Genomic DNA, 105,172 nt, shown 5'->3' with positions numbered 1-105,172 from the left:
CTAATGTATTTTGAATAAGTTCATGGGCTTCGTACAGAGGTAGATCCACAGACATTCACCATGGTTTGTTTGTTTAAAAATAATTCTAGTTTTAAATTGTATTGCTTTTAAGTACACTATTTTCATTTCATTTTTTTCTGTATTTATCTGATACATTCTTTCTGAATTGCTATTTTATATTTATTCAAGTTGAATAGTCTGAGTAAGCACTGTAGTTGAGAATATTTATTTATGAATGAGTAAGAATGCAATTCACCAAAACTTTCTGATTCAGCCCTATTGAACTTTATTGCAACAGTGCTTGTGTAGTTCCTTATTAATAATGTTGAACACTTACTTAAAAAAAACCCCTTTATAGAGGTTGGGGTACTGAACTCTACAAATTACTTGGGTTGAACAGGATGCAATAAGTTTTATACAATGAGCTGTTGTTCTCCATGTTGCTTTCTATTTCAATACGACAAAATGTTTGCCTTTGTTGTTAAAATGCATTGATTGATTGAGCTCTTGATAGTGAGATGTGAATCCTTTTTCTTCGAACAATTGGTAGCTTAATTTATCACACCTCAAATGCAAAATAAATAGCTCAGATTATTTCTTCCAGTGAGTAACAGCTTGACTTTGTCAGCACTGAATTCAGTAACTGAGTTGATCCGTCTACAAACTGGTTTTAAATTCTTCCTGGTGCTCCTCACCACTTTGGTATCAATCCTCCCCCCCCCCCAAAAAAGGTCCTTTTGCAGGCATAAAGGTTTGGGGTTTTAAAACCGGCCTCTTTCTTCCGGTTAAATATAGAAACCATAAATTCATTACAAAACATTTAAAGTTATTAAGGTGGCATCTTCTTTTACAAAAAAGAGAGAGTGAGTTTTCATTATGGTGAAGGAGGCCTATTTCACATGTTCAGCTATCAAAGTGGCACAGTCCTTCCATGCAGTTGCATCATCACAGTTTTCAGATGTTAAATTGGTTTTTTGAAGGCTCTCTGTATTCTCCCTTCAATAGCAAGTTTCTATCTGAGATGTGGGGATGTTTCCAAACCTATGAACTCCCCACCTGACAGTGGAGTTTGTTCCAGCCTGAAGGGACATGGGAAGTTGTCTTATTACCCTTCACCAGTTTTTCTCTGCCTGTTGTTTCATTTGCTTGTTTGTTTTGGAACATAGACAGATAGACAAAAAAGAGCTAGTGCGGTTACCTGTCTTGATTTACAGTTGCTTTGTGATGGATGGCAGTCTTCCGCTAGCTGTTGGTGATTCTGAGAGATGGTTTTGAGGAGGGAGCTTCATCCTTGCGTCAGCTTTCAGACTGGTTGGCAAGGTGCTGGCTTAGTTTCAAAGAAAAAAGCCATTTCTCCTGTTATTATATACAAATCTATTTCTTTAGCATTTGAACCTGTTCTTCTGACACAGTGATCCCTTCTTTGACTGTTGCTGAAACAAAGGTGGAGTCTTTAAGAAAATAAGTTTGCAGACAGATTGGTGGGGAGCAATGGAGGTGGAGCCTGAGGCCTCCAATAGTGGCAAGAGGGAGGCTTATTCCTAAGCATGGGTTGTTTTCTGTTTGTGAACTGATGTCGTATAGCTTAATTCACTTTACTACACCCATATCTTTTTCATCTTTATGCTCTTCTTATTTTCTTGCTTCAGAATTTTACAGTGTCGAACAGCTAGGTCAGGCATGGCCAAAATTGGCTCTCCAGCTGTTTTGGGACTACAGTTCCCATTGTCCCTGACCACTGGTCCTGTTAGGTAGGGATGATGGGAGTTGTAGTCCCAAAACAGCTGGAGGGCCAAGTTTGGCCATGCCTGAGCTAGGTGTTCTCACTGGACGTCCACAAGAAAATTATACAGCGAATAAACCACCATTATGCCTTCTGCTCACAACTTTAGCAGAGCCTTTACGATTTTGTGTAATCCAGAGTCAGTTGTCACGAGAAGCAACGTTGAATGCTACTGCAATGTGATATTTTAGCTTGGAAGTAAATCAGCAACTATGCTGCCAAACATTTGCTATCTTGTTTTTGTGTCCTTCCGCATACATGTGTCGTCATTAATTTTCCTTTCATTTCTATACCACTTAATATTTTTACGAATAAATCTCAAAGCAGCTTATAAAGCAATTAAAACATCAGATGAAACAACACAGAATAAAACATTAGTGAAGAAAGTCAAGTATGACATTGCAGTTAGTGATATGCATACTGCAAGCCATAGTTTGGACTGTAACTAACCATGGGTTTGCTTGGAGCCAGAGAGGTCCCACTTTCTTAACCTTTTGTCATGTGGACTGTGTTTTTCATATAGGGCCCTTCTACTTTCCTCCCACATTTTGAGCACTGGGGGTCTGTCTCATGTATGCTGAGCATCTCTTTGACCAAATATCTGCAGAGATCTAGTATCCTTGTGAAATGTATTTTGCTTCATAAGGTGGAATCACGAGCTGCACATTTTTATCATTTCAGGAATGTGAAATATATTTTCATTTAGCAAACGATCCAGGATTTATGCTGGATTGTAATAATATCTAACCCTCTAAAAACGTCTTAGTTTCCTTCTGGCATGTGCCTGTCACAGAAGTGAGATTGACAGGCAACTTCTTTGTACGCCAATATATTCCCCCCCCCCCCTTTTGGGCCGTTCCTTCGAATTTGCTGAGTTTGTCTTGGAGCATAATGGATAAAACAATACAAATGCTTTAAGGGGCTGTAAAAATAAAGCATGTTGGGGTCATAATAAAAGAATTGTGCTTTGGTTCTGTTTCAAACAGGAATAATAATTCAAAGGACTTTAACGCTGGGTAGTTTCATACAATCTTTCTGTACAAGAAATTGGGAGTATAAGAATATCCCAAAATAAATACATGTTGACAATTCTGGGGTACCTTTTTTGGACTCTGGATTTGGAGCCCAACAACTGATTTAGACAGATTAATATACCAGCATGATAAATGAAACAGTATTTGGTAATTGGATGCCTGTCTTTTCCCAAGGAAATTGCCTGTGTGGGCAACTTTTTACAATTTAGCTGCTGGCTTGAATGAGAGTACCTTCTAGTTGTATTTTTTGTCCATTGACTGTCTTTCCTGTTGTCCCTCTTAAAGTATTGTAAATTAATTTGATTATATTCTCCTTGATCTTTATTTAATTGCTCATAATAGTATTTAATGGTATCGTTGATTTTTCAGATATAGCCTGTTCATTTGTCTTCATGTGAAAAGGAAATCAATTCCAGTCACTCTGCCCTCTGTGTCTAGTAGGTGCATTTTAGTCTTTAAAGTTGTGTGGTAGGATACTACTATAGAGTGGCACAGAGGCTGCAGTCCTTTTACAAAATGGCCTTCCCTCATCTCACATGAACAGTGGCAGCTGAAAGAAGCAGAAGAAAATCAAACTCATGGTTTGTAAGTCTGTGTTTTGGAAGTGCTCCTCTCGGTATATGAAATGTAGTAGTACCGCAGCTTCCTGGTTATCTTGATGAATTTCCCTTACCACAATCTGAAATGCCTCCCTTAGCATGGCTACTCGCTGTGTTGATGCGAATACCACAGAACTCCCTTCCTCTGCCTAGGCCACCAACATAACTTGGGCCATTTATTTTTGTCTTAAGAATCCTGAGGTAACTAAAATTTTGCTCTGAGAAGGATAAACAGTGAGTTTTGGAATCACGGGTGTTAGGAGCTTATCTTCAAATTAGCGGCGTTGGGGTTTTCAGGAATTCTGAGCTCTCAGTTTGACGAAACAGCACCAAAAGGAAGCTGCTCTGAATGTTAAGTGTTTCTCAAGCTCCCTCCCACAGCAATTTGTATCAAAAAATCAATTTACTGGACAAATTTGCTTCCTTACATTACTTGTGAAAATGAGAAATGAAATGTTGTTTTTCTTCTGTGAATTAAGATGAAGCCGACCTCTTTACATTCCTCAGAAGTGATGATCTACCAATTTCCAAAAAGATCTAACCCTCTTGGTTTTACTTAATGGTGCAAAGTGAATTTTACAAGGAAAATGGGCATTGTATTGCATTGCAAAATGACACAAAAGCAGCAGTGTTGATGTATAATGGCATGTATATAATTTATAGCAGTTATTGCAATGATAGCACTGTTGCACAATACAGGGGTACCTCAGGTTAAGAACTTAATTTGTTCTGGAGGTCCGTTCGTAACCTGAAACTGTTCTTAACCTGAGGTACCACTGTAGCTAATGGGGCCTCCTGCTGCCACCATGCGATTTCTGTTCTCATCCTGAGGTAAAGTTCTTAACCCGAGGTACTATTTCTGGGTTAGCGGAGTCTGTAACCTGAAGCGTCTGTAACCCGAGATACCACTGTTTAGAATCTTAGGATCTTAGAATTGGGAGTGACCCTGAGGGTCATCTAGTTCAATCCCCTGCAATGCAAGAATCTCAACTGAAACATCCATGGCAGATGGCCATCCAACCTCTGCTGAAAAGCCTCCAAGGAAGGAGAGTCCTCCACCTTCTGAGGGGAGACCATTCCACTGTCTTACAGCTCTTTCCATCAGAAAGTTCTTCTTGGTGTTCAGTCAGAATCTCCTTTCCTGTAACTTGAAGCCATTGATTCAGGTCCTGTCCTCCAGAAAAGCTTGCTCCATTTTCCATATGGCAGCCCTTTATATACTTGAAAATTGCTACCATATGAGTAATTGCTGTATGCAACTTGATTAAATGTCTGAAAGTGAAGAGTAACATTGTAAGGCTTACAGAAATGTCTACATACCTTCCAGAAGCAGTGACAGATATGGGGGAACCACCAGAAACAAATGGAATACTGGGGAGTGCTGACCCAACTTGTTTTGGTGTACAAGAAATCCTGAAACAAACTTATTTTTTCAAAATGCATAAATTTGATCACTTGGAATACACCTTTTTCTACTGTTGCAAACTTAGAGGGAGGATGCCATGGGTTTATTGAGCATGCCCAAGATGAACAGGGCAAGTATCTTCTTGATATGTGGCAGTTTTCATAAACTCGTCAACACAGAAACTTCAAATCAATACAGAATCCAGAATTTACTTGAAGAAATTATTGTGTGTGCGTGTGTAAAATAACATCCTGCTTCATGGCTCCAAAATCCCCTAAAAATAGTTTACAAAAGAAATAAATAAAGCCACACTCATGTCTTGTGCTAGGACAGAAATTCCATACTGGCTGTAGAGAGCCTGGATTATTCAGGAAGCATTTCCTGCCTTCGCCGTCATCATCGTTCCCTGGTCTCGTACCACGCTGCACTTCTCATCAAAATCCTTTGAGACGAGGGACCAGCTGGAGCTAATTCCAGCCTATGGCAGGAAGTCTTCCCTTGTTCCCTTTACAAATCTAGGAACTTGCAGTCAACAGCTGTAGCTCCTCCCTGGCCAGAAGGCAATACCATATTGTGAACTTGCTAAAGTATACTTTGAATTTCTTGGATGTTTGTCTGGAGAAATGCGTACCTGAAAATTTGTGTTTGCTAACTCACAGGTGTTTGTTTTAGGCTGCTCAGGACTTAGCTAATCGTTTTTTTGTCACAGGTAGGTAGCTGTGTTGGTCTGCCGTAGTCGAAACAAAATAAAAAAAATCCTCCCAGTAGCACCTTAGAGACCAACTAAGTTAGTTATTGGTATGAGCTTTCATGTGCATGCACACTTCTTCATTTTCTTGTCAGCTCACCATTTTTAAACGGTGTAGGTGGGACCTGAAGCAAAATCTTGCAGGCCAAAGTCCCACTCAGCCCACAGTTGGTTTGAAAAAGGATTAGCCAATGGTCTTTTTTGTTTCCCAAGACAGACAGATGCCAACAACGGTGCAAAGGAGATAGACCTTTGAGGGCTGAGGAAGAGTTTGCGTCTTTCAAAGGCAATTCAGTTGAGAAACCACAGACTTTTAGTAATAAATGGAATAGTTATGGATTATGCCTCATAGTCATAGGCCCAAGACAAGCTTATAAATGCCTCCAGTGATCATTTGTTTCTGCCTTTCGGAGAAGGGGAACATGGCATGTTGGTTAATTGCGCCCAGAACGAAGGTGAGTTGGGAGGGAAACCAGTTCACATAACATTAAAGGACATTAGTGCTTGGGAAGGCTTAACTGATAGTTCCCACTGTTTCAGAAGTGTATCTATCAGGCAGCCCTCAAAAGCCTTCTCCTTGAAGATGAATGTGCTACTGACTAATGACATATTTCACCAGCTAAGGCTGAGGAGGTTGTTTAATTAAAACAGAGTAGGTAGCACACATTACATCAAACATTTATTTTAGCTCTGAAGCTTGTGAAATGCATGGTAATAGATTCATGCAGGAATGCACTTAAAGGGGATTAATGACTTCTGTTAAGCGAGCGATTATTCATTTTCATTTAAATGCATTGCTCAGAGAGTTCTATAAATTAAAAAGAAAATGGCTAAGGAAACAAGGAATTCCACAATTGATCCATCCCTTTGCGCCTGTGACTTAGAAAGTTTCATCCAAATACATTATTTTATCTCATTATGAAAATATTTACAGCCTTTTGTGAGTTGGCAGAATTTCAACTGATTTTCTTCCTTTTTTAAAATGCACAACTTGAAGGTGTGCATCAACAGAAGTATACCGCCCAGATCAAGGGAAGTAATTGTACCACTCTATTCGCCGTGGTCAGGCCCCCACCTGAAGTACTGTGTCCAGTTCTGGGTGCCACAGTTTATAAAGGATATTGACAAGCTTGGAACGTGTACAGAGGAGGATCTGACTCTTCATGGGGGAAGAGATGGAATTCATTGTACACATTGATCAAGTGTTGCTGTCTCTTGATTATGACCCAAAGCCACAGTTGGCTGGTATGTGCAAACCACCTGATTCCCCCCCCCCTGCTCTTTTCAAGATAGAATGGAAGGCTGCAGCTCTGTGAATTACTTAAGCTTGTCCACTTGCCAAGAGATGATTGTTCAATTAAAAAGATTGCATACTTTGCATACCTGAAAAGAGGGCAGGTGAAGGGAGTCCCAAACCCTGCCAGAGAATATCTGGGATTATATAACCTATAATATATGTGTATAAAAAAGCAGGATTCCTTCATTTAAAAGTCCACAGTGTCTTTTAAAGTCTCAGATATTCGGCTTGCATTTTATAAAATTTGGGATACTGTTCAACACTAAGCCACAGTAGTTGTCAAAAACAATACTGCAATAACAATTCAGTTGTAATATTAATTCATAAATTCCTTGCAATTCTTTTAACACGTTCCAACTGCAAATTTAGCAAACTACATCATTTTTAAAAAAGTATTGGATGGTCTCTGATGAACTGCCCTGGGATCTTCAAATGAAGGGCAGTATACAAATTTAATTTACTACTACTACTACAACAACATCGTCCTCGCCGTCATCATCAACAACAATATTATTGCTGGGCCATACACATTTGAGTTAGAAGTGCATTTGGATTCTACTTTATTTGATGAGTTATTCGACGCACTGCGCTAGCAAGAAGATCCATGAAAGGCTTGTGGAATGCTAGAGAAAAAAGAGCTAATAGAAGAAGCCAGTGCTTCTAACCTCTCCACAGGTGAGTCTTTTTCTTATTTTAAGGCGTGGTGGAGGCACAAATCTCTTACGCATCATAGTTTCTCCTTTCAGACCACTGGTTGAGCATAAAAAAAAAAACATACATATCCTGCCTTTCTGTCAGTAATGTTGACATTCAAGGCAGCTAATAGTTTATAGGTTTCAGCAGCCTTAGCTCAGACATTCCATAACTGACTCGACTAAGGCCTCCCAGATAAAATGTTGGTGTGCAATAAATGTGGGTGGTCTTTTGCTAAAGTACCTCTGGGATTCTTGTTTTTTAAGGGAATTTGCTTCTCTTCCCTCCCCTCAAGCACTTAGAAGTGGTGTTCTGTTGCTTGGAAACAAGGGTTCTTCCACCAGGTATGATGGCATCCATCACGGCAGGGAGTCTTTATATGGAATGTGGCTGTGCAGCTGTCATGGGCATATATTGGCTAGTGCCTGTTGTGACGCTGGTGAGTCTCGGCTTCCCTCAGCTCTCGTCTGTGTCCTAATTTCAGAGATGTTTTAATGTATATATTTTTACCTTTTCAGGACTCTGCAAGGTTGTAGTACTGAAGCGTGTAATCGTCCAGCTATGCAGATGCTTGGAAGCTGGAATAGTGTCATTGCTACATGCATGATCCAAGTCACACCCACGTCAACTCTTAACGCCAGTCACAAACTTGCTAGGTGGCTTTTAAGCAAGGCTCTATTCTCCTGGCTTTACCCCCTCTCTGAAATAGGAAGACTGGCCTATTTTAGACGGCCGTTGTAAGGATTGTTGCATAAATGTGTGCAAAGGGCTTTGAACACTCAAGAAACTTAGGACTTCGTAAATTGCGCCATGGACCTCTCGTCACACCTCTTAAAAATGTGTTCTTAAGCTCTGTCCCCAGCCCCGAAGCACAAATCTTGTCTATCCTCCTGCACAAGCAATAAGGCTATCCCTCCCTCGTGCATCGCACCTCCAGCTCTGGATCAGCGCTATTGCTAGTAAAGCACTAAAAAAATTGAAATCCTCTACAGTATTGCTTTTGTCTGGAAAGCTTTTAAATCTGAAATCCTCTGAAGACTGTGGATCTTTCCCAGCACCCTCTGCTATAGCTTAGTCCGGACGATATTCCAAGGTAGCCCATAAATATTTTGTTGGGCTGTTTTCACGTATTGAGTTTTTGATGGAAAATTGTATAATTTTATTAGGACACTGAATCTTCTCTCTCTTTCGCCTCTCCGCCTCTCCCTCCCCTCTTTTTCATGCAGCATCCGGAATGCATGACTTCATCTGCTTTATTAATTTGGACCTTGGGAACGCTGGCTTTCCATCAGAGCTTACGAAAATGTGCTGAGCAAACACCATTGCAAGTCAGGCTATACTGGAGCTTAGATTTACAGCCGCCTTATATGCAAGTAAGCTTCCCACTAGCGTCCTTTTTTTAATGAGATCATCTTTAATGATACAGCCTCGTCTTCTTTTACTAATTGGATTAGGCACAGAGGGCGTCGTTAAGGCACAAATAAATATTTTAAACAACAGACCCTTTTTTTTGTAACCTTCCAGGGCTGTGCACTGCAGAACCTTGTTTTTTCCCTCTTTTTAAATTGCAGATGCATAGCCATTAACTCTGACAGTGATCGTTTCTGTCCTTGGATGTCATTCAACTCGGATCCCCGGGAGATTTAGCAGCAAGTTCTATGCAGAGAGAAAAGCAGATGCCTCTTTAGTCAACATTGGCTTCGCCCTCCCCTCCACTGACTTAACTGCGGGGGCTTTATAGATGGCATTCTTTCAGTAGATCATCATTGTTGTATATCTAACACATGTGCCCTTGAATAGTCAAAAGGGAATAGGGCTGTGTGTGTGTGTGTGTGTGTGTGTGTGTGTGTGTATTTAGACAGAATTCAATGTCTTTAATTCCGTAAAGATTTCTGAGTCTTGTAATTGGGGCCTTTTTTCAGCCGGAACTCGCTGGAACTCAGTTCCGGCACCTCTCAGGTGGGCACCATTGCCATTCTAAGAGAACAAGGGAGGCGTTCATGGCGTTCTTTTTCTAGAAAAATAGCACTGCTTGTAATGTCTATTACATGAGATTGAATATACAGTCATACCTCGGGTTACAGATGCTTCGAGTTGCATGATTTCGGGTTGTGCACCGCGCCGAGCCTGGAAACTCTGGAACGTGTTACGTCCAGGTTTCGGCACTTGTGCATGTGCAGAAGCGCTAAATCGCAACCTGCGCGTGCGCAGACACGGCGCTGCGGGTTGCGAACGTGCTTCCCGCACAGATCACGTTCACAACCCGTGCGTCCACTGTATTCAGTTTGCTGTCGGGAGAGCAATAGCCATGCAAGAGGAACAAGTGACAACTTTGTAATAAACAGAACACAGTCATCAGTAAGATATATCAGTAAAACGCAATGATAGGGGGGCGGGGACTGCAGTCTTGGGATGCTAAGTTTGCCAGCTTTGTTAAAACGGGCATGACCTTTCACTAATTTGTAAGAGGTTGGTATAAACAAAGCAAACACGGATAAGCTCTACCGTCCCACAGTGATTTGATTTTCTGGTTAAGAAGAGGTAGTAACAGTTTGTTCCCTTTACATTCATTAGTAGAAAGAGTATACCGTATTTTTCGCCCTATAGGATGCACTTTTCCCCCTCCAAAAATGAAGGGGAAATGTGTGTGCGTCTTATGGGGCGAATGCAGGCTTTCGCTGAAGCCTGGAGAGCGAGAGGGGTCAGTGCGCACCGACCCCTCTCGCTCTCCAGGCTTCGCGGACCTCTCCGCAAGTAGCGGGAGCCAGCGCTGGGCTCCCACGGCTTGCAGAGAGCTGCCTGTTTGGGGGCTGGGGTCGGGGGAAGCTCGGGCCTCCCCTGCCCCAGCCCCGCGCCTGGGGGGGGGGAATAATTTTTTTCCTTTATTTCCCCCCCAAAAAACTAGGTGCGCCTTATGGGACGGTGCATCCTATAGGGCGAAAAATACGGTAATTAGTGGGTGAGATAATGTGGTAAATCCTGCACCAGTCGTGCTCCTCATGTACCAGGGATGGGGAATGTGTGGCCCTTGTTGGACTCCAACTCCCATGACTACTTATCAGGGCTGATAGGAACTGTAGTACAGCAACATCTGAAGGGCCACAGGTCCCTCATTCATGATACTTACCCAGTACCTATCCAAAGAACAGGGCAACTAGTACTGCACACGAAATATATATAAAAATAAAAAATTTGTCCAGTAGCACCTTAAGAGACCAACTAAGTTTGTTCTTGGTATAAGCTTTCGTGTGCATGCACTGAATCTAGTGCTGCACATAGAAGCTTTGAGCTGGTCTTGGGTGCCATTTTTGAAACCAAAGCCTATTTCAAAGCAATTTGTGGCTAGCGCTGCTCAGTAAGAGAGTGCAGCTGGGATTTGGTGGGAAGGAATCCCAACAGACATGCCAAAAACTATGAGCGTACGTAATGTTAACTCTTTGAACTTAATTTCTAAGGGAATCTGTTCTAATGAGACTTAAATTGAGTTTTAGGATCCCTTCCAGCCTTGTACTTTTATAGCTGTGTGCATTCAGAGTATGTGTAAGAGGAGGAAGGCAGGCTGGCTTCTTTTGTTAAGTAAATAGCTTGGTATGTTCCTATTTGCTGGGAGAGTTGGCCTCTGCCTCACTAAAAAGATGGCCCATTACAGGTGATTTGTTGCCATAGGAGCTAATGGTTCTTCTGGAAAGGAGTGTGTCTTTCTTACTCTCTCCCCTGAGTAAAGGAGATGTCATCAAGGTGTCTGAGGGTGAAACAAAACAAAAAGGACTGAGGGTTCTTGGAACTGGGATGGAAATGACCCAGTAGCTTGCTTTGCTCTCTGTGCAAAATCCAAAGCTCCATCTAGAATGGGGGAACAGCTTCTAATGGTGAGTTAATACTGTGAGCCTTCCATCTTATGTCCAGCCTGTATAAGAGTGAGTGTGTGTGTGTGTGTGTGTGTGTGTGTGTGTGTGTGTGTATAATTCTTACATTATGGTCCTTGGCCTCCAAAGACCTTCATTTCAGGAGAACGAAACCCAAGGCCAGTGCCTAAATGATATCAAGCATCAGAACCAGTTGGCCACAAGAAGGAGATTTTGTCCATGGTATGACTATTTTCCACCTTCCCATTTCGATTCTCTGCGTAACCTAGCAATTCCAAAACAGAGATGCGCTTTTACCCTCGCAAGATTGTATGTACTGCCCTCGGCTGTACTTGAGGGCCGATTCCAATAGATCCACACGAAAAACACTTATGTCCCTGTGGAGATGGCAGCACTGAATCAGTGGCGCATGCCCTTCTGGCTTGCACTCTTTATAAAGAGTTGAGGAATGAAATTATCACCCCTCTTTTATTGTCCATTCCGGGTCGCCCAACCTCTGCCACAGTATCTTTTCTCGTGGCAGATCAAGAGGAGCAGATGACAGCAAAGGTTACAAGGTTTTTAGCTGGAGTGTTCATTTGTTGCTATGGCCAATAGCTGACGCAAATAAAGTTCATTCATTCACCCAAGGTGTGTGCTAGGTGTCTGTGGGTTCAGTGTATCCTGCTGAACAGCAGCCTGAATGGGGGAGAAGGTGGAGTGACTCCACCTGCAGCTGATCAGCCTTCAAGGACACAGAGGAGAGAGGACACTGATGAAAACCAGCTGGCTTCAGCCTTCTCAAGCAGAGCTTCCAGCAGCAGTCAGGTGCTGGTAATTACAGTTGTAAGTTCCTGGCCCTAGCTTGCTGTTTCCTGCTAGTCTTGAGCCCTGATGGTCATTCGATTCCCTGACCCCTGTACTGTCTGGGATTGCCATTCGCTCAGCCCTAGGACTGGACCTGACTTCAGATTCTGCCTCTGCCTCCAGGCAAGTACACCTCCAAGACTCTTCTGGTTGCTTGGCCTCCCACTTCACTGAGCTCTGCATGTTGTTGTTCAGCAACCTGACAATGGTACTCTCAACTCTATGGCTGGGAGCACTTAACAGTATTGTAAGGGCTTTGTGTATTTTATTGTGTTTGTATTTTTAATTGTGTTGGTGGGAGCTATGTGAAGTGCTGGAAGTTCGCAGCACCCAAAATCAAATACTTACATGAGAAATATATTAAGCCGGTAAAATATTTAAATTCATTTGTATCAGTATCAAATGTTCAGCAGCTGATGCAACTTTTGACCTGGAAATTTCCACCGCATAACTCAATTGCCTGAATGAATTGAGCTACTAATTTTTTTTGCCCAACGTGCTGGTGTGTATAGAGCTCTGTCTTATAATACAAATATTATAATTTTAAAGAAGGGTCATGAAATAGGGAGTGCTTAGAAGGCCAGTCCGGTTATTGTCTCACAAAGGGTAGTATTTGCTCAAGAACTACCATCAAGATCAAACGCAAATTGGTCTTCTGCTGCCCTTGAGATGCTGAAATTCATGAGATACTGCCTGCTTTGTGATATAGCATTTTTCACTGAAGAGCAGGACAACTGCACTCCTTTTTTCTTTTGCAAAGATCAAAAACTTCAAATTAAGCATATGAATAGGCATAAGTAAACATATTATCTCCTAATATATACATGTTGAATTCAACTTTTCCTAATAATCAGTTTTACAAAGCAATTTTGCCTAATACAATGTGGTTTGGGATATTTATTTTCACTAATAAATACATTTATATGCACTTTTCACCCTAGTATATGCAGGTTCTTGCACATTTCTTAGCTGGAGATCTGTGCTACAAAATTTGGGGAAGTGTGGATTTTGAAGGATAGCTGTGTTTTGGTTTGCATATTGTATTGGAAGTGCAAATTCTGTAAGTTTGCCTTTAAATTGCAAGCCGAATCAAATTTCCAGTGATCCCATTTTTTTAAAAAACACTCCCATCTTTCTTGTTATTATTATTCTGTACTTCTCTAATATTTAGAGAGGCTTTTTTCTTTAAGAGCAAGAAGTGCAATAACCATAGAACTGTATCCTGCCCTGAAAAATGTCAAGTTCCTATTGCAACAGAGCCATTTATTACTGTCCATTCACATCCTTGATTTCAGAAATAGAAACCTAATGTTGAACCATCAGTCGTTCTTGGACTAAGTCCAGGCTTTTGATCAGATGCTGTAAATCATTACAGAACTTCAGAAGTCAAGCCTATGTTCATCAGCTGTATGCTCCATAAGTATCAGAAACATTCAAATTCAGATAAAGTGCAGATCAAGCTCCAGCAAACTCAAATGATCTGCTGGCTGCTACTGAAAATCCCCCCTCCTTCGAGGCAGGTTCATACATGAAGGTAGACCTCCCCTGCTGGGATTAATCAAGCTCCCCCCTCCCTTTTTTTGAAGTGATTTGATTAATCCCTGTAAATTATTTCACAGCCTTTAAAAAATAAAAATCTGCACACTATTTCCAGTGTGATGCATAGAGCTACGATAACTGTTAGAAACACTAAAAGCTTAGATGGCACCTTACAAAGAATGACTGTTCAAATATTCTTATATAGCTGCACTGGAAATTCGTTGCCAAAAGGAAGAGGAGGAGGGGCGAGGGGAAGGGAGGCTCAGATGTGTTTACAAAGGTCAAAAGATTTTATTTTTTTCCTGAAGTTAGGCCAGCTCTTACATGAGCAATTGAAACCGACTTGGTTTATGCAGAGCCGCTTCTGAATAGGTCTTTAATGAAATATTGTACTAAAACAAGGACAAATTATACAGGCAATAAATTATTCCTTGTGGCCTAATGCTATCTTGAGTTCACCATTTTTAACCTGGAGATTAACATACAGTGTTGTTGTGTTTGTGATGGTGGTAGTTTAGTATGGATTGAGCAAATGCTTAGCGTTAAATAAACTGAGGGGTTGAACTCTCAATTTATTAAGATCATGTTGTTCTTAGGGTGGGAAAGATCTCTTTTTGAGGTGCTTAACCATTGAATTTAACATTTAATTAGACTTTGTTGTCCTCCCTTTCATGCCTACATTAAACACATATTATTATTATTATTTTCCCCTTTAATGAGTGCTATCTTGATTGTGTAATGATCTCTCAATGGGGTTAGTTGAAATATTCAGACTTATAACCGTTCTTGTTCATTTTCTAATGAGTAGAAAGGTGACCTGGCATTTATAGGCAAGTCAAGAAGGTCCTTCTGAGATCAAAGTTCTCTAGCCTTTCTCAGATAATGTTTACCAGATGTGGTTCTGCAAGTGTTTTGCCTTAGAGAGTGGGAGAGGGCAAATATTCTGGTCTCCAAACAGTTATTTGAGAATTGGTGTTTATAAACCAGCTTGGCTCTTTGAAATTTCTGCCCTTTCAGTTTTCCTTGTGAGCTGTGGAGTGTTGAGGGTCCTTTGATGGATTTTCCGGGAAGCATCAAATTGATGCTATTTTTAAGGGGAAATGTTGATGGCTAAACCAGCGTAAGTTGGCGTTGGCATGCATAAAATTTGATTGAAGAACTTCGGGCATCAAAAGAGACAGTGTGAAATTAAATTATGGGCACCTGTTTATGCAAAAATGGTCGTGTCTATTAGCACTGCCTTGTTGCGGTCTGTGCAGCACACAAGTCAGCATCTGTTTGGAGGGCTTCATGGTTTCTGAACTTTCTGAACTTTTGCCCAGTCAGTGATGTGGACATGCAAACATGCAGGCACACAATCTTTCAAGCTGAGACACAAGCGGCTAAGGTGCTTAAGAGATAGCTCAGCTGAAGCCTCTGTTGCTGGACTCCAAATCCCATCAGCTCCAGCCAGTATAGATAATGGACAGGGATGGAGGGCTACACAGGTTTCCCATTCCTGTTCTAGAGCGTTTCGGGTGTCTTTCTTGTTTGCAAATGAGTCTCAGTGGCAGGGGGAGGCGGGAAGTGCGGGAATACAGCCTGGCCCACTCTTTCACCTCTTTCTATAGCAGATATCAACAGGCAACCTTGCCTGCTGATATCTGCTATAAAAAGAGGTGAAAGCACCTGCTTTGCAACGTGGTCATGTTGACTGCTATCCAGCACTTGCTACATTTACAGTATAAGGTAAAGGGACCCCTGACCATTAGGCAAGGCATTGCACACAAACTTGCACAAATAAAACCACACTTTTTTGTGTGAGGTTAAGCATGCATCCAGAATCCTGCTTTGTTGTTGGACAGGGGCAGTGCAAGATGCAGTTGTAATGAAAGAAGAGTAAAGTGGGGGAAAGTTGCCTTCCTCTCTGCTCCAAAAGCAGCTGTCAGGATTTAAATGCAAACATTTGCATGTAGCATGTACCGTAATTCAGCATGGAAAATGCCCTTATTGTCTACAACATAATACTTTTTTAAAGCCTAATTTCGGAGTGGGGGCAGACCTTGTGGATGCCAGGACAATCCTCTGATTGAAATAGGAACGTTCTGTGAAAAAGCGGGACAGTCCGAAATCTAATTAGAAACTGGGGACAGTTTCTGTAAATCTGGGACTGTCCCTGGAAAACTGGGACACCTGGAGGGTCTACAATCATATGGAGAGTACGGAGCTACAGTGGTACCTTGGGTTAAGAACTTAATTCGTTCTGGAGGTCCGTTCTTAACCTGAGGTACCGCTTTAGCTAATGGGGCCTCCCACTGCTGCCATGCTGCTAGAGCACAATTTCTGTTCTCATTCTGAAGCACAGTTCTTAACCTGAGGTTCTATTTCTGGGTTAGCGGAGTCTGTAACCTGAAGCGTCTGTAACTCGAGGTACCACTGTATAGCTAAACTGAGATTTGAAAGTGGGGTCTGTGATCTCTGAATTACAATTCCGAGCACACCGTTAAATGAGAGCGCAAAGAAAGGGTTTGCTGGCAAAAACACTGAGAGCTAAGTGGAACAGTGAAAGCAGTGGTAAATACTTTTGCTGACGGAGAAGTATCAGGAAGTGGAGCGAGGCACCTGAGCGATTTCACATAGCTGCTTCAGGCTCTGGCCCCGTTTGGAGGAATCAGGGACACAGACAGCTCTTTCATGTGCGGCAGCGAGCGAGCGAGGCTGTCACAAGAGCACCAGGCATTGAATAAAACGATGTAGAACAGCCGCACACACTTATGGCTTTATAATCCACCAAGAGCTTTGTTCAGCGGGCCACTGAGAGGCCGCGCGTTTGCTTGGGAGGAGGGCCGAAAATAATGAGTGCACGGGGAGGAAGGGACAGCAAGGCCAGTTTTCCTTTTCTGAATAGCAATCTCTCTATTACACAAGATCTTGGGCTATTGTTAGAAGGAAAATAGGCAAGAGGAAATGGATGTATTTCATATTTTGCAGCTTTAGCTGGCCAAACGTTTAAGCCAAAACAAAAGGCCTGCTGCCCCAGCCCCCAGCCCAAATCTTCTGTATGGCAGTAGTCTTTTAAGAGAACCAGGATCTATAAACACATCAGGGTTCCTTTTTTCAATTGTTGGCATTAGATATAAATCCATCTTAGACAGAGATTGGTATGTGGTCTGTGCACTCATAACCACCAAAAGTTAAATAATTGTTTAAAGCCAGGTGTGGGGAGCCTTTGACGCTCCGGGTGTTGCTGAACTACAACTCCCATCATTCCTTAGCCATTGGTCAGATTTGCCAAGGCTGCTGGGAGTTTTAAAGTTCAGCCAACATCTGGAGGGCCATAGGTTCCTGACACCTGCTTTACACCCCCCCCCAAAATTGGTTTTTTTAAGCCTCAATATTCCACCTATCGTTATTTTGATCTCATACAAACATATGAAGCATCCAGTAAAATGATTTCTAAACAACTGATCATTCACCATGCTTTTCTGCTCTTTGTTTAACTTCATAGTTTACCATGGCAGGTCATTCCAGCAGGGTTTTGTGCTGTGCCACCAGCTGCGCCTTAAAGTCCCTTCATTTCAAGAGAGGTGTGGGGAAAGGGGGTTTTGCCCTGTGAGAAACGTACATCTAAGCCAGGGATTGGCAAGGTTTTCCTCGCCTGGACCGGTTCACTCCAGCAGAATCCCTCCATGGGCTGGATTGCGAGCGTGCTTGCAATTTCCATTGTCTGCATCTGAGCAATGCAATTTCCGGCGCCACAGAAGTGAGTCCCCGTGCCGCACTGTGCTGGTTTAGCGTGGCTCAGTTCGGGGGCGACTTGTGGGCTGGTTAAATGACCCCCATGGGCCCCTGATCTAAGCTGCTCTTGGCCAGGGAGTTGGAAGGGTATGGAATGGGGTAAAGGTAAAGGGTAAAGGGACCCCTGACCATTAGGTCCAGTCGCGGACGACTCTGGGGTTGTGGCGCTCATCTCGCTTTATTGGCCGCGGGAGCCAGCGTACAGCTTCCAGGTCATGTGGCCATCATGACTAAGCCGCTTCTGGCGAACCAGAACAGCGCACAGAAATGCCATTTACCTTCCCGCCGGAGCGGTACCTATTTATCTATTTGCACTTTGACGTGATTTCAAACTGCTAGGTTGGCAGGAGCAGGGACTGAGCAACGGGAGCTCACCCCATTGCGGGAATTCGAACCACCGACCTTCTGATCAGCAAGCCCTAGGCTCTGTGGTTTAGACCACAGCGCCACCCACGTCCCATGGAATGGTGTATTACTATATAAATTATTGTAATCTAGTGAAGAGCTTCTTGATACTGTGAGCCACATAGTTTTACTACTGGGTGGCCCTGTGAATCCAACAATAACTGAAAACTCAACCCCATATGAACTGGAACACCTAAGGATGCATTATATTCGATATGTGGAGGTGCTTAATGTAGGCTCTTCTGGCTCCTGGCAGTTGATGTTCTTGGTGCCGGAACCAGAATCTTCCCTCCCAAATGGGAGGAAAAAAGGAGCTGCCGATGGGCTGGGGGAACTGGCTGATGACAGAGATGTCAGCACAGAGAAACAGACCTTTCTTTGATTTGCTTCCCTTATGCATACAAATGTAGGTGCTGCTCCAGAACACTTAAGTATGATTCATCATTTCCATAAACAAGCTTTTATGGGAGACGACATTCTTATTCTGGAAATGCAAGAGGAGGTGGGGAATATGCCACATATCCCCTCCCCCCCTAAATTAGCTTGCCCTGCTTAAATTGTATGCTTTGGGTAAGTGACTTGTGAACATGTGGTAGTAAATGAGTTTGTTTTTGTGCGCTGGTGCTTTTTGAAGTGTGTCCTTTTGACAGCTGACCCACAATGGTTACTACAAAGCTGCTGTTCACAGTATCTTCCCACAAAGTAACTCAAGGTGCATCAACCGGTGGCGGAGGAAGGGGGTGTGGGCAGTGAAAAATGAGTTTTAAAAAATAAAATAAAACTGGGCTCATGAAACGTTTTAGGAGTGACATGGTGACTTAGGCGCCTGCAAGTTCTGCGCTGCCTGAAACAGCAGTGTGGGACTTGCACCTGCTTACTGCCTCTCCCTCAGCCACCCTACATCTGAGGGGGAGGCGGCAGAGAGGCTCACCCCGCCCCCAGCTGCAGGACACGCCCCCGCACCAGGCACCCGAGCAGCTAGCTACGCCACTGGCATCCACACAGTCTGGCCCTGTCAGGGGCTGAACAGATGCGTACCATATTTTTCGCTCTATAAGACACACTTTTTCCCTCCTAAAAATTAAGGGGTGCGTCTTATGGAGCGAATGCAGGCTGCGCAGCTATCCCAGAAGCCAGAACAGCAAGAGGGATTGCTGCTTTCGTTGTGCAGCAATCCCTCTTGCTGTTCTGACTTTGCTTTGCTGGAGAGGCGCTGCGCAGAGAGGGAGAGATTTTTCTTGTTCTCCTCTAAAACTAGGTGCGTCTTATTGAGTGAAAAATATGGTACTTTCCCTTACGCACTGCAGTGCTCTCCCTAAGCATGTTGCTGTGCAATTATCTGTCAAGCCTAGATTTTTTTTTTAGAAAGTAACTCTTTTCCCTCTTCATGGTGTGGAGCTGAACCTAGTCAACTCAAGTTCACAGAAAGTAGAGGATTAGCACTGTTAGACAGCAGCTTGCAAAACACTCCCCGTGTTTTCAGCAGGAATGAGAAGTTGAAGGCATGTTTGGGGTATGAACAGGACCAGAAACAAAGGACCCACGTAAAAGCCAGCTTAAGATCCTGTTTAGTATCAGGCTTGCAACGTCTTGAAGTCAAGATCACAGTGCAGCCCCTGTCCTGCCTAGGTCTTCCTGGTGCTATAATATAGCACGTTTTTTAGTAATCAAAAGTCAAACGAAAAGAAGAAAAATAACTTTAGCTGCCTCCAAATTCCATTTCATTGAAGTAGGAATGTTTCCCCTCACTTTTATTGGCTATTATGTCCAAACTGGCTCCACATTTTCCATAAGGGAAGTCACTTTTTTCCTATTAAATTGAACAGTACCCATTCACAGTTCTTGGCCTTTTCTACTCTCCAAGTCACAATTTGTTAAAGTGCAGGACAGACACCTCCACGGTGATAACTAAAGGGGTAACTGCCAAAACCAAATAAAAACCCAAATAGTGATAGATGAAATCATCTGAAAATAAATTTTGTTTATTTTAAAATATTTGCTTTTGTCAGCAAAAAAAAATTTATTTTGCTCCCTTTGGTCTTTGGTTGCTAAAATATTTGCACAAGCTTCAAATAATTTTCCCTGTAGAATTCGCATCCCGTTGCTGCTTATTCTCCTCCTGAAATGAACACCATATAAATGGCATCCAGGAACAATAATGATCTCTTCAGGCATAAGGAAAGCAGCATGAATAATGCTACTAAATAAATTACACGTGGACAAAAAATGGCTTTACTTAGGGTAAGGCCCCATTAACAAACTGAGACTTGCATCTGAGTAAACCAGGGGTCAGCAAACTTTTCCAGCAGGGGCCCAGTCCACTGTCCCTCAGACCTTGTGGGGGGCTGGACTATATATAATTTTTTTTTTGGGGGGGGGGGAGAATGAAAGAATTCCTATGCCCCACAAATAACCCAGAGATGCATTTTAAATAAAAGCACACATTCTACTCATGTAAAAACACACTGATTCCCAGACCATCCGCGGACCGGATTTAGAAGGCGATTGGGCCGGATCCGGCCCCTAGGCCTTAGTTTGCCTACCCATGGGGTAAACCTTCATGGGATTGGTCTTGAGTTTTTTATAGGATTAAATTCACTATTTTCTCTTTGAGTGTCTGGGCTTTGACCTGTATCTCAATACTGTGCAAGCAGAGTTCTGCTTGTCTAAAAGGACTTTCCTCTCTTCTACTCTCCCTGTGCCCCTGATCTTCTCCAGAGGGTACCCCAAACCTCTGGAGAATATTTTGAGAGTGCTTGGCAGGCTGCAGAAGAAGAGAGGGGAGTTGTGCAGAACAGCAGCACTGGATACAACCTTTACTCTTGAATGTGGAAATTAGGGGGGTACCATTTAAAGCAGTTTCATTATTGGTATTTATGCCTTGGTTGAGTATACAATAAAAGTTTTTTTTAAAAGCTGCACCCTGTTTTGGAAATAGCTGCTACGACATAGCCATGTAGCCTTGCTAGTCCTCTGTCTGCTAACAAATGTTTACAGTGCTGGAAAATGGTTTCTGGCATTATGACCAGAGTTGTAGAATATGGAACAGATGAAGATAAATGTGAGAGCCAGGCAGCAACACAGACTCGGCAGATGTGTGCAGAAAGTAATGGTGTGGTGGCAACGAGAGCTTCAGATGTGTCACAGTTAATTCATCTTCAAACCAGATTGCAGCGCTCCAAATGTTTTGAGCAGCGTGCAAGGGAAAATAACAATCTTGCTCTGCCCTCAGAGTACAAGTGCATCAGAAATTTTGCAGATTGTGTCTGGAAAGGTTAAATAAGTTACTTTAAAAAAATTAAAAATAAAGATTATTAGGTTTTGTCGCTTGAGCTTTCACGGGACAGCAGACTGTTACAGAATCATAACATGTTTTGAAAATATAATCACTCTGTATATTATTTTTCTCCGATCTAGCAGCAATAGTTGAGTAAAAATTCTACTGTAATATACATGAGCCTCTATACAATTAAAAAAACACACAGTAAGCACTCAGCTTAAGAGTTTTAAAGTGGCGCAGAGTGCCTTCCATCAGCTTGGGCTGATGGCCCTATTGTGCCCCTATGTTGCCTATGTTCTGGTAGCCTCTAGGTTAGACTACTCCAATGTGTTATACATAGGGCTGCCTCTGATGAGTGTTCTGAAGCTTCAGCTGGCACAAAATTCAGTGGCCAGGTTGCTCACAGGGGCAAGATGGTTTGAGCATATTGCACTAATCCTCCCCCCCCCCCCCCGTCACTGGCTGCCAGTTAGTTTCTGGGCCCAATTCAAATGTGTTTGTGGGAAGTGAGGGAGGGTATTGATTTATAATTTTTTTAATGTGTTTTTACCTTGTATTTTTATGTTGTGAACTGCTCTGAGATCTATGAATGAAGGGCGGCATACAAATTTAATAAATAAAAATTAAAGTATGTAAAAAAAAAAAATTTAAAAGGAGAAAGTACTGGGAAAAAACCCATCCTATTTTAGCAGGTAAACTGACCTAGGCACTTGAGGAAGAATAAATACTTCAAAGCAGATAGTCTTGCATAAAACATAACAGAAGAAAGGAGAAATGACCAAATAAACAGAGACAACCTGGATAGGCAGAGCGGCCACCAAGACCACATAACACTGGTCTTGAAAGACCTACATTGTCTCCCAGTACGTTTCCGAGCACAATTCAAAGTGTTGGTGCTGACCTTTAAAGCCCTAAACGGCCTCGGTCCTGTATACCTGAAGGAGCGTCTCCACCCCCATCCTTCAGCCCAGACACTGAGGCCCAGCGCCGAGGGCCTTCTGGCGGTTCCCTCACTGCGAAAAGCAAGGCTACAGGGAACTAGGCAGAGGGCCTTCTTGGTAGTGGCGCCCTCCCTGTGGAACGCCCTCCCACCAGATGTGAATGAAATAAGCAGCTATCTTATCTTTAAAAGACATCTGAAGGCAGCCCTGTTTATGGAAGCTTTTAATGTTTGATGCATTACTGCATTTTAATATTTTGTTGGAAGCCACCCAGAATGAATGGGGTATAAATTATTATTATTATTATTATTATTATTATTATTATTATTAGCCAAACCCCCATGATGTTGGAGGAATAGCAGAAGCATCAGAAGCCCCTTCTGCCCACTGGAAGTATTCAGGAAAAACCACTGGAATGAGTCAGCAAAAAAGCTGAGCCTGCCTAGTATTGACCAGATCATGAGTTGGTTTCAATGGCGTTGGGCTGAGTCATTCTTTCCCTGCCCCTGCCTTCCACTGCAGCTGCTGTGAGCAGGAGAGCTACAGATGTGGTGGCTGCCTTGTCACTCCACAAAGACACCCAAGTGGGAGTGTGGTTTGGCTTCCCCCCTCGATCCTCAGGCTGTGCATACCTTTGCTGGTGGGAGCAGAGCTCAATCTGCAGCCAGATCCCATTTCTTTGCAACCCCCATCCCTGAAGTTCAGCTGGAGGGTTTCTTTTCACTTAAGAATAAAATGGCTCTTTAAGCAGCTTTCACCCAGCACAATTTATAAAAAGCGGTGCTTGCTCCGATTATTGGTTTTCAAACTTGTGATGGGTGAAGCTGCTTATAGTCCACTTTGCTCTCGGTATTAGGTGATGAGGCAGCTTCCAAGCCACTTGAAGGGAAACCATTTACCAGAGACCCTGGAAGGATGAGTGGGCACAGAACAGCAAGGGCAAAAGTATTCTGCCATTCCACCTTTAGTTCTCCGAAAAACTCTAAAATCTGGATTCCGCCTCATCTCTGTTGATGTTGTCTCAACCTACGAAACCACACAAAGAAGACATTCATCACTTCTGTGTGTTTGTCTAAGTGAAGGAGCCATAGAAATGTCTGCTGGTTTTAAGTTATTGGTCCAGAAGCTGTGAAGTACTGTTGCGTAAACAGGAATGCAAAGAAGCAGGCCAACACTAATGGAGAGTCTAAGAAAACAGGAAGAACATATCTTTCCCTGTTAGCTAGCTCAGTCACTGGGTACAGAGCATAATGAATATAGATGTTATTTGTGAACCGTACGCAAGGCAGGATGGGGGTGGGGAGAAATGCAGAACAAATAGCAGCCTTAGTTTCTGACGAAGAGTAAAGTTTTGAGTAAACAGGTGCATGTAATATCAAGCAAAAGATCTCAGTGGTGGTTTCTTTTACAGTGGGTTATGATAATCATCTTTCCATTGGGTGACAAAATTCTTCTAAAAGAACAAAGATAGAAATGACTTGGAGGAAACATCAAAGTTGCAATTCTTCTTCCAAAAGGCCAAAGATTGAAGTGGGTTGTGTGTATGTCTTAGTTTTGTTGTTGTTGTTGTTGTCCAAACTAGCACTTCGTTACAACTTACTGCAAACAATATTACAAATGAACATTCTGATTTGTGTCTCTGGGGTGTGTGCGCACACTGCCATAAAATGCTAAAACAGCGCTGGGTGTGTGTGAGGGGAATGGACGCCCATTTGAGAAAATACAGGGGTGCCATTGTTTTAGGACAGAATGTCTGATTCTCAGGAATAAATAAGCAAGCAAATGGCAGAGAAACAGGTGCAGCACTTCTCTTGCAAGAGAAATTAAGCCAAGGATAAGATAAGGCCAGGGGCGAAGACTTGTCCTCCACATTGAGGGGGCGTGGTCACGTGACATGTCACGTGATGCCACTGGCGTGCGCCAGGTGGTGGTGGTGGGACGTGAGGAGGGTGATCTCCATGCTTGCTCGTCCCTGCCACATCCTAGCTCCTGGGCTCCCAGGCTGCCACTGTGACAAGCAAGCATGGAGATTGCCCTCCATGCTTGTCCCAGCTGCCGCCTGGCTCTGGGGTGCATGGAGGGTGCCTGGTGGCAGCAGGGGGTGGCAGCCCCCTCAATATTGGGGAAAGCACTGCCCCCTGCCCAAAAATATTGGGGGAGCTGAAGCCCCTTCGGCCCCATGTTGGTTCCTCTGGATAAAGAGTTACAACTAAACTAGCGTAGATAATGATGCAGACTCAGAAAACATCTAGAACTGAAAACGCAAAATATGGTGCAAATATAGCTGCCTGAAACACTCTGTTTAACTTTACAGTGGTACCTCGGGTTAAGTACTTAATTTGTTCCGGAGGTCCGTACTTAACCTGAAACTGTTCTTAACCTGAAGCACCACTTTAGCTAATGGGGCCTCCTGCTGCTGCCGCGCCGCTGGAGCACAATTTCTGTTCTCATCCTGAAGCAAAGTTCTTAACCTGAAGCACTATTTCTGGGTTAGCGGAGTCTGTAACCTGAAACTGTTCTTAACCTGAAGCGTATGTAACCCAAGGTACCACTGTAATTGAAAGGTTTCTTCTTCTTTTTTAATATATATTTTATTAAGGATTTTCTTGTTTTACAGAAGTGTAGTGCCTCGTATTTTTTTTCTTCATGTAACATTTTTACAAATCTGTTTCATTTGTTGAGGCATTAGGGGGAGAAGAAAAGAAAAAAGAAAGGGGGGTGGAGAGAGGGAAGATGGATAGGGGTGGGGTCGGGTGGCGGTGTTTCTATTATGTTTAATGTATGTAGAGTTTGGTGTCAGCGTTGCTTGTGTTGTTCACTTGTGTTCCTTTGGTGGTGAGAGAGTTTGGGGTTGGCCTAGGGTATGATTGTTTGCTTGTGATTGGCTGTGGTGATCTTTGTTTTCGTGTGTGAGTGAGGTGGGTGGGTGTTTTGGATCAGGTTAGCCATATTGATTTGTATGCTGTTGGTGGATTATTGTCATTGTCCTGTTGGGCTGTGTATGTGATAAAGGGGAGCCATACCGGGGTGAAGGCATCTTCTTCTGTTTGTCCCCGTGTCAGTTTCAGAATTGAAAGGTTTCTTAAATATTGTACTCTTTGTGCCCCTCTAGTAGGAAACACACACAGTTCAGCATCATGAACAAACTTTGCTCATCCCTAACTCTAGATCCTTAATAAGTTAAAAAGCATTGGTTCCAATACTGATCCTTGGGGAACTCATTCCTCCAGTGGAGAGCTATCCATTTATTCCTACTCTCTGCTTCCTGTTTCTTAATCGGTTGCTATCCCACGACACAAGTGGTCTACAGCAATATCCAGAAGCAAAATTTTTATTTCCAGCAAGAACAGAGAAATACTGCTTGTACAGTGTACAAGTAGTGCCAAAATATACTTGTCTCCCTCATCTGCAAGAAATTAAGAAACATTAAATGCACCCTGAAATCTGCTGTTCATCATTCTGCCTAAACACACACACACACACACACACACACACACACACACACACACACACATTCCTTTAAGATGAGAACATGAATGAGCATCTGCTTGCAATCATATTTCTTTCCCTTTTGAAATGCTGTCCTGCTGCCTGTGCAGAAATGCGATTCTTCCGAATTCATCCACAAAGTGCTTTGTGGAGCTTTTTTCTGCAAAGGGTTGGATTTCTGCAAAATGGAATAAATATGTCCTTCATACATTGGTCCTAGTCTTTTTTTAAAAAAAAATGTAATACTCTCCACTCCCCCATTACCCAGTTTCTTATTTCTTTCAGAAGTCCAAGGTGTCCTTCAAAAAAGAGTCACTTCTTCTGGCCAAGCACGAAGGCAGGAAGCCGATTACTGGAAAGGTAATTTTATTAAATAAGAGTATGTGTTTAATATAGGAATGGGATTTTAAAACAACAACAACAACAATTTGAATTTAGATAGAGAAAGAGAAAAATTGACTGCTTTATATTATTGTACCGAAAGGTCAAATGCAGGCTGATTGTAGGAACTGTGGTTTAAATGTCATGGACTTGTAGTATTTTATTTGCTCAGGAAAATATAGCTTGTGACAGAGGTTTCTTTTCGTTCATTCTGTATACATTATCTGCAATCCTCCCCCTACCCGCATAACATTTGCCCTATTCAATGTGCTTTTACTCCAGAACTACTCTAGCTTTTTTATATATAGATCAGCCTCTGAATAGGGGCTAGAAATTATATAGCAGCAAAATTAACTCATTTTAAATAGCTGAAAAACTGTTCACTATTATTATGTAATCTAAATATGAAGCACCTTATTAAGTAGCATTGTTTACATTAGTAACTGAAGACTTTTCTTGGGCCCAATCCAAAGGACCTTGCTTAATTAAAGGCTGGAATCCTATACACACAGTGGTAAGAGTTGCGGAACATTATCCAAGGCAATTCCAAATAAATATGCATAGGATTCTGCAAAACTTTTTTTGCTGCTCTCCTTAACTTTAGTGGGGGTTTCACGAGTTCTGTGCACCTTTTATCTGATATCAGTTGTAGGTGTAAATACACTTTTTAATCTTTAAGGGCTGATACTGTGTTGGTTTTTTCAAAATTCTCCTCAGATGCCAGACAGGTTCCCACGACAACAAATCATTCCTCTTTAGGAAGGCATTTTGGACATAAGTGGTTGCTCTCTTTTTTCAATGGTTGTGCTACATTCTTATGCACACTTTACCTTTCCCATACTGCAGGGTCTTAATATCCAATAATTTTTCCTCAGATTCACATTTAATTTGTTTCTGGAAAGGTAGAAAGAAACCCTTTTTACATGCGGCATTTACTGATGAACAAAAATGTGATATGGTTGGATTGATTTTAAGCTTCGTTCAATCTGATTTTGTGGTCCAAGCTAAAAGTAAAATTTAAAAACTATCTAAACCAAAAAGGAAGGGAGGGAGGGAGGGAGAGAAAAAGCAGAACTAGACAATGCAGCTAATGAAGATTTGCATGTGGTTTAGATACTCTCTTAACACTGTTTATTTTAAGCGAAATAGTTATTCACCCTTAACATTAGCACTGTTTAGCTATGCTTGTGTTTGGAATTTTGCACTGTGAGTTAGTGTATCTGGAAAGAAGCAGATTTTTAGTAAACAATTAAGAGCCTCTTTGGAAATACTGTAATCTGTTTCAGCAGAGGTGTGTGTGTGTGTGTGTGTGTGTGTGTGAGAGAGAGAGAGAGAGAGAGAGAGAGAGAGAGAGGAGACTACCTTACTAGCCTAAGGCTCAAGGGGTAAACTTTTGTTTTTGAGAATGTCTCTTTCACAGACTAAATTCTAGAGGACACATTCATCTTGCTATAAACTTCACTTACCACAGGGTTGAATGGCACTATTCAGCGGGAAGAAATTCCGATGAAAATCCTCGCTATTACATATTTTACATGGCTGTTTATGTGCATATGTTTTAAAATTATACATATGGATGTTTCATGATGGCCTATACTTGTAACGCCTAGTAAAGGTTTGGTGAAGTACTGTAAGTAAGACTTACCACAGGGAAGGAGAAAAGGCTGACTGAGGTATACTGGAAAAAACCACAAATAAACAGAGTTGGCAATATCCTGTGCCTTTTGCAGTGAGGCTCTGGAGGTCTCTTCTGTCAGTATGTGGCTCTGGCTGCCCTGGTCACATCCCCTAACTTTCTCCTTTTACCTGCTTGTAAATTGAGAGCAATGTGGGTGCTGTATCCTCCCTTTTCTGTGTTGTGCTCATGAGGAACACGAGAGGATTCAAATTCCTGTCTGGATATGCCAGGGAACTGGTAGTATTGAGCTTCTTGATGCCTCTACCACTGGCTGATGGAGTGGAGACCCTGCTGTTATCTTGAGCGCTGTGTGTGCAAAGATGCAAAGCTGTGCTGGGCACAATGAGATTGTTAGCTCCTTCAGGCACAGTCCTTGATTGGTAGGCTTTATTTTTAAGGCTGCAGGGAGCATGCTTGCCATTTTGTTGTTGTTGTGTATGCTTCCCCTCCCTCCTCAAGTTGAGCACACAAGGGCTGAACTTCCCTCAGGAGGAGTTCAAATCCCTCTATCCTGAAAAGTGTGGGTGCTCTCTTTTCCAAGAAGGTACCTGGGGACAGCATCACGGAGAAAGCTTTGTGCAGCTCAGTTACAAAGCCATATAACTTTGTGTATATGCAAAATGCCAGGTCAGTGCACAAACATGCCCTGATGCTTCTCATACTACAAGAGAAAAGTCTCTTGAAGCCATTTTTACAAAATCATCTTTGAACTTCTCTTGCACTGTTGAAATGCCCTTACTGTAAAGGCAAAGGGACCCCTGACCATTTGGTCCAGTCGCGGACGACTCTGAGCTTGTGGCGCTCATCTTGCTTTATTGGCCGAGGGAGCCGGCGTACAGCTCCTGGGTCATGTGGCCAGCATGACTAAGCCACTTCTGGCAAACCAGAGCAGTGCACAGAAATGCCGTTTACCTTCCCGCTGGAGCGGTACCTATTTATCTACTTGCACACTTTGACGTGCTTTCGAACTGCTATGTTGGCAGGAGCAGGGACTGAGCAACGGGAGCTCACTCCGTCACGGGGATTCGAACCGCCGACCTTCCGATCGGCAAGCCCTAGGCTCTGTGGTTTAACCCACAGTGCCACCCGCATCCTGACCTTACTGTACCTCCATCCAAAAGAGAAGAGCTGTAGGGCCGCCATCTGCTCTGCTGAGAAGCCAGGCTCCTCCTTCCACTAACTTCTCCTGGCATCACATCAGTCTGTAATAAAAAAAAAGAAAAGGTGTGCAGAGCCGCTCTGTCGATTTTTCTGGGAGGCCACCAGCTCCTCCTCCTCCTCCTCCTCCTGAACTTCTCCGTTCCCAACTGTTCACTAGAAGAATTTGCAAGGAAAAATACTTCCTGCTCCCTCCCAAGCCAATCATTTGCTGTTGCTGTTGCATCAAACCTGAGGGAAGGATGGTCTGCAAGCCTTTTGGGGTGAAGACTGAGATCACTTGGTTGCTGTTTTTTTTAACCATTTCATTTGCACAAAGATTCTTTGCACATGTCAAAAAGGTTTGTTAAAAGGATGAAAACTAAGTCAAATGTCCTGCCAGGGAAATCCCGCCCCCCTCCAACATGGTTCACAGTATAAATGATCAGTGACTTTTTAAAAATGCATTTTTTTAAAAAAAAAGTCTTCTTACTGGAACATTTCAGTAGTCTGTCCAAATTGCTCATATATTGGCCTCTTGGGTACCATAGTTTTACTCTATATTAATGTGGTGTTCACGGCAGAGAATGAGTGCTTTGTACTTGCCCGACTGAGAGGATTTTTGCGCATTCCATTCTATTGCCCCCAATTTGCAAAGTGATTACCCACACCAAATTACACTGTCGCACATGCTGTCACATACTTGATACGAAAATATGTGCTAATCAGCAGCAGAAGATACTTCTGCAAAAGCATTCATGTTTCAGAATGCTCAATTGGAAGGGGGGGGCGGGGAGAGAAGTACTGTAATCTCCTCTGACAGCTTCTCTTCACATCATCACCATGCAGTTAACTGGTGCTGAATCTTTGCACGCTGAATAAACTCCCCTGCTGCAACTCTGTTCTCTGGCATTCCTTTGTGCATCCCCATCAGAACAAGAGTCAGAGACAGGAATGAAATGGGAAGCGCTTCAGTGTAGGCAAAGCTATCATTTTCCAGACAATTACCCTAGTCTGGTCCTACCTTGCTTTGTGTATTAGATCCAAAACTTAATGCAGCTTCACAAATGCTTTATTAAGTAGAGGCTTCCATTTATCAGGGGAGAATGCATCCTAAGGGAAACATGCTTGCAGGACTGAAGGGTTTTAAAGATAATTAGAATGAGGCTATAGAATCTAGTGGGACGCAGGTGGCGCTGAGGGTTAAACCACAGAGCTAGGACTTGCCGATCAGAAGGTCGGCGGTTCGAATCCCCACAACGGGGTGAGCTCCCATTGCTCGGTCCATGCTCCTGCCAACCTAGCAGTTCGAAAGCACGTCAAAGTGCAAGTAGATAATTAGGTACCACTCCGGCGGGAAGGTAAACGGCATTTCCGTGCACTGCTCTGGTTCGCCAGAAGCGGCTTAGTCATGCTGGCCACATGACCTGGAAGCTGTACACCGGCTCCCTTGGCCAATAAAGCAAGATGAGTGTCGCAACCCTAGAGTCGGCTACGACTGGACCTAATGGTCAGGAGTCCCTTTACCTTTACCTAATAGAGTCTAGTACAGGTATCCCCAAATTCGGCTCTCCAGGTGTTTTGGGACTACAACTCCCATCATCCCTAGCTAACAGGCTCAGTGGTCAGGGATGATGGGAATTGTAGTCCCAAAACATCTGGAGTGCCGAGTTTGGGGATTACTGATCTCATATATATTATTTCCCTCCTCTTCAGTGGTAGGAAAACTTACTTCAATCCGCCCCCCCTCCCCACCCCACCAAACCAGGAACAATGCCGTCCATGAGATCTGCAAACTGTCCAGCATAATTGAAACAATTGCTGCTCCCATACTGAGCGTTCCTGCCAGTTTAAATTGACGGGCAGCACTGTGTTCTCTGCACCATCTGGCTGAGAAGTTGCATCTCCTGGGGCAGATTCCAGGCCCTTCAGAACAGTAGCATCTCGTCTGTGACATCCACTCTTCAATGAGGCATGCCCAGATCTCAGCAAGAGCCCCAAATCTAGTCACCGCTAGAAGATCGCATAAAACATTTTCATTTGGGCTCTTGAGGATTGATCTATTTGTGGCCTTTTGGTGTTCTAATAGAATATTAACTTTATAGTTCTGTTGCCGATATTTGTGCTGTGTTATTGATTCATTTAATGGATCGTAATTGTTTGTGGGTTCTGTAGCTTTGCCTTGAATTGCTGTTTTTATGGCAAGAAAATTGAAGTAGAAATGGGGGGGGGGGAAACCAGGAGCAGGTCTTCAGCTATGCAGAGCCCTAAGGCAGTGTCTGGGAAGTGTATTTCTTCCTGACAAACAGCGCAGCAGTAACACTCAAGCCCAACTAGTTGCATCCTGAATCTTGATACACAGGCACAGGGAACAACCTGTGAAAACATTTTCATCACGCACTTATTAGGGTGGATGATAATGATAACTATTGACTTTTCAATAGCTAAACACAGTGAACAGATTTTGCCAAAACAGATTAAGGTAATGATTAGGAAACACACGTAAAAAAAACCTTTATATGTCCCAAAGGAAGCCCTTAAAACAACATACCCTCCAACTTTTATCCAATGAAGAATAGGGACATTCTAACCCATCATCATCATCATCATCTTACTATTTATACCCCTACCATCTAATTGGGTTGCTCCAGCCACTCTGGGCAGCATCCAATATATATATATACATTAAACATTTTTAAACGTCCCTATACAGGGCTGCCTTCAGATGGTTCGGGCTTTGCATAACTCCATACCCACCAATATATCTCCAATTAAAATAGGGACGTCCTAACAAAAAGCGGGACATTCTGCGATCAAATCAGAAACTGGGATGACTTCTGTAAATCCAGGACCACAGAGCCTAGGACTTGCCAATCAGAAGGTCGGCAGTTCGAATCCCCGCAACAGGATGAGCTCTCGTTGCTCGGTCCCTGCTTCTGCCAACCTAGCAGTTCCAAAGCACATCAAAGTGCAAGTAGATAAACAGGTACCACTCCAGTGGGAAGGTAAACGGCGTTTCCGTGCACTGCTCTGGTTCACCAGAAGCGGCTTAGTCATGCTGGCCACATGACTGTACGCCGGCTCCCTCGGCCAATAAAGCGAGATGAGCGCCGCAACCCCAGAGTCAGCCATGTCTGGACCTAATGGTCAGGGGTCCCTTTACCTTTATACAGGGCTGCCATCAGATGTCTTCTAAAAGTTGTATAGTTACTTATCTCCTTGACTAGGGGCCGCATAACTCCATACCGTCCAACATTTCTCCGATGAAAATAGGAAAAGAAAAGTGGGACATTCTGGGATCAAATCAGAAACCGGGATGGCTTCTGTAAATCCTGGACTACCCCTGGAAAACAGGGACACTTGAAGAGCCTGGAGCCTTATCCTCAGTATTGTTCTAAGAATAGTTGGGGAGCTTTCCCAGATGAAAGATCAAATTACCTTAACACAGCCTGTCTTTTAAGCTCCCTCTAAGAATCCTGACAGTACCTCTCCTGCTTAAGCCAGTTAAACAGTTCAAGACATGTAAATAGGCAGACAGACATGCTTGAGCACAGACATCTGGAACGTTATTAAGATACAGATGCAAATTGCTTGTTTAGATGTAATTTCTCTCCTAAGGTCAAGTGTTAGCCTCCTCCATTCAGCATCAGCAAAAATGCAAACTGCAGTACACAGTGATGAGAGTCAAAATACTTTGGGAGGCCTTGACTGATGAGCTTAATGCTCTTGTTATTTGGAAGAAACTCATGACTCCTGTAGTTTTCTTGGAACTAACTTTAGAAACCAATTTGCCATGCCAAGTGCATTTAAGTTGCAACCCACTCGGTTCAATTAAGGTAATATATCAGCGCTCATTAGAAGAAATTAATAGCAGCAGAATGTCAGACACTATGTACTATGCAATTAGAGGTTCTGGCCCCTCGTGGACATTGAAAATTCCTTACTGGGCTTCACAAAACTGAAAGTGTTTTCTCTTATTAAGGCTTCTGGCAAAATGTGTTTATTTTTATTTGGGGCAACCCTGGTGACTGGTGGTTTTATTATAGGCCTGGCATTATGCGAACCTTTGAAAGAAATGATGTGTTCCTACCCTGCCCTGAATGCCTGCTTTTCTGTTCAGAACTCGATTTCTTGTTGAGTGGAGATGTTTAACAAACCTGCCGAGTTATCTTTTATTTCCAGAATGGCACTGATGCCTTAACAGTCCACCATACCTAAACAAATACAAGTAAATTGAAAACTCAGACATTGTCCAGGCCCCTGCATGTAGTCAGTTTGATGCACTATGCAGCCAACATATTTCTCCTTTGTGGGTTATGAATGCATACACATACATACATATGCACTGATTGTTTTGTTGTGTCTATTTTAAGCAATTTATTTGCGCTTTTATCTCAGGTTTTTATCTTGTGAACTGCCCTGAAATCTTTTGATGAAGGGTAGTACAGTGGTACCTCGGGTTACATACGCTTCAGGTTACAGACTCCACTAACCCAGAAATAGTACCTCGGGTTAAGAACGTTGCTTCAGGATGAGAACAGAAATCGTGCTCCGGCGGCACGGCGGCACCGGGAGGCCCCATTAGCTAAAGCGGTGCTTCAGGTTAAGAACAGTTTCAGGTTAAGAACGGACCTCCGGAACGAATTAAGTACTTAACCCGAGGTACCACTGTATATAAATCAAATACAGAGCTTTCCAAACTCTGTGTCTTAGCATTAGTATGAGGGCTTCCAAAAAGGGGGCTGTGGCCTTTCTCTTCGTTTTGCTGCTGTGCTGTGCTGAGCTAAGCCAATGTTAGGCTTAGTTTCTTGCCCAGACGCAGTTTATCTCAGCCGTTTCGCTCCCCCAGACAAACCATGAGCCACGAACCACAGGACAAAACCTTGATTAGTTTTTGGTTTGTCTAGAGAGTGCCAAACCACAAGCCCAGGCTTGGACAAGGCACTAAGCCAAACTATACGCAGCAGCAAAAACACCATGCTAAGCAAAGCGGTTGCGATCTCCTCTCCCAGAGTCTGCTTATTCATGCCAAGTCATGTTTTGGCTTAGCATGATGTGCGGAACAGATCGCAGTGTCTAGAAAGCTGCCTTATACTGAGCCAGACCATTGGTCCATCTAGCGAAGTATTGTCTACTATCAGTAGCTCTCCAGCATTTCAGACAGAGTTCTCTCCCAGACATACCTGGAGAATTGAGCCCAGGAACTTCAACAAGGCAAGCAGATGTTCTACCATTGAGCTATGGCCTTTTTCCTAGCTCACCTAACCGAACTCTCAACTCTGGCCTTTCTCTTTCTAACTCCTGGCGAGAGAGGGCCCACCCATTTCTCACCAGGCACAGAGCCACTTTCTTTGTTCCCTGAGTAGTCTATCACCAGGGGTGAACTTTGGTAATATGGTGTCCTGAGTGAGGACAAAATTTAGTGCCCCCCATATTATTTATTTTCACAATAATTCCTTTTGGTACAGTTGCTTTTATGGATCTTTTCAGTAGGTACCTGTATAAATATAATTATGATTATAATGCACCCCTGAAGAAGAGAAGAAGAATTTATTATTTAACACACACACCCCCCCAAATCTGGCTGGGTTTCCCCAGCCACTCTGGGCAGCTTCCAAAAAAAAAAAAAAAAAAAAGATTAAAAAAATACATTAAAACACTTGTCATTAAAAACTTCCCTAAACAGGGCTGCCTTCAGATATTATTATTATTATTATTATTATTATTATTATTATTATTATTAATAATAATTTATACCCCACCCATCTGGCTGAGTTTCCCCAGCCACTCTGGGCGGCTCCCAATCAGTGTTAAAAACAGTACAGCGTTACATATTAAAAACTTCCCTGAACAGGGCTGCCTTAAGATGTCTTCTGGATGTCAGGTAATTATTTATCTCTTTGACATCTGATGGGAGGGCGTTCCACAGGGTGGGCGCCACTACCGAGAAGGCCCTCTGTCTGGTTCCCTGTAGCTTTGCTTCTCGCAATGAGGGAACCGCCAGAAGGCCCTCGGCGCTGGATCTCAGTGTCCGGGCTGAATGATGGGGGTGGAGACACTCCCAGTGGCGTAGCGTGGGGGGTGCCAGGGGTGCCGGCCGCACCGGGCGCAACATTTGGGGGGGGCGCGTTTGGCCGGCCCCCCTCGAGGAAGCGGGAACCTCTCCAAGGCGGGAGAGACCTTCTCCCCGCGCCAGCCTTCGGATGGCTGTCCTGAAGACTTAGCCACTGCCGTTTGGAGAAGGAGCAATGCTCGGATCGGTTCCCTCCAGCCCTGATCTGGGCCCGGAAACGCTGCGACGGCAGATGCCTCCTTGAAATCAGCAGCAGCCCCGGCCCGATTCCCTTCTCCGCGCCCGGGCGTCATTCCCCCGTGCCGCCCGCCCCCCGGCAGGGAAAGTTGTGGCGTGATAATGGGGGTCACTATGAAAACCTCTCCCCGCGCCGACGGCTGCCGGCCTCGCAGCGCTTGCTGGCCCGCGGCTGCTCTTCTGGGCAGCACGATTTGCTTCCGATCGGGTTCCCTGTAAAACCCCAAGGCGGATCCAGTGGATCGGCGCCTTCTGCAGCGCCGACTCGCCCCGTCGGTTCCTTGCAGCCGCGACTCCGCCCCGTCATCCAGTCCAAGGATTCAAGGCTTTTTTTTTTGGCGCTGGAGGCAGCGTCCTTTGCTCCCCCCGCCGTCTCCTAGCAACCCAAAATGCACCTGCCCTGAAATCTTCTCGTCCGAGATCAGGTGTTCCTGGAAGCTGCTTTCTGCATCCATCCTGTGAGTAACGATGCTGGCACGTGTGAAGGATAAAGAAGGCTCCTAGCGCAGGCTTCCAGACTGGGTGGGAGGGTTCACACTGTCGCCTATGTAACCAGGGTGAGGCTCCCCCTCAAGTAAATAAAAATAACTGAAATTGTAGAAATATTGTGACAGATTTTACTGAGCACTTGTAAAGGTAAAGATAAAGGGACCCCTGACCATTAGGTCCAGTCGTGACCGACTCTGGGGTTGCGGCGCTCATCTCGCTTTATTGGCCGAGGGAAACGGTGTACAGCTTCCAGGTCATGTGGCCAGCATGACTAAGCCGCTTCCGGCGAACCAGAGCAGCGCACAGAAACGCCGTTTACCTTCCCGCCAGAACGGTACCTATTTATCTACTTGCACTCTGATGTGCTTTCGAACTGCTAGGTTGGCAGGAGCAGGGACCGAGCAACGGGAGCTCACCCCATCACGGGGATTCGAACTGCTGACCTTCTGATCAGCAAGTCCTAGGCTCTGTGGTTTAACCCACAGCGCCACCAGCGTCCCCTGCTGAGCACTTGAGGTCAACAGAAATTTAAAACAACTGTGATTGAGACACTTCATTCCCAAACTGCTAGACCAGTGGTTTTCAGCCAGTGTGCCATGGCACCCTGGGGTGCCTTGAATGATGGTCATGGGTGCTGCAGGCAACACTAGCCTCTGTCCCTCCTTCCTTCCTTCCCTCCTCCTCGGATGCCCTCTCCTGTCTCTGCCTCCGAAAGGCTTGCACAGCTGTTTGTTGCAGCAGCCCTGCTGGCTATAAGCTCCACAAGAGAATGGTGCCTCTGGGAAGCCCCTCTCTTTGGGGCAGGGTTGGGGGGCAGTTCAGAGACCAGGGAGAGGGGAGAGGAGAGGGAGCCGAGGGAACAAGCCACAAGGGAGGGGGGGTTGAAAAAAGGGTGAGAGCCTGCAGGTAAGGTGTGATCTAACTGGGCTCCTGAGCCCCACAAGCAGTGCTTTTTTTCTGTGGGGACGCAGGGATACGCATACCCTTAAACATTTTGTGAATCTTTGTACTTCTGTCCATTTACAGTGGTACCTCGGGTTAAGTACTTAATTCGTTCCAGAGGTCCGTTCTTAACCTAAAACTGTTCTTAATCTGAAGCACCACTTTAGCTAATGGGGCCTCCTGCTGCCGCCGCATAATATCTGTTCTCATCCTGAAGCAAAGTTCTTAACCCGAGGTACTATTTCTTGGTTAGCAGAGTCTGTAACCTGAAGCGTCTGTAACCCAAGGTACCACTGTACTGTATTTATTTTCCCCAATTTGAACTATAAAATGGTGATTTTCTTGAGTCAAAATGAGACTACCCCTAAACATTTTTTTTTAGGAAAAAAGAGCACTGCCCACAGGTGTGCCACAGAAATAATGTAGTTGGCTAAGGGAGCTGTGGACTCAAAAAGGTTGAAAACCTCTGTGCTAGACAGAGCCAAACAGAGGATGATGACTGGCGGTGTCACCAATTGCAGAGGGGGGGGGGCCCTAGGGATTCAGTTGCATAGATCCTAATTCAGATTCCACAAATAAGGTTGGTAAAGATGTAAAAAGAGTTCGCTGGATCATGCCAGAGACCCCTCTAGTCCAGTGTCCTGTTTTCACAGAGGCCAACCAGATGCAGAGCATAGCTTTTGTGGCTAGTAGTCATTGATAGCTTAATAATAATAATAATAATAATAATAATTTATTTATACCCCGCCCATCTGGCCAGGTTTCCTCAACCACTCTGGGCGACTTCCAACAAAACATTAAAATACAATAGTCCGTTAAACATTAAAAGCTTCCCTAAACAGGGCTGCCTTCAGATGTCTTCTAAAAGTTTGGTGGTAGTTGTTCTCTTTGACATCTGGTGGGAGGGCGTTCCACGGGGCGGGTGCCACTACTGAGAAGGCCCCCTGCCTGGTTCCCTGTAACTTGGCTTCTCGCAGCGAGGGAACCACCAGAAGGCCCTCCATTAATTTACCTCCTGTGGGACGTGTTCCATAGCTCAATTGGGCACTGCATGAAGTACAGGACTTTTTTTACCTGTCCTGAATCTTCCGGCAGCTTCACTTGATGTCCAGGAGTTCTGGTGTTATGAGAGACGGAGGTGGGGGGAAATATCCATCCACTTTCCCTGCAAGGCATGCCTTTGTAGACGTCTATCATGCCGCCTCTTATCGGTATGTAAACTAAAACATCCAAAATGCTGCAATCTTTCCTTACAGGGGAGTTACTCCACATCCATGATAATTTTTTATTGCACTTAAAAGCAAAATAAAATTGCACATTTATTTGATATTAAAGCAAATCATAACAATACATTTCACAACGCAGAGTACTAACCACTATACGAAACAAAATCAAAAGTTGCACTAAGGCTTTGTCCAATGCCATAATACCACAGAACAAACAGCCACTCCAATTCTCATTCTGCCATCACTGTCATGTTGGCTCCAATCGGCACCCAGCTACCAATGTTGTTTACTAGACATTTTCAATCATGTCCACAGAAAACTCTGTGACGATGATGGCATTAAATTACCTTGTTCTTCTTCAATAAAAGAGAAAAAGGAGACCAAGTTGTGTCAAACTATCTTTTTACATGATAGTTTTGATTGCCCTTGTTTGTACCTTTTCCAAGTCTGCAAAATCCTGGATTTGAAACTCTTTGCCACAAACTTGCTTACCCAAAAGCAGTAAGGAAAGTGATGGGAAAATTCAGTGGGAAGTGGGATAACCAGTGGCGTAGCGTGGGGGGTGCAGGGGGGGGCCGGCCGTACCGGGCGCAACATCTGGGGGTTAGGGTTAGGGGGCGCAAATCCACGGGTTAGGGGGTGCAAATCCACAGGTTAGGGGGCGCAAATTACTTGCCTTGCCCCGGGTGCTGACAACCCACGCTACGCCACTGGACACTCCTTCAGGTATACAGGACCGAGGCCGTTTAGGGCTTTAAAGGTCAGCACCAACACTTTGAATCGTGCTCGGAAACGTACTGGGAGCCAATGCAGATCTCTCAGAACCGGTGTTATATGGTCCCAGCAGCTGCTCCCAGTCACCAGTCTAGCTGCCGCATTCTGGATTAATTGCAGTTTCCGGGTCACCTTCAAAGGTAGCCCCACGTAGAGCGCATTGCAGTAGTCCAAGCGTGAGATAACTAGAGCATGCACCACTCTGGCAAGACAGTTCACGGACAGGTAGGGTCTTAGCCTGCGTATCAGGTGGAGCTGGTAGACAGCTGCCCTGGACACAGAGTTAACCTGTGCCTCCATGGACAGCTGTGAGTCCAAAATGACTCCCAGGCTGCGCACCTGGTCCTTCAGGGGCACAGTTACCCCATTCAAGACCAGGGAATCCCCCACACCAACCCGCTCCCTGTCCCCCCAAAACAGTACTTCTGTCTTGTCAGGATTCAACCTCAATCCGTTAGCTGCCATCCATTAGAAGATGTCTTCTAAATGTCAGATAGTTGTTTATCTCTTTGACATCTGATGGGAGGGTGTTCCACAGGTTGGGCGCCATTATTGAGAAGGCCCTCTGCCTGGTTCCCTGTAACTTGGCTTCTCGCTGTGATGGAACCGCCAGAAGGCCCTCGGAGCTGGACCTCAGTGTCCGGGCAGAATGATGGTGCCCTGTGTTGATGCCCTGTGTGGGGTAAGTGCCTGCAGCGTCCTAAAGCTGGCGCTGCTATCATCTCACCAGGAAGCTAGTTATTCCATGAATTAAAAGGGGGCCCAGGCATTTCGCTTACCCCCACCCAAACACATATTTATTTTGCATTATGGAAAGTGTGGGCTACATACACTGAAAAGTGTGGGCGGACAATTGCTGGAACTGACAGGACTCGGCTGCAAATAAAACGTCTCAAATGTGTTGTAAAGTGCAATATGCACATGTGACACTTGATGGCGACAGTGAGCTATGCCAAATTCAATGTGTTTTTCAAAACGATTTTTTACAAAAAGCATTTTGACAGCGTTTTTAATATACCACCTCAATAATAAACCAGGGATGCCAACTTGTAAACAAGATTTATTGGGGGGGCAGGTAAGCCCTGCCTTGCATATTCCATCACATGATGTGGTGCACTGCACACTATTTGAATGGACGCAGGTGGCGCTGTGGTCAAACCACTGAGTCTCTTGGGCTTGCCGATCAGAAGGTTGGCGGTTCGAATCCCTGTGACGGGGTGAACCTCCGTTGCTCTGTCCCAGCTCCTAGCAGTCTGAAAGCATGCCAGTGTAAGTAGATAAATAGGTACCGCTGCAGCGGGAAGGTAAACTGTGTTTCCATGCGCTCTGCTTTCCATCATGGTGTTCTGTTGTGCCAGACGCGATTTAGTCCTGGCCACATGACCTGGAAAGCTGTCTGTGGACAAACACCAGCTCCCTTGGACCAAAAGCAAGATGAGTACCGCAACCCCATAGTTGCCTTTGACTGGACTTTACCGCCCAGGGATCCTTTAGCTTTATTATGATGATTTGAATGGCAGTGTCCATCATCTTGGGGTCGGAGACAAGCCGCCTCAAATATCTTAAGGGGGGGGCGAAGGGACCTCGGTCCCCAAGGAGTTGGCTCCTATGATAAGAACCCCAGCATACATGCTCAATAAGCAGCAGGCGTCGCACCACCTTTATGCAAACGCCACGGAGGCTCAATGAGCAGGTGGCCCCGAAGCGAACAGCTGGAATGTGGGAAGCGCGCCAGCTGCCGCTTTGCGGCGTCAGAAATCCCCATCTCTCTCTCTCTCTCTCTCTCTCTCTCTCTCTCTCTCTCTCTCTCTCTCACACACACACACACACACACACACACACACGCACACACACACACACACACACACACCCCGCCGAGCGTTTCTTTCCCCCCACTTCCTCTACGGACGCTGGACAACGTCCATGCGCAACCAGGGGGGCTACAGGCGCTTCGCCCGCCGCGCCCCCGGCTCGCCCTGCCCGCTGCTTCGCGCGCTCCCTCCTTCCCACCCCACGGCTCCTCCCCGCGTCCAGAGCATCAGCCGCCTCTCGTTTTTCTCCCCGCAGGCGAAGGGAGAGAGCAGCTCCAGGCGAGAACTCGGCCGGACGGAGATTCCCGCCAAAATGGTGCCCGGGCGGTGGGCGCTCTCGTGGGCTGCGCTCGCGCTGGTCCTCCTCCTCGTGTGCCTGAGTCCCGGTGAGTCAGCCCCGCGCGCTGGAAAGGGGCTGTGCCCCATGCTCGGGAGAAGTGGGGCTTGGGGGGGGGGGAGAGGGCGGCGGGCACGCAGGATGATGCCCCCCAAGGCAAGGGGGCGCACGCTGAGGCTGAGCGAGGCGGCAGCCCCTTCTTCGTCGTCTTCCCGCCAAAATTCCCCAACGCCGGTGGCTGTAGAATGGCTCTGGTTGGAGCTGGGAAGTAGGAAACTCCTGATCTTTGGTCCCCCTGCTCATAAAAAGGAGGGCTGGGCTTTGCATCCAGGAGGGATGTGTCCCCAGCAGATGCCCAGACACACACTTCAAAACAAAACAAAGCCCATCCCACCACTGCTGTTAATAATGCTCCTTATTATTAAATGTGTGCGCATGCATGTGCACAGCTCTGCAAAGTGGTGTACTTCAGATGTGGCGCATATAATGTGGATTTGCTTTGCTGGAGGAAAGAGACTCTGGTGTTCCCTTGCTTAAACAGCCAGCTGTGGAAGCAATCATGTTTTTCACTCCCAGCCCAGGACAGTCTCTTCGCTTTTTCCAGAAGGTATCCCCTTCATAACCCTGATGATAGCGCCAATATTGCCACGTCGTATATATGTTGCCAAGGCTGCACGTTTGACCCCCTTATGGGGCAGCTGCATATTCCCTTATTGCGGGGGTTGGACTAGATAATCCTCAGGGTCCCTTCCAACTCTATAATTATATGATTCTATGTCACAAAAGCATCCATCCCACTCACACAATTGGGGAGTTTATGTTAGACATGTCTGTTTCAAAGGCATAGCTGAGCATACAGCAATCTCTGCAGATTGACAGTTACCAACCGAGTTCATTATGCTCCATTCCTTAGACGAGGGGTAGCCAAGGGGCTGCCCCCCAGATGTGGTTGGATTCCAGCTCCCATTTGCCCCAGCTAGTAAGGGCAGCAGTTGGAAATGATGGGAGCTGTACACAAACAACATCTGAAGGGCACCAATTTGGCTAGCCTTGCCTCAGTTCTCTAATCGGGTTTTAGGTGCCAACTTCTAACATGTCACTTGTCTGGAATGAGAGCCCTTAGTTCCTTAGATTGGGGTGGGGCTACAGACAGGCAAATTTCTACAATTTACTATTGCAAGTGGGATGCGGGTGGCGCTGTGGGTTAAACCACAGAGCCTAGGACTTGCTTATCAGAAGGTCGACGGTTTGAATCCCCGCGACGGGGTGAGCTCCTGTTGCTTGGTTCCTGCTTCTACCAACCTAGCAGTTCGAAAGCACGTCAAAGTGCAAGTAGATAAATAGGTACCGCTCCGGCGGGAAGGTAAACGGCGTTTCCGTGCGCCGCTCTGGTTCGCCAGAAGCGGCTTAGTCATGCTGGCCACATGACCCGGAAGCTGTACGCCGGCTCCCTCGGCCAGTAAAGTGAGATGAGCGTCGTAACCCCAGGGTCGCCCATGACTGGACCTAATGGTCAGGGGTCCATTTACCTTTACCTTTACTATTGCAAGTAAGCACGGGGGGGGGGGGGAGAGAATGACCTTCATTTGGCGACAGAAGCATCTTGTTTTCTGCAGGCTCAACTTTCTCAAATACATTCACAACTCATATTAAGAGAGCAGTGCTTTGCAGGAAACCTTGTTAATTCTTTCAATCCTGATTTATTTTGATTTTGGATTCCTTTAGGTGTATCAAGAGGAAATAAACTTAAGCTGATGCTCCAAAGACGGGAAGGTAAGTTTTCTGTCTCCAACTCATGGCTATTTCTGCCTCAGCTGTTACTTGCCAGAAAAACAGCAGCTAACTCAAACCAGAGCCATCTTGGGTCTGTTTCAGAAGGTGGCAAGTGGGAGAAATTTTCAAGGAATTAATTGGCTTGTAAAAAATGGTTCACTTCATTTCCCACCTGTCTTTCCCCTTGTGCAACTGTCTGGGAAAGACCAGGTCAGAGAAAGTCAAATGCACCCTTCAATCAAATTTTTGCAGGCTGTGATGACCACTGTTGCAATAAATCAGAGGAAGACAGAACATGTAGTTCTAGGCTCTTGTCTGGGGTCATCCTTCATATGCCAGTACAACACCCAGGGATACTTCACCGCAATTGTCCAGTATCACAGAATACTTGTTCTCATAACAAAATAAAAAAATTCCTTCCAGTAGCACCTTAGAGACCAACTAAGTTTGTTATTGGTATGAGCTTTCATGTGCATGCACACTTCTTCATGCACACGAAAGCTCATACCAATAACAAACTTAGCTGGTCTCTAAGGTGCTACTGGAAAGAATTTTTTTATTTTGTTTTGACTACGGCAGACCAACACGGCTACCTACCTGTAACTACCTGTTCTCATGTTGTTTGATATACAGTATATGTGCTTGTCACACAAAGCAACACAGAATTTAGCATGCAAAGTTGCGTAACAGATCCACATGCAAAGGTTTTATACATTTTGATCTTCAGAATGCATTATGTGTTTTATTTATTGTTGTTTTGAAGCCATGGGTAGGCAAACTAAGGCCCGGGGGCCAGATCCGGCCTAATCGCCTTCTAAATCCGGCCCGTGGACGGTCCGGGAATCAGCATGTTTTTACATGAGTAGAATGTGCCCTTTTATTTAAAATACATCTCTGGGTTATTTGTGGGGCCTGCCTGGTGTTTTTACATGAGTAGAATGTGTGCTTTTATTTAAAATGCATCTCTGGGTTATTTGTGGGGCATAGGAATTTGTTCTCCCCCTCCCAAAATATAGTCCAGCCCCCGCAAGGTCTGAGGGACAGTGGACCAGCCCCCTGCTGAAAAAGTGTGCTGACCCCTGTTATAAGCACTGAAGGGTACTTAAGAGCAGGGCTGAGGAACCTATAGAGTATAGATCCTTCAGGTGTTTGGACCCCCAATTCCTACCAGCCCCTTCCACCTGTCAATCCAAAACATGTAATTGATCCCTGCTTGCGACAAGTAACGTTATCTAGAGTAAGCAACCTTTAGGTTAAACCGTTCTTGTGTTTGCTGTCTCTTGCATTTCAGCTCCTGTTCCGGTTAAGGCAGATGTGTCTGTCAAAGAAGATAAGGCCAAGGAGTTTTTGAGCAGCTTGAAACGTCAGAAGCGGCAGCTGTGGGATAGGAGTCAACCAGATGTACAGCAGTGGTACCAGCAATTTCTCTACTTAGGCTTTGATGAAGCAGTAAGTTGGCAACGTTTTCTGTTTTGGAACACCCGAAAAGGCAACTCACTGAAGCCCCCTCCAATTGTTCTGTCAATTAACTTACTTTTTATTATTGTTTTCGACGTCTTCGCGTGAAACGGGGTTTAGAGTATTTTCCTTTCAGATAGAAGCAGGCATAGTCTGGAAAGGGGAGTTTTCTAGTGCTTAACTTGGGTCTGATTATGTGAAGTTCATTGAAGCAGGAATGGGATAGTCCACCCCAGCTCTTAGAACAGAACTAGGAAACCTGATCTGGGCCAGTGGCCAGATCGTCATCTTCCTTACCCTTCATGAGTCAGATTGGATGGACGGATGGCACTACTCACCTGTCAGTCATATGACATCACCCTGCACTGCTTGCAAATAGTTTAATGCGGGTTAAAAAGTGCTTTGAGACTCCAGGTGCCTACTGCCCATCGTCCATCTAAGATGTCAAATTTCTGATTTTGAACACACAACACTTAATAACACTGTCAGAGAAGGGCAGGTCAGTGTGTTTTCCTCCTTTTAAAGGGAAAGAGCAGTTGACCCAATGACTTTAATGTAGAAGACAACTGACAGGATCACAGACATAAGACTGGCAAACTTGTGGCCAATTGTCTCAAGGAAAGCAACAATTTTACAACTTTGTAGATACACAAATCAGGAAGTAAAAGATACAACTTTTGCACTGCTCAATGCTATCTTTAGTAGTAGCATTGGCAATTCCCACCTTTTAAATGAAAATGTAACAATAAAGGGAAACTTTTGGTTAGTGTTCTTCTAAATATTGTGTGGAACAAAACTTAATACAGATTTTGCTCTGGGGATTTATACAGCAATTTGGTACCACATATTAAAATGCAGCAATGTATTACCTGAATGTATTGTAGCACCTGAATATGCCAAAGGGAAATTTATTGAGTTTCATGGCTGTTGTGTGGTTTTGCTAGACTGGAGAGATATTCTAACAGTAGCTCAAATATTGAGGCTAGGAAAACTACAAAAATGTAAACTACTATATAATTTACTTACCTTTAAATCTCTTTTTAAACAATTGTGAATCAAAAGTATTCATAAACCTGGGCAGATAAATAGATCCAGTTGCTTTTCTTCATAAGTAACAAGGCACATTGTGCTTTATTTAAAGATATCATAATTTGGATTACAAACAAACAAAACTGGCATCCTTTCATAGCCATAAACATTAATGAGATTGTTTTCTTTGGAGTGATATAGCATCATCAGAGGCTAAGAGCAGTGAAATGAGGTACTACTGTAATAAGAAGTGATTAAATATACAGCAAACATTTTGAGGGTTTGGGATATAGGTCAGAATTTGAAGTAAAGTTGATTTTATAGAATTTCAGAGTTCAAGTTAATATGTGAAACTAAAGTTTTGAAACCTCTCTGAGCTAGGTAAATTGTTGAAAACAGCCTGTTGAAAACAGAGAAGTATCACTCTTCATGTCTAGGAATTTTAAATTGGTACAAAGTGCTTAAATACAGGGAGGTTTTTAATTTAATGTGAATATTGTGCAAAATGGGTGCCAGTCTAGAGCAGTGAAAATGAGTCCTCAGCACACGTGATGCTGGATAAGCATAGGCTCATAGAATTGTAGAGTTGGGAGAGACCCCGAGTCATCTAGTCCAGCCCCCTCCAATACAGGAATATTTTCCCCAGCATGGGGCTCGAACCCATGACCGAGATTAAGGGTTTCATGCTCTTACTGACTGAGCTATCAGCATGATCAGGCTGTGGGTTATGTTTTCAAATGTGAAAGATTGTGCAGGCTTCAAATCATTTTTAATGGTTTGCTTTTTTTAATCCTAAAGCTTTGCTTTGTTTCTTCTCAGACCCGTAACAAAAAAATATTATTCTGCACTGCATATAAAAGAATTGCATGCATAAGTTGATTTGGGTAACTATGAATAAAAGAGAAACCTTCCAATGCAATACAGGAAGTTGTTACTACCGTATTTTTCGCTCTATAAGACGCACCAGACCACAAGACGCACCTAGTTTTTGGAAGAGGAAAACAAGAAAAAAAATATTCTGAATCTCAGAATCCAGAACAATAGGGACTGCTGTGCAGCGAAAGCAGCGATCCCTCTTGCTGTTCTGGCTTCTGGGATAACTGTGCAGCCTGCATTCGCTCCATAAGACGCACACACATTTGCTCTTACTTTTTAGGAGGGAAAAAGTGAGTCTTATAGAGCAAAAAATATGGTATTTACAAAGGTGCTGAACCCTTGTATGGCGAAGTTGCAGCTAGTAGCTAATTGCTACCACTTATTCTTTTTCTTGTATGCAGAAATTTGAAGACGATGTCTCCTACTGGTCAAACCTAGGCCGTAGCGGCCATGAATATTACGGTGGTTATTACCATCACCATTATGATGAAGACGCACCTATTGGCCCACGAAACCCACATACCTTTAGACATGGAGCAAGTGTCAATTATGACGATTATTAATCTCATCTTTCCTTCTCTGGATTAGAACGCCAGGAAGACGGATACCGCCCAAAGGTGCCTTTTACGCTTCTTTGAAATTAACTAAGTTTGTTATAAACATTAATAACAAAAAAAAAAGTTACGGAACGTTTTTATATCCACTCAGTAGCATAACATGTATAAACGCTAGCATTAAAATTTCTTGAGAAGTATTCTTCCCAGTATTTTTGGTGAAATTATTGTAAGACAGCATGGTTACCTTATGAAATTTCAGTTATCTTGAAGGACAGCAAGTGGTATATGGCTTTGGTAACATCAATGAGCCCCCCCCCCCCAAAAAAAGTGTGAATTGATAATCAGACTCTAAACATTCATATACCGGCAGAAACAATTGCTTACAGGGTTGCAACAATAACTTAAAAGCCTGTTGGATCAGTCCATTTAGTCCAGCATCCTCTTCTCCCAGTGACCAACCCCCCCCCCCCCAGATAACTATGGCGCACCCGCAAAGGGAACTTGAGCACAACAACACTCTCCCCTCTTGTGGTTTCCAGCAACTGGTAGGACTATCTTCCATGACTTTGTCAAATCCTGTTTTTAAAGATGTCCAAGTTGGTGGCCCTCAAAATAGTTTGTCTTCAATCTTCCACGTTAGCGCGGGTGCCATCATTATACTGTTATAGTAATGTTCTACTACTTTTAATAAATAAAACAGTACAATACTGTTCGTGTAGGGACTCGCCTTTATAATTAAATTAGGGGAATATGAACAAGTGGTGTGAATGTGTTAATTAGCGCTGCAATGTAGTTTCCTCTGTGTTTGCTGTAGTGGAGAAAAAAATGGACTAGGCTATATAAACCGTAAGTGCCTACTTAACTCATTTAAGATCATGAAATTATCTTTGACTAGGTTGTACTTTATAAAAAGAATTGCTTACAACCTTATACACTGTTACTACTCAAGAGGACCAGTTACTGAAAGAAAATGAGCCCACCAATGTAAGTTTTCTGTAACTCTGTCAATATGCATGGCTGCAGCGTTCTTACATGAAAAACTAATATTTATAAGTTTCAATATTTTATTAAAATAGCATATTCAACCACTGGTAACCAATAATACATTAACTTTCCCCCAGATTGTGCACAACACAGTAGTGATTTAAAATAGCATTTATCCATGAAAGTCAGTGAAAATATTTTCAAATTCAAGTGTGCAACTAGAACTAAACATTTGGGGGGGGGGGGAGAACCCAATTTCAAAAGAATACATAAAGCTCTCATACAGAATTCTTTTTATTATAATCCTATAATACTAGATGCCAGTGTTTTCAATCATCTGACAATACTGCTTGCTCTTTTTTTCTTTATGCATAGTATCTCTCATTTAAAGTACCCACTTTTTATAAATAAATTGGCATTTTCCCATCCCATCTGCAGCTTCACAAAGAAACCAGTAAATAAAACTGTCAAGGACAGTCACAACAAAATGATCTCACAGCAAGATATAAAAACTTGAAGATACTAAAAAAAGGATGCTTCTATCCTATTTTACATAAAAAGACAGATTTAAAAAGTGCAAGGCAAAGATTGCAGTTTTCTTATTTAGGCACATCCACTTCTTTAAAGCAAGCTTCAGAGTGAAATTTCCAGTTTTTCTTCATGATACCTGTTTCGGAAGTCTTTTTAACAAAAGACAAATTACACCTTTCAAACACAAGGAAAGGTTTTCAATTCCTTTCCGACTTAAAGTTTTTAGTTATGTCTGGTTCTTCCTTTTTTTATCCTGGCAGGTTTTGGTTTAGGAATATATTGATTATTTGCTTGATATTCCAATTCTTTGCGAAAGTAATGAATTGCTTTATTTAAGCCTTCTTCCAACGGGACCTGTTACCAAAGAGAGATACAGCCGAATGAGTCAAGTTATAAAAGTGCTTATTTGCTCATTGCGATAGTCATAAGTAGCGTATTTTTCGCCCTATAGGACGCACTTTTTCCCCTCCAAAAATGAAGGGGAAATGTGTGTGCGTCCTATGGGGCGAATGCAGGCTTTCGCTGAAGCCTGGAGAGCGAGAGGGGCCGGTGCGCACCGACCCCTCTCGCTCTCCAGGCTTCAAGAAGCTATCCGCAAGTCTTGCAAGCCCGGCGGGATGTCCCGCGGGCTCGCAAGGCTTGCGGGCAGCAGCCTGCAGCCCAAAAGCTTGGGGGACAGCGGCGAGGCGCAGCGCTGCCACCCCGCTATTCCCCGACCTGATCTGGAGGCTGGCGGGGGGGAGAAGCAAACTTGCTTCTCCCCCCGTCAGCCCCACAAACTCGGGGGACAGCGGGGCAAGCTGTCCCTGAAGGCAGAAGAGGGAGACGGAGCGCTCCGTCTCCCTCTTCTAGCTTGGGGATGGCTGCGCAAAGCTTCTGCAGGGCAGTGGAGTGCGCTGCCCCACAGAGGCTAGGGAGGCTGTCCCTGAAGGCAGAAGAGGGAGACGGAGCGCTCCGCCTCCCTCTTCTAGCTTGGGGATGGCTGCGCAAACCTGGGGGGGGGGGGGGATAAAAAATTTTCCCTTGATTTCCCCCCCCAAAAAACTAGGTGCGTCCTATGGGCCGGTGCATCCTATAGGGCGAAAAATACAGTATGTGAAACAGGGTTATTTATTTAATTTGCTTAATGCATTTATACCAGTGGGGTATAACCTAAGGAAGCTCTCTGAAAAAATCAAAACCACAGCGATGATAAATTATACATGTAAGAATTGTCTGAACTAAGACAGGTATTTGTTGCACACCTCTAGCGTTTACCTCCCAGTGAACTATATAGTACAAACTAGCTAGCTTCTGGGGGCGGGGGGAATAGCAGAGCTTCACACAGGCTTAATTTCTAACCTGCATGCAGACACACACACAAAAAGCATTCCGCTTTCCTACTAGCAGTGCTACTGCTAAGAAAATGGATGTTAAGGATTCTCAAGGCATCTCCGCCCGAAAGGTAGAAAGCACAATTAATCATTACCACTCTATAATGACCTGCTGTTCAATAAAACTGGTTTCAATGGGAGCAGAGTCAGATCCACAAACACACATTTTCCTTCACTGCCTTTGTTAAAATCACTTTTGCTCTTGAGGGCCCCTGCTTATTTGCTCTAGGTTTAACTAGCTTAGCTGTTTGTTTTAAAGATGAATACCAGAAGTGTGGCTATTATCTATCAAGGAGCAGAAGCAATATTGATTTTTGGGGGGTGGGTGGGGGTGGAGAAGAACTCTTCCCAAAAGGGAACATGGAAGGAATTTCATTAGATTTGCCCTGCACAGCAAGGAACACAGAACATTATTTATTTCTTGATGGTGTTGCCTTGCAAAAATACTTGCACACAACACTGTTAACGCTAGAATTACATACCACAGGTTCCCAACCAAGTAGTAACTTGGCTTTGCTGATGTCAGGCTTCCTTTTCTGAGGGTCATCTTGAGCTTCTGACAGAAACTGGATTTCACTTCCGCTGCCTGCCAAAAGCAACACCAAATTCGCAAATATTACAAAGCTACATTGGTTTCTGGTGATCAACCAACAGTTTCAGAAGTCTGAAACAAATCAAAACAGGTAGTTTTCAAATGTCCCCCTACACCGCGCCTGTTTTCCAAGACAGGCTGAAACGAAGGCTTCACACACCTACAACTCCCCTAAACTATGGTGTACAAAGTCGAGAGACCACACAGGTCCAGCGCAGCCCCATCATCCTTGTAGTTGGAAACCCAGAAGGTCCAATCCAACATTAAGTGCAAGTAACAGTTCTGGCAGAAAGCAGCTTCCTTGTCCACGCCTCCTGATGCACCCCTAAAAATGTTCCACTGGGGGTCGGGGTACCCTGCTAAATAAGTGAGCTGGGCTGAGGGACAGGGGTACACCATCATGGAAGCTTAGCTGGCTGCAAGCCAGTGTTCTGCAGGCACACAATCTCTTCTGCCCATGTAAATACTTTTCCTTCCTTCCTTCATCCTAAGTCCCATCCAGCTGTTCTAATTTCTCATCTGCTGAGGTAAGAGTATCGGTGAGAGGGCTGGAGTTGCCCCATGTCCCCAGTAATTCCTGCTACCCTTCATAAAGTTGGAAAGATAACTTCTGAAGCAGAAAGTATACTATTTGCATACTGTAATACAGTGGTACCTCGGGTTAAGAACTTAATTCGTTCCGGAGGTCTGTTCTTAACCTGAAACTGTTCTTAACCTGAAGCACCACTTTAGCTAATGGGGCCTCCTGCTGCTGCCGCTACACGATTTCTGTTCTCATCCTGAAGCAAAGTTCTTAACCTGAGATAATATTTCTGGGTTAGCGGAGTCTGTAACCTGAAGCGTATGTAACCTGAAGCATATGTAACCTGAGGTACCACTGTATTCTGAATCGCACAAGGTGTTAACAGCTGCCCCTGTTCAGCCATTTGCCTCAGGCATGTAAAAAGTGGTGTGGAGGAAGCAAGTTTGCGTTTTCTCACTCGTACCTCGTGTGATTCCAATAGTGTGGGGAATCAAAACACCCTAATAGGGCAATAGCATTATTTACCATTAATATTTATTAGTCGCTTTCCTCACAAAAGTGACCCAAAGCAACTTAAAATAAAAAATAAAAACCTACTATGAAGTTAGGCCTTACAGAACTAAGAGAGGCCCCAAATCCCTGAAACCTTTCAAATTACAGGCCAAAAGCCCATGTAAAATGGGAAGGTTTCGCCTGATACCTTAAAAAGATGAAAAGCTGGCACCAGGCATGTATCTCTTATAATTTCCCTCATTATGACTCCAGCCCAAAGTCTGCAACTAAGCAGAAGTGGCTTCCTGGCAGCAGGGTTGCTGCTGCTTACTGGTGCGCCAACTTCGCGGGCACTACCTTTTGTTTAAGCGGCACTGCTGGGAAGCTAGTATTGCAGCTCCACCCCACCAGGTGAACCTCTTCTCCACTCATGCCGTTCTACTGGATAAACCCCAACGGGTACAAGTAGGCAAGCTGTTCCAAGTTTGTTCAGGGCAATTATATGCCATACTTACCAACAAGTTTCTTAATTAACTGGGCAAACTCTAAAATAGAGTGTTCTTCTGGATTCCCCTAAGGATATAAGAAGCACTATTAAAATGACATTTTACCAAAAAAAGAAGATGTATTTTGCAATAAGGTAACTAGCAAATAAAAGGACTAGATCAGGCATAGGCAAACTCGGCCCTCCAAATGTTTTGGGACTACAACGCCTATGGTCCCTAGCTAACAGGACCAGTGGTCAGGGATGATGGGAACTGTAGTCCCAAAACATCTGGAGGGCTGAGTTTGCCTATGCCTGGACTAGATCCTAACTTTTGTGCTGTTAACAGGGTGTGGTTTCCAGCCTCCCGTGAAGAGCTGTCTTGAGAGTGGGAGTGAACAAACCCTCACGGACGGAATGGCTATTGTGTGAGGTGATGCTCAATGGGGAGGAGGAATAGCTAGACGACTGTGATTCCCCCTCCTTATGCAAATGGAAGAATCCACCACACACCAGCAACCTTCGACCAAAAATGATTTCACTAGTTGTTACCACATTTCAGAGCAGGAGTAAAAGCCCACAGGTAATATTTACAAACATGAGTCTAAACTGCTTAAGGCAATTTCTGTTTCTGTAATACAATCCTGGGAGAGGAAACTCAGGTGGGGAAAGTCACAGCGTGGAATCTGACATTGCGTTAATAAGATCTTTCCACCGGTGCAAGCAATTCTGCTTGCCGGATGGAACGATCTCTACTCTCTTCCCCCCACATGCTGTTCTGGGGGGTTCTCCTGACCCCCAAGAGTGGGCTTGGGGGAGGTGCATGGGTCATACGAGGGCAAGGTGGCACCCCATGGTGCCAGCATGTGTCCTTGTGGCGGTTTCTGCTAGTGCACTGGGTTAGCTGAATCTAGCCCAGTCTCTAACATTACATATGCCGCCGTCCACACACTGCAACGCTGAAATGAATTTATAAATTCTGGCTTGCAAAGGCTTCGCTCACAATCAGAGTCGATAGTATCTGAAGAGGAGGAAGAATGCCGGTAAATTCACAATGCCGATTGTTCTCAGTGTGCTGAGCATGTTTGTGGCAAAAGGAGGAAAGGGGGGGGGGGGGAGGGCACATCACTACCATCATTCTCAGAACTTCATAGTGACAAATGTTTCTCCCGTTACTGGATTCAACGGATTAAGAGAATGGGCAGGTAATTCCAACACAAGGGTCTTAGACTTAGATCAATGAGAAAAAGGAAAGAAGAAAACCACGTGCTTACCAAGTTAACAGGACTACTGACATTGCTGTTCATTAAGGCCACCAGCCCATTCACAAGGTCGCTGGAAAAACAAAACAATACATGACAACATAGCTTGAGCAGAGTTACTTCCTCACGCGTTTTACAGCCTGACTGTCCAAAATGCTGATTTTAGGGGGGGAACTAATGGCATCAGTTCCGTGCGGCAGCAACTTTAACAGCCTTAGGTGGGCTTCCAGCGGAGCACATTATGCACTGGAGCAATGAATTTCTGCCTTATCCATTTCCATACAGTACCAAGCAGCAGGCCCAATCAGTACCAAGATGCATTCAAGTTGCACATTGAAGGAACCATGTGAACAGTTCACGTCCAATTTAAAAGTACTAAAAACTGATTTACTTGGCCACAAACACAATCTGTGTCTGCCCTCTACGTAAGTATGCAGTGTCCATTAATCTGGGGAGAGAATTCCAGTAGTACTGATTTGTTTGTTTTTTTAAGAAAACTGCGCTTTCATGTCTTTGTTGCACTAAATTAGGGTGGTTAGGGTGGTTATCAGGGCATGTGCAGGATGGGACCAATACTGCTACTCAGCTACAAACCTAGGGAAATCCGACTGCCCTCTCCTCTACCTCAGCTTCCAAATCAATCAAGCTGCCGCTGAATAACCATAATCAACAGCATGATTTAAAACCTCCGGAAAAGTTGTATTTGACTGTAGCAGAATTTTATTATTATTAAAGTTTTTTTTAATATATACAGCAAGATAAAAAAGGGAGGGAGGGGAAAATAGGGAACTATAGCAGTGCTTTAAAGGTTAAGCAATCTAATGTGCCTTTTGTAGACTAGAGCCTACCACCATTGTCAGTGCACCATCATATTAAAAGCCCTGCTGCCGAAAATCACTGGTTTCTCTTTCTAAATACAAATTGCATATCCACTGTGCAAACACAAGATGGCAGCAATGGACCGAGCCCTCTAACATGATCATTTTTCAACCCAGAAATATAAACTAGTGTCTTCTGAAAACCTGCACTTTGGATTTCAGACTGCTAAGGCAGCTATTTCCTGCTTTAGCGTCTGCTATTCTGTTTTTAACAAAATTTGATGTTTATTTAGCACCACAGTGGCATTCAAGACACTGGAAAAGCAGGGGATACTGAAAGGAATAAGATAGTGCTGGGTTTTTATTGCAACCATCAGTAGGAATCCTCATCTGCGTAACCATGATGTAAATGGGATTTTATTTGTATCCTGCCTTTCTCCTGATGCATTTTAAAGCTTACAAAGCTGGGATATTCACCTATCTGTGTCACCTATGTGGACAGAAGTTCTGCCAGAGTATGCTCGGCATTGCAGGAGATCCTGGGATCAAACCATGGCTTATCCTGCTAAAAAGGATCTTTGGGGTGATGTGACAGACTTTTGCCCAAGACCCCGCAGAGCCATTGCCAGTCAGTCAGATTAGATAATACCGAGAGGTGGAACGATTGCAGCTTCTGAAAACTCAACGAGGCAAAAGGACCTTTACTGAATCAGTAGTACAGGAAACAGGACTACTGTTTCCAGTGTTGTCCGCAGCCCCTTTTTCTGACGTTGGCCTCAGTGGGACAAATGCTGTCATATGTCCAGTTGTCAAGGGGCAGGCAGAGCTAGAAGGAACTCCATATCCAAATTTCTCTCCATATCCCACTGCTTTCCAGGGCCAGGTCCAAGGTATTAATGTTGTGAGCCACTTCTGGGCATAATTTTGTGGGAGTCATCAGGCAACAAGTGATGATGATGATGATGCAACGTTTTTTCTTAACATTTACACTGCTATACCTATGCTGTTTTCAAGTCAATCTCTTCTCCTTTCATTCAGAACTACCGATGTGCCCACTGATTAAATCGCAGCATAAAAAAGGGAATCGCGATTGCTCATGCAATTACATCAAGATTCCTTTTTTGCATGCCGGTCTAATCGAATACATACAAGTATTTGCATGCATCATAAGCTAGTGAGAAAGAGGGAGGTGCAGAGGAAGGCGTGAACTGAATACCACATTAAAAACCCCAACAACCCTGTGCACGTGCCAATTACAAAATTAGCTGAAGAGATTGTCTAAGTTAAATCAGAAAGCAGGTGAAACACAAGAAACCCACAGAGCTCTTAAGGAGCCTCTATTTCTAACTGAATTGTGCAGAGAAAAAGGCCTGCTCACACAAGGTGTCAACTTGAGTTATGGAATGGAGAAATAAACTCAGTGTAACATTGCACGGTCCCATTCATGAAACAAAAAGAATTCACTACTCCCACGCGAGTAGTGCTTTTCACCTAAGTAGTGCTTTTGCACAATCCAGTCTCATAATCCACTGGACAGCAGCTGTTTTGGGACGCACACTAAAAGTTTAAGCAGGGGCTTAACTATGGATTCAAATTATTCTACCTTTCCCAAGCTTTCAATGCAAGGAAGAGGAATTGGGTTTGAAAGGTCACAGACTGCTACCCTTTATGTTCTGGTTTTTAAGATAGGAGAAATCACTGGTTTCACACATTGGGATAATGGGCTGCAACCTGTAAGGGCTGAGAAATACTGATCTATAGACTTGGGATAGTTAACAATGCAGAGGAAATAGCAAAAAGTAAACATTCTGAGATCACTGCATGACTAATGTTTTCAGTGTCCCTTCCTCAGGTATGCTGAAACAAGGAAGGTGAGACAAACGTACCTGACATACTGAAATGCTCTGGTTTGAGTCCCAGGCCCATATACCTAGGGGAAAATAAAATAAAAATAAGTATTACTGATAAGAAGTATCAATATGTCCATCACTTTTACTGATAAACACATAACTTCTCTCCAATTTGTTTGCGACAAGTGTGTTGAATGCAAAATCTGTCCTGCTCTGATCTGTAATTTGATTATCTATGGCTAGATGCACAGGTTAAACTAGCTCATATACACCTCGGAAACATTTTGATAGTCATAGGTAAAGGGACCCCTGACCATTAGGTCCCGTTGTGGCCAACTCTGGGGTTGCGGCGCTCATCTCGCTTTATTGGCCAGCATGACTAAGCCGCTTCTGGCGAACCAGAGCAGCGCACAGAGACGCCATTTACCTTCCCGCCGGAGCGGTACCTATTTATCTACTTGCACTTTGACGTGCTTTCGAACTGCTAGGTTGGCAGGAGCAGGGACCGAGAAATGGGAGCTCACCCTGTCGCAGGGATTCGAACCACTGACCTTCTGATCTGCAAGTCGTAGGCTCTGTGGTTTAACCCACAGCGCCACCCGCGTCCCCCTTTGATAGTCATAGGGTGGCATAAATGAGTCTCACCAAGCAGTCTTGTATCCACAGTTTGGCCAGATCCGACTGATCTAGCTACAGATTTTATTTCCCTTTCCCTTTTCCATTTACTTTTCATAGCATCTCTGCACCAAGTTTTTCTCCTCTTTTCACATCTTTAATGTGCCACTTACAAATCAAACTTGTTGTTTTTTAAGAAAAGGAAGAGTATATTCCAGTTCATATGGAATGAATTTTATTTTTGTTTTGTCAAGTGGAAGGGAACAGATCTTTGTATATGGGTTGACAAAAGGAAACAAGATTTGAAGTCATTCCCTGCGCCTTTGCTGACGGTTTGCAGAGTTAGAAGAATTCGCACCCTTTTTCTTTTCCTGGGCCTAGCTGAGCGATTGGTAACCTCAGTTTGTGCCCTAGCAACAGTCTTCTGAAAACACACACAGGCTACAAGAGCCCTGCTTGTACACTGTTGTTTGCCAGAAAGCAAAGCGTGCCAATCTTCTGTGGTTCTCTGGAGTGAATCTCATGAGATTTTACTGCTCTTCAAAATGCACATCAAAATATCTTTGCAAGAGAGCCCTCCTGAAAAAACGTTTGTTATTGACTTTACGACACATCTCAGCTCTGTCCTACTAATATAAAGTATTAATGTAACAACTCGTCACAAAATTAATCCACTATGGTCACTAAGTTAAAAAAAACAACTTAATAGGAAGTTTAATTTTCTTATTTTTACTGGGTGGTACCCAATAGTGGCGTAGGGACGCGGGTGGTGCTGTGTGTTAAACCACAGAGCCTAGGACTTGCCGATCAGAAGGTCGGCGGTTTGAATCCCCGCGACGGAGTGAGCTCCCGTTGCTTGGTTCCTGCTCCTGCCAACCTAGCAATTTGAAAGCACGTCACAGTGCAAGTAGATAAATAGGTACCACTCCGGTGGGAAGGTAAACGGCGTTTCCGTGCGCTGCTCTGGTTCGCCAGAAGCGGCCTAGTCATACTGGCCACATGACCTGGAAGCTGTATGGCGGCTCCCTCGGCCAATAAAGCGAGATGAGCGCCGCAACCCCAGAGTCGGCCACGACTGGACCTAGTGGTCCGTCATTTACCTTTACCTTACCCAATAGTGTCAACTTGGTGGACAGAAAGCATCTGTCTGTGGGAGACTAATTCCCCCTAGTTCCTCCCTTAAATCTGCTCTAAGCATTCAGGAAGCCCTGAACAGATTTAGGGAGGAAAATCTTCAAAGGTTGTCCCCTTCCATATTGCATTGATGGATGTCTCTCATCAGCAGAGCCACCACTGGATACAAAAATAGTAACTCAAGCACCCAACTACCAGATGCTATCTCATAACACTAGACATGATTAAGGACCGGTCCAACACATACATCCTCGCCATTTCTTGACTGTAGCATTAAGGGATGGCTGGAAGCATGAATAGCTGTCACAGATAAATGACCACTGTCACAACTGCCGGGTTACCCAATATCAACTCAAGGTCCTTTTCAATTGGGACAGTTCACACGTTTAGCAAAGAGGTATTTCATTTTGGTAAAAAACCAACAACAGTGTACATGCATGTTTGAACAAGTCCTGTGTGGAAAACAAATAATTACACTGAAGCTCTATTTTAACTCCTGTTGATAGGCAAATAAATTAGCTGATGTTATGGGGTGTTTTCCAAGCAGAATACAACTGGACATAAAAACAGATTTGTATGGAAAGCTGTCTTTTAGTATATTTACTAAGACTGCAATCCTATGCACACTTACTTGAGATCAAGTCCTATTGAACACAGTGAGACTGCACTATAACAGTAACTGAAGACCTGAATCAAACGACTGTCCGTCACAATAGTTTGATTATGTGGTTCAGCGCAAATTCTTTATCTGGAGAACTTGAAGTTCTGCACCGTTTTAAGACATTTTAGTGAACATACAGGACTGTTCCAAGTTCAGGGTTCATGTTCTTAAACCTACACAATTCATACGAATGACATTTCACAAAGTGACAATTTATTTTACTTGGGTCTTTCTCGTAAATCCAATGAACAGCAATTGAGTTCAGAGGGCAGGATGGTAAATACGTACAGTTAAGGGTTCTCCCTGAAGAGCCTGCAGGATGAAGTTACTAACAACTCTGCCATCGTTCATGTGCATCCGAGGGCCAAAAGTATTGAATATTCTTGCCACTCTTACTTCTACGCCCTCCTGGAAGAATAAGAAAAAAGCTTTTTGTTTTTAAAAAATGCATTAAAAATGTTTTTTTTATTCTCTATTGCTACCCTACCCCAGACAGAAGATGACAGTTAACAAGACACACAAAGCCAGCTTCTGCATTTGCTTATGAATAGGGGGAGAAGAATCCCACATTGCCGTGTTATTTTATAATTTTCATGCCTCTATGCCAGAATAAGACAAAAACAAACCCAAGTCACTTAACATGGTTTTAGCATATTCCATACTACCTACATAATATTGCTGTTCTTGGAACTATTTCTCAGACACCAGTCTTTACCAAGGAGGTCCTAGTTTCAACCAAATGGGTTCCTAATTATTTATTTTTCATCTACTAGACCAGGGGTCAGCAAACTTTCAGCAGAGGGCTGGTCCACTGTCGCTCAGACCTTGTGGGGAGCCGGACTATATATTTTTTTTAAAAAATGAACAAATTCCTATGCCCCACAAATAACCCAGAGATGCATTTTAAAGAAAAGCACACATTCTACTCATGTAAAAACACACTGATTCCCAGACCGTCCGCGGACCGGATTTAGAAGGCGATTGGGCCGGATCCAGCCCCTGGGGCTTAGTTTGCCTACCCATGTACTAGACTGTCAGGTGCATGAAACACTTCAAGCAAACCAACAAAACTAATATTGCAGAGTTTGGCCTCTAAGCAAACCATGTTTGGAACCCAAGCACTACCAGGAATAGGAGGCAGTCTATACCAATTGTACAGAATCCTTTCATGCGAGAGAATGTTGGATTTTCACCAGAATCATTCACTCACACCACCTAAGTGACCTTGTATTTCTATATCGTGTGTTGCAGCTCTCAAGTTCTGAACGTTTTTGATTCTGCCGGCCAAATGTCACAATCATTACCTGCTTCATATAGGCATAGCACATTGTTTCGGCAACCCTCTTTCCTTCATCGTAACATGCTCTAGGTCCTATGGGATTCACGTGACCCCAGTAATCTTCGTTTTGTGGGTGAACTTCAGGATCTTGAGAGTGGGGGAGGGAGAAAGAGAGAGGGAGAGCGTGATAATGAGTTTCACTATTCAGCAGCACAGAAAGCATTACTATTAAGGTATTCTCTACAGCAGGGGTCAGCACACCTTTTCAGCAGGGGGCCGGCCCATTGTCCCTCAGACCTTGTGAGGGGCTGGACTATATTTTGAAGGGGGGAAAATGAACGGATTCCTACGCCCCACAAATAACCCAGAGATGCATTTTAAATAAAAGGACACATTCTACTCATGTAAAAACACGCTGATTCCCTGACCGTCTACGGGCTGGATTTAGAAGGCAATTGGGCCAGATCCAGCCCCTGGGCCTTAGTTTGCCTACCCATGCTCTACAAAGTAGTGGGTACCAGGGTTGAGTCTTAGGGTTCTTTTTGCCACAATATCAATTTCAAGGAAGTGACACTCTCCAACTCTATAAAGCCTTGTTCCTACTGCTGGGGCTGTTTTCAGATTCTGTTCGGTCCACTGCTGTTGCTCTGATGCCATTTCCCCCATTTCATTTCTCCCTGAGTGATCCCAGCCAATCAGGGACCACATATGGGATGCAATGTGAAGCCACTACAGAGCAAAGCTTGGGCATTCGCCAGCTCCACGAGGGGCAAATGAAGCCCATTTAGAGTAATGTCAATGCTTCCTATAGTCTGTCACATAAGAAGTTATTCAGAACTAGCAGGCTATTTTTATTCGGTCTGAAAAGATTTAACGGAAACACACTCAGCTTCTAAAATGCTTTCCCAAGGACTTATGGCTAGAGAAAGGCTAAACTGGGGTAGGAAAATGAATTCAGCATGATTCCCACCCAAGCACCAAAGATCAGCTTGCAAAAAGCATCGGGCTATGAATGTGCCCGCAAACCACCCTTCTGCCCCAATCATTCCTTGCCCCACACATGATGTCATATATGACATCAGATGTAGGACAGGTGGGCGGGACTTGCTAAAAATGACCAGAGGTTTGCTTACTGCTGGGCCAGAGTAACTTACAGGAAGACACATACCCTACAGATGTCCCATTAGCACAGTGGTACAATAATCACATATTACGCAAGTTGAACATTCTGCTTAATTTGCAGGACCTTCACAACAGGAAAAAACTAAGGCAAATGCAATAGTCCCCAAGCAGGTGGCATCTAAACATACTTCAGTGATGACTTAAGGAAACACATCGGAAACTACCAAATCAAGGCTTTATGGGGCAGCGTCAACTAAGCCATATTACGCCATGCACTGGTGTTCTATTCGTTGAATGCAGTAAAAGTATTCTAGGGACCAAAGAATGAAAAGGATAGTAGTATATTGAAAAGGTAGAGGAGGGATTGATCCTGGAGTACTGAGGTAAAAGTCACACTATCAAGCCCAGATATCCATGGAAATTAATGCCCCCTAGATTTTAAAACGAAGATCAAGCTTTTTGTTTGTGTAGGTGAGCAAAAGGAACATTTTAAAATAATATCTTCATCAAAAGCATAGTAAGTTCCATTGACTGTAGGGCAGGGGGTCAAATGTGAAGAAAAACGTAGCAGATGGAGAAGAACCCTTGCCAGCTCTCCCCGCCTTGCATAAAACTATGCTTGGAGGCCTCCATACTGATGGGACCTCTCCTTTCAGTAAAAAGACTAGCTCCCAAATCAGCCATTGCCAAGTCCACTTCTTACCTCCATATACTTCAGAGGTAGATGCAAGAAGAAGCCGAGCTCCAACACGTTTTGCTAACCCTTAAAAGAAACAAAAACAAGAGGGTGAACTTTAGTGAAAATGAACGGACTCACACTTATCTTAATTTAATTTTGACCAAAGGGGGCTAAGCAACCAGGAGTTCCACATTCCATTCAGTAGCAGGCTTTGTTGTAAAAGCTTTCAGACCAAAATGTAACTTCTCATCCACACACATACACAAAAACCCCTTTAAAAACTATGCTTTAAAGTGGCTCTGTATTACTCCAGCAGTGCAGACCTCCTGCAATTCTGCAGAACTGGAGAGCCTTGTGGCATCATAAAGAGGTTCATTACTGCAGCACAAGCTTTAGCAAGAGTTCGTCTCAATGGGTGCCATCTTTGTTGTTTTTGCTAAGAGAGACTTAAGTGTCTTTGGGGGATCAGTCCCTGCCTCTGTCAACCTAAACTACTTCACAGGGTTGTTGCGGGGATTAATGGGGAACGGGAGAGCCATATGAGCCACAACTTGAGTTCCTTGGAACAAAAGATGGGACAGAAATGCAAAATGAAATACCCAAAAATGCTTACTCTCATCCTGCCCATTTGGAAGCCTAGCACAGCAGCCATGAAAGCATAGTTAAGGGTTTTCTGAATGCTTCAAGAAATTCCCTGCTACTTGGTATAAGACTACAAGAACCCAAAACAGCTAATGGCCTGTCCGCGTCTAAATAATAAGGTAAGGATACTACCAAGAACCCCAAATTTCTGTAAAAGGAAGTCAAGAGAACACATCTTTGGCCAGCTCTTAGAACTCGCTGAATAGTATGAAAAGTGACTTGAGGTGGTATAGGAAGTTATCTGTGGCAAATATCCTGCACTATCCTCAAGTGCCAAGAATATCTTCTTTGTAATGACATCAGTCCGCATCACTGGGCATATCTCTGGTTCACCCCATCACACGTTCAAGTGGCTACCCTGGGACTGAAGGATGGCAAAAATATACTGTTTGACTTCCCTTAAAATTAGGGATAAGGAAACTGTGTAGATCCAGATGCTGCTGGAATACAAATCCCATCATCCCTGGCCATTGGCCATGATGGCTGGACTACAAATCCCATTATCCCTGGCCATTGGCCATGATGGCTGGACTACAAATCCTACTATCCCTGGCCATGTTGGCTAAGGTAGATGGGAACTGGAGCCCAACAAACTCCAGAAGGTCACAGGTTCCTCACCCCTGCCCTAAGGCTTGCTGTTTTGGCATGCAAGTACTTAGCTTCACGTAGGGATACCAACTTGAAGCAAAAAGGAATGCCCTGCTGGTGTTTCTAAAGAAACATTTACAAACATTTACAAACAGACATACAGGTGCAAACTTCTGGAATCAGGGTGTTGTGCCTTTCTCCAGTAAAAGTCAGTAGCGATGCACCGTACCATTTCAATGAAGGTCAAGCTGCTTATTTCAGACAATCCATTCACTGACTCACCCAACATGTTCAGCGTCCCTATGGTGTTGGTCTTTAGCGTCTTGATGGGATTATACATGTAATTTGGAGGGGAAGCTGGAGAGGCCAGGTGGTAAATTTGGTCCACTGTGAAACAATGATGGAAAAAAAGAGAAGAGCGTTTATTTTACACCAACTCAGTTGGGAGATTAAAAAAGGGGGAAGGAGTTGTAGGTATTCAGGGACACTTCCACCATGCCAGATCTCTTGGATGTGGGAACAGAGCCAATGAAAGAATTGAACTGACAGAAGAAAATGGAAGGCAAGAGTCCAAGAGTGAATAGCAGCCCAGATTTGGAGACAATCACTTCTTCTAACTCTCATGAGCAAGAGCCTACTTGCAAGGGTCTACTCACAAGCAAGACAAAAGCATGGCTGGAAGGCTGCGTTAAAAGGGCAAAATGTGGATGTTCTTTGACTCTTCTCTATAAGAGAACCAGAAGCTACAGTATGATACATCTCTCTTGTCATCTGGAAGAGCCCAGAGACCTACAACTTGCAGGCTTGTCCCACTGTCCTTCCTCACGCTAGTCAAATCTCAAACTCAGCAAAGAATATGTTAAAGAGGTGAAGCATGCAATGAGCATGTTCCTATGGGTGCAGAACTAGGAAGATGGGTATAAATGGGATGAGAATATAAACTTATAATATCATTTTCTTAGTTTAAGAGGAGAAAAACACCACTCCATTCGGAACGTACAACCAATTAAATATTTATTCCAAATCCCATTTCACATACAAACGATTTAGGTTTGAATTGTTTCCCTAGACAAATTCTCATCCAATTATACTGAAGCGATGCAAAAATTATTGAAAAACTTTTCTAGTATTAACTTAATCCTTATGGGTTATCGCTGATTTCTTTTTAATGTTTTGGGATGAAAGCAAACTTTCAAAATAATTTTACAGAGAAATCTTTGTTTATAGAGTTTGGCTAGTCAGTTCTAAGGGTGCCATTTAAACAGGCTTATGTGATTTCCACATTCTGTGGGGTTTTTTCCCTTGTCAAAGACACACAGAAAGCACTTTGAACTGTGAAGTATCTTCTTGTTGAGAGAGAGTCACACCGGAATTGCCTTTCATTATACTCAACAAAAAGAAACTATATAATTCATACCCAGCCAAGGCTGAAATTGCGTGCTAAAAACAGGCTGCCAGTTTAATAGCGTCCCACCGGTATTATTTAACCAAAAGCATTTGATTGTACGAGGGAGGTGTTGTAGACCATTAGCAAATTCCAACTGCACAGCTACACCCCCATGATCCAGAAACAAAGTCGTTAGGGGATCTAATTAAACTGGAGTCTGGGATAGGTGGAGAATCTTATTAACCCCCGTTTATATTATAGTCTTGCAAACATGGCAAATGTTTCCCCCCGCTTCTCAAGACAGTGTGTGCCTCCCGTACATTTAGATAAAGATTCATGAAGTTCTGTAGTCTTTCTTAATGAAATAACTCCAGCTTCTAAAAAGCACTTATCTCATGTATTTTTCGCTCGACAATATCGCCAATTACATATGTGGCATGTGTAACCTCAAAAGGCAACATATATAGCATAATTTCAATGCTCACATGCTGGTTTGTATGTACCACTGAGCCAAACCATAGTTTATAGCATGACCAATCAAATGTGTGGGCTTTCCAGTGAAAAGATTGGGTGTGTTTTGCTTCTCTTCCACTCCTGATGTTAGTTATTGCACAGCTGTGAACGAAGCCATGTTTTGGCTTAGTGTTATGTCAGAACCGAGGCTCATTTCTTAGTTGAGAAAATTCATAATCTGGGTTACTACTCATGGTCTGCTTGGGGCACAAGCATGGGTTCAGACATAACACTAAGTCAAACCATGGCTTAGCTCACAGCAACAGGTCTAGAGAAGGAGGTAAGCAGTTGTGATCTTTTCACCAGGAGCCCACAGATTAAGTCATTCACACCAAGTAAAAGCTTAGCTTAGTATTATAGGCACCATTGTTGTTTTTTAAAATTTCACCCATATTGTCACAGTGTGAAAACAGCATGGGTGAAAAGGGAAGGGAAGGCAGCACAGAACTAAACAGCTCAACCTCTGTAATTGCTTGACCATGAGGATGTTACAGAATCGGAACCAGTTCTCATGTTTCCTAAGGCCACTTGCTTTGTAATGAGCAGATTCGAGAACTCAAGTACATCCACAAGCAATTTTATTCCAGTGTGACTTCAATGAATTCACCGAGGAAGCACAGTATTATGTACTTGTGATGTCAAGATGCAGGTGAATGAATTTTGAGGTGTGGTGGTGGTTGGGAAACAGCCCTTCCCCGCTGTTTCCACCCAATTTTAAATTGGATTAAACTTAGAAAGTGCCTGAAATTAATCAGATTCAAAAAAAGTAAGATGTCTAGCCTCAACGTGCCCCTGGTATCACAGGGTATCTCAAACCAAGTTGTTCCGGTTGTGCAAGGAATCTCATTTGTGCAACAGAACTTCCCCTCCCCATGTTGTCCAAATCTAATGTGGGGATTCCTCACAATCTCCCATCAGACTGAGGGTGAGGTGGGGTGGGGGGGCTACAGGAGGCCCATGGGGAAGGGAAAGGGGTCCCCTGAGTTCTGTGGCAGAAGCCCTTGTGCTCACAGGTAAACTTTGTGTGGTACAACACTGTGACATCACCGATGGTCCTCCCCTCTTGGCTAACTTTGTGGGTATGGTATCTTCAGCTGCCCAATTCCCGTGAGGACAGTGCTACTTTCCATGCTCCCAGAAGCAACTGCATGTGGACTTAAGGAAAACGGCAGAATTTGCCAGCCACACAGAGGTGGCCATTTACGAGACGACAGAAACAGGTCCCTAATGTTCATGCATGAAGCAGCCCAGCTTGAGTCCTCTCGGGGGAACTCACCTTCAATGTAGAGGGGCTCTACGACATCATGATTAATCAGTTCAAAGTTCTCGTGGCCAATCCAGTGTTCCACGTTTCTTTTCCTGCCCGTAAAGAAGTTGTCCACAACTGTAACTTCATGGCCATCCATCATTAGTTTGTCAGTAAGATGAGAACCCACAAACCCTGCTCCTCCAGTTATCTGCATTAGGACAGTTTGCATATAAATGTTTCTTCTCTTTTAAAAGGAAAACACCAGACAAAAAGTCCACAAACATGAAATGAAATCAACAGCAGCTTTCAGAGTTTTTGTTTTTTTACATCTTGATAGGGGCAGGGGAGGGAAAAAATAACTCCATTTTGTTTTTGTTTTAAATTCAGCTTCAGAGTAGTAATAGATACATCTCACTCCTCGCTTCATGCAACTACAGAATTTGTGAGACTCAAAGTTGTTCCTGGGAGGTCAAAAGTTAAGGGTGATGCCTCCTGTTAGGTAGGTAAAACAGCATGTTCCAAACTCAAGGAATAGAGGTTTATCCCACGCCACCCTAAATTCACCAGAATAAATGGAAATAAGGAAAACTAGGGAAGATCCACACAGGATTTTCACCAAGGACCGTCATGCAAAATGCATGCTTCTTTTCACAATCCCTTCCCTCCAATAATGGATGAGAAAATAGCAAGCATTCCTGAGGTTGTTTGCATCCCATTCTACTTAAATCATATCTGTCTGGGCCAGGTATAGTCAGCGTGGTTCCCCTCCAGATGAACTACAATTCTCATCAGTCGCAGTCAGCAAAGTCATTGGATAGGGATGATGGGAGCTGCAGTTCATCAACATCTGCAAGGCACCAGGCTGGCTACTCCTGGTGTGGATTAACTCAGAGGGCAGGTGCAGATGTCCAGTAATAGCAATGGAAGTCTGACTGCAGGTGGTTGCAATGATGGGATTGCCAATTTGACTTACTCCCATGGTTTTGTTTTTTTAAAAAACAACCACCACCACCACATCTCCTCTCTGCATCTGGAAAACTTTCATATATCTGGGGAGATATATCAAGGGAGAAAAGTGTTGATCTGGACATCTTTCTGACAGCCTAGCTTTCCTTGCATGGGAGTGTTTTCCATAGCGGTAGGGAGGTTTTCACAGACACAGTTATCACCAGACTGAAGCACGATTTGGGCAAATCTATGGAAAATGCCAAATTAGAGCGGAATATGTTTAACGTTGCTACACCCTCATTTTCACAATGCGGATTAGGACCTCAAGAAAGATAATGCATCCAGAAGGAAGGAATGCATTTTTAAAGCAAATGCTTATTTTCCCTGTGCTGCAATCTTTCCTGCAAGTGTCTCTCATCAACTTAGTGCACAGACAGCGAGCCTGAACTATAGGTCACTCGGTCCATAGCTGGTGCCACTTAAAAGTTCGCTCATTTCACACAACATTCCAAAGGGCGTAGAAAATAACCGAGCACTATTGAACCGCTGAAGAAAACAAATGAGCTTCAGTCTGATGTGGCAACTTCGTAAGGGTCAATTACATAACAGCCAATTTCGGTACTCCGCTAAGGCAATCCAAATAGCAGCTGTGAGATTACAAGTGATTACTAATGCTTTGAACAATTAACAGTGGAAGACTCTTACAGCTACCGAACGATGCACTAACTTGGCTATTTACTTGTTAATTAATATATTCGCAAAAGTGATTCTTACTTCATAATGGGGGAATTAAATTTGCTGAATTCATATATTTTTTAAACATGCACCAAGAACTTTTTTTTTAACTTGCCTCACAGGCCAAACAATTTAAAATCTAACTTTCCCCTTATTTGATTCAAATGTCTGACAACAATGTTATCAGTAAGAGAGTTGTGTGCAAGAGACTCTATACATCTCCAGCCATCTAATAAAGACTGAGAAATCTTTCACCCACTTTTAAGCTCACCAACATCTCAGAAGCTTGGATTTTACATTCACAATATTGAATGGGTTATACTTCAATCCATGTATCACTTTGCAAATTATTGCAGCCATAATGGAAGCAATACCCTAAAGTGTCCGAGCAACCTATTATGGCGTTGGTCCCACCTGTTCTAACATGAGTTTGACCAAACTGCGGGAGGCAGTGGAAGACAGGAGTGCCTGGCGTGCTCTGGTCCATGGGGTCACGAAGAGTCGGACACGACTAAACAAATGTTCCTTTACACATGCATTGCTGGGGTGGTGTTCAAGGAAGAAACTGCCTCCCATTGACCTCATCACTAGGATCATTCATGAATTCGCACTCAAAGCCAAATCAGTAAGCCCAACCATTCTAGAAGTGTTGTGAGGCAACCACTACACCACGCTTAAGTCTTCCAGATGTTTTGAGACTACAATTCCCATCATCCCTGACCACTGGTGCTGCTAGCTAGGGATCATGGGAGTTGTAGGCCAAAAACACCTGGAGGGCCGAGGTTAAGGAAGCCTGCACTACACCCTTCCCAGTAAATTAAGAGCAGCTTTGCTGGGTCAGAGTGAAAGTTTGCTGGATCAGCCTGGAGGAAGGCAATGCTTCTTCACAGACGCCAGCCATGGATCCAACAGCTAGTTAATAAGAACCCAAGAGATTTGCACTCAATACCAGACCAGAGGCTACAAATAGTAGTCACAGAACTGCCTATACTGACTGAATTACTTGACAATGTGGTTCTTCCCATCCATAGACATGACCTTCATGAAAAGAAAGTGTTTTTCTTGTACAACACCACAGCAATTGGATTGCAAGCCAAGTGCTTGCTTGTATGAGTAGAAGGGCTCCTGATTTCGTCCGAATCCCATTTTCTGCTTCCCCGCACCTCCTGAAAAACCATTCCTGATGAACACATACTGCACAAGCTACTCATTCTGACTGACACAACCTGTTAAAGGTTAGCACAGTCATTCAGGAAATCTAGGCAACTGAGTGATATGCATCTTCATCCTGATAAAAATAACTTTCTGGGGGTTACCGTTCTCTTCTTCAGTTTTGCATACAGTACATATGGGCTCCCCGGCTGTCTCACATCAAACACTCACTGCTTAAGATCAGACCCTCTTAGCTTGAGCAATGTCACACAGTTTTTACAGTCCTGCACTTCTCCCCAGACTGCACTTAAGGGCTGAACACAAGCACATTCGGGAGAGGTGACATCAATGGGTCTTCTTGTAAGTAAATGGGTTTAGAATCAGGGTGTCAAAGCGTTCTTAAAGCCTCACAAAAATCCTGGGTTGCTACATATTAGGTTTACTCCACCAAAACTGCAAAGCTCCAGTTCTATCAAACAACAGGGTGCTTATCAAAAGGACAAAGGACCACCAAATCTTTAATCAGAGTCCAATGCTGTGCGCACAGTAACATCAACAGAATTTCTGATTCACAGCTTTAACGGAAAGTTCATGACCAACACATTGCTCTTAGCTAAGAGTCAATTAGTTTCCATGTCATTTAATTACCAGGAATATTTCAGGTCTGCATTTACAGTCTGCAGCTCCTACACATTATTTAGTGGAGGGTTCCCCAAACTTGAGTCTCCAGCTGTTTCTGGACTACAGTTCCCATCATCCTTGACCACTGGTCCTGCTAGCTAAGGATGATGGGAGTTGTAGTCCAAAAACAGCTGGAGACCCAAGTTTGGGAAACCCTGATTTAGAGATCCAAGACAGCCAACGTTCTTCTCCTGGTGTCAGCTGTTCATTTGGCTCACTTTTCAAAAGGCTTTCTAGATGTTTGACACTGAGCAATTCTACCGATATCAGCTGCTCAATTTCACCTTTAATGAAAACTACATCATCATTATATTATTATATGTAGAAAATAATTTCATCATGTGGTAGCAGTTTCCCATGCGATATATGCACATGTGGCTATTTCTAAGAATGTGCAGGTAGTGTGCATAAAGACTATATACACGCAGACAGGCATGTACAGCCGTACCTTGGAATCTGTTCTGGAAGTCCATCTGACTTCCAAAACGTTCGGAAACCAAAGCGCAGCTTCTGATTGGCTGCAGTAAGCTCCTGCAGCCAATCGGAAGTCCTGTCGGATGTTCAGCTTCCAAAAATAGTTCGCAAACTGGAACAGTCACTTCCGGGTTTGTGGAGTTCGGGAGCCAAAACGTTTGACTGGCAAAGCATTAGACTTCCAAGGTACGGCTGTATTACGTATAGGATTCAAACTGCTTCTGGCATGAAGTCCCTTTCACGCAAGCAATTCTGCCTTGCAATTTCATCCTGAACTAGACGGCTGGACGGCTGAAGTAGGTTGTCTCCAGCACTTAGCAACCACAGCTACTCTGCCTCCAATGCCACAGCTTACAGCACTCACAGATTTGTCTAAGCCTTTTAGAAACCATCCAAGCTGCCACCACAAACTTTGGCAACTAATTCAATATACCTTGAGAGTATGTTTGCATTTGTGCATTTTCAAACGGCTACCAGCTTTTCCAGGGTGCCCCACTGCTGAATTTCTATTCACTTACGGTTATTGTGGAGGGGAGGGGGCCTTTTCAGTGCTGGCACCCCATTAAAAAATGTCATCCACAAAGAAGCTCGCCTGGTGCCTACTTAGCACTCCTTTGAGCACCAGTTGAAGGCCTTTATACTTCTTCAGGTGTTTTAATCTTTTAATCTCAACATTCCAAAAATCTGAAATTACTGGAGATGTTCAGAGTTTCTATTTTCTGGTGCTTGTGAGAGCACATTGCTTTTAGCCTCTGCTGCTGTCTTCATTATGATCTTTTATTTTATGGTTTTGTTTTACATTTACTGTTAGCCACCCAAACTTTCCACTATAGGGCAGCATATAAATATTGTTATTAAATGAAAAAAAACCACACTGGAAAAGCAAGACTGCTGAAGTAAGTCAAAGCAAGGACCAGCATGCAGCACATATTTTGAAAAATTATGCCAGCAAGAGCATCACTCCCTCAAATTCTGAGTTAAAGTCTGTTGCTTGAATTTGCTTTTTAATACCGAAAACTATGTTCTTTCTAAGGGACGCGGGTGGCGCTGTGGGTAAAACCTCAGCGCCTAGGACTTGCCAATCGTATGGTCGGCGGTTCGAATCACCGCGGTGGGGTGAGCTCCCATCTTTCGGTCCCAGCTCCTGCCCACCTAGCAGTTCGAAAGCACCCCTAAGTGCAAGTAGATAAATAGGTACTGCTTTATAGCGGGAAGGTAAACGGAGTTTCCGTGTGCTGCGCTGGTGCTGGCTTGCCAGATGCAGCTTGTCATGCTGGCCACGTGACCTTCAGTGTCTTCAGACAGCGCTGGCCCCCGGCCTCTTAAGTGAGATGGGCGCACAACCCTAGAGTCGGACACGACTGGCCCGTACGGGCAGGGGTACCTTTACCTATGTTCTTTCTAACAAACTTTCTCCTTCACAGGAATCATTTGTCATCTTTTATTTTTCTATCCCTTTTTGAGGTTTCCTGTGGCTTCTCTTAGCGCACAATCCATGCCAACTTAGCTTCAACAATACCACAGTGTCTGGGTGCTCAGTCCAGAATTGGGTACTCAAATATTGATTATTGCTTCTTAATGATGCCATCCTTAGGACTATGTCCAAAATTTAAAATTAAATTAGGAAGAGCTAAAAAGCTAACACAAGTACACTGAATTTTCTTTTCAATGTGTGCCATGCCATAAAGAGAACGGCCAGCTTGTTGTTTCTTCTCAATAAACCTATGCAGAAATTTAGGTCACTGATTAGTTCTGAGCAAGTTGCCAACTTACCAAAATTCTTTTACGATCCTTTTCGGATAGGAACTTCACTGGCGGGTACTTCTGAGTAAAACTATGAAACATTTCAAAATGGAAGAATGAGAAATTTTAAACCTTATTGAAGCTGGAAGACTTATCACTGGCACATGTGTTTATCCTACGATGCCCAGTAAACATTACATGAGAGAATCACAGACCATTAACTCCTGGAAGCCAATACGTATGAATTAATAAATTGTGAACGGAATCCATTCCGGAGGTCCAGCCGGATTCCAAGGTTTTCGCAACCTGAGGAGAAGCAGTAGACCGCTTCTGCGCATGTGCGCGCAGCGAAACATTTCCGGGTTTGCCGCTTTTGCAACCTGAAGTTTACGTTACCCAAGGGTAATGTAACCCAAGGTGCTACTGTACGGAGTTGTATCCAACATTAGACTTAGGTGATCAAACATTATAGCCTCCTTAGAAGTTACTAATATCAAATGCCGTGGCATAAAGCATGAGTTCTTTGTTTACACTGTGAACTGATCTGAGGCTTCTCTCACTTATCTTCCTGGATGAAAACAGGAATACAAAATGCTTCATTGGTACACAGTGTTGGATGCCAGATGTACCACCAGTTTGCAATAGTACATTCTATTTTAGGCTACGTTTAAATATAAACATGCAATGAAAGGGAGGCGGGGAGAGAAGGTGGTGACAGTTCTAAATATCTAGATCACGATGACTTTAAAAAATAATAATTTAAAACTCCCTAGACTGTTGGGGATTTAAACAGCTACCTCCCAGTCATTAACATATCCTTTATTCGGGAAAGGTACTCGAGAAGGTTGTAGTTATACAACCGTAGTCACACTTAGATCAAGAAAATTTGCATTCATTCATTTCAACCTGGCTTCAGCACCGACACAGCTTTGGTTGCTCCAGCACTGAGAGACACACAAGGGAGTGTGCCCTAGTTAATTCTCCTTGATCTGTCACTACCTGCAAAACCATTTCCAAAGAGTTGCATTAAGCGAGATATGGTGTGCTCCACTGCTGCTGTGCTGTGGGGTCAAGCAAGGTTTCACTGTGTCCCCAATGCCCTATGTAACATCTATCAGAAGCCATTTCAGTCGCTGTGGCTTTTAGAAGATACCTTTTCTCCAGTTCTCGGATCTTCTCTCTTAAAGGCGCAACAACCTAAAGGCAAAAGCGACAGTTAACACCCAGTGTGGTTTCCTTGCATCAATATATTTCCCCGCAAGAACAACAAATCAAGATTTGTTTTTAAACTACAGATCATAGTTAAAAGAGAAGAGAGAGCTTTGACTGTGATCCTGGGTTCAGACAATACCCTACGCCAAACTCTGGCTTAGTTGCAACATCGATCTAAAGCACAAGGGAAAAGCAGAGTAGATGCTATCTCCGCCTTGGGAACCAGCACTTTCACATTAAGCCATAGTTTGTTATTTAAAATGAAAGTGTTCATAGAGAAAAATACAAGACTTAAGAAAAAGACATAGTGAAAAAGAATAAAGAAGACAGATAATAAGAAATAGATAGAGAAAATAGAAAAGATAAAGCTCAGAAACTAAAGAACTTCTGATTCTTCATCTGCTATATATAAACAATATTCACTTCATCCACTCCAATATAACACCCAACAAAACCACTTTCTATGAACAAACTTTATCTTCAAGCGTCATTATTTCCTTTTTTCCACACAAAAGTCTATGAGAGGTTTCCAATCTTTAGTCATAATCAAATCCTTATAGACCAGCACAAGTAAGGTGGGGTACAATAATTTAAAACCAATCTTTAGTAAATGTTAGCACTGACTTTCCCCTGATTAAACATGTCTATTTTGCTATCTCAGCTAAGTCCATTAATTTTGACAACCATTCTTCCATTGTTACATTAAGCCATGGTTTAGTTTAGCTTTACAAGATGACACAGCCATAAAGAATTGAGGGCTGGGTGCTGCAGCTGCATATTAGCAGCACTGAAACCAAGATAAAAAATGCCAACAGGAAACCAGCATTTTACTCCCACGACCCATTTCAATCCTGACATACACTGGGAGCAGACATTTGGTGTGGAAAGAGAAGGAGGTTGCCTTATTTTGGTTGCATTATTACTGCGTTTATATATTTTACGAACACTGATGAATGTGTTACTACCCACCCACAAAGGCTGAGGATATGGGGGGGGGGCAAACGGAAATTGTTTTATATATATTATTATTTACAACTAACAAGTAGGGTCTCAAAGTATGAATGTTAAAGGAAGACATCTACAAAGCAACACACTGGCGTGGAGCTGAATGGTTGTGAGCTTTGCCAACATTTGAAGGGAAGAAAAATGAAAGTGGCAGCTCCACCGAGGGGACAGAATTGAAAGGAAAGAAGACCGACAACGAAAGGAAAACAGTGGAAGTCTGCAAATGCTGACTGTGGGGAAAGCAAGGATTATAATACTGGATTATCCAGCGTACTGACCTCTTCAATCTTATTTTCTACTTTCTGATCGCTAGTATCCTGGATAGACCTGTTGGGAAGAAAACCATAAGGAAAACTTTAAAAATGGCCAAAGATCCACCAAATACAGCAATAGAAGTTCAGCTAGATAGAGTAAGCCCTCAATTTCCATGGGGGTGACTTTACGGGGATCGCACCTAAAGCCAAAATTGGGCATAGTCATTGGGTGCAATTTTGGGTGGGGTTGCCAAAGTCTCCCATCCCCAGAGGCCCGCCCCCTTTTAAATTTTGTTTAAAAAACAATGCTAAGCACGTAAAACTGAATGCACACAAGTTAAATGAGTGTAAGTTGCAGACTTACAGTAGAGATGGGGTACCTCCAGATGTTGCTGGACTCCAACTCCCATCAGCCTTAGCTAGTATAGCCAATTGTCAGGGATGATGCGAGACAGAATCCAACAACAACTTCCAATTCCTTCTGCCACACCTAAAGAGTACAAAACTTAGTTGGGAAACCCTACATGGGTGGAATCACCAAAGGGGGAAAACCCTCCACAAGTATTCCTATGTTTGCAAACTGTAAGGATTGTTTCACAACATAGGTCAGTTTTCCCTCAAACTTCTCAAAGTTGTTGTTGGACTACAACTCCCATCATCCCTGACCACCAGTCCTGCTAACCAGGGGTGATGGGAGTTGTAGTCCAACAACAGTTGGGAGACCCAGGTTTCGGGAAAACGCATTGACACAGCTGCATAGCATGTAGGATGCACAAAGAAAAACTCCTGGGTTCATGCAGACCCAGCTCCTGGCACATAGAATGCAGTGCGTGATCTGAAGGTCATGAACACCTTTGCATAAATGCTACCCCAGATATGATGCTCTATAAAAAGTGTGGGAAGCCCCTGAAAGTTACAAGTCAATCCTGTGTCCTTTCATACACCAGAAACCTGTGGCTATATATGCCCTTGTTCTGGAGTAAAAGAGTTAAACCAGGAGTGATTAACCTCTGGCCCTCAGTGGTTGTCTGAAACCCCCCATCATCCCCAGTTGCTGACCCTGCTGACAGGGGATATTGGGAGAAGAGTCCAGCAACTTCTGAAGGGCCAGAAGTTAGCTACTCCAGAGTTAAAACTGTTCTGTTACCTTAAGAGTCATTTGTAGAAAAGGTTCACTGGGTGAAACCACATCCTCAGCCAAACTTGTTTAATCTTATGGGTTTCAAGTGCTGATAACACAATCAGAGCCTATGAAACCCACACAGTTATATGGATTTTCCACAGCAAAGAACCCAGCTCACTTTCAGCCACAGGATTAGCACCAGTAAATGTTTATTTTTACCAACGGAGTAATCCAATCTGACTCTCCACTTACAACGGGAAGCAGGAGTGGCCTTTTTCTTTCTTTCTTTGGAAGGAGCATACAGTTATTTTCGGAAACACAGTTCTGCTGAATGCAATCTCGTAATAATATGATAAAGCTTTTGGGAACACTGACTGCAAAGCACACACAAAAGAATTGGGGCAGAGGGAGTCAAGGATATAGGGTTGTATCTAACACTGTGCAAACAGACAGGATGTATTCTCCCCCTCCTCTTCCTGCACACCCACAAATTCTGCTCCAGACAATCCCCTGGAGCAGATTTTTGAGGGTGCAAAGGAAGAAGAGAAAGAAGTTTCATTAGACAAGCACAAGTCTGTAGAGTGAATGGAATGGTTAACATTGGACAAGGCCCAATGTTTTTGCAAAGACGACAGCGACAATCTCTTCCCCACTCTGATAAACTTCTGAAGGACATTTGCATGGCTAATCCCAACAGAGATATTGCTCAAAGAGGCATGCGCCTTTCAAAAACAGCAGCACGCCACTCATATATTATCTCCAGCATATAAACTGCTCCTGTAGGACGCATGCAATGCCTCCACTAATGACAAATCTACCACTGTTGTTCCCGAGTTTGCACCGCAGGAAGGAGAAAGGGGAAGAGACAGTAAAGGGGGGGAGGGCAGAATAGTTATAGGGCCTTGTCCCACACTTCTGGATGGGCCTTTTCAACAGCCACTTTTTTCTTCTCACGCCAAAAATTTGTGGCTGACGACAACATTTTTAATCAGAGAAACTGAATGTTTCCCGTTATCTTCCATTCCATGGAAGAAGGAAAGGGAGGTTGGGGGAAAAGATACTTTTTGTTGTTCTGACAGAAAGAATAATTCTGCTTCACATCCTCACAGGCATACAAAAGGGAAAAAAGAAGCACTCGTTGTTACCTCATGTTGAGTACATTTCCCCATACAGCTGTGGGAAAAGAAGAAGAATGAATTAGTGTTGCTTGAAAATATTTTAAATCAATTCAGAAGACATTCATTTCAGGTATTAACGAGGTGAGCTTCATTAGGGTAAGAGCAGGTATTCCAGAAAACAAGTCATACTGTATATATCAAATGATTATAGGACTATTGGGATGGTAAAATATTCCAAAATAATTAGTCCTCCCAAAGTACTGAATGTTAATTGTCACAGTCAGGAAAACATTCAGCATCTCAAGCTGCAACGAGATTCAGGTAGCCCAAATCTAGATGTGCTTAATATAATTCTCCTTCGCAAACAAATTACTTCACAGAAGGTTTCCAAGTAGGAAATAACGTACAACACGTATACACTGGTACCTCGGGTTAAGAACCTAATTCATTCTGGATGTCTGTTCTTAACCTGAAACTGTTCTTAACCTGAGGTACCACTTTAGCTAATGGGGCCTCCCACTGCTGCCGCGCCGCTGGAGCACGATTTCTGTTCTCATCCTGAAGCAAAGTTCTTAACCCGAGGTACTATTTCTGGGTTAGCGGAGTCTGTAACCTGAAGCGTCTGTAACCCGAGGTACCACTGTATTATCATCACATACAACAATCATACTAGACTATTCTGTGAAGCTTCCCACAGGCGGGGGCGGAGGCGGGGGCACACCAGAAAAAAGCCATCAGATATGTCTAGATACCACCAGGTTACAAGTTATTTTATCTGCAGAAGTCCCATATGCATAGAAATAATCTAGCAAACTAAATGGTCCTTATTTTTCCACTTTCCCAAATCATATGCCCCACTGAACACACATCATGTTTGAAAGGGGAGCCATGAAGACCCTTGACGTCAGCATTGTGGGTTCGAGCCCCAAGTTGGACAAAAGATTCCTGCATTGCAGTGGGTTGGAGGAGGGGTGGCGGCACAGAGACAAGAGCAGGCAGTGCAATGGATGTAACTGTTCAACACAGTAAGCTAGCTTCCATACACACTGACAAAAATCTCTCTCATCACCCAAGAAAGAGGCATTGTGGCAGTTCAAGGACCCATTCCAACCTGGCAGAAATGCTTCAGGGGCAAAGCAGAGCTGGTGAAGAGAGTAGGGGGTGGTGGCAAATTCAATCCTTACCGCCTGGTGTTCCCTGCTCCTGCTCCAGAAGAACAAGGACCCCTGGGAGGAAGAACTCATGAGGTAAAAGAAATGCCAGCCTGGCCCCAGACATCGGGTTCCTTGTCCACAAAGAACCCCAGCCGCTCCAAGAATTGCAAGGTGTGAAGCAGCTTCGGCTTCTGCTGCTGGCCAGAAGACCAAAGTCACCTTCACCCCCCTCAGGAACTCACACTATTGTAGTCAAGGAAGAATGCCAGATAGATACAAATGCCTGCTTACAGTTCCCTAATTTATTCTGGCACTGTCAAACGCAGTTCTCTTCTCTGTGTTTTTTCTCCTCTGTACTTCCCTTGTGCAGATTGTCTCTTCAGTTTACAAAACGTGAGAGTTGGGCCTGGGTCTCATTTTCGCATCTGGTAAAGGGTAAAGGAACCCCTGACCATTAGGTCCAGTCGTGACCAACTTTGAGGTTGCTGCGCTCATCTCGCTTTATTGGCAGAGGGAGCCGGCGTACAGCTTCCGGGTCATGTGGCCAGCATGACAAAGCCGCTTCTGGCAAACCAGAGCAGCGCATGGAAATGCCGTTTACCTTCCTGCCGGAGCGGTACCTATTTATCTACTTGCACTTTGATGTGCTTTCAAACTGCTAGGTTGGCAGGAGCTGGGACAGAGCAACGGGAGCTCACCCCATCACAGGGATTCAAACCGCCAACCTTCTGATCGGCAAGTCCTAGGCTCTGTGGTTTAACCCACAGCGCCACCTGCGTCCTTTTGCATCTGGGCTGTGCCTATTTTAGGCAGTACTGTATTGAAATTTTGACTGTCAACAGCCACTGAGGGCGGGGGGACAATTTTGCGAGGAATGGATGTTTGTGAAGCACCTGTCTTGCTCCCTGGGTGCTTTCTCGTTTAGTGGTTTCACGTGGAAATATTCTACATATCGTTAAGAGTGGCCAACTCCTTTCTCCAGCTGACAGCCATGTTCGCTGTTGGCCAATGCTTCCCAAGAACCCAGCTCCTGGTGGTGACAGAGAATGGCCAAAGCAGAAGTGGGAGCAGCTACCCCACATTCTCTCTTGTGCATGCAGACATGAGTACAGAGCACAGATGTGAAGACACAGAGTATAAAAAGGTAAAGGTAAAGGACCCCTGGATGGTTAAGTCCAGTCAAAGGCGACTATGGGGTTGCAGCGGTCATCTAGCTTTCAAACCGAGGAAGCCAGCGTTTGTCCACAGACAGCTTTCCGAGTCATGTGGCCAGCATGACTAAACCGCTTCTGGTGGCAACAGAACACCGTGACGGAAACCACAGCACACAGAAACACCGTTTACCTTCCCGCTGCAGTGATACCTATTTATCTACTTGCACTGGTGTGCTTTCAAATTGCTAGGTTGGCAGAAGCTGAAACAGAGCAACGGGAGCTCACTCTGTTGCGGGGATTTGAACCACCAACCTTCTGATTGGCAAGCCCAAGAAGGCTCATTGGTTTAGACCACAACGCCATCCGCGTCCCATAGATACAGAGCACCCCACCCCTGCTCCTCTGCCAACCAGCTGGGGAGTGGGGAGTGGGTTTTTCCATACTACTGCAGTTCTGGGTGGAAAGGAATGTCTCTGCCAGGCTGTGTTAGAAACTCAGATATACAGACATTGGGGTGGGAGTTCGCCTTCTTTGAATTCTATGGTTTTACATATCAGGACAGGACAGAATCATCTGTTCCTTGGCAGGTCTTAAAATTAGGTAAATGCAAACTCAGATGAATAACAGCACGTGGCATATTACACTGCGTGATGATTTACCATTAAGTTCTACTATGGATGAGTGGCTTAAAGATATACGAGAAATGTAAGCAAGCTTCCAAACACTTCCTGGCTGTGAATGTGACTGAAAACAGAATGCTAGCTCTTTCTTATTTGTCTACAGAGAAAATAGAATCAAATGCATTTTAATTAGTGTTCTTGCATTTTAAAAATCGTTTGTTGTTTTAAGCTACTGATCACAGTAAGAGCACCCAGAAACACTTAATTACTTTAAAACTATTAAGAAAATATGGGAGAAAACTGAAATAACCATCTTCAGTAAAGTGTGATTTTATTCTTTCGATGATGGCTTTATAAATTTAACAAGCTGACCATTATGTGCGAAAGAAAGCAACAATTCCAACCTTCTCTTTAATATACAGTATTCAGAATCCAGACACAGTAAACATTCAAATTCTTTGATACCTGATTAAGCTTCTTTGAACAGTGTGTGTGTGCATTTTAGTATGTTCTATGGCCTTGTAATTTAAAATTGTTGCAAGTTGCCCTGAGGAGTGCACAGAACACAAACACCCACACACCACAAAGCATTTATTCAGTGACCTTAATTTGCCTTAAGGGCATGTCCACACACTTCCAAGGCCCATTCACTACACAAGACACACTTAATGGAATGGTTGCTAGCCAGCCGGGTTGCCAAGAGCCATGGGAACAAATCAACAAACCTGCCCCAGATTTTAAGCATGCCTTCCTAATAATGTGCATCCTTCGCAGAATCAAAGTACCGTACTTTTCCAGCTATAAGACGCCCCCTATTTTTAGGAACTCAGGTTTAAGAAAATGGGGGAAGATGGCACAGGGTTGTTAAACTTTTTGGGGGAGGGAATACTCAGGGTTGAGCTTTTCTTTAGGGGGGATGCCAAAAATCACTCACCCACACACATCGCAAAATCCGCCTCCCATCTGTCCCATCGCCAGCAGAAGCTGCCAATTGCCTGCCCAACTGCCTGAGTGTCAGCCAATCAACACCACCCATTGACGCAGCAACCAATCACACGCGCAATAGTTGCTGACAGACGTGGTAGCAACCAATCAAACGTCCACCCTATGTACTACCCATGTATAAGACGACCCCCACTTCTTAGCATGCTTTTTAAAGGAAAAAACAGTCTGATACATGGGAAAATATGGTATTTTCTAAGGCTGATGGGTGCTTAAAATGAAAAAGGTGATAGAACAGCTTTTAAACTGATCCTTGGAGGGAAAGGGAACAGAAGCTGGTGAGCTGTCTACTTAGGGATGAATCATTCTCAAGAACTGGTGGTAAAAATGTCTATGGTTGTCCAAAAGAGATGCAGTGGACTCAAGCAGTGAGTCCAAGGGTGGGAGCATGGAAGCCAAAGACGGGGAGAAATGCTACACACTGGAGACACTTGGAAAGAGATACCAAGGACAGGTAGTTTTTTATCTGCTAATGCTAGAAGCCTCCAAGCCAAGATGAACGAGCACTTCGTTTCAAAGGAGGCACAGATATAGTGAACGTAACTGAAATGAACTAAAACCCCAGGTAAGGATTCCCTTTTGTGCTCTGCCCACACTCGCTTTTTAGGATGCTTATCATTCGTGTGAATTAAGAAGGGAACGATGCACAGGAGCAATAAATCCGCTGAAAGAGAGCCGAAAGCATGCCTGCGAGCAGATCACGCACAAGTGCTCATGAGAATCGGGCATAGTCAATGCTGAAAATGTTTAAATGTGTCCCACCGAAACAGTAGGACCTTACAACGGACGCCACACCTTCTGGATGCAACCAATGGCAGCTGCCAGAAACTCTCTTGATGTAGGTGAGAGAAGCCAGCTAATGAGAAACATAGCAATTTAGCAGTCTGAAAAGAGGAAATGGGTGATCAATAAGGAGTAATTAATGGGCAATAACTGGGAAGGCGTGGGACGCGGGTGGTGCTGTGAGTTAAACCACAGAGCCTAGGACTTGCTGATCAGAAGGTCGGCGGTTCAAATCCCGTTGCTCAGTCCCTGCTCCTGCCAACCTAGCAGTTCGAAAGCACGTCAAAGTGCAAGTAGATAAATAGGTTACCACTCCGGCAGGAAGGTAAACGGCATTTCTGTGCACTGCTCTGGTTCGCCAGAAGAGGCTTAGTCATGCTGGCCACATGACCCGGAAGCTGTACGCCAGCCCCCTCAGCCAATAAAGCGAGATGAGCGCCACAACCCCAGAGTCAGCCACGACTGGACCTAATGGTCAGGGGTCCCTTTACCTTTACCTTTAATGGGCAATAGCTGGGAAGACAGGAAAGCATCCAAATTAAGAAAATTTTCGCTTCACATGCTATACCACATATTGGAGGTGGGAGGGGAGCAGTGTAGTTATTTATTTATTTTTTCTACCTTAAAAACTGCCTTGCTGCATAGTTCTAAGCGACTCCATTCTGGCCAAATGGGTGTGCATTGTTTGACGGAAAACACTGGAAACAAAAGCTCAAACAAATGCTGTGGCAACAGTTACTCTGATCGAGCTGATATTTAGTCACAAGGCCCTATCGGGTTGCATAAACAGAAAGGCAATTCTTTTATTAACTTCAAGAAACTTCAAAGCCACCAACCTGCCCTTAAAGCCCTGCTTGTGAATCCATTAGCTGCATTTTACCATTAACTACAGCGGACAATGAGCCAATTGTTCCTGTCGCGATTTAATTACAGAACCATAAGAGTTAATTAGACACATTACAATTTCAGGCACTTTACCCACACCAGACTAAGTCATGGTGCACCTATCTTTGAGAGCAGACGTGTCAAAAAATGATATACTTTCCATGAAGGCCAAGATTAAGTTTGATTTTATGCTCCAAGCTTCAGCAAGCAAGCATTCGCTTTAAAGTTGATGACAATGGGTTGCATCCACCTTAGCGCTGGGTGATCGTTCTGTCAGTGCAATGATTTCTGCTTGCACCTCGGAACATTGTCTCTCTCTTCCCCGACCCATACCCCCCAAAATCTGTTCTAGGGGTTCACTCCAACCCCCTGGAGCACATTTGGGGCAGGTGTGGGGACATGCTGGCAGGGGAGAAAGGTAAAAGTCCTACTGCACAAGAAGATCCGTGAGCTGATGGGACGCATTTAGTTGAATCCCATCCTCTGTCTCTTTGACTTGGCAGGCAATATTTTACCCACTGTGTCGCATTAACTGGACACCTCTGAACCTGGATTTCAGCCTTGCTCTGGTACAGAAGCTACCTTGGTGGCTCTGAAAAACATTCAGCTACAAGTACATGTTCCTTAGAATCTAAATAATGCCTTTGTTTTGGATGAACTGCACCTAGTTTTTTGTTTCAGTATGTCTGTGCTAATATTTTACCATATTCCAAATATGAATCACCCACAGAACTACTCCTGTAATGGCTGAAATAAGGGGGTGGAGATAGGCCATTGCCACAAAACCACTTAATCATTTTTCAAGGAAGCATCAAGACAGCTATTGCCAGCGCATCGACCTGCAGAATTGGATCGATCTTCTCAGCTATTAAAAGCTACTGCACTTAAGCGTTATCTGACTTCTACAGAGAGCTGAAGAAAATCAGCAACAACAAAACGTATCACCCTTTCAGAAAATTTTTATTTGTTGCTCCGGGGCCAATCCCTCACAAAGCAAACGTACACAGAAAAACAACACAATATATAGAACATCAGTCAGCGGTGATTATTCCTCCCTTAAAAAGGTAAAGGTAAAGGACCCCTGACAGTTAACACCAGTCGCGAAGACTCTGGGGTTGCGGCACTCATCTCACTTTACTAGCTAAGGGAGCCGTTTGTCCGCAGACAGTTTTCCGGGTCATGTGGCCAGCATGACTAAGCCGCTTCTGGCGAAACCCAGAGCAGCTCACAGAAACGCTGTTTACCTTCCGACCGGAGCGGTACCTATTTATCTACTTGCACTGGTATGCTTTCGAACTGCTAGGTTGGCAGGAGCTGGGACCAAACAACGGGAGCTCAACCCGTTGTAGGGATTCAAACCACCGACCTTCCGATCGGCAAGCCCAAGGCTCAGTGGTTTAGGCCACAGCACCACCCGCTTAGTAACACATAATTTACTACCTCGAGTCAAGCTACTGAGAATGCTACCATTCCAGAATAATTTAAAAGTTCACCTCAACGGCCTTTCAGATTCTGTGCTACCAACAGAAATTTGTTGCGTTATTTCTGTAAAATAAATGCTTTTATTGCCGAGTAGCAATTTCTGAGCACTGAGAAGTGAAATATTTTGGTAAGCTTTAAGAAAAAAGGTTTTGAAATTATGCATGTTTGTTTTTGTGTGTGTATTTGTGTATTGTGTATTGTGTGTGTGTTTGTTAAAGTTTGTGAAAACCAATAAATATTTTATTTAAAAAAAAGAGAAGTGAAATATTTTGTGCCTTTGACAGCGCAATTCTTTTTGCCTAGCTAGCATTCTATTGTGACTGCTATGGGGAATATTATTTACTCATGGGAATTTACATACTGTTTAACCACCCGTAATCTCTAAGCAATTTACACAAATTATAGAATGTCCATAAAAAAACCAACTCAGTTATAATTGAACACTTGCGTGGCGGGCTGGATGGGAGCGGTGTCACAAAACTAGTCAGCATCTTAGGCACCAAGTGGATATTGTTTGCACCATAACTAGGGACAAGAAATACAAGTCCCTCCTCCACATCTCCACCCTCTTGCTTACGTGTACTAGTTTGTGAAACATTTCTATTATTAATTACTATTATTAATAATAATACTAGGAGTTTTTGAATGTGCAGCAATTGTAACTACTAACACACCTTGCTGAAGATTACAAGCCCATTCCGCTACACACATAGGCTATGCCAGTTAAGTAGCTGAAATGAACCTGAGGCACACTTTCAACAAACACACTCAAATACTTTCTTTCATTACCCACTCACATACTCAAATATTTCTAGGCCTTTCTGGACCACCCAAGACAAGAGGCGATGTCTACAACATACTTTAGAATGTAAGCATTACTTCACTGGTTAAAGCAATAAGCTGAAGCCCTAGGGCTTGTCCTTACATTAAATGACTACAATGCTCCTAAATAAGGAAACCCTGGAGACATTATATTACGCAAAGAAGAGTGTGCCCTTAGTTTGCCTACTGCTCTATCTGGACTGTTGTTTGTTTCTCCTTTTAAGCGGAGTGGAAACTGCTATGAGCCACCAGGAAAACTCTGGGGATTTTCTCCTCGCTCCTTATCGGTGCAACAAGATAGTGCATCAGACGTGCCTGTATTGCAACCCTGAAAGTACAAAAAGCCCTAAACCATAGGTTTCCGAACTGTGGCCCGTGGTTTGGACCATCATTATTCCACAAGCGTCATTCAGATGGTCCGCATGGTGTCTGTGGATTAATGGTTAAAGAAGAAAAAAGGAAACAGCACATCAAATTAAATATTTATATTGATTTTTAACTGTATTTTTGTTGCTTTTAAATACTATATTGTATTTTATTGTACTACTTCCTTCCACTGCCACCACATCCAGGGATTTGACCACTGTTTTCTAAAGCAGAAATGGACTCTTGCCTTCCTTCCGCAGCAAAAACAACAGAGCCATGTCAGTGCTGAAGTGTGCAGACTCTAAAGCAAGGCCCACGTTAAACTATAGCTGAGTGGGAAAGCAGATGATCTGCATGCAGAAAGCCTCGGGTTTGATCTTTGATCACTTCAGTAGCCGACCATGGGGACAGCACCTGCCTGATCTAGCCCTGTGGGTTATATCCTGTGCTGTCTTTCTAGAAAGAGGTGCCCACCATAAATGCCTCCCTTGTTCTCTTATAAAGACAATGACACCCACCTGAGAGGTACCAGAACTGAGTTCCAGCTGGGGAAAAAAGCCCTGGTTATATCCATCTTCTCCAATCTGTTGTTCCTCCAATATTTTGGACTATAATTCTCATCAGCCCCAGCCACTGTGGTGAATGGTGAGGGAAGATGCGAGCTCTAGTCCAACGACATCCGAAGGGGACTTGGTTGGGGAAGGCTGGACAAGAGGGTTCTTCCAGGATATATGTGCAACTTCCTCGCTGCTTCAGCCTTCATGTTACAAAACATGTGTGGAATATCTGCCTGTCCAGTACGTTTCCTCTGCGCAAAACCTCTGTGCGTTTGTTCTGCGCAAACCTCTGTGGAAAACCTCTTCAGGCAGTAGCAGAGTTGAAAAGGTTAGCCACAGCAAGGTCAATTAAAGTACAAGTTGTTACTTAATTAGTTCAGGCTGTGAACTATTTGTGGGATGAGAAAAATTGCCATTTCTCTTTATTACACTTTTATAGTGCCCTGCCTCCATGGCGTCAAGATGGCATACAAGGTTCTCCTCAGCCTATGTGACGCCAAGACAAACATGGCCAACTTTTTCTACAGATTGGCACTGTGCTTACAGGTTGTACTGTGCTTACTGCTGACAGGTCATCCGATTCTTCTTTTGCACATACAATGCCAGATACTTTGCTACCAGTCAAACCCGATATTTGCAATGGTACAAAACATCAGGATCTACTGTTGTGACATTTGTGCACACACACCCTGTGGAAAAAGCTCACAAGCTGGCCTTAGTCTAGAAGGAGTCTCCTTATGCGCGCCATTCAGTTTCCAGCATGTTTCCGAAAATATCCTCAAACTGACTGATACCTTCTAATGGATGTGAAAAGGCTAACCCTGCTTGTGGTGGTGAGATGGACATTTGCCACAATGCAACCCTGGCAGGGGGAGGGGGGCAGGTGAAAAGAGAAAGAGAGAGAATATAAGCCTGGACACTGGAAACAGGTCCTGTGAGCAAGCCATTAGTTTAATTCAGAGAACCAGCAGCAGAATGTTTTTATTAGGTTTCCCAGCCCAAAAGAGACACAGCTGCGGTAAATGCAAATCGTAAGCACAGGACACAACTATCTTTTTGTTTGACTCGGCCTACCTTTTTTGAATTTATCAGGACTTACTCCTGAGTAGACATAACTATTACACTGCCATCACCTGAGAACACAGAGAAGCTACTCTCCTCCACTGCCAAATACACACACACACACACCACAAAATCTCAAAGCACACTCTGGTCAGTGTTCAAATACGGACTTGGGGCCTAACCTGGAGGCACATTCACGGCCGGAGGTTTGGGGCATTTTGCTTTTAGACTTTGCTAAAGTTTGGGCAACACCCCCTCCCCAAAACCACCCCCAACCAGAAAGCGCCATCAAGAGGTTTCCCTCCTGCCCGCTGCCGCTGAAAAAGAAGCGACGGGGACTTTGCAAACTTCCACCAGAAACTCTTGACTCCCCCCGAGAACCTTTTGCAAAAAAGAAGGAGGAATTGCTATGTCACATCTGTCTCCCCACCATGTCGCTTCCCTCCCTCCCTCCCTCCCTTCCAGCGTTTGGTGCAACCCTTCAGCTGCTGCAATTTGCAAAAATGAAAAACCGAGGGAAAGCGCGCGGTGACCCCCCCTCCATTTTGGGAAGAGGCGAATGAATGGGAGCCCCCACCCACCCTGCCTGGGCACTTACAAGCGACGTAGGCGACCAGGGCGAGCCCCATGAGCAGCTTCATCCTCCTCCTCCTGTTGACGGCGGAGAGCACGCGCTGCAGCGCCCCTTTGCTCAGCATCCCCGGCGGGGCGGGCGGCGGCGGCGGCACAGGGAGGCCCGGGGCGCAGCGGACGGAGCTCAGGCGCCGCCGAGCATATGCCCAAAACACGACGCCGGCGTCCCCGGAGCGCCGCGCCACCAGCAGCGGCAGCAGCAGCAGCCGCCGACGACGGAGGAGAGCCAATTCCCGGCCGCGACGACGACGCGCATGCGCACACGGGCAAAGCGGCTCTTCCTTTCCTTCCTCGCCGGGCTCGGCCCGCTATTTCCAGGCGACGGAAGGGGAAGGAGATGACGCGGAGGTGGGAGGGCGTGAGGTCACGCTGGCTCACTGCGCATGCGTGGGAAGAGGAGAAATTGTGATTTACAGTACAGGGTGTATTTATTTTTCCTGCCTCGAGGGTTCGCTGGCATTGGTGGGGAATTTCAGATTAGGAGTGGATAGAGGCTGGACTATGCAGAATTAGATAAGATGACAGGAAGGATTCGAAACCTGCAGGACCAGAGATTCTCAGAGGACTGGGATAAATATGTGAACTATCAGAAAAGCAATTGTAATCAACAGTTGTAGGATTACAAGAAGTTTTGTAAGGAGGAATCTATGAAATATCGCAAGGGAGATTATGAAGAGAGTTCTTAGTTAAGAAAATTAAAAGTAATAGTGAAATTAAGAAATGTAAATTAAGTGTTTAGGGGCTTTAGCAATAAAGTAAAATGTAAGATTGGAATAATAATAGACAAATTGTTAGAATATGAATTTGCTGAATAAATTTCTAAAAAGGGATACAAGAACGGGAGACGTGAGGAAGTCGGGAAAATAAGTCAATTGAAAATGAAAATTAAGAAAGAGGGAATTTTTTTCTTTTTTCTTTTTTTTCTTTTTCTTTCGTTGTGTTTAATGTTCGTATTTTTGTATTGTATTTTTGTGACTTTGTACCCTTCTTGTTTTTGTATTTTTCTTGAAATTTCTTGATTACTGTTAAAACTTAATAAAATATTTATTAAAAAAAGAAATGTAAATTAAGTGGAAAAGATTGGGAAATTTTCAGATGTGATTGATGGAAGTAAAAAATTGTATAAGATATGAAAATGTGTTAAATGATTGCTGAAAATTATATGTTAAAAATTATATATATATATATATATATATATATATATATATATATATATGGAGTGGATAGAGGCGGTTGGTTTTGTTACGCAAATTTTATATATGTTGGAAGCCTCGCAGAGGGGCTGGGGCAACAAAGTCTGATGGGCGGGGTATAAATGATAAAAATTATTATTACTGTTATTGGAAGAGGACGTCCCTATTTTCCTCAGAGAAGCGTTGGAGGCTTTGCGCTCCAGGGAAACATGAGCATCAACATCTGCTGCCCCTAAGGATCTTGCTGCCTGTGTAATGATTACTAAATGCATGGGGGGGGGGACCTTTTGATGTCCCAAAAGGTAAAGCCCTTAAAACATTACCTCCAACTTTTCTCCAGTGAAAATAGGGGCATTTTATTCCATCATCATCATTTTACTGGGTTCCCCCAGCCACTTTGTGCAGCATCCAACGTATATAAACACATATTAAAACATTAAACATTAAAAGAACACCTTCCCTATACAGGATTGCCTTCAGATGGCTTGGGGGGGGTCATATAACTCCATACCCCCCAGCATTTCTCTGATGAAAATAGGGACATCCTATTCCTTTTAGTTGTTGTTTGTTTTGTTTTAATACCCTGGCCACCAGACTGTTGCCCCTGCCACTCTGGGCAGCTTCCAACATACATAAGAAACACAATAAAAGGAAGAGCTGTTTTGACAGCAGAGCAGGGTCCCTTAGAAAAGTTGGTGGAGGTTTTTAAACAGGTTGGATGGCCATCTGTCATGGATTCTTTGGCTGAGATTCCTGCATTGTAGGGACGTTGGGCTAGATGACCCTCAGGGTCCCTTCCAACTCGACTATTCTATGATTAAACATTAAAAAACTTCCCTATACAGGGCTGCTTTCAGGTGTCTTCTAAAGGTTGTATTGCAGACCCTCCACGTGTCCCTATTTTCCAGGGGTGGTCCCAGATTTTCAGAAGCTGTCCCAGTTTCTGATTTGATCCTGGAATGCCCCGCTTTTCATAAAGATGTCCCTATTATCGGAGAAATGTTGGAGAGTATGGTAAGACATTCCTATTTTCATTGGAGAAATGTTGGGATGTCCCTATTCTCATCAGAAAGATGTTGGAGGGTATGGTATAGTTGTATAGATCAGTGTTTCCCAACCTTTTTTGGGCAAAGGCACACTTGTTTCATGAAAAAAATCTCGAGGCACACCACCATTACAGCCCCGTGACGTCAGCGCGCAGCGTCACGCCGGGAGGGACGCACAAAAGTGTAAGTTTCAATTTCCCCCCCTCCCCCTTGCCTTCCTTCTGTGCCAACCGCCAAAAAGCCAAGAAAAAAGCCAAGACTTTAGGGCAGCAGGTCGACACGGAAGAAGCTCCTACCTAAGGACAGGTGCGACAGCCGTGTCCTCTTCTGCCACACTTGGCAGCCCTGCCTCACGGTCGTGACTCCCACCCTGATTTCTCCCCGCAGGTCGAGCGGCACAGGCAGCCCAATGTGTCCAGCCCAGACACAAGCCCCGCTTCCCCACTCTAGATCCTGAATGCGACCAAGTGCTCTGGACTCCCGAGCAGGGCGGGAAAGAGGACTCGCATCTGGTAGCCTCCGGGCTCCTCGCCTGCTCGAGGGATGGCATTGCAGGCAAGCTGCCAGCCGTCGCCATCGCCGCCCCCTCATGCGAGTGGACCTGCCCGGAGTGGTGGGCCGGGGGAGGCTCGCTCTCTGTGGGGATGTGGCCCGCACGCGCGGCCCCGCTTCCTCCTGCCCAGGGCTGAGCTCCTTACCCGCGATCTCGGTCTCGCGCACGCGGATCCCACTTATTCCGAAGCTCACGCCATTAGCCGGGGCTCTCACACCGTGCCAGGGCGAGGCGGCGCGGCCCACTGACGTCATCGCAGCTCGCCGCCACCCTCGACTTCCCTGTTCCCTCCCCTCCCTCGGGTCGCCGTGGTTACCGAGGACTGCAAGCTGCTCGGGCGAGCGTGGGGCATTAAGTGGGAGAAGGAAAATTAAAATTAAAACTCGCCTGAAGGCTGCCTCTCCGGATATGAAGCTATCTTTCGAATTTTTTAATTTTTCCCGTGGCACACCAGGCAACATCTCACGGCACACTAGTGTGCCGCGGAACAGTGGTTGGGAAACACTGGTATAGATAAGGATCAGTGACCCTCTATCTGGTCACTAGGGTCCTACAGCCCTCCCACCTCCTTCCCAATGCTAGGGTGGCGTTGACTAAGCTTCGTGAAGGAAGAGAGAGGACTCTAGGATCCCAGGACCCTGACAGAGTCTTTGTGTCTCCTTCCCAAAGCCCAGGGCCTTGCTTACCCAGCTTGGGAAAGGAAGCATGAGGAATGTTGTTGAGGGCCACCACAAATGGCCTCAAGGACCGCATGTGGCCCTTGGGATGGACCACCTTGCTCTAACCACTGTACCAGACTGGCACCTCACTACATCCAGTATGTTAAATTAGCAGGAATTGCTTGAGTTAATATGATGGGAGGTAAGACAACATACTTATTTCAGTAATGATTCCTAGATGCCAGATCACAAAGAGATGATGGTATCATCAACTCAAGATCGTCTTGACCACTTCAGGCATTTCTTTGTCTTAAGACAGTGCTTTACAAAACTCTGATTCCATGAAGTTGTTTCTACATCATTCTTCCCTGCAGGGGAATCTCATATCTGCTGCAAACCCCTGAGCATTGCACCATTGGGTATGGTTGTAGGCAATAGGTCACATGGGACACCAGCCAAACCAGTGGTGGGCTGATAATACACCCTCAAACACTCACCCTGTGGCTTCATGTGGCGGAAGAAGACCAGTAGTGATGGGAAGTAGTCTTTCAGGAGATTTGTTTACTATTACAGGTTTTCAGCTTGCAAGAATCCGTGGTTTCCCACACCAGTTCGAAAAACACTACCTTGTTCGAAATTACACACATTCTGCCTTTCCTGGTAAAGCTTTTGTGCAATCCTTCCTTCCTGACTTCAACACCAGTTACTTCATTTGCTTCTGATTTACTAGCAGCTGCCCTTCTGGGAGCACAGGTAAAAGGCCAAGGACCCCTGGACGGTTAAGTCCAGTCAAAGGCGACTATGGGGTTGCGGCGCTCCGCTAGCTTTCAGGCCGAGAGAGCTGGCGTTTGTCCACAGACAGCTTTCTGGGTCATGTGGCCAGCATGACCAAACTGCTACTGGCACAACAGGACACAGTGATGGAAGCCAGAGCGCACAGAAACGCCATTGACCTTACAGTCACAGTGGTACCTATTGATCTACTTGCACTGGTATGCTTTCAAACTGCTAGGTTGACAGGAGCTGGGACAGAACAATGGGAGCTCACCGCTTCACAGGGTTTCGAACTGCCGACCTTCCAGTCAGTAAGCCCAAGAGGCTCGGTGGTTTAGACCACAGCGCCACCCGCTCCCCTGGAAGGACAGGTCCCTATAATGCAACCTTTCACTGAACGACCGCTATAAGTTTTACACCTTGCAACACTGCCTTCAGAATGAAACTGATGGTGTGTTTGTGTATATGGCCAGCAGGAAGTTTGGTACCTAGGGGGTGGCACCCCCTATCGCACTCATGAGAGGCTCTTCATACATTCGGTAACAACTTATGCCGAAGTTTTAGAACTCATAGCTGAATATGTTGTTATGAACTCCTATGTGATTCCAGAAGAGGTATCGTTGGGATAAACTCAGCTCAGCTGATCCCAGTTTTAAGTATTCTCGTTCGTTCCCACTTCCAGTGGATTCTGCCTAGCAAAGCCTTGTCACTGCTGAGTAAAGTCTCTTATTCTTAAGTTCATGTTGAATTTCCCCCATTGCTAATAATTCTGCATAAAGAAGAAACAGCAAAACTCTCTCTTATGTGCATGTGTGTGCTCTCACATGCCAGCCTTTAAATTTCCACTGAAAAGCAAAGCAATTCACACCAAGCAACCTTGTTGCAGCATCACTTTTAATCCCTTTCTCTGCTGTTGGGGTCTCTGGGGGTCGCCTTTGCAGTTAACTACTAAATTGCCATGTCGTTATATTTTCTTAATAAAAACCAACTGTTGAAAAGTTCTTGTCTCATCGCTTGCTCTCTCAAGCAATGAGCACTCTCACGTCACAATGCATAATTACGCCGCGCTCCTGTGTATATTCGTAGCAGTGCTAGTTTCTGAGCCAGCTGCACCAGACAGACAACAGCCTGCCCTCTGGCAAAAAAGAGCCGAGGTTGCAGTGGGAAACCCTCAGTATGTTTGAGCTATATTCTTCCCAGTCAAACCTATGGAGGTGAGGGCCTAAGGCACGCCCCCCCCCCGAGCGGTGCCCCCCCCCCAGGGGAGTTCCTCGTTGATGTGCATCAGCAGGACTCCCCCTACTGGTGGTTAACCCTTCCCAGACTTCAAGCGAACAGGCTGAATCCGGATAGTTGGTTAGGACCAATGCCTAAGCCCATACCGCTCATCACCTGTAACCAATAAAGTTGTGGCCATATTTAGCCCATTAACCTTAAATATCTGTGTCATGTGTCTTTATTTCCACTGGGGGGAGGTGGGAACTCACCAGGCCAGGGCATATTCCCTGACGTAACTGGTGTGTGTGTGTCTCGTGTAAGCATGATAACGGCAATCTGAAGGACTTTAGTTAGAAATTCCCTACTGTCTCTTCTCTTGTTTCCAACTCTATCCTGTTTTCAAACTCTTCCTTTGCTTATCAGTTATATGTGTCGTCTTCTGAAGGTTCGGTTAGAGGCCATGGGGGAGGGGAATCCCAATATCCTCCACTCACTATAAGGACTATTCAGGATCTAGTCCCTGCCCACTCATTCACAATTTGCGAAAGACTGGCAAATAGTTCAGTAAGAGATTTTATAAGCAACATTGTACCTGGGTGAAGGGTACGTGATAAACTTGAACGTTCCCTGTGGCTGTCTGTGCTACAAGGGCTAATCAGGACTCCTGCAAATGCACTGCAGAACATGAGACAAAGAATGTGGAGGTATTGCAAGAATGGGTAAAAGTAATGCTTCTTTGTATTCACAGTGGTGGAGTACCATCACCTCTCTCTTTTTGCTGCCTATTACACTTTTATCAAAATATGAGTCCTGGCACCTCATTTTAACCCCTGAAAAAGAGCACCGAGTAAAAGGATGCTTTCGCCTTTTAATTTTCAACTCAGCATCAAGTCTGAAAGTCATCTTCTTCCACACACAATTTCCCCTTTGTTTTCATCTTTGGGGCTCTCAAGTTTTTGTTTTTGTTTTATAAATAATTTTTATTAACCGGCCAATCAAATCAAATTAAATCACATCACATAAGTTCCGAATTACAAAGCCGAATTTTAAATTTTGTTGGGTGGACCCATATTTCAAGATCCGAAGGGGGATTCTGATCATCTTCTTGCTACTGCATTAATGTCCAAATCAGACCAAATCAGTCCAAATAGAGTTCATAATTCTATCCAGTCTTATCTTGCTGTTTCCACATCACATCTTGTTCATATATTTTCTCTTTTTTCTTTATGATCTCTTCTGATAGTCTCCTTAAGCCGATAAACACCAATATTAATCCTGTGTGAATTTTTCCGTTCTTCCAATCCTCAAATCGAGATGGTTTTCATATATCATCACCTTCATAGATAACATCGCTCTTTCCATCATTATCTTGCAAAACTGTCGCTCTTGAGTCCCTCTGAGGAGTTTCACCAACAGTATAAAAGCAGCTCTATTTCTCTATTTCTCCTCCCAGACTCAAAACCTCCGACAGAACTTCCCAATATGGCGACGGCAATTTTAACTGCGTCATTCCAGAGCTCTTGTACATTCAACGCTCTTCTTAAAACATGCTTTGGTTCAAAAGTTTATCTCCACACAGTCTTAAATCCACAGCTTAAGTCCTTAAAATGACATTTATGACTCGTGAGGGGAGGGGATTCTTGTTTAATCACATAAGGAAAGAAAGGAAAGTTTCCCCCCCTCCCCCATCAGTCATTTGCCATACCGTATCTTGGCGTATCTTCTCATGATTTATTCTTGTCTTGTTTTATCAGAGATCTCTTCTGTTAGCAGTCTTTTACTCCCCCTTCTTCGTTGAAATATGTGCAATTAGCTACATCCAAATTGTTTCTTTTGAAGTTCTTGCAGCTAGTGGCGCGGATCAGGGACGGTGTCCAGGAGTGCCGGAATCCCACAGGAGGGCTTTGTGTCTAGTGCCCCCACCCCCACAAATTCGGGGGTGGTGTAGGGCACAGCAGGCAAGGGCAGTCCCCCCCATCCTTGGGGGGGGGCAAGAAGGCTAATTACCCCCATCATAGCCTCCAAATTACCTCATGTGGGTCGGAGAGATGTTATTGTCAGCCATCTTCCGATGCGCCCCCTAGTGCCCCCCTGGGGCTCTCAAGTTTTCAGTCGGATATTTTTGTCTTAAGAGTGAGGGATAGGGCCAAGGGATAAATGTAGAGGCTGTAAAAGTGGCAGCTATTTGCTATATAAGGGACGCGGGTGGCGCTGTGGGTTAAACCACAGAGCCTAGGACTTGCCGAATCCCCGCAACAGGGTGCGCTCCTGTTTCTCAGTCCCTGCTCCTGCCAACCTAGCAGTTCAAAAGCACGTCAAAGTGCAAGTAGATAAATAGGTACCACTCTAGCAGGAAGGTAAACGAGGCTTCCGTGCGCTGCTCTGGTTCGCCAGAAGTGGCTTAGTCATGCTGGTCACATGACCCGGAAGTTGTATGCCGGCTCCCTCGGCCAATAAAGCGAGATGAGCGCTGCAACCCCAGAGTCAGCCACGACTGGACCTAATGGTCAGGGGTCCCTTTACCTTTACTATTTGCTATATACAATTACTTTGTATGCTTAAGATATTATTCTACCCTGCCTCAGCTGAGGAATTTTTGAGGTAGCTTGAAAGACAGAAGCAAAATGTAAGACAATTATCAATATCCACACAAATCTGAAAAGCAGTGCTGAACAGCAAATAAAGGTCCAGATTCAACTACCTGGTTCTGTTATTAGACTCTTGCTAGCACAACAGGGGCTTCCTCCTTCCACCCCCACAGCTCCCCCAAATTCCAGGACAGCATGCAGGGGAAGGAAAGGGGGGGCGTTGTTCCATTGGGCACTGAGTGCTGTGTTGAATTCCACCCCCTCCCCACCCAAAAAAAATCTGCTAAGACTCAGAGATAAGTCTCATTGGACTCAAAGGGTCTAACTTCCATCTAAGTGTGTATAAGATTGAAATCTAAAAAGCAGTAGGCAGTGAAACACTGAATAAAAATGCCTGGGAAAATAAAATGTACCTGACACATGACCCTCGTAATCAAAGTTCCTGGGTGTAAGGACTGTGTTCTATAATCGTGGTGCCACCACAGAAAATCTGTGCATATTAACAATGAATAAGAGAGCAAGAGAGATGAGGAACAGGACTGTCTAATAATGTGATATTTCCTGACACTGACATCGTGGCTAAGTGGAAGTCTTTGTGGTAATTGCAAAAATTGGGCTATATTTGATATTTGTGTGGTGGGAGAGTGGGTGTTTTGCATCAATGCAAAGCTGCTGTCCTTGCTGCAAATATTTCCCTGTTGTTCCAGAGTGTATGCACAGACAAGAATGTGGGCAATGGAGGCAGACAGACTGCGTAACAAATGATAACATGGATTAAAGAGTAAGCAATCATCCAGTGATCTTCTGGCAGACTGGGGGGGGGGGGGCTTTCCAGTTACTGATCACTACATTTTTCTACAATAGATTTGTAAGTTATACAAAGCTGATATTTTTTTGAGGGTGGCATTCAATTACATTTTACCCAGAGTAGACCCATTAATATTAATGGCCAAGGCTAAATTAGGCCCATTAATTTAAATAGTGCTCCTCTGAGTAAAAAATTATTGGCATGCCACCCTTAAGAGTCAAACTGGATGTGACATGGGAAATTCATAATCAGGAACTCCTGTACTATTTATAAAGTAAAATGCAGCCATTAGGTAGGTTTGGCAAAGCAAAGGTTTGAATGTGGAGGATTCTAGTTCAATCCCCGGTTTCTCCAAGGCTAGGAAAATCTCTACTCTAGTCGGTGAAGACAAAAATGAACTACTTGGATCTGTGAGCTGACATAGCAAATGGCATGTTCCTATGATTATATAATATTTAATGTAATCAGTCATTTATTTCACACCTTTGTTATTGGCTTTCTTAATTACACTTGAGCAGTGCTTCCTTTTAGCATCGCATACGATTTCGCTCTTCTGATTGTCGAGTGTTAATATTGCTATGCAATTTCCACCATAAATTACTGGTGATCATCAGTTTATAACTGTCTAACCATGTTTATTACCGGGGACATTTCCAAAGACATTTCCAAATCCTGAAGATTGGTGTTTGACTTCTTCTCATGGTCTGCAGAGAAAGAAACCATGAGCAATGGGTCACGCTTTCTGGTAAGCCAGAATTCTGAGTGGTGAGACAATAGACATTTTTACATCTCTGAAGGGCTGTCACATGGATGATGGAGCAAGCTTGTTTTCTGCTGCTCCAGAGAGTGGGACCTGAACCAGTTAATTCAGATAGGAGACACAGAGTAAACATTAGGAAGAACTTGCTGATGGTAAGACCTGTTGATAGTGGAATGGACTACATTGGAAGGTAGTGGACTCTCCTTCTGTTAAGTTGTGGGTGAACACATCAGACGACACAGCGATTCTTCAGACAGCTCTTGTTTATTCACAGGCCAGAACAGAACCGGGCTGGAGGGTTCAGCCAACCTGCGTATATAGAGCTCAACTACAAAGCAACAGTAACAACTTTCTGTAACTATCCAATCACTGAACGTCACTTTCAATTCCTTATTTGCATATGTGGACCTGAGTGAAAACTATCTACAGTACCCTCCTGCTGGTCCAGGGTGAGAACTTCAGTACATAACACCTTCATCAGAGGCTTTTAAACAGAAGCTGGATGTTCATCTGCAAGGGATTCTTTGGCCGTGATTCCTGCATTTCAGGGGGCTGGACTAGATGACCCTCAGTGTCCCAACTCTAGAATTCTATGATTTTGTATTATTCTATGAATTGTAGTTTCTTTCCTCCTGCTTGCGTTTAGGATTGAGCTATAAGCCATACATTCCAGCCAAGGCACATCAAAACTCTGTGGTAGTAAGTCCGGGTTGGTTTTTTGCTTTTCACTTGAAAGGCATCGTGTCATGAACAGTGCATACATTGTTCATTCTGGATGAGATAATGGAATTCCTTCACTTTGGAAACTTAACCAAAGTCCAAGGATGAACAGCTTTCGGTAGTACAGTAAGCCTTTCTTTGTTTTGCTTTGCTTCTAGTGATTAGGTTTGCTTCCAGGTGACCTGTTTATAGAGCATTGATCCTGATTTGTTTCTGGGGTATCAAGCAAATGTTAGACCACACTTACCAGTGCATTTTCTCATCACTTTCCTTATGGGGAAAAAGGCTAATTTTGGAGGGGAGGCAAATCAACTTTAATGGCGCAACCTGTTTGTCATCACCCGTTTTGTGCTGGGTGTGGCATGCAATGCATTGCACGTCTCTCCCGATGTTGAAAAATCCAGTTCTGTTTAAGAAACAACAACGGACAGAGGTGAGAACTTAAAAGGGGCTGCTTGTTCGAGTGTACAGTGCCTTCTGGGATGAGAATGGGTTGTGTTCCAGATGGCCATAAAATAAGTTACCAGTAGCTGAAACAGTACCCAAATGAGAGAAATCCAGCCACTTATTTGACAGATTATGCTGCATAAAGCCAGTACATTCTTGTTTTCATACATCATCATTTTGTTGCTGCTGCTTTGTTCTGTGTCCAATATTTTATTTTGTTAGTTTAGCTTAATTGTTGTTGTAATGTGCCATGTATGAAAACCACCATGAGGGGGTTCCTGCCATTGCCACTCCTAGTTTGTTTTCAACCAGAGCCAGGGCTTTTTCCGGCTGTGGCTCTGATCTGGTGGAAGGCTCTGTCACAAGAGACTAGGGCCCTGCGGGACTTGACATCTTTCCGCAGGGCCTGCAAGGCAGAGCTGTTCCATCAGGCCTTTGGCCACGGCACAGCCTGACCCCCTCATTTGGTAATTCTTCACAGAACTCTAGTCCAATGGTTGCCATCAATTTGATTTGAACTGATTTTATAATGAATTGATTTTAGAATGCTGTATTATTTTACTGTTGTTAGCCGCTCTGAGCCTGGCTTCAGCTGGGGAGGGTGGGATATAAATAAATTTTATTAATTATTATATATTTGTAGAGACTTGCAGCAGTCTCAGAAAGCTCCACCTGCAATTAGATAATAGTAATGACTGTTTCTGTTACCACCCGCCTGATTCCTGTTTTTTCACGATGCTATAGCAGTGGCGTAGCGTGGGGGGTGCAGGGGGGCCGGCCGCACCGGGCGCATCATCTGGGGGTTAGGGTTAGGGGGCGCAAATCCACGGGTTAGGGGGCGCAAATTACTTGCCTTGCCCCGGGTGCTGACAACCCACGCTACGCCACTGTACTATAGTATGCCAAGGGGTGGCCAACGTGCTCCCTCCAGATGCTGTGGCGGACCAGAGCACACATCGTCCCTTTCTGACTCTGAAACCATTGAGCATTGATGATGACCATTACAACCTGTCTGGCAGAATAGTCCAACCACAGGCAACACCACTAGCTTATGGGGAATATTTCAATGACTTTTCTGTCCAATCACAATGTCCTCTCCTGCAGAGATTGTGGGTGGGTGGGCAGCGCACTAGACATTGGCAGGGATGTTCTCTTAGTGGGGGGGGGGGCAGAAATCTTGCCTGGATCTCAGCTGCACTGCAAGTGCACAGAAAGGCGACCATCTAGTGCCTTTTATTCTATTCCATCATTGTAAGGTTTTATTGGTCCCAAATGTTGGTGTAATTTCCATGTTTTGGAGTTCTTAGGCTATCGCTTTCCAAAAGCAAAAGCACTCAAAACTCGGCACATGATCAGAGGTGTGGAAGTTTTTCTTGATTTATTTTTATATTTTATAATTTGTATCCATAATTTGCATCCATGCATGAGCGGAATGGTGGCAGACAATATGCTCACACACACACCCCATCAGCTACTCCCCATCCTAATGCAGAATAAAATAATGATTCTTCTGGTAGTCATTCAAGTTTCCTTCCAGGTAGAGAATTCCCCCAGCTGGAAGCTGGAAAATTTAGTTGCTTCCTGGTGTTCTGATCTTTCTTGATGTACTTGCAAGGCAGCTTGTATGGGAGAGCACATCCGGCGGTCGAAAACAGCACCACCAAGTGTCGCTTTTGGAAAATGCACCAATGATTTCAATAAAACCATCAATAAAAGGAAATACTGTATGTAAACAGCCCTTGAAAAACAGGATACTGTATTGTAAAACAAATGCGAAAGTTACAAAACTAATCCTTTTTATTCTGACTGACCTGCCCAAAAACGGAAATCCAGCTTCACCAACAGAGGAAAAAGGAATCTGGGTATGTGTCACGGCAAAAAATCAGACATATTTCAAGTTTGGGTGAAATTATTTTCCATCCCTACTTTCATATGATATAAACTTTAAATGTTCAGTGACTTAGAATATTTGTTTCCCCTCCCCCCCCCAGAGTATTATGGTTTTTCTAAAGGCAAAGTCAAGAAAGACTTCAGAAATAGCCTGCCCTTTATTGCTTCTGATATGCCATACCCTCCAACATTTCTCTGATGAAAAAAGGGAACATCCCATTCCATAAGGGTAATTTTACTATTTACACCCCACACATCTTACTGGGTTGCTTCAGCCACTCTGGGCAGCTTCCAACACATATAAATAACATAATAAAACATTAAACCTAAAAAAACCACACAACCCTTACCTATACAGGATTGCCTTCAGACGGCTCAGGGGTCGGATAACTCCATACCCTCCAACATTTCTCCAATGAAAATAGGGACATCCTAAGGAAAAGCGGGACATTCCGGGATCAAATCAGAAACCAGGATGGCTTCTCTAAATCAGGGATGTCCCTGGACAACAGAGAACAAACAATGTTCGAGGACAAATTTACAAGGTTTTTTGTTATTGCATCCCCTCATCGCATCTCTCTTCCTTTGAGTTTGAGGGCCTCTTCTTCCTGTTTGCGTGCACCCAGAGCTCTGTGTCAGTACTCCTGCTGCTGTTTGTCTCCATTTTGGATCGAGTGGTATCCTTGCTTCATGTAAACGGGGATTTATTGTCCACAGGTGGTTCATTTGAGTAGAACTGCTTGTCATAGTGTCACAGAGGGGACAGCCACACTATACATTTGAAGCACCATAGCATTCATGGCTTCCTGCAAAGAATCCCGGAAACTGTGGTTTGTTATGGGTGTTCAGTTCTAATCCCCTCACAGAGCCACAGTTCTCAGAGTGGTTTAGCAATAAATCCTTCTTCGCAGGAAATTCTTGGAATGGTAGCTCTGTGAAGCAAAGGGGGGGGGGTCTCCTGAGAACTCTCATCAAGCTTAAAAAGCTACAGTTCCCATGATTTTGTTGAAGTGGCACCACAGTGCAGAAGTGGTCTATTGGCCTTGGTTCTCTTCTGCTTTCTAAATTTCATTTTCACTCCAAACGTTTCTGCTACAGGCCTATGTGCTTAAGTGGGTTTTGAAAAATGCTTAATTTCTAAGGGCTAGTTTTAGACCATATGCTTTTAGGAACTGGATTTTCGATCACAATGCTCTAACCTCAGCCCTCCAGATGCTTTGGGACTACAGTTCCCATCATCCCTGACCACTGGTCCTGTTAGCTCGGAATCATGGGAGTTGTAGTCCCAAAACATCTGGAGGGTCGAGGTTGCCTATGCCTGCTCGAACCAAGACAAAGCATCCATGGTTGATGTTAATTTTTCAATCTGGTTCCCAACAAAATCAAGACCAATCATTCTGAGCATAGCTGGATGGAAGATACCTTGGAATCTCAGTTAAAGAATGGAAATGTAATACTTGGTTGTAACCAGATTTTATGCACCATCTCATGTTCTGTCCTTTGTATTTGGAGCCTAGGGCTGGCGGCAGAATTGTCATCTATTCTACTGCTGTATCTGGACCTATCGCCTCAGAAAGTGGTAACTGAACTTCCAACAGATAGCTAAATTCGCACTGCCAGCTAAGAAGTTCTGTTCTACTAATACCAAGAATTATAATGTACTAAACATTTTAATCCAGCGTTTCATTACCACCTGGAGAATGGTACACATGGTCGCTAATGGTCATTCTGTGATTCTCCGTGATTTTAATTAATGTGAAATTCTGTAAATTATACATTCTATATGTTGTAAAGGCCGTTAGTTATGCACTGGTTAGTTTTGTCTGGAAATGTTGACATGATTATTCAAGACATTTCAGAAGTGCTGTTTTATGTTTTAGTATCGTGTAGATATTTATTTATTTATTTTTCTTTAGAACTTTAAAATCTGCAGTATAGATAGCTATAAATGAAAGAAACAACAAAATGGAGTGGGGAAAGAAATTAAGTTTGCAATCTGGTAAAAAGCCAACGTGATGTGTCTGGGTCTTTCTTTCTGTGATATGTCAGCAAGCAGATCTAGAAAACCAAGCATTTATTCCAGGCTGCTTTGACAGCTTACTATTTAATAATGGAAGTTCGTCTGTTGGTCCAAGTGGGCACTGTTTGCCTTTGAAATGAGTTTGCCAGAGTTCTCATTAAATGCTCAATTTTGTTTGTATATTCCCTATTCTTATAGATTGGATCACCATTTTAAGGGCAAGCATACAACGATTTTGTTTATTCACATCCACTTTGCCCTTTTAAGTTATGGTGACTTGTTTGGACAGCATTCCTAAGCCTTGCAAAGCAATTCTCGGAATCCATATTGTGTCACCAGAAATATTTATTAGACATTTTCAAAACCTTTCCTGGAAACAGCAATTGACAATTGGTTCAAGGAGCGCATAAATCTTGAAGGTTCATGTCACGCAGAGTTAGGGGTGGGGAGAATTCTGTACATGGCAAAAAACCCACAAACATTTAACTATAGAGGAATCCTTAACAAAGTACCAAACCTAATTTCACTTGCAAATAAATAATAATAATAATAATAATAATAATAATAATAATAATAATATATTATTTATACCCCGCCCATCTGGCGGTTCCCAACAGAATATTAAAAACACGGTAAAACATCAAACATTAAAAACTTCCCATACAGGGCTACCTTCAGATGTCTTCTAAAAGTCAGATAGTTGCTTATTTCCTTGACATCTGATGGGACGGCCTTCCACAGGGCAGGTGCCACTACTGAGAAGGTCCTCTGCCTCAGTTCCCTGTAACCTCACTTCTCTCAGGGAGGGAACTGCCAGAAGACCCTCGGAGCTGGACCTCAGTGTCTGGGCTGAACAATGGGGGTGGAGACACTCCTTCAGGTGTACTGGGCTGAGGCCATTTAGGGTTTTAAAGGTTAGCACCAACACGTTGAAATGCACTCGGAAATGTACTGGGAGCCCATGTAGGTCTTTCAAGACCAGTGTTATATGGTCTTGACAGCCACTCCCAGTACATGTGACTAGCTGCCACATTCTGGATTAGTTGTAGTTTCTGAGTCACCTTCACAGGTAGCCCCACATAGAGTGCATTGCATTAGTCCAAGCAGGAGATAACCAGAGCATGCACCACTCTGGCAAGACAGGGTCTCCGCCTGCGTACCAGATGGAGTGGGTAGACAAAGTGAAGCAAGGTATTTTTTTAAAAAAACAAGGCTTTGAATTTTCTAGTGCAAAGTGTGATTTTGTATCTCCCCTATACTAACCAGTAGAAAATCCAGGGCTTTCTGTAGTCAGGGGTGGAAATCTCAGGCCTTGGGGGCAGAATGTGTCTCTCTAAGCCACTACTGGCTGGCTGGCAGTGATTATACAGGGTTTGAGATGTTCCCAGACATTTCCAATCCTGCCAGAAGATACCAAGAATTGAATCTGGGACTTTCTATAAGAAAAGCAGGTGCACTACCAATGAGCTGGTAATTTTTTTCAGCCAGCACACATGACAATTAATCCTGAGTATTTTATTATCATAAAGGTATCTGCTTTCAGTATTAGTGGAGAACATGGAATGCCTGTGCCATCTTACAATATACAAAGCTGTATGGCCTTAATGTATATAGCATGGTCCATTTTGACCATTTATTTGTTCACATAGGATGCTGCATATGCCTGCTGTTGCTGGATTCAATCCCTGACTAGTTAGTGACAGAAACATTTCCTAGCAAGCTTTTTAGACTAAACAGGAAACAGCTGCCATCAACAGGTGTTCCTTATAATCTCTGCAGAGTGTTGCTGTTTTAAAAAAGAATAAGCAAAGATACCCTTCCCATTCAGAACCAATCACCACCCAGCTCAGTTATTTTGCACAGATGAGCAAATCAACTTAATTAATTTCTCTCAATTTTTAGCAAATCCATAGCTGTAAAAGAATGCCCAGCTCTTCTAGGTAATGTAGCCTCTAAGGTCCTGATCCACAGAGTGGCTGGGGAAACCCAGCAAGATGGGAGGGATAATAATAATAATAATAATAATAATAATAATAATAATAATAATAATAAACATTATTTCAGACAAAAATGAATTAAATTAGGCTTGTAGACTGTAAACGTTCATATAGCAGGCATGTCATGCTGCAATTGGTAGGAGCCTTTCCTACTCAGATGAATTGAACACACACACATGTTGTTAAAAACAAAATAAAAATCTGTTTATTGGCCTCTACTGTGCTGGATCCATACCAGAACCGGGAAGCTGCTTTATCCTATTTTCTTATTCAGCAACACTGTCTGGAATATACCATTAATTCTCAGAGGAAGGGAAGGCAGTGGTATGCAAACAACAGAGCAAACCAAAATTATAGCTTTAAGAATAAAAACCAATCAGACTCCTAGAAAAAAAACAATCCCCAAATTAGTCTACTTTATCATAACTGCAACATCTGTGTGTGCATGTTTAAATTATATTTATTGGGGAATGCGCACTGAAAACAAGATTTAGTTTGAATCCCACTTAAGTGCTGCAGAAAGCTGACCTACATGGGGAAATGATTATGCCATTGTTGTTTTTTTGTACACTTTGACAGAAAATTTGCAAGTATAGTAGGCCTTTCTGGGTCGATGCCAAATTTCATACATACAAACAGGTGTTTTCATGCAAATAGCCTTAACATTTTGAGTTTTCAAAAAGGAGTTGTTAATAACATCATATTTTCTTTGGCTCTTACATTTCTTTGAATGAAAATGGTGCCCATAATGTTAAATAACCCACAAAACGTTTGACAGATTGGTGCTGGATTAAATAGTTGCAATGAGTGGAAAACAGGTTTGAAGTTTTATTTTCGTTTCCTGCTCATTTGACAGTGCCTGATAAATTCCTTCTACGTCCCTCCCAAAAACACTGTGACTGGAGTAACAAAGGAGAGTTAAAGTTGAAGTTATTCAGTGGTTGGAATCCAGAACTGTCAATCACAAAATGCAACCTGTCTTCTTGCTTCCGTCACCTGACATTGTACTTATAAGAGAGAGCATCGGGATGTTTCAGTTTTCTCAGACACAACAAGCTGTGTGCACACTCCTTTTTGTTCTGTGCCCAGTGCGCTCCTACTGCTGATTGGGCAAGTAGTGTACACATGACATTAGTTGTCCACCTTATCCTGTTGTTTCTTATGAATTACTGCTCTTTGATGCATTTCCCCCCAAAAAACTTGCTTCGAACCAAATTGAAACAGCTGGCTTTTAAGCCAGTCATGCGTGTATAGAAACATTCCTGAAGCTTCAAAAAGAGCCCTGTTTGGTGTGTGGGCTGCTTTGGAGAACACTGATTTGGGTTGGGAGATGGAGAGGGAAGGCTTGTTTGAAGCCTCAGTATCAGCCAAGGTCATTTCAGATCTGCTGAGTAACGGCGCAAAGACTGCAATTAAAATGTGCACTTAGACTATTCTATGGCCTCCTGAAGGGTCTAGCAGAGTGTTTGCTGAAAGCCTGCCTACAACCCTTCAGAAATAATGAGAACTGTGCAATCAGACTCTGCAAAAAGAGTTTGGCCAAGGCCTACGTAAGGTTACACTTTTGTTTAAATTTGCTGATTTAATGATTCCTACGAGAGAGGTGCACAAAGCAGAGCAATTCTGGTTTTGTTTATCTGGACTATGCATTTCCCAGAGTCAGGAGCATTGGATCCTGGGGGCAGAGCCTTTTTGCCCCCTCCCCAATATTTTGGGGTAGGGGCCGCACCCCCCAACTAATGTCCCAAAAGCACAGAGGTGAAGCACAAAGCCAAAAGTGGCTTGGCTTCAATAGTCGGCTCCTTCTCTTCCTGCTTTTGCTGCAGAGAGGAAGGAGGATCAAAGCAGCATTACTAAATGTGTTTGTTGGTTATACAATAGAAAGACCAAGTTTTATTGTTGAGAGCTCAGGCTGAAAATACATGTGAGTTAGCCTGACTTTCCCATAAACTCGTGTCTCCAATTCAAGACGCTGAATGTTCCTATGAGTTCCAAATGAATGAATTCCCCACCCCCACCTCAAAATGCATTAACTGGTATACACCTGCAACTTAAAATAACACTTCATTCATCTCACGAAGTCAGTTCTGGCCCAAGTAAGCTTAAAAGGGTAAAGGGACCCCTGACCATTAGGTCCAGTCGTGACCGACTCTGGGGTTGCGGCGCTTATCTCACTTTATTGGCCGAGGGAGCCAGCGTACAGCTTCCAGGTCATGTGGCCAGCATGACTAAGTCGCTTCTGGCGAACCAGAGCAGCACACGGAAATAGGTACCGA

At 43.9% G+C, this 105,172-nt stretch overlaps 2 protein-coding genes across 3 annotated transcripts; one reads left to right on the top strand and one right to left on the bottom strand.

The window, feature by feature from the left end:
* The first annotated feature begins 11,392 nt into the window (after positions 1–11,392).
* On the top strand, positions 11,393–46,686 carry ECRG4 (ECRG4 augurin precursor). 2 transcript variants are annotated; one of them, XM_083501599.1, is made up of 6 exons: positions 11,393–11,428; positions 25,988–26,062; positions 40,707–40,836; positions 42,513–42,560; positions 43,852–44,009; positions 46,325–46,686. In XM_083501599.1, exons 1-6 carry the CDS (start codon positions 11,408–11,410, stop codon positions 46,484–46,486), a joined length of 594 nt encoding a protein of 197 aa, XP_083357725.1. In that variant the 5' UTR covers positions 11,393–11,407; the 3' UTR covers positions 46,487–46,686. The 2 variants fall into 2 exon arrangements, with proteins under 2 accessions (XP_083357725.1, XP_083357724.1); XM_083501598.1 differs by lacking the exon at positions 11,393–11,428 and adding an exon at positions 23,672–23,743.
* An 840-nt stretch (positions 46,687–47,526) lies between these two features.
* On the bottom strand, positions 47,527–86,525 carry UXS1 (UDP-glucuronate decarboxylase 1). Its single transcript, XM_083501551.1, has 15 exons — positions 86,189–86,525; positions 75,731–75,758; positions 73,487–73,535; positions 72,145–72,188; positions 71,022–71,082; positions 65,286–65,466; positions 62,392–62,496; positions 60,904–60,963; positions 59,104–59,225; positions 58,088–58,207; positions 55,426–55,469; positions 52,734–52,794; positions 51,491–51,548; positions 49,851–49,954; positions 47,527–48,349 (listed from the first exon to the last, which is right to left on the bottom strand). The coding sequence occupies exons 1-15, from the start codon at positions 86,286–86,288 to the stop codon at positions 48,218–48,220; spliced, it is 1,269 nt and encodes a 422-aa protein (XP_083357677.1). The 5' UTR covers positions 86,289–86,525; the 3' UTR covers positions 47,527–48,217.
* Positions 86,526–105,172: the final 18,647 nt, after the last annotated feature.

This window comes from Podarcis liolepis (genome assembly GCF_965112155.1).
Source record: "Podarcis liolepis genome assembly, chromosome: 4".
NCBI classification, from domain to species: domain Eukaryota; kingdom Metazoa; phylum Chordata; class Lepidosauria; order Squamata; family Lacertidae; genus Podarcis; species Podarcis liolepis.
Note: the sequence above shows the minus strand (reverse complement) of the source record. Positions and strands in the feature narration are given on the sequence as shown.

What these genes read in the sequence shown, in the direction of transcription:
- ECRG4 (XM_083501598.1), top strand. Translation starts at nt 23,687, where the DNA reads ATGACTTGGAGGAAACATCAAAGTTGCAATTCTTCTTCCAAAAGGCCA. An exon ending in GGAAGCCGATTACTGGAAAG is followed by an intron (nt 26,063 to 40,706) that starts GTAATTTTATTA and finishes TTCTCCCCGCAG; the next exon opens with GCGAAGGGAGAGAGCAGCTC. An exon ending in ACTTAGGCTTTGATGAAGCA is followed by an intron (nt 44,010 to 46,324) that starts GTAAGTTGGCAA and finishes TCTTGTATGCAG; the next exon opens with AAATTTGAAGACGATGTCTC.
- UXS1 (XM_083501551.1), bottom strand. Translation starts at nt 86,288, where the DNA reads ATGCTGAGCAAAGGGGCGCTGCAGCGCGTGCTCTCCGCCGTCAACAGG. An exon ending in ATCCGAGAACTGGAGAAAAG is followed by an intron (nt 71,083 to 72,144) that starts GTATCTTCTAAA and finishes AATGTTTCATAG; the next exon opens with TTTTACTCAGAAGTACCCGC. An exon ending in TACTTGGTTGGGAACCTGTG is followed by an intron (nt 48,350 to 49,850) that starts GTATGTAATTCT and finishes CTTTGGTAACAG; the next exon opens with GTCCCGTTGGAAGAAGGCTT.